Source organism: Phoenix dactylifera, chromosome 1, assembly GCF_051530095.1.
Source record: "Phoenix dactylifera cultivar Ajwa chromosome 1, Ajwa_hap1_PhDact_Kaust_v1.1, whole genome shotgun sequence".
NCBI lineage: Eukaryota > Viridiplantae > Streptophyta > Magnoliopsida > Arecales > Arecaceae > Phoenix > Phoenix dactylifera.
In genome coordinates, this window is record NC_143190.1 from 35933124 (window position 1) to 36077302 (window position 144179).

General features: G+C 39.6%; 8 protein-coding genes, 1 long non-coding RNA gene and 1 pseudogene across 23 annotated transcripts; 6 read left to right on the plus strand and 4 right to left on the minus strand.

Annotated features, from left to right (window-relative positions):
* Nucleotides 1-5229: 5229 nt before the first annotated feature.
* On the minus strand, nucleotides 5230-6168 carry LOC103723486 (protein S40-6). The gene has a single exon (XM_008814403.6). The coding sequence runs from the start codon at nucleotides 6028-6030 to the stop codon at nucleotides 5455-5457; it is 576 nt and encodes a 191-aa protein (XP_008812625.4). The 5' UTR covers nucleotides 6031-6168; the 3' UTR covers nucleotides 5230-5454.
* Nucleotides 6169-12741: 6573 nt separating this feature from the next.
* LOC103723487 (uncharacterized) lies at nucleotides 12742-16293 on the minus strand. 3 transcript variants are annotated; one of them, XM_088723048.2, is made up of 4 exons: nucleotides 16194-16293; nucleotides 15644-16071; nucleotides 14909-15037; nucleotides 12742-14780 (listed from the first exon to the last, which is right to left on the minus strand). In XM_088723048.2, exons 2-4 carry the CDS (start codon nucleotides 16064-16066, stop codon nucleotides 13197-13199), a joined length of 2136 nt encoding a protein of 711 aa, XP_088579174.2. In that variant the 5' UTR covers nucleotides 16067-16071; nucleotides 16194-16293; the 3' UTR covers nucleotides 12742-13196. The 3 variants fall into 3 exon arrangements, with proteins under 3 accessions (XP_088579174.2, XP_088579178.2, XP_026655916.4); XM_088723052.2 differs by having other exon boundaries at nucleotides 16148-16230; XM_026800115.4 differs by lacking the exons at nucleotides 15644-16071; nucleotides 16194-16293 and adding an exon at nucleotides 15130-15246.
* Nucleotides 16294-47749: 31456 nt separating this feature from the next.
* On the plus strand, nucleotides 47750-48633 carry LOC103723488 (uncharacterized). Its single transcript, XM_008814407.6, has one exon. The coding sequence runs from the start codon at nucleotides 47994-47996 to the stop codon at nucleotides 48342-48344; it is 351 nt and encodes a 116-aa protein (XP_008812629.4). The 5' UTR covers nucleotides 47750-47993; the 3' UTR covers nucleotides 48345-48633.
* A 3450-nt stretch (nucleotides 48634-52083) lies between these two features.
* On the minus strand, nucleotides 52084-69587 carry LOC103723489 (putative GPI-anchored protein At1g61900). Of its 12 annotated transcripts, XM_089930612.1 has the most exons (11): nucleotides 69412-69570; nucleotides 68504-68612; nucleotides 68330-68418; nucleotides 67381-67484; nucleotides 67125-67265; nucleotides 66423-67028; nucleotides 64563-64808; nucleotides 64349-64363; nucleotides 62869-63012; nucleotides 60773-60817; nucleotides 54978-55443 (listed from the first exon to the last, which is right to left on the minus strand). In XM_089930612.1, the coding sequence occupies exons 4-11, from the start codon at nucleotides 67391-67393 to the stop codon at nucleotides 55271-55273; spliced, it is 1383 nt and encodes a 460-aa protein (XP_089786738.1). In that variant the 5' UTR covers nucleotides 67394-67484; nucleotides 68330-68418; nucleotides 68504-68612; nucleotides 69412-69570; the 3' UTR covers nucleotides 54978-55270. The 12 variants fall into 12 exon arrangements, with proteins under 12 accessions (XP_089786745.1, XP_089786744.1, XP_089786738.1 ...); XM_089930613.1 differs by lacking the exon at nucleotides 68330-68418 and having other exon boundaries at nucleotides 68565-68612; XM_089930620.1 differs by lacking the exons at nucleotides 67381-67484; nucleotides 68330-68418 and having other exon boundaries at nucleotides 68565-68612.
* Nucleotides 69588-76239: 6652 nt separating this feature from the next.
* Nucleotides 76240-82453, plus strand: LOC103723490 (protein DETOXIFICATION 40). Its single transcript, XM_008814417.6, has 7 exons — nucleotides 76240-76953; nucleotides 77220-77851; nucleotides 78675-78731; nucleotides 79515-79753; nucleotides 80938-81056; nucleotides 81391-81477; nucleotides 82145-82453. Exons 1-7 carry the CDS (start codon nucleotides 76591-76593, stop codon nucleotides 82214-82216), a joined length of 1569 nt encoding a protein of 522 aa, XP_008812639.2. The 5' UTR covers nucleotides 76240-76590; the 3' UTR covers nucleotides 82217-82453.
* Nucleotides 82454-86302: 3849 nt separating this feature from the next.
* LOC149768600 (uncharacterized) lies at nucleotides 86303-88880 on the plus strand (annotated as a pseudogene).
* A 6242-nt stretch (nucleotides 88881-95122) lies between these two features.
* On the plus strand, nucleotides 95123-96323 carry LOC149768601 (uncharacterized). The gene has a single exon (XM_089927464.1). The coding sequence runs from the start codon at nucleotides 95605-95607 to the stop codon at nucleotides 95896-95898; it is 294 nt and encodes a 97-aa protein (XP_089783590.1). The 5' UTR covers nucleotides 95123-95604; the 3' UTR covers nucleotides 95899-96323.
* Nucleotides 96324-109618: 13295 nt separating this feature from the next.
* On the plus strand, nucleotides 109619-118320 carry LOC103711639 (polyadenylate-binding protein RBP45). Its single transcript, XM_008797875.5, has 7 exons — nucleotides 109619-110171; nucleotides 112056-112527; nucleotides 116360-116415; nucleotides 116494-116624; nucleotides 116713-116809; nucleotides 116921-117097; nucleotides 117959-118320. The coding sequence occupies exons 1-7, from the start codon at nucleotides 109845-109847 to the stop codon at nucleotides 117959-117961; spliced, it is 1263 nt and encodes a 420-aa protein (XP_008796097.3). The 5' UTR covers nucleotides 109619-109844; the 3' UTR covers nucleotides 117962-118320.
* A 9421-nt stretch (nucleotides 118321-127741) lies between these two features.
* On the minus strand, nucleotides 127742-135750 carry LOC103711638 (DEA(D/H)-box RNA helicase family protein). 2 transcript variants are annotated; one of them, XM_088723086.2, is made up of 10 exons: nucleotides 135216-135718; nucleotides 134070-134345; nucleotides 133660-133983; nucleotides 130270-130458; nucleotides 130038-130199; nucleotides 129125-129519; nucleotides 128831-128988; nucleotides 128395-128625; nucleotides 128214-128228; nucleotides 127959-128096 (listed from the first exon to the last, which is right to left on the minus strand). In XM_088723086.2, exons 1-10 carry the CDS (start codon nucleotides 135582-135584, stop codon nucleotides 128032-128034), a joined length of 2184 nt encoding a protein of 727 aa, XP_088579212.2. In that variant the 5' UTR covers nucleotides 135585-135718; the 3' UTR covers nucleotides 127959-128031. The 2 variants fall into 2 exon arrangements, with proteins under 2 accessions (XP_008796096.4, XP_088579212.2); XM_008797874.6 differs by having other exon boundaries at nucleotides 127742-128625; nucleotides 135216-135750.
* Nucleotides 135751-137119: 1369 nt separating this feature from the next.
* On the plus strand, nucleotides 137120-139606 carry LOC149768602 (uncharacterized). The gene is made up of 2 exons (XR_016398483.1): nucleotides 137120-137760; nucleotides 137843-139606. It is a non-coding gene; the product is annotated as an uncharacterized LOC149768602 (long non-coding RNA).
* Nucleotides 139607-144179: the final 4573 nt, after the last annotated feature.

Here is a 144179-nt window from a genome sequence, read left to right on the forward strand (position 1 = left end):
TCCACATTAATTCCACATAAAAATTATAACCATGCTTTCCCCTGATCCCATGTTTTGCACTGGTTAAGGACTGGATCTTGTTTAGACTTAAGACTAAATCAAAGCCATAAGCACGTCTCTGCTATATTTATTTTGTTGTGAAGCAGAAGCCTCCCACCATGGGCAATGTTGGGCCACCCTACTATATGCCATTTTATCAGTGGTCCAGACCAACTCAGGAGAGCAACCGGAACCGGTCATATCTCATATCTTGAGCCGCTCGAGTCCTGGGTACCATAGCTTTATTCGCCATAGTCCTAACCATATCTATCAAGCGGTCAAGCCTTATCACAATTGTCCGGTATCAGTTCTATCCAATATTTCTGCCACAAATCACAGTAGATTCACCCCAAGCAAAGAAGGTGCAGGAATCTTCAAAAATACTTTTGGAAAAATGCTAGGGCACTTCGATAGTAAGAAAAGAAAGAAAGAAAGAAAAAAACGCCACGTGTATCGAGAGCATTGGTGCTTTATGCCACAGCCCTACCATGTACTGCACTTATCATGAAATTGCATCAATCCTCTCTTGCCATCTAGTATAGAGATGTTCTTGGTAACTTGGTTGCGCCCCACAGCATTACTTCTGCTTTTAGGACAAGAGCAAAGAGGTGCACCACACAAAATGAGCGGAAACAATTCTAAGAGCCAAGGTTGATAAGACAACACAATGTAGGAGTGGGGAACAAAAAAAAAAACTTGAGTGTAGAGTGTAAGAATCAAGATTTGAAGGGAAGGCAAATCATTGAAGGAGTTCGAATTCGTCCGTCTTATTCCAGTAGCCCCACATACCAGTGGTCATTGGGAAACGCCAAACCTCCCTCCAGTTGTATCTCATAATCATTGGGAAACAAAAATGGTGATGGCTGCAGGGAGACCAATCCCATGCTGACAACAAACTAGCAAATAAGACAATCTATACACAAAATTAGGTAAAGTTTTAAGCACGCCCGTCTCTCTATCTAAGAAGTTTAGTACATATGTGAAGATAATCACAGAGGCCACTTCATGGTATTTCAGAAATCTTACACTCAGAGTTCTTTGAAGTCCCAGCAAAAAGTAGGTACCTATAAATTAGTGAACATAAATGATCTCCTCCTCCTTCTCTCTATCTACCAAGTTAGCATATATGTGAAGATAATCAAATAGGCCACTTCATGGTATTTCAGAAATCTTACACTAAGATTGCTTTGAAGTCTCAGCAAAAAGCTCAGCAAAAAGTAGGTACCTCTAAATTAGTGAACAAAAGAATCCAAGGATTGATAGAAAGGCAAATGATCTCCTCCTTCTCTCTATCTACCAAGTTAGTATATATGTGAAGATAATCATATAGGCCACTTCATGGAGTATTTCAGAAATCTTCCACTAAGATTGCTTTGAAGTCCTAGCAAAAAGTAGGCACCTCTAAATTAGTGAACATAAAAGAATCCAAGGATTGAGAGAAATTAACTAGAAGCCAATGAGCTAGCCATCACATTTCCTACTCTCGCGTATGGCCATGCATCAAATTGCTACCAGGTTTGGATATTTAATGCTGCACACCCTAGACCAGTTTGGCAGTGGTGATAGCAGGATCTCAGACCAGCCCACCACCAGTGTCTCATCCATAAGATCATATTGGCTGCAAGGGAATCTTGAAAGACTCCAGAGTCAGCACTAGTACCATATGTGTGCGAGTGCCATGTGCCCAATCAGCAGCCCCCACGCGAGCAGATATTTTGGGAGATTGGATTCCCCCCGGTTAGTGATTGCAGGGATGGAGGATGATGTGGAGCTGGTTTTCACTGGTACAACCACGAACTCAACAGGATCAGTAACTCAAAGCTCCAAACATGCATGCCATGCCTAATTATTGGACGCTTGTCTTTCGAGGATGGCAGCCTGGAAATCAACTGAGGAGTGAGAAAGAAAAGGGTAGTGTTCTCAGGAGTACAAGGTCTTGGTTGGAGTCCTCAGAGACAATAAGTGGGAGATGGCAACCTTGTTATCATGGTTGAAGGACTTCTCCGACGCATGCAGCACTGCTCCATCCATGCTTCAACCACTACCATGATTTATGCGACCGCTTTGGGCGGCCACTGTTTTCTTTCTTGCAGACAGACACCATCGCTGCTATGTTCCAAAACTTTCAGTTTGGGGACGGCCGTCACGGGTCGTCGGTTATCACCGCGCTTGGGAGGAGCCCCAACGGTCTACTAGGTTCCTCGGACTGACTCACGCTTCTTGGGGGACCAATGCATGCTCCAAAGGATAAAAAAAAAAGAAAGAAAAGTAGTGGCCCTCCGAAACATGTGAAGAGATGTGACATCCCACCAGCCAAGCGTAAGCAGAAGTAGTTTGAGAGTAGGGTTGCAGTCGGATTCACATTAAATAAGTCAAAAATTCAGATCTAAATTTGATCATTCTTCTTTATAGATAATTTAGCTCAATCCACGATAAATTGAAATAAGTTAAATGGATTAGAAACTGTTAAGTTTTACCGTACTTAAGCTTGAGAGAATCTCTAGCCCCGATGACCCACTAATGGAGGGCTTAGCTAAAGCTATAAAAAGAAGGTTGGAGGAAGCGAAGGAGAACTATATCACGGCAATACTTTGACCGCTGCAAGTTGGGTAGCTCAAAGCATAACTAACATGGAAAAGATGTCGAGATGCAATTCTTGGCGGATATATACCATGTATGTGTAAAGCTAATGGTTCTTATGCTCTATATAATAAGAGGATTGTCTAAATCTTTCTTTCTTTCTTGATGTATGGTGAAAAATACCACCATTCTAGTTTGAACTTGGATTCAGTTAATTAGCTGACCCGAGTCCTATTGTCTACATAGGATACCCATGTTCTATGAGTAAATCGCTGTCTTGCAGTATTTAATAAGATTCTTCTGTCATGTAGCATCTCATGGTCCCAACATTGAGGTCCTACATTTTCCAAAGATCATTAAAGTCTGTTTTCTTTTATTGCTCAGCTCTACTGGTTTTTGTAGGACAAACCAACAGAGGACCCGTTGTGCAATATTGCATGACAAAGGAGAAGGATTGAGAAAGAGGTTGGTGGAGTGCCCTCCACTGTTTTCTCAAGCCCTTCAACTTTGACCTAGGAGGCAAAATTTGATCCTGGGATCTTAATTAATTTGATGCAGCCACTAAAAGATTTCGACAATAAGCTAGCCGGCAAATTTTTCTTTGGCCTATAGTTTCTATCGAAACCATCCCTGTTTAGGAGCATATATAGTAGATTGCACTTCATGTTTTATTATTTCGACAATGTCTTAATTAAAATGTCTAGACCACATGGAAGCCAAGATGAATAGAAGTAGAAAACTATTGTTTAAGCTTGATTTTGTCTACTCGATCTCAAGCATATTATTTTTTACTTTTGTATGCACAAAAAGAATGTACCGTTGACAAATGGATTCCACATTGGAGTTTTTCTAACATAAGGGTAATAATAATGCCAAGAATGACAGTTCTCCTATGCTTGCCCTGTTTTTAAAGAGTGATTTATCTCTTTCTTTTTTTCTATCTTTTTTCTTGCAAATGGTGTTTTGATTTTAGTTCACCTACAAGTAACCCTTTTGGCTAAGTTATAAATCTTTTTGTATTGTATATATCATGGTGCCTCTCTCTTTGTGTTAATGTAATCAAGGATACAAGTTGAATTTATTAACAAGATTCTTTTGGGTGATCATCGCCAATTATGCTTAGATGACTCAGTATCCCTCTCTAGATAAAGAAGAGTTCATTTCGATTCGGGAATTGTAACTAAACAATCATCATGGACATCCAGCCTTCCTATGAGAAGAACTTGAAAGTAACGAGATCCCTTGGCATCATTTCTATTTCCGATCCCAACAAAACTTGTGACACTAGGTTTAGCTTATTTAAGAGATATTTTTTTCTAATAAAATTGTTAAAATGTTACTCAATATCAAAAGTCTTTACTTTCTTTAGATATTTGTCGAGTTTCTCAAATGAAATCATCGCCCATATGTTATTGCAACCTGCGATGTTGCTATACTAAATGCACAAGTTCTAATTAATCTTACAAATCTACATATTATGTTTGTTGTGATTCTATATCTTCCATAGATGCTCTGCAGCCTACTTGTACACGACTTCAGTAAAATGGTGATTATGTCCCCCAACATAACTCCACAAGAATCCTAACTTTTTCAAACAAAATCATCAGCCAAGGAGCCAAAAGAAAACAAATGAAATAAAAGGGGTCTAAGTATTGTAAGCCATTACAACAATATAGAACCTAAAATGAAAAAAATATTATTGTAATCTATAGCCTACTATAAGGTCATTACCACTTTTGCACCGTAAGAAAAGCAATTCTCAAAGGATTAATCACACTTTTCCAGACCAACCCTAAAAATAATTTTTGTAGCAGAAGAATTATTAAATTCCCAAATCTTTACTTCTTTTATACATATAATAAAAAAATTGTAAAGGATGAAGCTAAGCTGATGCTTATGCCCCTCGCACAGACACCATGAACAGCCCTTTCTTTAATACTAGTGCCAAAAACCCGAAGTCCTTTTCCTGAAAAAGGTGGTGGTGACAGGAATCGCCGTTTTAATTCGATAGACATGCGCTCACCGTGCCAACTCCCCGTGTCGACTAGCGATCGGCATTCCAGGGTCCCACCTCATGTGGGACCCACAATAATTGCTCACTCCTTTATTCCTCCTGTCCTATGCGGCAAGAACGAAAACCCTCCGCTCGGACGCTGGCCTACGGCTCGAGCCGTGACGACAACTGCTTTTTATCAGCTAATTCTCATCCCTCGAGTATAAAATTTGATCCAACGTTAGGTTGCATCTGGTTGCAGATTGTATTTTCTCACCTGCAATTTGACTGCACTGGCCGATTAAATTCAGAATGAGCATAACTGCTTTAGAATATATGCAGGCTTGCATCACTCATTCTATTGAAAGACAAATAATGTTGTTGGCTAGGTAGCTCTTATGCTATACGTCATTTAGGTGCTCTTTTTTTTTTAATGAGTTTTGAGCCTGTTCATTCTCACTCTATCAACTTTTTATTTCTGATTTTTCTAGATATACTCGTGGGCATTTAGTGTGAGTTACGAATGTACCAAAAAAAAATAAAAATAAAATAAAACTTGATCTAATTATACTTGCACTGAGTATTTTAAGTACTAGAAAATTGGGGGGAAAAGAGTATTTTAAGTACAACAAGAATAAGCTGTTATTTTTTAACGAAGGACGAGCACTTGGAAGAAGGTTCAGAAGCAGCCATATAATTTTTATATTTAGGTTCGAAGGCTAGACGATTTTGCCTTCGAAGTCCACAAGGCCAAATCACAGCTATACAAATTGACGAAGAACTTTTTTGGGGATCCATGAGTTTGAAGGAATGAAGAATTTTGAATCCGGTTCAGAATTCTTTCAGCCGAAGAACCCGGTCTGGCTCCAGACCGCGTCCCGGACCCGGCTCATGTCCCGGCCCTTAAGCGTCCGGCCCACTCCCTCGAACACCGAGGTCGCCACCATCCTCCCGTGCTCCCTCGCCAGGTACTCGTGCGGCGGGACCCACTCCCCGTCGTCCCGCTCCGCCCCCTCCTCGCCCGAGTCGACACGGAGGAACCGGGGCCACTCCGGCACGTTCACCGGCGCCGACATCGCCGCCGGTTGGTGGCGATGGTGCCTGCGCGGCGGCGGCGCCGCGGCGTCCACGTTCCGGTACTGGTGCACCACCGTGTGCCGGGCATCGTAGCCCTCCTCGAAGGCCAGAGAGAGGCCCCCCAACTGGCGGTGGTCCTCCCCTTCGATCCACCGCCGGCCGGATCGGTCCCGGTTGGGCCTCGTCCAGGCCTCGTCGGCTTTGTAGTCCTCGGCCGCCACCGACCATACGTCCTCCTCGTCGAGGTCCGGAAGGTCCGCAGCATCGGTCACGCGACCCTGGCCGCCGTAGCTGTACGTCCCGAGGAGCCGGTCCGCACCGTATCTCCGCCCCTTGGCCATAGTTCCTCGCTGATATTTTCGCCCCGGATCGCCGGACTTAGAGGGCGGCGCTCCGACGGGACTCTATACGTCGGGGGTTGCCGGAAACCGTTTCCAAAAGCTCGACCGGCGACGATCCCAAGCGCCGGGGGAGCTTGGCGCCTTTATTTATAGTCTTCACGCGCCGTTCCTCCATTTCATTTGGGTTTCATTTCGGTGGCATTTCATCTACTTCGGGACGTCAAAGGCGAGGAAGAACCGAAGAAGGGGCCAAAGGGGACCGGGACTGTGACCGGGACCGGAACGGCGGCCCTCCACGTCGGACAGGGGAGTGGGACCCACGAGCTCTCTGAGTTGGCCTCCCGCCAACTCAGGTGCCTCCAACGGGGGTGGGCTCCATGCACACGTGGGTACATGTCAGGGTCTCCACCACCTTGGCCCCACGGAGCCCGCCCCTCCAGCCTGTCACAGTCGGACACGTCTCCTCACGCCCAATTTCGGACTATATGTGTTCCACGTGGCATCCGAACGACCAGTCCCCCTAAATGAAAAAGCCCGTGATGGGTACTGTGATTCCGGCCAATTATTGGAGGAGCGGCAATAATGGCATAACCCAGCGTAATTGATGTCACAGAGTCCGGTAAAACGTGGGACCCTTTTCTTCTATGAGTGTGGTTCCAGACGTTGGGGCTACTTCCAAGTCTCTTCATTTTTGGTTAAGTAAAGTTATAACACTCGGATTAGTTTGTGTTTTTGTTGTTGATTTCGATTGGGCAAAGAGAAAAAGAGGTCCGTGGCACATTGGATGGCTGAGGAGAGAGGGGTCAAAACTCCAGTGTCCAGACCCACTTAGCTTTGTCCTCCGTTGATTAAAACAAAGACCCCACCACCAAGACACTCCACCCCCTCTATCCCTTCACTCAAATCCATCTTCTTTGTACACCTGTTCTACCCCATCTTGAGGCACACTCATTGCAAACAGGTCTTGATATGAAATGACCAGGGCACTCTAGAAGACTAGAATCCACCATGAACCCTCCGTAAGGCATGCATCAGCCATGTAGCATAGCTCGCTGCTCTATTTACTTCATCTATCTATGATTCATGCAGTTGTATCCCTTTTCTCTGATCCTTGCACATCATGTCACCATGTCCATGCAGCATGAAGTAGATGAGCATCATGACAACCAAACATAAAGGACAATACCATTATCACCGCAAAATAAAAATGTCAGGTAACACTATTATACCATTACACAAGCCCACTACAATGGACATAACTTATAACATGTAAAAGCAAGAGGCACACATATAGTCTGGTATACGCACCACACGTTTGGAGTCTTCTTTTTCCGTGGATATTTCTTTTGCCACTTTTATGAAAGAGATTAATGGGAGCAAGTTGTCGATGCGTCCTTGCTAGAGATATTAGTAACATGGTAGTGGTGGTTACAAACTGTTGCAATAACGGTTGTCGTGGCGTCCGATTGTCTCATTTACACTACCAGTAAGCGTGTGGGCTGCGGAGTCTCCTGCAGTGTAAGAGAAACACGTCTCTTCTTTTTTGGGACCGTGACCACCGCTCTCAACCTTACTCTGTATTTCTATGCACCTCGTTTGATGAACGCAGCTAGTAGGAACGGGCGGTTGTGATTGGTGGCCGCAGGGAATAATTTCTCATCTATCCATCGCTTTCTGTGGCAAGTAATCGCGAGGTGGGCCCCGCTGGTCCCGGTTTTGCCGGTGCGGATATAATTGAACCTCTTTGTGGGACCCAACGCCCACGGTCTCAGGGGGGAGCCAAACAGGGGGCCCGTCTCCAGCGCACTTCCCTTTGTTAGTGGACCTTATCTTATCTAGGGCTTTATCCGGACCCAGGGAAGGGACCTGCCACTGGGACCCGCCACCGCCCAAGGATCTCGTCACGAGGTGGGACCCATGGAAGATACAAAGGTGGCCAGATCTGGGGCCCTGGGTTGTTCTGGAATCAGAATCTTAACGGCTACTTGCCCCAGAGCTAAGCTGTTAAGGGGTTGTACTCGGGGTGGGTGTCCTTCGATTGGGTTTTTAATTAGGGGCATGACTTAAAAATTTCTGTACTTTTCTGAAGGGGAGGCCGAAGTATGGAATCAATTTGATCAGGGAGTGCGTGATTGGGGATTAGTATATACTCTATGATACCAGGGGGGAGGGCGTTTTGCATGTGGGGGGTTACACTTCTGGAATGGGGGAGATTCCAGCTTTGTACTACTGTGATTGTTTCTCCAAGTTGGGTGGCCTTTGATGTGTGGGGCAGGGGCTGGGGGATTGGAAATCTGGCTAGCTCAGTGAGCTTGCCTAGATGGTGACAAATCTGGCAGGACATTAAGATGATCAGATTTTTTTTTTTTTTTTTTTTTTGGTAGCACAGAATACAACCAATGTTGAATTGGTGATTGACAAGTTTGTGCTGATTTTTACTGAAAAAAAAAAGAGGAGAAGACACTGCTGATTTTGTTATAGGGTTGTAACATTTGTGCTAGGGTTATAAGTGGTTTAGTCGGCCGATTTGTATATTAATGTGTATGCAAGCTTGAATAGATCCTAAGAGGACTAATTAGCAATTGATTCATATCACATAAGGTAGTTTTCTTTTGGTATTTGGTTGCATCATGAACTCTATCTAGCTTTTTTTTTTTTACAATAAGAGGAATATGTAAAGTCCTCCAAGAAAAAAGAAATTCTAACTTACATAAGTTGTGTATCAGACCGTCTTCATCAGATTTACGAAAATCCCTAATTATAAGTGTTTACATAGTTTTTCTTTCAAGAAAAGATTGGGCACATGAATAATCGCTGTCATAATATTTCGAAGAAAGAAAAAAAACAATGTTGGAGTAATGTTTTAATCTTAAAAGAGCTCAAGATTTATTTCTAATAAATCCAAGGCTTCAAATAGAGTAACTTGAGTCAAAATAAGACTCCTAAGAAAGAGTGATGCTTAGTCCTGTAGGATTATCTAAAATTCATCAAAACCACTATACACATCCTTTCATTTTTATGAATATAAAATACTCGAGAGCATGATTGTTCTACAAACAAACTTAACTTTGAATATCAATAGCTTGCAAAAGAACAAACATTGAGATATATTATAAGCACTACATCTTGGAAAAGGAAATTTTTTAGGCATGAGATGGTTTGCTGTGTGGTGCCTCCAAGGAATAATTCAAGCTGTCCATGTATCATGTCACGCTTGCCATTTTTGAGAAGGAAAATTGATACAACATAGCATGCCAGATAGGATGTCTAGCCATTGATATAGCTGGTACATCAATCAACGGCATCAAAATTTCTTGTGCTCATTCATCTGCACTTGACCAATGTCATTATCCAACCCACCAAATAAATTTTATCCTCTCATAGTCAATTGGAGGAATTCAACAACCAACTGGTCAAGTTAGCTTGCTGCTTAGATCTGCCATCAATACTGGTACATTTGCGCATGCAGTTTTAATTTGTATGAATCAAACTGAAGAGCTCCCCTATCTTTTTCAGTAACATTAATTTCTGCTTGTGGTGATAATAACTTGCTGCCCTATCTTTTTTGGCAAGGTAAAAAGTTTTGGACATCCAAATGAGCATAAAAGACTGGCCTTTTTCTCTTGTCAATCAAAATACTAGCCAGCTTACCTTAATTTGCCACCAATTTTGCACTCCTTACATAATCATATACATATCCTCAGCTAAGCTACTCCATTACCAACTATCACCTTCATTGCTACAAACATAATCCCCAATCACCCTAACAGTGGCGATCATATTCGAAGGCTAAAACATGATAAACAATCCTGTTATATTATCCCCTGTCTGAAGGAGAAGTAAGAGAAGGGGACAAAAAAAAAAGAACACACCAAGACTCATGATTGTTAGAATAGGGCCACAAATCCAGTGTCAGACTCATTGAGATCATGCCAAGCAAGCAGGATTACCTTATTACCAGAGGTAATCTGTTTTTGGCTAATAAGGTAGACTTGGAACAATACAACAATGTATAATGTTGTCGCAGAATCTCCATGTTACATATCATATCGAGCGATATATAATCATGATAGGATAATAAATTTGCTTCATAGGCAGCCCCTTGCGAAGAGAACTTGCAATGCTTCTATCAGGTTTACTATTTGAGACAGGAATATAGCTCATTTATTGAATTTGATGATTCGAAAACTCTTCTCCTGATGGTAGATAATCTGTTGGTAAGGACCCAATAATGAGTTTTGTTAATAAAGTTTCATTGACTAACTGATAGAAATGAGCTTGGAATGATCATGTATTGTTAAGCTCTGATGAACCTGATTAAGAATTAGTGTTCATGGTCCAACTTTATTTGGACTGGACCTTCCTGGGTCCATTGCACTCAGCCTAAACAAGTTCTGCTACATGGAAAGCTACTAACAGCTTTTATCCAACTCCCATCTGGCCCTCGTAAACTCATACTAAAAGAATCTTATGGTAACCTCGAATGAAGTATCAAGAGGATATCGCCGAAATCAGACTCGGATCGTATGAACCGTGTGAAATCAAAATTTGTTTGAGATCTCTAAAAAGACTCGGACTTAATCCATTGATAGATTGGAGTCGCTACTTGTTGCATTGAGTTAGGTTATTCAGAAAAAAATGAGATTTGTAGGTTCTTACGCCTAAGGAGCCAAGAGCACGGATTAGGTCTGACATGATACATGAGAGATTTCGAGATTTGTGCGACACTACATGATCTCACCTTTGTCAAAGTTATCCATGACAACTTGTTCGCGTGTCAAATCATCCTAGTTTGCCTTTGTCTTAGAGAAATCCCCAATGTTCATGGTTTACATCTTTGGGCTCATGATCTAGGTCTTTTCTTGATTGAGTCCATGTCGAGGTTCATGCCATTTCATGTACTAATTTCATGCAACCACATGTACCTTTGTTTTAGATCCAAAAATTGATGTTATTTGCTACGATAACTCTATTTTATGATCAAAATCATCTGCAAGTTAGACTTTATATTATCTACAATTTCCACTCCACTCAGTATGTTACAATAACTTATCCTTCCGCATGTTTAATCCAACTTATGACTCATTTGGTTCGCGAAAAAGGAAATTTCTCATTGAAATGCTTTTTGCTGATGCCTAAAAAAATTGCTTTTGTATGTTTAGTTGACCACATGAAAATGATATATTACAAAGTAACTTATTTTTGATTGAGTGTCTATTTTTCTGAAAAAAATATATAAAATATCTGCCATCTCCTTAATAAAAAAAAAAAATTATGCTACCTAAAAGCTTGATGACATTTTTGAAAAAAAAAAAAAATTCCCAGCTAACTTTTTCATGTTCAATATGAATTTTTCTTTCTCATAAAATGCAAAAATTTTATTTCTATAAAAAAACATTTTTTTTATTTTTTTTCTTTAAAAACTTTAATCAAATATAAAGTCATTTTTTTTTCCTTTCACATTGAGCATACTTTCCCCATTCTTTTTTCCGTGGAGCAAACGAGTCCTTAGATTCACCCACATCCATCCTAACATGCACATATAAGGCATAAAAATTAATTATCCAGGATTTTTCCAAGTAAACAATAAAAGATCACGCGGCTTCACACACAACTATGAACTTTTTCTTTCGGTCGATTTTAACGTGATTCCCATCAAGATACCATGGCTACAATTAAAGAAAGCAACCATCTGATGCATTGACCGAGCACAACCTGAGGATGCTGTGCCTAATCTCACGAGAACAGAGAGATCGACGACCAACCCTCGTTTGCCAACGCTAACAGCTGGAGGCCGTTGACCTATAATGCCTCAAAGCTTAAGATTATGCTACCGAAAAGAAAAGAAAAAAGAGAAAAAATCGAGGGGAAAGAAGGCATGAAAAGCCAGAGATGAATAGGTGATATGAAGGTCTGTCACCCAAGTTTTTCTTTCCTTTTTTGTTTTGTTTATGTGCCTTAACATAGAAAAGAAAAAAAAGTTGTTGTCGAAAAATATAAAAAAGGACAATAATTTGCTTATTATTGTAAAAATTCATGCAACAACCATAAATTTGTTTGGCCAACAATTACAAATATTTGCCTACAGGCTGATTAAGAACAAGTAAATCGAAAAGCCATGGCTTGAAAAAAGTCCTGGTTAGGGATGTATGAGACAAATAAGAAACTTAAAACAATATGTCATGGATTTTTAATTAAATCAAATAGGGGAAAAAAATAAAACCAAATAGATTTGAGGTAATGAACCGCCCAGCCAAGTTTATCGAGTCAAAGCAGAGGAACTCATGGCCAAAATCAGTGAGAACCACCAAGAACTTGCTAGAATAAGATTAGAAAGAAAAAATTTGGTCCCTATGATATCAAGGTTGATGATTCTAGAAAAAAATTATCCAATTCCAATCAATCGTACATCAAGCATTGGCTAACTACGAGATTAATAGTATAAGAACATATTACCAAAGAAACCTTGTCTTGTCACCAACAAAGCAAACTTGTCTGACACCCAACTTGCTCAGGAAAAAAAAAAGTCGACAAAGAAATTAATCTCACTCTTGCAATCAGTGAGCGAATTCACAGGACATGCAGAATACAAAATGGTGAAGGGTGTAAGGCACATAATAGGATGCTTATTTTAACTCCATCACTACATATCTGCTGTATTTTTGAAGAAAGAACAAAGGAAACTCCCTTCAGGCAGTTGGCTAGGAAAGATAAGAAACACAAATGGAGATTCAATTCAAGGATGTTGCCACAGAGTCTTCATAATTTACTTTGAGATGCAGATATAGCACATTATAGATTCAATAAATGCTACACTTTTTCTTGCTTGATAAGAAGATTTATGTATCTCTACAGCTACCGAAACATTCATCATTGTTGAGATAAATATGGGTTCATGAAAGAAGATTACATAAAAAGGATGTCATCAGGACACGGTTCCAAGGATTCTTACCAGAAGCTTGAGGATAGAGAAAAGTATAGTCCAATAGCCCGTGCCCTGCTCTCAGATTTCTGATGGACTGTTGGAGTTCACCTCAATAACTGTAGCATCCTTGGATGGCATGTCTAGATGAACCAACAAAGTCAATATTCTGGGTACTTCGATCCAGCCCACAACAGCCTAGTGTGATCAGAACAGATAATTCTCTTGCAAAATGATGGTCGTGCTAAATCTTTTGTTTAAGAACATGGCGCAGTTGAACCTTCTGGCTCTCCATTCTTGCCTCTAGAAGCTTTGCCTTCAAGCTGTGCTTCTGTGTTCCCCTTGGCCATTCAATGCATCCTTTCATTCCTCCTCGAGTTATATGAGGGTTCAATAAGTCAGGGGAGCTCCACTGCCCTACGCTGGGTGAGCTTAGACCCCCTTCACCTGACTTTCTGTCAGGAGACAGAGCAGCATTAGATTTCCTATCATCTGGCAGCCTTCCATTTGTCACCTCAAACGAAATTTTTGTATAGTTTTCGCCGCTATTTGGGCATGAAGACCTCCACAGTCTAGAAATTGAAGATGCTTTCTTCCTGGACTGTCTCGTGGTTGCAGAACAAACCTCACTGATTTCACTATTTAACTTGCCATTATCTCCATTCTCATCCCAATCTGTTCCACTAACTGAAGCATTGCTTTCTCGATATATGCCATTCACAGATGGGTCACTCCCTTCTGGTGAATTACTAGATCCTTGCTCCTCGACATGGCTCACTGTTTCCCAGTCACTATCATCTTCCATATCCCTATTGCTCTCAATTATCCCATTCGCGTATCTCTTTGTCGGTTTTTCTAGAAACACATCAGTCTCAGGGCTTTCCGTCTGGACATTGGAGGCACGGCTTGCAGGACTGTATCCATAACATTGCTCGATCTCTCTCTCGTTAGTTTCTTCTCTTGGCTGGAGTTCCTCAAAGACAGAGAAAATGTCCTCTGAAGCAGGAGGAGGCTGGTACGAGAACTCCCTAACATCTTGAACCTTAAGAGAGTTGGCTGCCTCCCTAAGCATCTCTGCTTCTTTTAACTCTGCCACATCTGGATGATTACTGCTTCGCTCTTTGAGAAAAGCCTCAAGATCTTTTTGCAGCTTGCTTAGCTGAGAATACTTCTCCTCAAGCATCAACTTGGCATCTACCAACTTCATCTGTACCCTCTCTTCACGCCAAACCTCTGCCATCTGCAACATCTTCCTCTCTTCCTCGACTTCCTCATGAATCTTCATAGATTCCCTCCTCAGAGCTTCAACCTCCGCCTTGTCTTCTCCAATCTCCTTTGCCAGCTCATCACATACCTCCTCCATAAGCTCTCGAGCCTTCCTTTCCTTTTCATAATCTTGCAAGCATCGCTTGCCGGATAACTTAGCCTCAGCAAGTTCATTGACCAGCTTGGAGTTCATGATCTCCATCAGCTGCCGGTTTTTTCTCTCTCTGTTCATGTCATCCTTCATGGCATCCATTACAGCTCTTATCTTCTCATGCTCTCGCTTTCGCCATGATGCCTTCTCCTCTGCAAGCTTCCTCAGGAAGTGGTCAAGCTTTTTCTTTGCTGACCGCCGCTCAGCCTCAAGCTCACTAATACGATTACGAGCCTGCTCAAGCTCCGCTTGAAGAGCAGAGACAACAGAAACAGTAGTCAGCTGCTGATCTTCGAGAAGCTTCGGGTGACCATAAAATCTGTAGACCTTATCCGATGCCTTTCCGCACCCAGGGTCCCATTTAGTTGCTCTCTCCATCGCACAATTGGATAATGCAGCAGAAGCCTCAAGCTGAATTTACAAAACCACACTAAGTAAAACATCATAAAGATATAAAGAAAATGACCAATTTTTCTTTGGCAATTAGCAGATAATCATATTCTTCAGAAGAGAGAGAGAGAGAGCATCAAATCGAGTACCTTCTGAACAATGTCATTCTTTGGATCATGGATAGAAATGGGACTAGATAGCTCGTTCTTTGTGTTGGTATGAAGGCTTGTTACATTGGGATCACAGACATAAGGTACATGTAGATGCGCGAAATTAGCCTGAAAAGATGAATAAGAAAAAATGATTTCATCAGCAGGAATTTCCAAACAGTAGGGGACACATCACCCATCAAAAGCATCAATATCAGGACCATTATTATTACCACCCAACCACAGCCAACATCACCATGTTCGAACCGATGGTACGGCCGTAGGGTCACAGCCAAGTATCATCTGATCTTTGACCATCGAAGGTGACCACAACGCTTATACTAGCTACATTTAGGTCAGAGATCTCTAATTAGTTGACAAGCAAGACCAACCCAAGCGAAAGTATAAGGTGCATTCATCGTCTACACTGATATATCGAAACACAATAGAAACTCAAAAATAGATGAATCCAAGACAGAGACTTTCTATACATTTTAAGACAATTACGACGTACCTTCTGAGGTTAATGGGAAAACCATCTACTTTTTGTAAGGAAAAATTAAGCATTTTCCACTCTAGAATTTCAAAACCGAGCAGGAGAAAAGGGGGGAAAGAGGGAGCTTTTAACATAAAAATGCCAACTTTTTAACAGATTCTGCCAAGATCCCTCAATCCAGAACCCTAGAAGGATCCAGGGAAAAAAAAAAAAAAAAGGCACGGATCTTGAGGTCGTACCTCAAACCCTAGCCGAGCTCGCCTGCTTTCCCTGGAGCCACTGCTAGCCTCCGGGAGCTGGAGCTGCCATAGCGCAGAGGCAAGCTTCCTCGCCGAGACGACCGGCACCGCTTCTCCGGCGGCATTCTGGTGCTTCCTTTGGGCCTTCCCGCAGCCGAACTCCGACGGATGCTCGGCAGACCGGTCCGCGTCGTCGAAATTCCAGCGGAGGAGGGGAGTCGCGGGGCCACTCCTTCTCCCGCCGGAGGCGCCGCCGTCCCTCCTGGACCGGGCTCCGGCGGCGGCGCTGGGAAAAATGGGATTCGTGGCGCGGCGGAGCTTGTGAAGCTTCCGCGGCGGAGGGAGATCGGAGTCGGGGTTTGGGGTCAAGATTTTAGAGGAAAGGATGGCGGGGCCGTAGCTCCGGGCTCCGGATCTCCTCATAGTCTCTGACGCGATTCCGACGCCATTGGAGGTAAGAAAGAGAAAAAGAGGGGGCGGAGAGAGATGGAGGAAGGAGAGAACCTGAAGGGATTTTGTCCGAAAGGGAGGAAAAGGAGGAGATACGTACGTCTGTGCGAGGGAGAGAGACAGGATGCCAGTGGCCGTATTGACTGAGATCTAACGTTGGGTCCTGTGGCCGGAGGCAAATAAAAAGGAGTACAAAATAGGGAGTTGCCAATAGAACCCTCTACTTTACCATATTGTGAGAAGCAACCCTTATAAAGCTGCAATGGGTCCAGGTTGTTTGGATCACAACCTAACCTAAATCCAGTTATGCCCGAAAACCCATGATCTAAATAGAGGGGGAGGGGGGAAATCCACAACCATATTTCTCCGCTATCAGATTTTTCTTCTGCTCTCTCTCTCTCTCTCTCTTTCTCTCTTTTATGGTTCTTTTCTTTCTCTCCTCATTTCAAATTTTCAATTGTTTGGAATGTAATCCACTTGAGCATCGGATAATGATCTGATTTGTTATATCTTGATAAATTATTCAATGTTTTGATCATGGATGTGCATGCGATGTAGCCTGCGTCGAAAGATTATTACAGTATCTGCCATTTTTTTTCTCATGGAAGAGAAATAACAATGTCAAAAAGTTTTCCAATCTAAAGACCTTTGATTGTCACCTTATACCCTTTAAGAATGCCTATTTTGTTGCATCTCTTTCATTGCTGATTTTGATTTTTATCTGTTTGTATCTGTCTATTTTGTTGCTAGCTGGATGGCTTCTTTGAAGTTCTTTATGATCATGTCCAATTTTAAGAAATAAATCAATGGGGAAACTCATGTTCTTCTTTTAAAAAATAAAAATCTATAGTTTTCTAGGCATTGATATTTCCATGTTATTTTGTTTGTTTGGATCTCAAGCAACTTATTACTCAAGATCATTATATTTTGTTTCTCCTCCTATAACAGAAATACTTCTCTCCATTATACCTTGCTGAAGTTTTTTATATTGAATTTTACTTTAGGAGTTTAGGCTAATGCTAGTGCTAATTCTGTAAGTGTTAAATTTTTATATGTATTATATTCTATAAAGCATTCAATTTTGCTATATATTTTGAATTATATTCAGCTAGCACATAGTACTATCGAATAGTTATTAACTATAGTTAAGCCCCTCTAGTTGGATGTTGCTACTAAACTTGAGAAGAAACAAAATTGAGCAGCATAACATCAAATTGAGCAGTAATTTTTCTGATTGGGACTAGATCATATATAGACCCGACCTAGCCCAAACAACTAACTAGGTCCAAAAATTTTGGCCGTGGACCCGATCTGACCCAACCTAATCTTCTATAGAATGGGGTTTAGGTCCAATTTAGGATTCAACAAAAAGCTAGGTTGGGTCGAGTCCAGGTCATTCATGCTCGGATCTGATGCGACTCATTTGCACCCCAAACATCATATCTAAAGCTTGGATAAATTTTTTATATGGAGCTAGTTTATACTTGTAATCAGACAATCTCTTGTGATGTTGATTTTTTTGGATATAAAATATGATTATAAAATAATAAAATAATTATTATTATATTTCACTCTATTTATTATTTGTTATTATGTTTAAATTTATAACTACTGTGTTTTTTGTTTTTCAGATTCTTGATTTATTTTGATGCAATTGATACAAGGACAATTTATTTTACCTGCTGCATCTCAAATATTTGGTAGCAACATGAGATTGCACTTTCTCACCTTAATGCAAGCAAATTGAATTGGAATATGTATGAGGTGATGAACATCCATGTTCCATCCATTTTGACTCTTTAACATATGAACTATCTAAAATGGCCGATGTTGCCATCCACATCATCTTTGCGATACAGAAAACTAAAAATTCTTTGATTTAGATAATTAATTCTTTCTTTTGCTTGGAAACTAATTGCTTATTTATCGCAGATGTATCGACTAACAAGGATAGCAACATCAAAAGAATAATTACAAAGAATTTCTTGATGGGTAGTTCTGATATTGATCAAGGATCCAACAAAATAAAAAGGTGCTACTAAACATAAATTCATACGCATTTCATTAAAATGCTCGGAATTCAGTCTTATTTGCAAAGAATTGTGTCGAAAACTATCTTGTTTGTTTTGGAGGGTGTTCTTCGGAAAACCTGAAAACGTAAGGCCTATAATGCAACAATCTCAAATAATAGGGTTATACTTTCTCTCCTCTGTAATAACTTCTATTGCGGTGAATAATTTAATATACGTCTAAATGCCAAACTTTGTCAAAGGAACATGTGACCCTTGATTAGAGAGGTATTATTGGGACAGATGGCACCAAGAAATGTGGGTCCCTTACCATTCACGGTTCGCCCGGTGCCCGTTTTGGGCCTCGCATGCAGGGAGCTATCACTGTTCAATTTGGCTGTACGTGAATCTTGACGTATGGTGATGGGAAGAAGAGCAGTTGATGACTCGGTCTACTACAGTGGATCTTCCAATAATAAATACCCACATAATGCTTAAAATGTCTCTGTTGAAGCAAGGAATGTGTATCTTTGGAGATATAATTGGCTACACCGGCTTGCAGCACATGGCCATGCATGCAGCCAATAATAGCTGCTGATTTCAATAGATACCATTTATTAATGTCGGTGATTGGCTGAATTTATGGTCATACTAGTGCATGCGATGTAACTAATAATTTCTCATATTCATAGGGCTCATGAGGATATACGGACAAAAAATTATATCCTACGCTGCATACACTATATGACCGTGCATGCAACCAATCACAACCGTTTGTTCATATAGTAGTGCACTGATCATAAAGTGATCACTTCGGTACATCTCTACACAAATGAGCAGCTATGATTATCAGAGTCGACCTATCTATTGTAAGTTTGCAGGTTGGGTTAGGTTGGATCATTATAAATTCTAAGTTGGTTCCAAGTCTAAAGACTAGATTTAGCTTCTTCTTTTTTCAACTAGCATTTGCAAGGTTAAATTGGATACATTCGAGTCTGATTTGACCTAGTTTATTTTTTTAAGATCTAGACCCAACTTTATGAGTTTGGTTGTTAATTAACTTGGAAGATGTCGGGTCTAAAGTTGAAGAAAGGAACGCATCAAATCAACTTGACCCACTTTCACTCCTAATGAATGAAACCGTTGAAAGGCGTCGAGTTTTGCAATGTCCTTATAGCTATCCTTTACCAAAATTACGTCAAGAGTTCTAGTCGTATTAATAATTTGAAGTGCTTTACAAAGTTTTAAATATCGTATGCTCAGTGTTGCCGAAGGTATTTATAGCAAAGTGTCCAGAGTTTTTTTTTTTTTTCCCCCCTTCCACACCAATGCTATTTTTAGATATTTATAAATATAGATCTAGCTCAGTCTGTAATCTTATGATTTTATTGGTTGTACTGGCCTAACCCATTAATTCTATAAAGTCTTCAAGGAAGGCAAGCTAGCATCTTGTTATGTCTAACATTTTCTGTTTCAGTTTCTACTGAAATCACATTTAAAAGCTTGGAAGACGGTTCAGGGGTGAGTGCCACAATACTTTCCATTCAATCATTTTGAAAGGGCACTTAGATTAAATTAACCCCACACAAAGAATTGATGTTTTCTCATTTTTACTCACAATAAATATTAAAAAACCGACTAATTCTACATTTTAAGGGACAAAGTTATGGCCAACTATGCAAGGTAAATATACAAATAGGATGATAAATATTTTATTGCAGTGGCTACGCTAAGCTATGACATAACAATGCATCTGATATTTGGAAATGTGTATGACACTAATTAAATTCCTTGTGTTAGCCTAGATGCACAAATATAATTGATAAATTAAATATTTCTAATATTCAAAAACAGTAAATAAGAAGAATAAACTAGCAAATAATTAACTTGACAATATAATAATAAAATAAAGAAAGAGAGAGAAGATGGCCTATGGATCGAAGCATGCTGATGCGTTGTTTCAGGAAAGTTTACGCCCCCACACACGGGTTTGCTGGCACATATCTCCTAGAGATACGACGACCCAATACATAACCACGTCTCCCCATCAGTGCGTCTCCAGGGAAGAAAGAAGAGTACGTTCACGCTTGCAGATAGCTCAAAAGAAACTTAGAAAAATTATGAGGAGAAGAAAAATTTTCTTTATTTCTTTTCTCCCCAATGATCCCTATAGTCCTTTTTATCTAGATTCTTGGAATAGGGAGAAGAAAAATTTTTGATTGTTCTTTGAAATGATTCCTAAAGCCCTTTATATAGGCTCAAGCACGTCAAAAGAAGCAGATTTCCCTCCCGCGGATTGATGACATGTTCTCTTGTGCTCCTTTGATCCTTTGGCTCATTGTATCTTGGCCATCCATGTTTCCTTCCTTCTTCGAGGGGCCTTTCCATGCTTGCTCTTGCGCTGGATGTATGACACTTGTCATGGCCTACTTTTTTTGAGAATTTTTCCATGTTTGCTCACTTGCTTGTGCGCAAATGCTTGCCACTTGGCCGTTGACCAATTTGGTTTTCAAAATTTTAAAATATTTGATTTAATTCAACAATCCCCCACATAAATTAAATATTTAAAAAATTTAAAATCAAAATAAAATGCTGAGTATCTTATATTATGTAATAGGTGTAGATATCTTTCGGTTTGAACCTTCACTTAGTGACAATTGATTACCTTTGTGGAGTCAAGGTGGACTATGCCTTGAACCTTGGTCCATGGCTCAGATTTCATCAACAGCACATATAATATAGCGTGAACATGCTCGAAGCGGGTTTGCGCTTTACGGCCATGCGCAGGTATCTCTTCATGTGTGTTATTAGGGAACAGCCCACTTTCCACGGTCGCAGCCTCACGACTACACGCATATAGGTGAATCCTAAAAGGGGTACGAGCAAGTAGGTACCCTGCCTCATGGGTCTCGGATTCATTAAGAGTAAAAACTCAACCTAACCCTTGCTTTTTATGAGCATTGTTGCCCTAGGGATGGAAAAAACAAATAGTGCTCCTCATTAGTCACCTATCTAGCTTGTTTCTACCCATTGAACTTTTTCAGGTTGGGTTACCACCATGGTGACTTTACTTATAAACTTAGCCCCATCCCCCTCGACAACTCTAATACCATTGTTCTAGACAATCCTTTGGTAAGCTGATCGGCTAGGTTCCTTTCGGATCTTACAAAATTTAGTGCAATCAAGTTATTCTTTAATTTGTATCTCAATGATTTATGGTGCACTTTCAAGTGCCTATTCATTTTCACATTTACATTTTCTTGATTGCATTTATCTGTAGCAGATCTGCATTCACAATGAATAGATATAGAAGGTAATGGTGAAGTCACAAGAGGTAAATCTATCAGTAGATCTCTAAGCCACTCGACCTCAATGCTAGTGGTATCTAGGGCAATCATTTCAGATTCTATGGTACTTCTAGCCACTACATTTTGTTTGGTAGATGTTGGGAAAAAATACAAGGCATCCTGGAGCGAAAGGCGCCGACCGGAAAACCCCCGACCAGGAAACTCCCGACCAGGAAGCTCCCGACCAGGAAACTCCCGACCAGGAAGCTCCCGACCAGGAAGCGCCGACCGGAAAACTCCCGACCAGGAAGCGCCGACCAGAAAGCTCCCGAACCGAAAGGCGCCGACCGGAAAACCCCCGACCAGGAAACTCCCGACCAGGAAGCTCCCGACCAGGAAGCGCCGACCGGGAAACTCCCGACCAGGAAGCGCCGACCGATGAGCGCCGACCAGAAGCGTCCGACCTGATGACGCTCGGACTAGAATGCGCCCAGCTTGGCAACTAGCTCGGCACCCGACCAGATGCCGAGTTCCGAAATGCCTTATCCAAATATTGGACCCCGGCCTAACTCTCTAAGAAAGTCTGACTCCAGATACGCAACCTCACCGTATCCTGCCACTGTCGTCAAATTATTACTGCGCATGGCCTCTGCAGGCCTCCAGCACACTCAACCATTAAATGGGCATGGTTCATGATGATCTCCGGTTCACTCAACCATCAAAGCGTATGACCTCTTCCGACCCCCGGTTCACTCAACAATTAAAGCGTATGGCTTCTGTCGTCTACGGACATTGGATCCCTTACGGCAAACCTACTTGACAACTAATGATAACATGATTCAACGATGACTCGAGAACTTCGACCTAATCTCCAACAGTAACAGCGGATCGGGCATTAATTTCCACTCCATACCAGATTGTACGACAGGCAATTTGCCCCGTCACATCACAGGTAACCCAGCCCCCTCTATAAAAGGGGACTCCTCCATTTTAGGGGGGAGGGAGAAAAGCAAAAAAACCCAGACTCTCTACTATTATCTCCATTCTCACACTTGCCCTCTCTGACTTAAGCATCGGAGGGCTGGTGCCGAAAATCCCGGCCACCGGCTTCTTGCAGGTCTCCCGGAGGACGCCACGCATCAACGGACTGCCGCTGATCTCCGCCGATTCTCACCGGAGCTCCCCCTTTCTGGCCTAGCGGTCGCCCCCGGGTCCAATTTCCAGCAACAGTAGACTTTCATGATACAGCTGCACCTCCTAAAAGGAAGACAAAACCAGTTGTGGATTTGGTGTTAACTATATCACTGATCCAATTAGCATCACTATAGCCTTCCAGAATAGCAGGATAACCACAATAGTGTAATCCCAGAGATATGGTACCCTTAAGGTACCTGAGAATTCTTTTTAGAGCAGTCCAATGATCATTATTAGGATTATGAGTATATCTACTCAGTCGGTTCATAGAGTATGCAATATCTGGTCTGGTATGATTTGCAAGAAATCCTAAAGAACCAATGATTTGGGCATATAAGCTTTGATTGACTGGATTACCTAAGTTCTTCTTTAGATGAAAAGATGGATTATAGGGAGTAGATACAGGATGACAATCAGAGTAGTAAAACTTTTTAAGAATCTTCTCCACATAGTGGCTTTGGGACAAAGTTATTCCATCTTCATTCCTCATGATTTTAGTATTAAGGATTAGGTCTGCTTCTCCTAAATCTTTCATGTCAAATTTTAGAGATAAAAATTGTTTTACTTCATTAATAATTTCTAAGTATGTTCCAAAAATTAGGATATCATCTACATATAGACATAAGATTATAATTTTGTTGTTCTTCTTTTTATAATATACACATTCATCTGTGTTATTAATTTTAAATCCATTAGTTAGGATTATTTTATCAAATTTAAAGTGCCATTGTTTGGGGGCTTGTTTTATACCATAAAGAGATCTAATCAACCTACATACCTTTTTTTCTTGACCTGGAACAATGAAACCCTTGGGTTGATCCATATAGATATCTTCATCTAGCTCCCCATTCAAGAAAGCTGTTTTAACATCTATTTGATGTATAACCAGCTTATGAAGGGAAGCCAAGGCAACAAGGATCCTAATGGTAGTGATTCTAGCTACAGAGGCATAAACATCAAAGAAGTCAATTTCAAATTTTTGAGTAAAACTTTTGGTTACAAACCTAGCCTTATATTTGTCTACAGTTCCATCTGGCCTAAGTTTCTTCTTAAAGATCCATTTACACCCTATAAGTTTACTTCTTGGGGGTAGGTCTGCCAATTTTCAAGTGTGGTTTTGAATTATAGATTGCATTTCATTATCTATTGCTTCTTTCCAGAAAGGGGCATCTAGAGATTTCAAGGCATCCTCTAAAAAAGTAGGAGAGTCTTCTATTAGGAATGTGTAGTAGTCTTCTCCATAGTTTTTTTCAACTCTAGTTTTTTTTACTTCTTCTAGTTCAGTTTCTTCTTCTTCTTCTTTAAATCTGGTTCTGCTAGAACTAGCCCTAAATTATTATTGGTATTTATTTGATCATTTATCCTTATTTTAAAGGGAAATATACTTTCAAAGTATATTGCATCTCTTGTTTCCATTATGTTGTTGTTATTAATTTCATTTATTTGAGAGTTAAACACTAAAAATCTATTAGCGTTACTCTCAATTGCATATCCTATAAATATTGCATCTATTGTTTTGGATCCAATTTTCTTTCTTTTATTTTTTGGAATTTTTACTTTAGCTAAGCACCCTCACACTTTTAAGTATTTTAAGTTAGGTTTTTTATATTTCCATATTTCATATGGAGTTTTATCATTATGTTTGAATGAAATTCTATTCAAGATATAAGATACAGTTACTAGTGCGTCCCCCCAAAGATTTTCTGGTGCACCTGAACTAATTAACATAGAGTTAGGCCCTGTTTGGGAGAGCTGTTGGCAGTAGAGCTGTTGGAAGTAGAGCTGTTGGAAGTAGAGCTGTCTAAAGTAGAGCTGTTATAAAAAGCTGTTTGTTGTTTGGTAACGATATTTTTAAAGTGCTGTGGCACTTTAACATATGTTTGGTAAACAAATTGAGAAAGTACTTTTATATGACAAAATTACCATAAAGGACATTGCATAGTATTATACAATAGAGCATGATAAAACATAACATATATTAATACATAATATACGATATAGTATAATATTACTGTAATATAAAATATTATTATTATAATATAGTAATATGATATTGCATAGCATAGCATAATGGTAATATAATTATTAGAGTAAATTAATTTTCTATAATATAACATAATATTAAATTATTTAACATAACATATTAATATATTATGATATAATGTAATATATATTATATTTATAGTATAATACAATAATAAAGGTAGAAAATATTATAATTATTAGTATTAATTAATTTCTCATAATATAACATAATATTAAATTATTTAAAATAACATATTAATGTATTATGATATAAGGTAATATAATATGTATAGTATAATACAATAATAAAGGTATAAAATAATATATTATTAGTATAAATTAATTTCTCATAATATAACATAATATTAAATTATTTAACATTACATATTAATGTATTATGATATAATATAATATAATAATATATTTATAGTATAATACAACAATAAATAACCATTTATCTATTTAATAGATTATCTCTTTACTTAACTATTTGCAATGGCGACAAATTCACTATACTTATCAATATCATAAGGATCAGATTATTTGCCACTCACTCATTATTTTTCTTTTTATTTATTTATTTATACGTTCATTCGTATATATATTTTTATTTATGCATTTATTTATTTATTATTTTATCCATTGAAATGTATTTATTTATTATCTTATTTATTTATTCATTCATTCATTCATTCATTTATATAAATATTTATTTATTTATTTATTTATTCATTCTTTTCTTTTCTTTTCATTTATTTTATTTCCTTTTCTTCTTTTTTTTCCTTTTCTTTTTTTCTTCTCTTCTTCTCCTTCCTTCCTCTGCCCCCTTCTCCGTTCTTCTCCTCCCGCGCGGCCGGCAGCACCGGAAGGGGGCCAGGTCGCGGCGGCCGCGGGAGGGGGTGCGGCAGCGGGGGAGAGGGAGGGGGTGCGGCGGTGGGCAAGAGGGAGGGGGTGCGGCAGCGGGGGAGAGGGAGGCACAGCAGCGGCGGCGGCGGCGGTGGGGGGAGGGGGGTGCGGGTGGGTTGGGAGGTGGGTTGGGAGAGGAACAGGCGGGCCGGGGGGGAGGGGGGCGGGTGGGTTGGGAGAGGAATAGGGTGAGATGAGGTTTTGGAGGAGGAATTTTTTTTAAAAATGGGGGTATTTTGGTCAAAAATACAGCTTTCCGAAAAAGCTGAAAACAGCATTTTCGGAAAGCTCCAAATTGGAGCTTCCCCCCAAAAGCTGTTTTCAGCTTCCCGCAAAAGCTGAAACAACTTTTCGAAAAATTTACCAAACACCAGTTTTTAGCTAAAAGTACTTTTGTAGGGTCAGAAAGTGCTTTTTGGCCCTCCAAAAGCTCCCCCAAACAGGGCCTTAAGCATATCCATTAAGGTTTTATTCTTTCTCTCAGTTACTCCATTAGATTGGGGTGAATAAGGAGTTGTCACTTCATGAATTATCCCATGTTCTTCATAGAATTGGGTCAGCTCAAATGAGGTATATTCACCTCCTCTATCGGACCTTAAGATTTTAATTTTTTTATCTAATTGGTTTTCAGCCTCTACTTTATAGACTTTGAATTTATTTAAAACCTCATTTTTAGCTTTGATAAGATAGAGGTGATAGTATCTAGAAAGGTCATCTATAAAAGTTACAAAATATTTGTTTCCACCCCTTGAGATTCTTCCTGAGTCGCATACATCACTATGTATGAGTTCAAGGAGATCAGAATCTCTACTTACAGAGTGAAAGGGTCTTTTAGGTAATTTGGCCTCTACACATATCTCACATTTGTCATTATTCTTAAGTTCTTATTTTGGAATTAATATTCAAGTGCATTAATCTTTTAATTGAACTATAGTTTACATGTCCCAGCCTACTATGCCAGATAATAGGAGAGTCAATATGAAGAACAATAAAATTTTCATTCACAGATGGAATAATTACATTGAGTTTAAACAACCCATCACAAAGAAAACCTTTTCCGATGAAAGAGACACCATGGGTTACTACAACTTTATTTGATTCAAAAACAATTCGGTATCCTTGCTGGACAAGCAAGGATCCACTAACTAGATTTCTACGGATGTCTGGAACATGGTGCACGCCTTGCAGAGTGAGGATCTTCTCAGAGATAAGTGTCAGATCCACTCGTCCCACTCCAAGCACGCGTGTCACAGCATTATTACCCATGGTCATAGTTTCTCTACATGAGATCTGATAAGATGAAAACTAGGAGCGATCAGAACAAATATGTATACTAGCTCCAGTATCAATCCACAAACCTGATAGCAGTCTCAGAGGAGTCGGCCCCACAGGTCACCATGTTGGCCTGGGCGCCAGAAGTAGCATGACCCTTACTTTTAGGTTGACAAGGAGTAGTGATCTTGTAGAAGTATTGGTTGGCTATATGGTTGAATGATTTCTTCTTGAAGGACTTGTTGTGGTTGGGACGGAATGAACGATTCTGATTTTTGAATTTGGGCTTGGATTCAACATTGTTGACTTTGGGCAAAGGATTGGAGGAGTGGGATTTTTCTCTAAGGCGATGTTGTTCTTCAATTCTAATAGAATTTAGGACTTAAGTTAGAGACAGATCACCTTGGGTGTGGCTCAAAGTTTTGGCAAAGTCTGACCAAGTAAGGAAAAGTTTGTCTATAATACAGGCAACTTGGAAAGACTCATCTAGGTGGGTTCCATTTGTCTGGAGTTGAAGAATCAAGGTTTCATATTCATGGATTTGATCATTCATAGGTTGGGAATCAACATATTTAAACTTGTTAAAGTTAGAGGCTTTGAATCTCTTTACCCCGGCATCATCAAGTTCATATTTATTTTCTAAGGTATCCTAAAGATCCTTGGCACTCTTAGCTAAATACCATAAAGGCTATTAGAAAGGGCTCCTAGGATTCTATGAAGATAGTGGTAGTTGGTTTCTTCTGGAGTCCTAATGGAGGAGGCAGCATCAGTTTGAGAAGAGGAAGGAGCAAGGTTTGGGTTGTTGCGAGTAGCGGATCGTAAAGTAGATAGGTTAGACCCACCAATGGCGGAGATCAAGACAAGGGTGGTGAGCCAGAACCGCATTTAATTCTGCCACCTTCTAAAGTTTTGACCATCAAACATTTTAGGTTTAGTACTAAGGTTTTCATATGTGTGGGAAGCCATTGTTTAGGAGAGAATGTTTATGTCAAATTATTGCACTGATATCTAATTTGAACTTTAGATGTCTAGTTGAAAAATTCAAAGAATAACAGCCAGATCAGCTCCAGATCGGTGGTGGAGCACTTGGCTCACTTAAGTACTAGCCTTTTTTAGGCACGTATGCCTTTTTGACAAGTTTTTTTTAGACACCGTTATTCAATATATAATTTCACTAGATATCGTTCAATTTCATCCTAAGTGCAATATTAAGCTAGTTCCTATGAATTAACCAATTTTCGAATTTCTATTTGAATGGAATCTGGAAATTACTCCATAAGGAGTCCAAATAGAGGTATTAATAAACCTCTTGGAGGTTAGACAATCTAATATTTTACTTGAAAAATTAAGTACTAAAGTAAAGCTAGCATAAATGAGTAACAACTAAAATATAACAATTTACAATTATGCAGCAAAATATATAATAAATGTTGCAATTTAAAGTCTAGTGTTAACAGTACATAAACTTTTCTGGATTGTTAGACTAGATGCACAAATATAATTGATAAATTAAATATTTTTAATATTCAAAAACAGTAAATAAGAAGAATAAACTAGCAAATAATTAATTTGACAATATAATAATAAAATGAAGAAAGAGAGAGAAGATGGTTTGTGGATCGAAGCACGCTGATGCGTTGTTCCAGAAAAGTTTATGCCCCCCACGCACAGGTCTGTTGGCACAGATCTCCTAGAGATACGATGACCCAATACAGAACTACGTCTTTTCCGTCAGTGCGCCTCCAGGGAAGAAAGAAAAGCACGTTCACGCTTGCAGATAGCTCAAAAGAAAATTAGAAAAATTATGAAGAGAAGAAAAATTTTCTTTATTTCTTTTCTCCCCAATAATTCCTAGAGCCCTTTTTATCTAGACTCTTGGAATAGGAAGAAGAGAAATTTTTGATTGTTCTTTGAAATGATCCCTAGAGCCCTTTATATAGGCTAGCTCAAGCACGTCAAAAGAAGCAGATTCCTCTCCCGTGGATTGATGATGTGTCTTCTTGTGCTTCTTTGATCTACGGCTTATTGCATCTTGGTCGTCCATATTTCCTTCCTTCTTCGAGGGGTCTTTCCATGCTTGCTCTTGCGCTAGATGCATGACACTTATCATGGCCTACTTTCTTTAGGAATTTTTTCATGTTTGCTTCCTTGTTTGTGCGCGGATGCTTGCCACTTGGCCGTTGACCAATTTGGTTTTCAAAATTTTAAAATATTTAATTTAATTCAACAGAAGGTGCATGATATTCAGGTTGCTTTCAAATCATAGGCTACATTCATTTTTGCCCCTTCAATAGAATCATAGCTTGCTTCCAAAATCATTGGCTACATTCATCTTTGCCCCTTCAATAGAACCATAGCTTTCGTTATATGGTACTAAAAATGTTAACAACAGTGCAAATGCCACAAGATAAATGGAGCTCCTTCGACGGCAAAAGAGGGACGATGTAATAAATTTCTTCTATGATTGACTACTATAAGATATATCACCTCTATACCGTATGCCTAATCCTAGGAAATGAGTCCTTGAGTGGTATACAATACATTATTCTCTCTTTCTCTTTTAAAAACTTATTTGGTTCGTGGAAAAAAAATTCTCACTAAAATATTTTTTCTAAATATTCATGTGAGGACTCGTGCGGGCGTGTATTTAGTCCCACATCGGTTATTCATAAAGAAGATCTTAGATACTTATACAGGACTAACAAACTCAAATAATATCTTCCGGCTAGCCATTTTGGGTGAGGTCTTAGGTTGTGACAAATGGTATCAAAGCGAACTTAGTCCAAGCCTATGTGGACTAAAAGATACTGTAGCACGAGCTTGGGTATATCACTGGCCCGGCTCAGGCCCGGACCCAGCCCAAGCCTAGATAAAGCCCAATTTAGAGCCCAAACCCAGCCCGGTTTAGAATAAGCTAATCGAGCGATGGGTGGGCGCTAATCGTTAATCACGGGGTGATGTTTGGGTTCGCTTCTCTTATTTGGTCTATTCCCCCAATTTTCGATCGCTTTCTAGTGCTAGGGTGCTCCAAATCTCTTCCTCCACAGTTCTCCACCTCTCCTAATCGCTAATAGCTTTCTAGGCATACTCTGGGCATCGGCATCACGTAGTTGACGCTACTCCATAGGTAGGCAGTGAAGGCCTAGATTCAGGCGATGTCGGCGGTGGCGACGTAGTAGATCTACTTGACTATGGCCTCCGGTGAAGCAAGGATGGGATCAGGGGCGGCAACGAGGAGGCCAGTGCGTAGCGGTGGTCTAGAGAGGGGTCGTGGGAACATGGGCGACGAGGGATGAGGAGAGAACACTAGAAGGAGGGGGCAAGGGAGATGGGCTTGGAAGCGGCGGTCTCAACCCAGGCCACCAGAAACATGTTGACCGAATAGGCGTCGGTGATGCAGTAGTCAAACGTGCAGGCCAGCACTAAGCTGAGTCCCATCGGTCTGGCCCAATTGGGCTCATGCCTAGGTTTTTAAAAAAATTTCAAGCCTAAGCCTGGCCTGAAGCCCGAAAAAAAACTCCGAGCCAAGCTTAGTTAGAGGTGTGGCCTGGCCCAACCCATATCCAAACTTAATGGAAATTAGACTTCTCATATCCTATATGGATTCTTCTTTTCCATAAAATATAAGAATTTTATTACGATGTGAAAGCTACTTTCCCATTTCTTTTGTTTGAAAACTCTAATCAAATTTAAGACATTTCTCTATTTTTTTTTGTTGACCATACTTTCTCTTCTTCACTTTCTGCATGCCAAACAAGTTCAAAAAAAAGAAAAAAAATAACTCATCTCATGTAACAAATATCAAAAAATACCGACTAAGCAATCACCCTATTCTCAAGCAACTTTTTATAATCTCACAAACAATCCACACCTTGTGACAATGATCCTATGTAGATACTTTGTAGAGGCACCTTTTTTTTATGTAAAAATACCCCTTAAGATAGGTGAAGAAGATGCTTAACGAAAGAGCGAACACCCAGGGACATTGAGATGCTCGTAACACAAGCCAAGGTCGGCCACCATAGACAAAATTGGGTGGGGCTTGAAGAGCCATGCCACACTGTGACGGGGAGCAGAACATGGGCATGAGCACCCATCAAGACCCAGCATTTCTGGCCCGTGTTCTGGCTTTTTCTCCCTTGTTCTCTTGTCCCTGGTTTTGCCAATTATTGGCCTCATATTACTATGTTTTCTTCCACGCCGAAGAAAATAATACTAGATGGAAGAGGTTAAATTGCTTTGAGAGCTATGCAAGATACGATTCAACGGTTGATAAGATTATTTATTCTTTTGTGTGAAAGATACAACCTGAACCTGGCTTAAATAGTCCGAAATAAGTGGCCCGTTGATAGGTTTAGAGGGAAGAGAGAAGAAAAAAAAGATAAGAGAGAGAGAGGAGTTCGACAAATTGGAAGTTGAGCAAAGTTTAATAATACAAATTTTTGTCCTCTTTGGAACCCTTGCTCTAATTGAAGGGTGAGTGGCTCCAAGAAGCAATACTTAAAATTGTCATCTAACCCTTGGGAAACCCATATGCATCAAGAAGTGTTTTGGTGAAATTTTCCCTACAATTGACATTACGGTGGAGCTCGATGGCTATCCAATGAGATAAACCTAGCGAAGGACACTTCATGTAATTGCCTGTTTGTCAATCTATCTATCTATTTATTTCTAAGAAAATCGTTCAAGAGGAGATGGGGAGTCTAACCTGACCTTATGCATGATTCTTAAAACAACATCTTAGTTAATCATCCATGCATGGTTAAACATAGTTTCCGAACATAGGAGTCTTAGTTCACTATATATGCAATTTAATAAGTCTAGACTGAAGGAGATTATAATAGAGAGAGAGAAGGGTTCGAATGGAAATGCCTATGATATAAAATTTTATTTGGACCCACAACTTTAATTGATGGAAGCCAATCAACTAAACATAGAACCGCCTGATTGCTTACAAAACACACCAAAACCACCAGTTTGGATAAGAACTACAAGTGTAACTTGCAAACGCTCATAGATTACTTTGCCATCCTCCTTTGTCTTTCTTCTCTTGGATCCATCTCTCTCATGCCAACTTGATGTCGAGAATAATCCATGGAAACATGATCCCATCTATGGCTTGATATATCATCGAAGTTTGACTAAAACTCTCAAGAGTATGGTCCAACTCATACGTGTATTAGTGTCAACCATCAAATTTATAACATAAAGCAACACGAGAGACCGTGATGGGGTGTCGTCTAATTTTATCGTTGGTTGCAGTTCATATGACGGTGACCATGCCGGAAATGGGGCCGGACTTGTCCTCCTCTGACAAATTAATGGGACATGGCATGGTGCTTTTCTTCCGTGAAGGGGACCGTTCGGCTTTTTCTAATCTCAGTCGCGTTCAGGGTAGTTCATAGTTGTGAGAGATCCAGAAAAGAATAAAAAAACTACTGTTTTTGGTGACTCCCCAGGTGGATTTAGGGTTGGGACTAATGGATTTCCATTTTATAACCAAACTAAGAGATGGTCCAAGGTTTAAATAGGGCACTGCAAACTCTAACCATGTGCAACAGACGGATCATCCGAGAGCATTACATGTTGATACAGATTGTTACGTGATTTCTAAAATAATGCTAACTCTACTAATCGAGCAATAAAAAGTTTACGCTCGAAAAAAATAAAAGTAATATGAGAGGAAAGAACAGAGAGGCTCATGTTTGTAGATGTTAAAGCAGAAAAATGGATCGCGTCTCCTTGATAGGTATTGTCCACTTTGGGGATGGACTCCCTTAGGCAGTGTCTGCTCTTATGGGTCCACGCTTCTTTCATAGCTTTGTCCTTTAAAAAAGCACCTCCAAAAAAAAGGAGTGTACCTCTTCTTGAAAAGGCATAATCCTTTTCGCTACTCAACCGATGTGGAACTAAAGTTCCGAGTCCTGCTCCCCAACATGAGACATGCTATACTTCGACCTAATATGGATCTTCGTTCCACATGATTTTAAGGCTTAAAAATAGTTTTAAGGGTTCAAATAGACTAGTTTATGGGTCCTTATGCATACATGGACATGACTTGATCTCAGTGATATGAAAGAACGCACTGATCCTGCATTTTTCTAAGGTACTGCTACTGGTGTTTTAGCAGAGAGAGGCATAATAAGTTGTTTTCATCTATAAAACACTAGGAAAATTTATTAAACAAAAAGAGGAAAAAAACATAAAATTGAGGGTTCCTAATTAATTTTTATCTAGGATTGTCAATTGATTCAGTTGGGAAAAACACTGGATATTGGATATTAGTGACCTTAGTTTAAATATGCCCTCACCACTATATTTGCCAGACTTCCTCCTTTCTCAATTACAAGGGGGAAAGAAAAATGTAATGATCGGCCGATTGCATTCCAATTTCAACAACCCATTCTAAGGAGTGAATATTATGCACTATATTCAAATTGTCTACGTGGCATGCTAGATTAAGTGATACTGGAAGGAAAATAATTTGAAGCTCCCATTTCTTCTATGTAGGATGGGAGGCTCCTTACATTAAGTTGCCATCAACATCTCCATCCCACACTACTAAAAGTTTGGAACCATGATTTGAAGCCTCCTATCAAGCTTTGTTATTAGATCCTTTAATAACAAATAAAGAGCCCAAATAAACTATAAAGACCTCCAAAACTCATCTTCTACTTCTCCCGTTCAGGACCACTTCTCGTCTCACTTCCACAAGGACGATAAAACTGCACCGGCCCAACGGGTCTAGTAGTATTTGGGCTTGGTTTTCACACTATGCGAGCTAGGCCGAGAAAAGGCTTCGTCTCCTATTGCTTGGGCTGTCTGATCAAAACCCGGCCCGTTAACCAAATTCTGTAACATTTTTTATTTTTTTCTTTATTATTTTTTTTTATAGAAACATCTGTAACTGTTTTTAGAAAGTATCCAGCCATCAGAATAGTGAGTTTTTTTTTTTAGGTCAGAGTTTGGTCTGACAAAATACAGTCAGGCTGACCTAACCTGATTCAAATTGGTTTGCTTGGTTGGTCCACTCCACCTAAAAATTCATCATATAGAACTTCATGATTTGTCTATTTGTATTACAACATGATTAATTGCACTTGCTAAATTGTTGGCTGCGATCAAATTGATGCTGTTTAAGATATATATTTAACCTAAGAGGCAATTCCAATTAGAAAGTCAATTTCTACTGCCTCCCATTTCTTTTTATGATTTCTCCTCTCTTGCACATTTTTCTTGACAGATAAACCCTCAAATTGGATGTCTATCATATTTGGTGATTTAATCAACCAAGTTTCATCAGAAACAGGTTGGGGTGGGTCATACGTGGTCTCGGGCTCGGCCTAAGTTATTAGACATTAGCTTCAGTTAAACCCAATATAACATGAGCCCAAACTCAGCCTAATAAGTGAGCTCGAGTTGGCATCAGGCTAGCCCAAACTGGTAGCAAGTCTAATTTCAAGGGAAAAAAAGAAAAGAAAAGAACACTTTCATTCCCTTTTGTAATTCCAAAACAGTATCAGTAATTTACATAAAATTGTTGATTAAAAGAATATTTTCTAAAACAATCAGATCTTTACAACCCAATATCAGCCCAACCCATAGAATAAATTCGCTCATTGGGCCGATCCAGTGGTTATGGGCCCACTCTCGTAACCCAGAACGCCTCAGCCTCCACCATTGGCCTATCTGGCAAATTATGGAGCACCTGATTGATCCGAATTGCCGTCGATTGGAGAGTCGAGAGCCAATGAACCAATAACTGATCCAGCAGTCATAAAACCATTACAACATCGACGATTTTAGATCTTGTTTCTATCAATAAGGTAGAAAGAATATAGGGCATATTTGATTGAGAGAAGTTTGGCTTTGGAGCAGAAATGGAAATGAATAACTTCCATATCAGTCGTTTGATTGTAGAAGTTTCATTCCTATTATGATTCCGGGAGAAATGGAAATAATCTAATCCTGACTTTTTTCTAGAATTCAAATTCTATTACGATTTCAATCATGAACCAAACCAATACATTTTGATTCCGATTTCAATTTCAATTCCAATGGCGAGTCAAATGCACTAATAATTCTAATGAAAATAAGGGCTTGTCCAGCATCAACCATTGAACATGCTCTCTCTCTCTCTCTCTCTCTTTAGAGAGAGAGAGAGAGAGAATTCCATTAATCCATTTTATGATAGATGAAATAAAGTTCAGATTACTAAAGCACAACCATCTTGGCCCCTATCAACACTAAAAAAAATGTATCTTTCTCGACGCTTTTTAAATCCTATACCAACTCTTATACGCGTCAGTAAGTTGCAAAAGCATCGAGTAGGCAGAAGTGGAAAATTTTTTTTCCACCTTTCACTCATTCTTTTTGTGGAATAATACTTTTTTTATTTCTAACATGTCTTGGTCTGGTGCACTCCACCAGCTGCCAATAAAATAATAAAAGTTAAATAGGAGTTTGCTGCATGAAAGGCCCTGGGCTTGAAGTACACCTAACATTGTTCGTGCATGCTTCCAGGAACTATCGTACTTGTATCCATACCTAGCGGCTGCTGATTTTGCTGACCAATTCCACTTCTGGCAAGGTCCATGAGACTTGGCCTCTTTGGCATGCTTTGAATGGAAAGCCACGATGGCATGGCAGTCCCATGACTGCCGTGGGCAACTCGCACGGAAACCTTGGGTTGTTGCCAACTTGGACCTGGAAAAAGACTTCGTAGACTTGAAATATACCTAACGTGCATGCTATTATTATTTTGGAGCACGTCGTAAGTAGGAGATCAACTTTGGAAACTGGCTTGACGACCGAGTAACATGCAAGACTAAAGAAAGTTGGCAGATTCCATTCAAGGAACGCAATTCACACACAGAGATCGATATTTCATATGTTGAGATTCTCTTGTTGGTCCCTTTTCATACCAATTCAATCGAACCCTTGAGTATGACCAAATTTTCGGAGCCCACCCCATTAAAAATTTATTCGTTTCTCATGGTGATAATGTAAAGAGGCATGAGGAGATAAATATATAAAACAATTAAAAGTTTCTCTTGATGTGTATGGCTCTGTTACTTTGTTTTCGCTTAAATCATATTCTCTTGCATGACCTTCTCCATGAAAGATCCATAGCCATCTACTCGATAATGAGATAGGATTCATTTAAAAACCAAATTTGATCCCTAGTCTAACAAGTTGATGGGGACATCAGAGCCCTTCATTCAGATGATCCAAAGCCCCCGGATTGAGTCAGATCCGGATTGAATCCATTTGAGTCCGAGTCATTTTCTTTTATTACATTATTTGCTTTTATCTTAGTGATCAAGTCAATTTAGTCAGTTGTTTTGTTATTAGACTAGTTAATTGGGTTTATATAATTAGGTCAATTTAATGGACTAATTTTGGTAATGGATTAATTGATGTAAGGGTACAAATTTAATCAGTGTTAATTGATTACTTGATTTAGTCAAGATGTAAAGTCTATGTAAAAACCACCCCTCTCATGTATGAGACAATTGATGGTTGAATGAAAAAACCCAAACCTCCTTCTTGTTCTTCTTCTTCTTCCTCCTCCCCTTCTCTTCTTCCTGCATCTCTATAACCTCTTCTTCCTTCTCCCTCCCTTCTTCTTCTTTTTTCTCTCTTTCTCCCTGCGGTGATCCACCATCACAAATGATCATATCTAATGCATGCAATATGTGCTCCATGTTCCCAAAAGAGATTTTTAAGTTTCATGCCAATCAATAATGCCATGGCCCACCTAGTTTAATTTTTTGCCCGATTCTTCGAGGAATATTTTAGTTACTTATGGTGGATCTTTTACTACTAGGTTGGATCATATGTCAACTTATAGAGGCACCATTTGTAACTATTGGACAAATTTCTTCTTTATTTTTCTTCTTGTTCTTTGCCATAATGCCCTTATCGAGATAGGTAGGAAAAGGAATTCAAAAATGCTTATACGGATGAGATTGAGTGAAAATTTCTTACACCGATTTATATATATATATTTACAAGTGAGTATTACAAAAGGAATTTATAAGTGGATGAGTTTAAGGCCTCAATAACTTAGATAGGAAAAAAATACTATACTCTAGTATAAAGTGGTAGGGCTAATCAATTACCTTTCATAAAATAAAAAATAAATAATAATAATAATAATAATAATAATAATAATAATAATAATAAGCTTTGATAAGGCTCTTTCCCAGCAACGTCTTTGATATGGTTGGGGCCAACAAGTCAGGTTCGCGGTTGGATGTCACTTGAAGTGGGTGCACCAAGTATTTGTAGAGATTGATAAATTGTGACCAACATATCTGATAATTCCTTTTATTTTTTTAATTATTTATAAAATTTCTAGAGCTTTTGGTAGCAATAATTTACATTTTTAAAAAGGAGTAAACATCAAAGTACAAAAACACTAAACATCCTAGGCGCAGCTTTATTGTGGCAAAATAATTTTCACCTTTAAAGATATTTGATATGTATAGCAACAAAGATAATTAATTATTTCAAAAAAAAATATATGGATTCTAGTAGTAAAAATGTGGCTATTAAAAATTTCCATTTTATAAAGATACTTTTTTCACCATAATAATTTTTATTTTCATCAAAATATAAACATTGCAGCCAAATTTAGTGACGGTGTCCATAGAAACTATATACTGTTGCTATTCTATCACAATAAATTTTAATGATAATTTTATGACTTTTAATAGTATTTTTTTGTTATTAGAAAAATTTATATTGCTATAATTGAGCAGAAAAGTTTTGCAAAAATATAATCTCCAACATCAATCTTCATATGGCTTTTTGCTAGCCCATAGAATAATAAAAATAGAAACAACAGTAATACAGCTCATAAAAGTTATATATATATATATATATATATATATATATATATATATATATATATATATATATATATATATATATATATATATATTTGATTTAAATAATATAACTCAATTGAAATAAAACAACAGTCGATCAACTCTAGACATGATATCCATGAAAGAAAAAATATTAGGTAGACCAGATCCATCATGGATCTAGAATACAATTAATCATCTTAGGTAGATTCATTTTAATCCTATGGTGAAATAATTAGATGGGTTCATTTAACTCCAAGTCGTAGACCTGATCCGTTTAATAATATCTTCCAACGAAATGGGAGGCCTCGGCCTGGATAACTCCAATTATGTCAACTTTGACATTTGGTATCGTGGACCGTGGATTTCCAACAATTTCAAATCCACGCTATAACTTCCCAAAAAAAGTCAACGCTATGACTTACTTGTACGTACGTATGTCATGAAGAGGTGATTATTTAGAGCACGATTACTCAGTTGAATACCAATCAAGGTCAGGGAATGTGGAGAAAGATGCCTCAGATATAAGGTGTTCGCACTTGAATAAAGGGAAGATAACCTCTTTCCACAGTCAGCTAGTTTGGTTCCTTTCGGTGGGGCCTTCTTTAAACCATTTCATCAAATGGTTAGGTACACATGCACATCAACCTATTGTTTCAAGACCAAGTCAACTAATAAGGGGCACTACTTTTCAAGTTAACTGTGTGTCGCATGAACTCGGTCCAATTAATTTAGAGTGTATTATAAAAATCTCTCTAAGATTAGAAATATATTATACTTATATTTAATAGTATAAAATACTTCCTGAGATTTATTTTTATTCAATACTTTAATCTATAACTTAACAGAATATTAATAAAATTGTTAATTTTAAATGAGACCCAAATGTCACATCAGAAAATATTTTAAAAATGATCAAAATAATTTTATACGACTTAACAGCCACCGAGGGATATACGAAAATGTACATATTCTCATCCTCATTTAGGGGCAATTTTGATTTTTCACATGAGGTAAATGGATTCACTAACGCTGTTAATTTAACTGGATATAAGTATAAGTTTGACAAACTATTAGGTATATGTATAATAAAAGTAAACCTGAGAAGGTTTTTATAATTTTATTATTAATTTAATAGCAACTGTGATATATGCTTCGTGTGTTGCTGATAAGTATCCTTCATGCATTTGCATAATTATTCCATGTACATTTTTCTTGATTTCCCCCTTTTTTTCTTGTTTTATTTATTTAGACCAGAGCCGGAGGAGGAACCTTTTTGCTGCATAGTATATCCCTATGCATGCTAAAGTATATAACTTCAAATTAACTGATTTCTCCTTTACTAAGATAGCAGTTATGTCTACGTATTTTCGTTGTATGGAAGAATATTCAAATAAATTAAAATAAGAAATATTGTAACAATTCAAATTTTCATCTTTGAAGTATGAAAGGTTGCTAGAACACCCCCTTCCAAAAGTTACAATATTTTGTAATGTAATTCCAAGGATCAAATCTTGTGCATCATTATATAAATGTATATATATCTATACGAAGATTTCAAGCATTATGACAGAGTAAAATACATTAGAATGTGGTGAAAGAAACTTGAACAAAACAACTTTCTTGAATTCTCATGTACTAGCAAAATTATTTTCTTGTAAACTTAACTGCTCATCTATAAATTTAAAGTTTTAAGATATTAATCTGATTTGGACAACTATATAGCTCTTCTCGAAAAAAAAAAAAAAAAATCCAGAGGACAGTAATGTTACTCTTGGGTTGTTATCTCATCCTGAAAAATCTCAAATACAACTTTTCTTTAAACCTACTCTTTGGATCATTAAATTTCCAACTTCCTTGTTAAAATCTTATGGAATCATTCAACATGTTGATCCAAATCTTCATTTCTATCACTTGCTCATACATCACACATGGCTCATTACTCTGCTCAACATGCTGATTCAACATGCACGCACAAATCTGCTCATTACTCTACCACCATCCATGCATGCCCCTACCATAATAGCAACAATATTTCTCAAATTAGATAATTAAAAATTCGAAATTCTTGATGTTCTTACTTGGGCAATGATTTTCCAATGTTTCAAAATAAATGAACTAATCAAGAAAATCAATAGCCTTACATTCTTTTCTCTAATTGGTTGAATCCTTTGAGAAATTTAGAAATTTGTTAGCATTTCACATCTATGCGAATTGTTTTCGGATTCCAAACTTGTGATTGCGGTCAATGCCATTTTGAGATTTTTTTTCTTTCTTTCTTGTACTCCCACTCCGAGTTGCTCAGGTAAAAACATAAGCGGTTTCCCTCATGGCAGCGACATTAAGGAATAAAAAAGAGCAAAGACCGGGTAAGCCCAGTATTGCTTTGAATTCAGCACACCAACCAGCCATCCATGTTTGATAGAACTGTTCAATGACCAGCTTTCCCCCTTCCACGTTCTAGAGAAGCCGGCAGAACTTTGTCAATAGAGAACTTTCTTGGAAGATATTATTGTCTACGCTGCATGCACCAGTGTGACCGTGCACGCTACTGATTCCTACGGTCACTGCTATTGATTCCTACGGTGATCATGCACCAAGATACGCATTTGATGAACAAAACCTATAGAAACTTGCAGCCATGATTGGCTGCATGCATGGCCATGCTGGTACATGCAATATAGGCAATAATTTCTTTTTTGTTGGAGCACGGTTCAGCTCTTTTTCTCACAGGGAGACCAGCTTCGTGACTGATGTGCCGTGCTCTTATTGGCTAGCAATGTGGGCCCACAATTTAATCTCTTTGAGGTGGAGCCATGTAATCAAGATCATGCCACTCTTGACAAGGAGAGCAAACTCATGGACTTGGAGCAGAACCCTAATCAAAAGCACAATATATGGCTTAATTTATGTGAAAATAATCGAAAGGAGATGAGTAGAGGAGGATTCATTGCAAACATATTAACTGAGGTAAGGGAATTTAGTTAAAAATGTTTCTGTTTGCATCCTTCGTGTGAAAGAATGTTTGATCTTCTTTAACAATGTTAATTGGATTGTATTTGGCATAGGTCTCAAAGAGCTTCAACTTTTTTCTTTTCCATCCATCTGCATAGATCTCGAAGTAGCTATTGCACAATCTAACGGTTGATATCGTAAAAGAAGGTGAATCATTCTTTCATATAGAAGATACAACCCGATCCTGTAAAAAGTACCATCAGACAGCATACTCAAACTTATGAGGACGAGAAAATTCTTTGTTCAGACATGCAATTCCCATCAAGGGTTTGTATTCAGCTATTGGTGCAATTCATCTAGGAAAGGATTTCAATTTGGGGCCAAAATATTGTTTCGAATTCTGATATACTAGTTTAAGGCAAGATTCTTGAATTTCGAATTCCGATATACTAGTTAGAAGAATGAAGGCCTGGCTCTTGAATTTCGAATTTCTTGTATCATTTCTTTAAAATGTGAAAAGAATAATTTCAAGGTTGGCAATTATTAGTCAAAAAATGTTTCGGTTTGAATAGTTAATAGTTGACTTTTTTTTAATAATAAAAAATCTTGATTTAATAATTAATTTAATTTTTTTTTAAGAATTAGGAAGTTGAGGATACCTGAAGAGGCTTATCTTGTCTTCGCAGACATGTTTCCAATGAAGAAAAAAATTAAAAGATAAATCAATTTCTATAGATCCGGATACTAAAATTAAGATTTTATATCTACTGTATTTATGAACATTTGATATCAATGCAAAATGATACCTCCATAATGTAAACCTCATTTTTGGCTACCTTCTGGACTTATAGAACTTTTCAAAATAAACAGAGCGCTATACCTGTTCAACGGTAGCATCAAGTCTGGCTCATATTGTTTTGTCAAATAGGCAAGATTCGCGTTCTTCTTTTAGCTTCCTAGACTTCTAAATTACGTAGAATCTTTGTTCTGCGAAATTCACTTTATGCTTCCCTTAGAAGTCATTTCATTTAGCAAGTCACTTGAAGCCCAATCCAAACTAACGAAGTTATAATAATCGAGTACAAATGCAAGTAAATCTATAAAGCAAATTCTAACCACTTAGGACTACACCTAAAAAAACTTGTCGGAAGGTAGTCTTGCCGTCCTCGACAAACTAAGGGCTCAAATCTATGCACCACAATTGGCCCATGGTCAGACCCGATGGACCTGTGCTGCAATATCCTCTAGTCCATATAAGCTATGGGCCCGATCCGCTCTGATATCATTTATAACAACTTTAGATTTTATTCCAAAAGACTAACTGAAAGGTATCATTTAGATTCCTTAATCCTATATAAGTATATATCCAAAATCTATACGATGCATAGCTGATGTCAAACTAAATATACAGCTGCATGGATCCTGACACAAATTTAGATCTAACCTGTATCTAAGATTGATTAAATTTGGATCCAAACTATAGGCGACGTTGAGCATTGCAGTTTGCAACTCAGAAGCTAAGCTCCAGAACATTTGCTGATAGACCTTGTAAAATTGGACCCAGCAGCTCTGTCAAATTGGTTCCACTTGATTTGACCTTGTACAAAGTAGTTTGAAATCTGGAACTCACCTTCTAAGCTTAGAGCTGACCTAGTGCAATTCGAAAAGTAAACCACATAGTTACTAGCTCCTTTTGGGGTCAAAATGTTGGAAACAAGGCCAATTAAAGCCGCAAATAGGTCGGGTTAACCCATGACCTGATCCGTTTAGACCTGATTTGACCTAATTTAAAGGATCCGTGGGGTTGGGTCGAGTTCTAAAATTAGACCTGTTCTATTTTATGGGTCGGATTGGGTCTAGGTTAACTAAATTTTGACCTGACCGGACCCAACCCATCTGATTGTTGGGACAATTTTGCTCTTTCTACACTACGACCTGGCCCAACCCAAACGGCTTAAGGGTCTCTAACTCTCTAATTGTCTAATCTTTTTTGATGTTTGAGGATGAGAGGAACGAAAGAAACTGTCTTTTGTATACTGTTAAATGGCATAATTTTTACATTAAAGCTTGGGTTGGTTATATTAAATGGAAATACGATTCCCCTAAGAAGAAAATTCGGACTAATGAAGACACAATAGAGTATAATTTTGTCATGTGGAAAAAAATAGATTCATAATGAGTCTTTTGCAGCTGTTGAATTTTGTCATGTATTATTATCAAAGCTATATTCCTCATCTTGGCCCATGCATACTTTTCTAGTAATATGTTTAGAAAAAATAGTAGTAGATGCATTCTAACAAATTTAAAAGATATAACTACTGAGTAAAAAAGATTAGTATAGATACAATTCTTTTCTACTAAAAGAAAGTATTGTATACATGAATAGAAAAATTTTTCTTGTAGCTAACAAGGTTAAGCCTATCATTATTACGTTAGTTTGTAGATTGATGCCTAGACACTTTTACTTGTATGGTCCTCCATAATCTGTTATCTATAGTTTTTACCTATTGCAAAAAAAAACCTAATATAGGGATCCAAACCAATCCTGATGAATGGAACCAATCCGGACTAGAATATTTTAGCTCGGGGCAAAGGAATACATGAACCCAATCCGTTGGGTCAGAAATTTTAACCGTGGACCCGACCCGATCCGATCTTTTATTGGGTTGGGTCTGAGTCCAATATTAGAATCCGAACAAGAAATCAGATTGGGTTGGGATCACTCATAACCCAGTCCGACCTAACCTATTTGCACCCCTAAGGCCAATTAACATCGGTTCCAAATTAGGCTTGACATGGGTTCAACCTAGCCATGCTTGTAGGGTTGCAGCTGGTTGCACCAACACCAAACAGAATAAGAACCGGACATCTTAGTTAGCAACAAAACAGGTCCTACTGTCTCATCATCTGCTTGCAGGTTAATTCCGCTACAAAGATGAGCGGAAAATGCTTGCTTACCATTAATGTGAATCAGTTTGGACTTCCATTGCAGCATCAATGACAAAAAAAACCATTATAATTATTTGAGTTCTTCAATCGATGCCATGCTTTTAGCCTGAATCTAGAAAAGGCTGGTGATATTTTATAACCTATCTGCCGAAAGCTACGACTATCTTTGTTCAAACATCATACGCCAATAGCTTTTGGACTATCACAGCAGTGGAACACGCATGAAGTATAGAGTTGGAGCTAGCTATTTGTACCAGCTGATGTAGCATATGGGTCCCACAATAAATCACCAATGGAGCTTTGCCACGTCGACTTTTTTTTTTTTTTTTTTTGAAGCACCGGCATCTCACTACATTCAGCCGTGGTACGCCTAGAATAATCACAGTATAAGATACGCCTTAGTGCCACCAGTATGTGCTCCAAAGCCTCCGATAAGACGGCCCTAGAGTGGTGTGCTGCAAAGAGGCGATTCAGTCCCCCGCATTATTCGCCTTTCGAAAGACATGCGTGACTCGGAAGGAGTCTAACTCCCCCTACAAATGACAGATATGATAGACTACAGGGTGCAAATCTGGCCTAGCACGTCCGCTCCGAATTCAATCGACCACTGTAGCCAAGTCTTCCTCAAGAAGAACCCATCAAGCATCCAGGTACACTCTGGCCAGATAGTGGCGCTTTCACGCCGCACACAGCTCTGCTTATGTTTACGCACCTTGCATGGCTCGTGGGACCCACTTTAATGTCGTCAATTGCTCGTGACACCAGGTGGCTGTTGGCTGTTCGAGAAGAGACATCTAGGCTGGAATAACCCAACGTCCGATGGCCTCATGAAGACGTTGAAGGGAGCGGTGGACTTGAACACAAAAGTTCATTTTAATTAGTTACGGACTGGCGTGATTAGGTGCGGATCCGTGGTGAGAAAGAGTGAAAGAACCCTAGACGAAGAGTTTGGCGAAAGATTCCCTGATGATACCGTATTCACACATAATGTGAAAAATGGGAAGATTCCGTTCACATTGCTATTTTCGGACCAGAATGACTCAATAGCTGAGGCCCAATGTACTATTTTGCTATTGAAATAGATAAAGGATTTTGGGCGTTTTTCTTTGCAAAAACAAATGTTATTTTTTGATTATTAAAATAAATTACAAAATAACTAAAGTGAGTTATATTAAGAACTCGTTTGGTTTATAAAAAAGAAAAAAGAGATAGTAACGAAGAAAATGGAGAAATATTTAATATTTGGTTGGTATTTTCAAAGAAGAGAAATGAAAAAATAATTTTTCTATCGGAATAAAATTTACATATTGTATGAAAAAGCAAAACTAATTTAGGATATGGAAAAGTCCAATTTTCACTGAATGAAGATTGGAATATTTTTTTCTTAAAAGTATCCTTAAATTTTTAAATAGAATAAGATAAGATCTTTATCTGTATCAAAGACATGTATTTTATACAATTTTTTCAGAAAAATCGATGACAAGCATGGATCACTCTAAAATGTACCATTTTTTATCAATTAAATATACAAAAATTACTTTTTTAGACATTATACATCCATACATTAACTTTCCAAAAAAATATTTCAATAAAACAATTCTTCTTGCAAACCAAATGAGCCCAAAAAGTTCCAACACCAACACAACAACAATAGCTGTCAAACAAAGAAGGAATCAACCATAGCCTATATGCTACACGTGTGTATTAAGTCATATTGCCAAACTCTTTACAATTCGTAAGCTTACAAAAATAATCAAAAAGAACAAACTTAGAAAACCCTTTTCTGTCAGGCTCTTTGGAAGCTTGAGACGGTCGAGAGGCATTTCCATTGGATTGATGCAATACATAATTTTGTGATATCTTATGCTATCTAGCTACTAGGTTCATTAATAGAGTAATTGAGTCTGTGAAGACTACTTCTATGAAATCTCTGTGAAAGATCAGTCTATTGCACTAAGCATTCTCCGAGTAAACACTATAGACACCTTTTTTATGTTAAATTGTCCTTTTGATTGTAGAATTCTTACTACTATGCTAAATAAGTCCTAGACCTTGTATATTTCTTTATGGCTAACAAAGTATTACGGTAAGCGATACGATAATTTAACCATGTTACTCTGTATAACAATGTAGGACCTCATCCAAAATAGCTAGTCAGAAGGCATTATTTGAGTTTCTTGATTCTGTATAAGTACTCAAGATCTACACATCCGCACGAGTCTTTACATGCTCCTTCCATTCAAGTCCTGACGTCCTCGTCAGGCTAAGGGTTCAAATCCATTCAAATCTAATTACAAACACCATAATTGGCCTACGGTCAGCCCTAATGGATCCGTACTACCGTGTCCTCTAATCCATATAGGTTATGAGCCGGGCCAACTCTGATACCTTTTGTAACAACCTAGGAGCTCACCCAAAATGGCTAGCCGGAAGGTATTATTTGGGTTCCTTGATCCTATATAAGTACTCAAAATATATCCAATGAATAACCAATGTGAGTCTAAACACACATCTGCACGGTTCTTCACACTCTAATTGTCAAAATCAACTAAAGAAGATGCCAAAAGGATAAGGATAGGCTAAAATTCAATAATGTAACTCTCCAAGCGAAGATAACTGCTAGTGAAGGAGATTTGGACAAACCAACTTATCAACACTCCAACAGGAGAGTGTTATCAAAGTAGATGTCAATCAAAATCAATCATTAAGCAATCCTAGTTGTTGCTTTCGCTGCAATTAGAGCTTATCCTGAATGAACGCTGGTAGCTCTCAGGAGAGAGAAACTGTCATAGTAACGTACCAAGCAGCAATAAGTATCTCGCTTTTGTTCCAGCTCAAACGCTTTTGACATTTCTCACTTCATTAAAGTGACATGCATGACGTAAATGAGAGTGTTTTTTTGGTTTTTTCGGTGCACAATTGAGAGTGTTTGATCACCAAGAAATGCTGACCGAAATTACGTATGCAATGAATTCAAGTCTTAGAGTGAACCTGCAGATGTCCTTCAACTTCATTCTTGTTTTAGATTCTAGTAGTCGATCTTCTAGTCAATATACTTATATTTTACATGCATAGCAATTACAGTAAAATTTTACTTTGGCTACTTTAAACTCTTTTCAATAAGATTATGGCATCAAGGATGTGGATGAAGTTGAAGTTAGTATTAGATCTTTAATGTATGACTTGCTTGTTGATATCATTACGGTAAAAAGAATTATGCCATATATATTAGTTGTTCCATATTTGTTATTTGCATAGTTTTTATGGATTTACCCAATTGGTATTCTTTCATGCAACCTTCGAGTTGCTATATCGTTCTTAAAAATTTTTTTTCCTAGCAAAGCATCATAACATCATTGAGTTAGTAATAATTAATATTTACCGGCCTCCATAGCTGGATACATAATTATATGCATATAAATTCTCATAAATTTATTGATATAAATATAAGGTTGGTGTCTCATTATTTTTTTTTTTCGAGGACTCACCACGCACTTAAACGATCATATTGACAATGTTTATGATAATACAAAATAATAACTTATTATCTTTGGTAATTAACTTAAAAACTAATATGCCTTGGATGATATTAATAAACTTTCTATTGTTATATAAGGTTGAAATTGGTGCATTATATAAACAAACCCTTCCTTGAGTTGCCTATTAAAATATAAACCTTTTTGCCAGCCAATTAAATCGAAGGACAAGAAATCTTCGGACACGCGTCCTGCCAGTGATGCTTAACACCAAATACACGGGAACCGTACTGTGATGCAGCCAAATGCCGGCCCTGTTTATCATTAATTAAACTATAATTAAACATTAATTAATAACAAAATCAACTAAAACACTAATAAATAATAAAGGTAATGATGGGGGGGGGGGGCGCACGGCACGTGAACGGGGAGCAAACCCGTTGGCGACGAAAGATTCCGTCGCGAGCCGCGTTCACACCTGCCCGACACGAAAGATTCCCTTACGAGCCGCGTTCACACCTGCCCGACGCGAAGATTCCCTTACCAGCCGCGTTCCCGTTTGAGCCGCACCGTTTCGGTGTGCCGAGAAAGAGATCGAAGGGACCCAAAGGAGGTGACGGATGACGCGTGGACGAAGCCGGTCGTCTGACGTGGCACGAAGATAGATCTGACCCTTTCCTTTTGTCCCCAGAGAGAGAGAGAGAGAGCCCACCACCCCTTCCTCGAACCTATCCGTGATCAAAAGTCTCCTTAACTCGCCCTTCCCCCCACTCCCTCTATATACGTATGGGTTGCCATCCCTGCAGGGACTGGATCCTCTTATTCTTCTTGCATTCTAATAACGCAAAGGAAACCCAAGAAAAAGAAGGAGAAAGGCAAAGAGCGAAGGAGGAAACTGATATCTAATTAGGCTTGTTCTTTTTTTGCTTCTGAGGAGAAAAAGGAAAAGAGAGATGGGGAATTGCATCGACCGCGAGAAGGCGGCGACGTGGGTAGACGACGAGGACTGGAAGTTGGAAGAGAGCCCTATGCAATATTGTTCAGTGAAGGAGAAGGCTCGAGCAGCGGTTCAGAAGGAGGAGAAGGGGTTGTACGAGGGGGAGGGAGGGGTAGGTTCGACCACAGAGGTCAAGGTGAAGATTACCAAGAAGCAGCTAGAGGAGCTGCTGCAAAGAGTTGAGGGCAAAGGATTGCCGATCCAACAAGTCCTGAAAGATCTATTAAGCATGGATGAAGTTGCTCTTCAAGAGCGTGCACGGCACTGGAGACCAGCCCTACAAAGTATACCGGAGTTCCCTGAGTAAAGAAGGATGATGGCATGGGCTTCATGATGATGAGGGTGATTTTCTTTTATTATTATTATTCCTTTTTCTTTTGGGGGGGTTGTGTATTATTTTGGCCGTAGGTGGCATCCTTTTTAACTCCATTTCTCCTCGAAGGGTTAGTTCGTAGATTTTAGGCTAGGTGATGTAAATTGCGGAGGAGGAATGGAGCTAGAAGGATTTCCATTTGGTTTTTTGCCCTTCTTGATATTGTACACATATAATTTGATTTACGTATATTATCACATAATAAATATTAGGTCCTCTCTCTCCCTCTCTCTTGCGATGAAGCCAAATGAAAGCCATCTTTTTGTTGCTGGAGTAGCAAAGAGAATGGTGGATAAGGGGCCATGATTCAACTCCACTCTGGAGAGATTGGGTAGTGAATTGCCACCATTAAAGCCAATAGCAAGGTTGTCAAATGGTGATAGCATGGCCCACACCTAATACAAAACGGTGGTGGCATCGACTGCTGGCGAGAGTTGGTAGACCAGCAGCTCAACTCTGCAAGCAGGAAATTAATGTATTTTGATGGCTAAATTACAGTTCATGTTCCTTGATTTGTTCGGAACAAAACAACAAATTTGCACTCAAAAGGCTTTTATTTTCCCAAGAAAAAAAAGATTAATTGAAGGCCAAACTTTTGGAGCTACATCTCTCCAAAGAACCAAATTGAGTTCTAGTCTTAAGTCAGATTCTTTTATCAGATTTTGAAATAATATATATCATCAAAACATGAGCTCCGACCAGCTGCAGATCTACCTAATTGTTATTACCTAACTATTTGAAGAGGTAATCGAGGACAGTTGGTGGCTTCGATCGAACCCTTCAATCCATCAAAGAAATTCTCTTTCCGCGAAGGTTCGTCGGTCGCAAATAGAGTTGCATGGGTGTGAACTTACCATTAATGGGCAAATCAAAAGCTGCCACCTGTCCTATTTTTGATCACATACGGAGAATCGTACCGTAACGTAGAACAACGTCTAGCTTATTCCGCTGCCAGAAAGCTGGTGCTGTTTGCTCTTTGTAGTCGTTAATTATTTTTTTCCCAAATAATAAAGATATTATTTCAAAAAAAATAAGGAGAAAATAAACTTTCATATGATAATTTATTGTGAGGATCTGTGCGGGCACATGTTTAGTCCCACATTAATTATTCACCGAGAAGATGTTAGGTACTTATACAATACTAAGAAATCCAAAAAAAATATCTTTCGGCTAGCTTTTTTAAGTGAGGTCATAGATTATTATAAATAGCATCATAGCGAACTCAACCCATAACCTATATATGTAAACTAAGAGACTGCAACACGGGTTTATAGAGGCTAAACAAGAGCCGATCGTGGTGCTCGTAATTAGATTTGAATGGATTTGAATTCTTAGCCTGACGAGGGCGTTAGGGCTTGAATATGGAAAATATGTTAGGATCCGTATGGGCATGTGTTTTGTCCCACATTGATGACGTTTATCCATTTTTTTTCTAAAATAGATAAATGTATGAATTAGATGCCATGAAATTATAGCCAACGAGGGTTTTCTGTCCTTTTTTTGGGAGGAGATAATGTCATGTCCAAACACTGCTCCTCGAAATATGTTTCTCCAAGTGTTTAACCTAATCTAATAGTTTTTTCGTTATGTCGACTCTTTATATGCATCCACTATATTATCCATTTAGTTAATCTGTTTTTTTTTTTTGTTGTTTTTTTTTTTTCTGAAAAGGACGGAGCACCGATACTGACCCCAACTTAATTTATACGCCAACATGACACGCACATTTAGTGAAACCTGAAAGTCTCCATATGGTCATTTTCCATAATTTAAAGCTCTCCAATGGGTAACTAAAGGTGGCAAACGCCCCACTGCCTGAAATTAATGAGGGAATGGCTGGTGCATGGCTCGTTTGGTACCGCCAAGGCAGTGTTCTCTCTTTTAATACCTTCCACCTATAAAGACCTATAAGACGTGGGGGCAATAAATTTGGTGGCCTCGAGAGATAAGAAGGTGCATGGCTCCCTTTCTCTTGTAGTCTTGTGGGAGGAAATTGAATAAAGGCAAGGACAATATTATGGTGTTGCACCAACTGAGTCTGTTGGCGTTCTATAGAAGTTGGTATTTCAACTAGGCCATATTTGAAGAAAAGGATTAAAAAAAGGAGAGGTTATGTTTCTTTTGTTATTCTTTATAGTATTTATCATACGCATAGGGAAAGATGATTTGGATTAGAGAGGAGAGATTCTTTTAAGAAAATTATTGGCAGCTTGCACATTTGGAAATTAAGTTGGAAAGTATGGCCTTTTTTTTTTTTTTGGTGAAACTATGGCCTTTGGCATCAAGAAGAGCCTCAAGATTTTTTTTCGTTTTCAGGATATTTAATGCCCAGTTCTTTGTTTGGCTTCATTTAATTATAAATTCTTACATACCATGCCCATTTTATGGTCAATCTTTTATGTACATAAAGACATAGGACTAAACAAAAAATGGTCATTGAAATCGATGATCGGAAAAGAAATACCCATTTATTAGGGACTAAGCATAATTGATGTTGAATCCACGGATATGAGTCTAATTATTTTTGTTCTCTCCTAATAAGTTAAATTGTAAAAAAGTGGGGAGGTCATCCATTGTGAAGAATTCTTTCAAAGGAAAAAATAAAAAAGGAGGAAAGTGAAGTGGCTTCGGTTCGGAGTATACCCATGTAATGTTTCTCCTGCAATTTTTTAATGTAAGAAAATGATCTAAATGCAAGCACAAAAATGGTATACACCAGGCTTAGTTGGATGAAACATGTTGGTGAATAGGTGTAGTACTATGTAAGATGAGATTAATTAATTGAACTTGGTGAAATTGCTAAACTTGCAATTTTATTCTAGAAGAAATTTCGCATAAAAAATAAATGTCTCCCTTGTACGTGTTTCCTTTTAAGCATACAGCATTTTTATTTTTTCCAATTTTTTTTTTATTTTTTTGGAGGAAAACAAGGGAAAATGGATCTAAGAAAATCATTTAGATCCAGTACTTGAGGAAACGCCTTTCTCAAGTGCGAACCTTCTCCATTTTGATCTAAATTCAACAATAATTACTTGCATGTGATGATGCTCTTGTGCTGAGGGGAGGAAATATGCTTTTAGATGCTGGAGACATTAAGAAAATGTTGTTATAGTTTTCAGAGCACATGTACGCAATACATTGGTTTTGTGTATGAATGGGTAGAATCTAGTATATTTATACTGTGGGAAGTCTTCTGATAAATTGCAGATGGATCCATTACAAGACCCAAAGAGAAGGTGTCTCTTAATGAAATATTTGATCTTTAATCAGAAAATGAAGGTAAAATTAAAGGGAATCCATATATAAAGCTGGCTCATTTAGATGTGTTGAGGCTTAGCTATGGATAATTATGATAAGTTTACATATTATCTGATATTGGCATCAAGAGAAACGAATTCTGGTTCTTCCATTCATGGATGGTCTATTTCTTAGATCATCACAACTGCGAATTCTGTGAAGACTTCTAGCTAGAGGAATACTTCAAAATGAGCAACCTAGCTGTCAACCTAATCTTTGAACTAAGATAAAATATGAGTGCGTTATAGGTGCATCACCAACAGATAGCAGAAGCTAGCAAAGTAGAGTTGCGATTATGATATCATTATTATAAATCTACAATTATGTTAACATATATAAAAATATATATGATTAACAATGCTGATAGGTCAACCGAAAAATATAGTTACTGCTGCAATCTTCATATTTACTTGCATTATATTCTTCCAACATGCTTCGAAATAAATTTACTTAATGAAACTCACAGGCTTGACAAGGTCATGCATGAAAATAAAACCCAGCCCTCAAATCAAATGTAGTACATACCAAATCCTTTTTCTTGATCTTTTTCTGTTATTTCAGTAACAATCACGACGACCGATACAACAGCTATCAACTTGGCCATTCATTAATTGGTCGTATAAAAGTCATGAAAGAAAAAGATCCTCAGATATTTTTTACGTATGGGATAGAACAGCAGTTTCATAGGAAACGTTTAGATGCTCTTCATATCCATATATAAGATGTCGTGTCTGAGTAGAAGATGACCTTCGAAGCTTTATTGAAAGCATGAACCACACTGGAACGCCTTTTGAGTTTGAACTGCACCTCCCGTGGGACAGCGGATACAGCAATCCATTAAAAAAAAAATCAATATCCCCAAACTATCAAAATCATAGACTTCAAAACCATGTCTTTTGTCCATGTACAGGATGCGACGTGGATAAGGTAGTTTTGTATTTAGCACCTGTTTCGTGGTTACCATAGGCAATTACAGCAGGCAATATTCATGGAAATATAGTAGATAATTTTATGACCAAAAGATGGGTTCATAAAATAACATCAGATATAAGAGAAATCTTGGAATAAGGTTCACCGTCTCGATACCAGATTTGTACCAATCTCATGCTAGCACTGTATCGGTACGGTACAGTATGGAGTCTTTTCAGCATACCGAGTGTCGTGGTACGCCTTCCGTATCGGATACAGTACGGTATGGTATATTCCATACAGCTCAGTTCGGACTAGTACGGTGAATCATGCTTTATAATTATGTAGTAAACTTGAATACATCACATCATTTGAAGATTATAGGAAAGAGTCATATCAGGTGGTGGGAAAATTAGCACAACTCATGGATTTGTTGTCAAACGTGGTGGATTGGTTCGTTGTGAATTTGCCAAGTCAGTGATTATGGATTTGATAAACTTTCTATCGACCTTTGTGAGCACCCCAAAGCATTTTTCTGTAAAAAATTTGGTCTGCTGAGTAATGAGCTCACACCATATCCAAAGAAGATAATTATGAATTATTAGCTTATATTTCTAGGCCATGACACATGTAGTGTACATCAAACTCACATATTTCAAAGATCATCGTTTACTAAATTTGTAATGCTGATCTAAACCTGATAGAAACCTGCCCAAAGTCAAATTGTAATCCTCCACCTTAACCACACACGTAAGATCATATCAAATGCTAAATAATATACAACATAGTCATGACAGCAACAAGGCAGGTAATCAGAAACTATGGATTCCATCAACATGGAAGGCTCCAATAGTTGAGTTGTTGGGAAGACGTTAGACATGGCCCAACCTAGACAGAGTAACCCAAAAAAAACACTTTGACGTGTAAAATGCCAGTGGTGATCGAAAGATACATACATGGGTGAGCCTTAGGCAAGGATAACCCATGTAAGGATCCATGTGGGTATATATTCAATCCCACATTGGTTATTCGTCAGGAGATTTTGCATACTTACACAAAACTAAAAAATCCAAATAATAGCTTCTGGTTAGCCTCTTTAAATGCATCATAAATTGTTACAGAAGGTATCAGAGAGGATGCAGCCATAATCTATATGGACTAAGGAACATTGCCGCATGAGCCCATCGAGGCTGACCACGAACTGGTCGTGATGCTTCAGAATAGATTTGAATGGACTTGAAGTCTTAGCCTAGCAAGGACGCCATGGCTTAAAATAAAAAGACTATGTAAGAACCCATAAAGGTATGTATTTAGTCTAATATTTATTATTCGTCGAGAAAATCTTTAATACTTATATACGACTAGACAACGTTAATAATATCTTTTAGCTAGTTTTTTTAGATGAGGTTCTAGATCATTAAAACCTAAGCTTCATGATTGAATGGGTCGGAGAATAATTACAGCTGATTTTATGAAAGGTGACGGCAGATATGCTACTCAAGACCCAATCCTCTAGAAATACAAAGTTATAAGTTTTAAGCTATCTTCTTTGAAGATTTTCAAGGCTCATGTAAAATGAAATCGTTCTCGTCGTCGAGCCTGTTCAACAAATTTGACTGCTTATCTTCAGCTCTTATTCTTCTGCCTGGGAAGGCGTCCTGGGGATTGAATTCACCTGATACGCAACATGGTTTCTAGAAAACAGATTTCCCCATTCAACTTAAATTCATAAGCCTGCCGGGTCATCTCAGCTTCCTAATTTAGAAGTAAAACAAGAGAAAAACATGATTGAATTCCAGCAAAACCTAGCAAGAGCATTCCTTCTTATCCGTTACAAGATTAATAGACGATCTAGTGGGAAAAAACTCTCCGATTTGTTGCTTAAAATGTGACCATATGACCCTTCTTTTTTGAAGATAATTTACTCTAGAAATGTAATTGCTCATCAGCAGGTGGCGTTTGACAGGTAGGATTTTGTTTAAAGTCCCCTTTGTAAAACCTGCGAAACATCGCGACTTCTAACAAACCGCGCAAATTAAGATATCAAAACATTTGTTTGAAAAAAAAGAAAAAAAAACTTTTTCTAACCTATGAATCAAATACGCTTACCGATCTCACAAAATATCACTGCAACATTACAAAATATTAAAGAATTACTTTTCTTTTCCTTACTTTTAAATATCACTGCAAAGTCTCTCAGCATCAACCCTAAAACTCCCTGGTCAACATTCTTCTCGTCGGTGTGCTCGTTCAAGCAACAGCCTACGATATGTACTATTTTTAGGCGTCCACCCCCGCCTTACAATCAACGATAACTGGCGTTCTCATTCAAAATACCAAAAAGTTGGACACTGTGAGAGATGAGATGATGGTATCGATTGACCTAAATCTACATTAAACTGCAGACAAAGGTTCTAGGAAGAGTTTCTATGAAGGAGCTCCAAATGGGACAACAGATCTCAAGATATTTACAAATTTCCCCCTCCCTTTACAAGGCATTATTATATTGCTTGCAAGAATCATGGTTGCTACAACTTCAACAAAAAACCTGTATCCCAGAATGCTGTCTATTGTGTTGGGAAAAGCCTTTGGTTAGATCCCTGGTCATTGATGTGATGGAAGCCTTATCCCAACTACTTGGTAGCAGCATCCTTTCAAATATAGTAAGGATTGAAACTGATGTCTACCGCAGGATCACGAAAGCATTTGAAGAACCAGCAACAAAGCAATGAACAAAGGAAGCTTTGTGTCTTTTCTATTTTCACCTGAAAAAGAAGGCATATAAGATAGAAAGCTAAAGGAAGCTTTATGTCTTTTCCATTTTCACCTGAGAAAGAAGGCATATAAGATAGAAAGCTAACTTGATTGGGAAATAAATAACCTAATGTTCTAAGCTCCTAAACAGCTTTAGACAAGATTGCACCCAACAGAATAAGAAACTAGTAAGTTTAAGTTGCAGAATCAGTATCCCAACAGTCTAAATACCTTAAAACTGTAACGACTCGGGATTTCACTGAAAAAGGCTAGCTAGAAGATATTATTTAGATTTCATGATTTTATATAAATATCTAAGTTTTCTCCATCATACAACTAATATAGGAACTAAACATACATCCACATAGATCCTTGTATGCTCCTCTTGTTTAAATCTTAGCATCCTCATTAAGCTAACAGTCCAAATCCACTCGAATCCAATCACAAACACCAAAATCCATTCGCGGTAGCCCTAGAAGAGTCCATGTTGTTGTGTCCCCTACTCACATAGGGGCCATGGACTGAGTCACTAATACCATTTATAACAATTCAAGACCTCATCCAAAAAAATAGCTAAAAGATATTGTTCGCATTCCTTGGCTCTATATAAATATCCAATATCTCCCCAGCATATAACCATTGTGCCACTTAACATATCCCCACGTAGGTCCTCACAAAAACTGCACTCGCATAACATATTTATCCAAACTATACCCAATAAAGCTTAAAATTGGCATCCTATAATTAGGGTTCGGGCTAGGTCTAATGGTCATTGGACCACTTGACAGTGTAATGAGTGTGGACGCCGTTGGAGATTTACTCGGACACAATGAGATATCGTGTCCCCCTCCCCTCTCTCAACCTAGGTCCTAACCCCCGTGATGAAGCTCATCATGTTCATCGAATCCACCCTCACCCGATACCTTGCCAAGGCAGCCACCTTCCCAGGCGACTCCGCCTCGTCACTGTGAATGAGAAACGCTTCCTCTCCAAAGGCTTCAACATTGCATGGACCAACCTGGCTAAATCCCATTCTGCTGCTCTCAAGTGGCCTGGCTCCTTTGTTGCCCTCTTCAAAGTGATTGCCAGCATGAACCTGGCAGCGGTGGCAATGGCAGAGGCAAAGAAGGGGATCATGGATTGGGTGCATGGTGGCGCTGTAAGATGGTGGAGGCAGCTGTGAGGATGAGCGTGCCAGGGGACACGCGGACGGGGGAGGAGTGCAGGCAACAAAGAAATCTGAGAAGATTAGAGAGACCAGGAGATGGGACTCAGGATGGAAAGGAGGGGCAGAATCAAAGTGGACCTAACTAATGGGCATTCCTTTGTCAGTCACCGTCCAGACAATCTCATCATATCCGAATAATCCAATAGCGACTGTGGACCTGCAGTCCTTGGACCATCAAGTGGTCTGAGAACAGTCGGACCTAACCTGAACCCCTATAATGAAAGCATCAAGACAAGTAAAGTGCCATCATAATTAAAGGTAAGAAGAGGATTGTTAAGGTGTTCTATATTAATTGATAGGGTCATCAGCGAGAATTTAAGGAGATTAACTGCTTCCACAAGGAATAGCATCGATGCATGACAAATCAGGAGACCATTACCATAACAAACAAGCTTCATTCCATCTACTTAGGATACTCTGGGGATTTGTTTTCTCTACCAAGAGCTTCAACATCAAGCAAGTGCAAAATTTTCTAGCATTTTCTCACTACGACGCTACCTTCGTCTAGTTTTCTCCAAGATCTTGTTTGATGGCATCCATTCCACAGCAAAACAAGCCCCTCTTCACTTCAGGACCTTTGTCCTGCACTATGCAAGAAACACGCCAACTTGCTCTGTTCAATTCCCCAATATATTAATTTCTAGCAATAGCATGTTTCTTTTACTATATGTCAACCTTTCCACATTCGCATTTATGCAATGCTCATCAGCCTAGGACCACTTTATTACCACATTATCTAAATATACAACATCTCCAACTCCAAGAATGCCATAAAATTCACCAAGCCTTACTAGCAACGATCACATACCACAGCAAAGGTACATTTTAGTTTGAGCTGCTGTTTCATAAGTTCATTAAGTTTTATTCATCAATTCATTTACTCTTCATAATAATCATTCCAAGATAACAAAAAGTAATCACAAGAGGCCCTCATCTTGCCACTAATCATCAGCCTCTTTCAGTTTAAATTTCATCTAAAGTTGCATTTAGTATTATCTATTTAATATGGAAGGTCTTACACCCTAAAATCCAATTGGAAACTCATCTAACATGATTACTCCTTGCACTTGCTCTTCTGCCTTGTTAGATTATACTAATGAATGGCAAGAATTGTGCAGAAATTCATAAATTTGATCCCCAGATTGCTGTAAGGTGATTAAGTTCCAGATCTGTCACATGCCTCCTTTGCGCCCCAAAAATCTGAAGGAAACACCAGATTTGATAACCGAAGGACAAAAGAGTGATAGAACACCGTTTAGCATCTCATTGGCTTCAAAAGAAGAGTTGATAACATCACAATGCAAATGGTAGGTCGTCAACATCTCACCTATGATATGGGATTTCCAATATCTTATCCACTCCATGAAGAAAAATAACCATCAAATTTGTTATTTATATAAAAATATGACTTCAAGAAAAAAGATTACCAATCGCTGACCTTCCAAAACTTCCTGGCATAACAAAATACATATTCCCTTACTCATATGAAATTTGTCAGGTAAGTAAAATATATCTTATTATATGTTAAAATGGTCCAACATATTTAATTCCTCATCCTTAACCCCATAGCTATGTCTCCGGTCCACTTTTCAGGTCCTCACTCACAACCTCTCTTTCCATCTATTGTCTTTGGCATCAGTTTGACTCCAACAACACCGGTCATCATCAAAATGCCCCTAGGTATGCCCCTTTTCATCAACTTTAATTGTCCCCCCACCCCTCCTCTCCCTCCTTACTCTTAGCAAATCATTAGCCCCCATCTCCTCGTTTCCCCGCCAGTCCCCACCCCCAGCCCTCAATCCTGCCCCTTGGTTCCCCAGTGACCCATCAGTCCTCAGGCTACACTCTCCCCTCCCCTTTCACAGCAAGTGTGGCAAGCCACTCCAACCCCTCCACTTCTTCTTGCCCCACCCCTCTGAGTCTAGTTTTTTTGTTAATTATGTACTAAGTTGAAGAGTCTTGTTTTCACTCAGAACCATCTATAGAGTCCTTTTCCTTTCAAGCATGATTACATTTAGTAATGTTATAATGGTCACTGCAACTGATGTTCTTTTGTTGGTAATAAATCATGCAATAATTTTCATGATTGTACCTAACTCAAAAATCAAGCATCTTTTCCTCTGTTTTTTTTTTTTTTATAAGGTTGCTCTTCATTATTGAACAAAGAGAAAGGTCATTGACTAAAACATAGTGGCTGGAAAAAAAATATTAAGCAATGAATGCCATGGTTCCGTATTCATCACCAACTTACTGAAAGCAATAGAAAGAAGTCGCAAGCAGTTTTCATCATAAGAACCTTAAAAGCAAGATGAATTTCTACATAGCAAAATTGAATGATACAAATAAGTAAAATGGAGTATAAAACTAGAGAAATACCACTCTTTAGGGTCATAGAGAGGCATGGTTGCAAGGTAAGAGCTCTAAAAGAAACCCAGTCTTAAGATAATTTTAGACACTGCATTTGCGCATGTTGATGTTTTCAGCACATCAGTCACGATAATTATTAACTTGTCACATGAATATCTTATGTTCCCAACCGATCATTAAATAGTTGATTATTAGATGAGTCTTGTAACAATGTTTGTTCAGTATAAGAGCATTAACTAGTAAATTACATTCTGCAAAAGTTCCAGCTTGACTCTTATGTTAGGTAAAACTTTTCCCCCTTTCTTAGAAGAAAAGGTAAAATAAGTTGATTCAATTGAAATTAGGTCTACTGCCATTTATAAAAAAAAAAACTTCCGAACAAATATCATGGGAGTAACAAATTTAATATAAAGTTTCAATAAGCCGTACACACTCTTCCTCCCTCAAACCCTCTTTAATGGCTTTATGATGTGTCAACCCATTAAACTATCATTCAAAATTTCAACTGCAGTCGACCCTCATTTAGAGGTACCAGTTCTTGACACCAAACCTCTGGAATCCAATGAAAAACCCCTAAAAGAATGGGGCTGCACAAGTTTCCTCATTTCATTATTTTCATTTGTCCTTTCATTTTATTTCTAAGAAAATCGCCAACCTCACCTCTGAAGCTAAGATCATGACAGATTTTAAGTGTTTAAGTGTATTAAAGAAGATAAAAGTATGGTGCTCGGTGCAACTATGGACATTGGAGAAATACATCCTCAATATATATATGGAAAGATATGTATTTTTTTTCTTAGTCTTCCAATAAAAATCTTTGAAAAAAAAAAAGATGTCAGTATAACATGCTACAATTTCCACCAATTAGGAAATTTCAGGGAAGCCTCAAAATACAGGAAAGACTATCCTGATTTATTTGAAAATATATCATTGATGTCATCGCTTTTCCTTTAAAACTATAAACTTTTGTTAAAAAAGGGCATTCATGTTAAGATGCAGGTTGTTAATATAGGACTTGGTGTCCTATTTTTCTGTTTTAAGTATCAAAATTAAAAGGACTTTTAAAACAAGAAAGTAAGGATTTTCATGAAATAAATCTAATACTCACGTATCAAGGATCTACAGATAGATATGAAAATAATATTGTTCTTTCAAGTCATACCTCATGGCTAGCCAAATTGCTTTTTGTAATTATACTTTTAGAATTGTTCAGTAAATTCGAAATGAAGTTACAAAGATTTCTCAATTGTGAGAGCTTTTATTGTTCTAGACATTTTTTAGTTAGAACCTAATGTGCGTGTAATGAGCTAGAGCTTTTTCTTTTAGCTTTATAATTAGAATGTAGAAATTTTATAAGTGACAAATTGATTATTTTGCATTTTTGGTTTTATTTCATCATGGGTTCATGACATCAAGTGCCAGTAACACCTTATAGCAGCTAGCAGCGCTATAGGATGGTAGAAATGATGTTATAGGAGGGAAGAAGTTGAAAGGTGCCTTATGACCGAAATCCCACTTAACATGCATTATTGGATATGTGGCACCATGTCTGCAGGTGCCTGTTGCAAAAAAAGGGGGAAACCACATCCTGACTCCTAAGAAAGGTGGGACCATCTTGACCTCCAAAAACTCAAAATGGACATATTTTTGTAGTCATGCTATTTATTTTAAAATGTGCATCATCATTCAAATATGAAAATTCAAGCAAAGAAGAACCTCATGATAACCCCTTCAGAAATCAATGGAGGGGTAAGCTGTATGAAGGTGGGTGAAGAAAAGCATTTAGAACAGCAATCATGATACTAACCAATGTGTGCAGATGTTGCAGCTGGAAGTTCTGGCAAGTTAATAGCTGCACAAATCAAAGAGAACATGCCAAAGATTACACACATAACACAAAATGAAAAGGAAAAATAGATTTTTAAATCAAGAGCGTATAATTTATCACTGATGGAATGAGTTCCATATGCAAGAAAAGAAGTATTTGTGGCTTCAAGAACTCAATTATTCAATTAGTTTTATTAACTGTAAAGCACTGATTTTATATTAGAGCAAATTCTGCTGAACTAAATATCAATTTGCAAAAACATTGCATGCATGTGTTAACATTGCAACATTACTTTCTATCACATGCTTTACATTAGAAAATGTACAAATTTGATAGCAATTAAAAGGGCAAAAATAATAAAAAATCAAAGATCATATTCTTAAAATAGAAAAGATACATAACAGTGAGATTTCATTTCTACGACAATGACAACCTTTAGAGGTTCATTCCAAAAGAAATGTTTAACATTTAGATCTAAATGATTCATTTTGTTTAACCTAAATCTGGAGATATTTCAGAAAAAAAAGTAACACATGGTTTTGGCAAATCTTGAGTAGATAAACAATCTATATATGTTTTCAAGTGGAAGCACTTGCTAAATATCATTGTCAAATTATTGCGATGTGGTATTTAGAGAAGAAAGTTTCAAGGAAACTTAAACAAACAGTGCTTCAGCTGCTGATAGCAATGCATCACAGCAAGAACAAAAGGATGCTGGCCCTATTGCGCCCACTAGTTAAAATTAATAAACCTATTAAATAACATGATCTAGGCGAAATGTGAAGTTTTTATATTTACCTTTTTCAGTCTACAATAGGTAAAGGCAACTTACTTTTCATATGACACACATAACTAATATGCATGTACAGATTATTGACAAAAAAAAACATGTTTATACATATATACATCTATGACCATGCCGTATATCTTATCTAGATTTAGCAAAGTCATGCTGGATACCATATTTGTCCGCCAAGTGACCCCATTTCCCATGTCAACTGCATCATATCTCCGTTCTTTAATTCAAGAAGATACGTGCTGAAAAATTTTTTTCCAGTTACAGGTTCCAGGTATTTCATAAAATCACAGGGGTATTAGCAGTGCTTTAGGAGCATATGGCATGGTCATCTAATATTTTAAAGTTGCATCTCATGTTGCTAAATACACTCGTGTCACTTACTAAATGAAACTGCAATGGACAAATAAGCCCACGAAGTCTTTTATGGAATAAAACTGCATATTTTGGTGCACATTCACAACTCAAGCAAAGATGGGAGGGAAAACAAGAAGAAACAAGTAAAACAGACATCTATATGGATCATGGACATACACTTGTTGCAGAAAAATTTTGGATGTTCAGATGCAGAGTGCCAAGGATGTATGGTACTTAAAGAAGAAAACATCATAAAAACTTAAACAAACAGTGCTCCAGCTACTATTAGCAAGGCATCATAGCGAGCGCATAAGGATGCTGGCCCTATTGCACTCACAAGTGATAATTCATAAAACCTATTAAATAACTTGATTTAGGTAAAAGATAAGTTTTTGTATATGTCTTTTCCATTCTACAATAGAAAAACCAACTTGACTTATTATCTAACCCATAAATAACTAATATACATGTACAGATTACCGACAAAAAAATGTATATATGTATGTGTGTATATATATATGACCAAGTTGTCTGTCATATCTAGATTTTAGGAATGTCATCCCGGATTTCCGTGTGTGCAACCAAGTGACAACCCATGTCAACTGCATCATAGCTCCACGCTTTAATTCAAGAAGATATGCATGAAAAAAAATTACAAGTTACAGGTTACAAGTACATTAAATTACAAGGGTATTCGCAGTCTTCTAGGAGGTTATGGTATGGTCATTTGATATTTTAAAGTTGCATCTAATGCTACCAAATAAACTCTTTACAAACCACCCTAAATGAAACAAAATATAAGAACTTAAATCTTTTCTGTATCAAAACTGCAAATTTTGGTGCACATTTCACGATCCAAGGCAAAGATAAATAGGGGAAAAGGAAGAAGAAAATCAGGTATTTATATGGATCATGGACATACATTTGTTGCATGAAGATGTTGGAGCTTCAGGTGCAGAGGGCCAAGGAGCCGCAATATTGTCGTTCAGATCACACGTGAAGCTGATTCCAGAAGAAGGGTCAAACATTGCATCTGATGGCAAGCTTGGAAGGAGGCATCCAGACTCTGGAGCAAAAATTGAAAGAACAAAGTAATATATTTGGCAAGCAGTATCAACAGTTCTAATAACAATTATGAAAATACAACTTCATGATAAAGAACTTTATCTTTCCAGATGGGATTACCTAAAGGCTTTAGTTTATTCTATCTGCATAGCTTGATATGCAAAAAGGATTGTTCGAATAGATCGAAAATGATCTATACCATAATGGTTGTTTTGCCTCTAACAATGATTTAGCTTTAAAACAAAGTAACAACCTTATGCTGAACAGAAAGTTCAAGCTCAAAATTAAAATGTCAAAAAACCACCAAAAGAAAATTGGTGCTTCTTTTTATTCTAGTGGAAAGCTCTACCAATGTTTATTAAACAATAAGTACATTTCTTGAAATGGGAAGGTAACCATTACAATTAGTTCACATAACTACTCTAAGACAAATATGAAAGATTTCTTAAGAGCATCTCCTAAATATTAGTTTTTAAGAAAGCTTTACTCAGTTATCTTCACTATGACTGTCTCAGAAGAATGAAAGTTGAAAGGAAAAGGGAACATGTTGGTTTTCAGTCATAGGGGACAACAGGTGGATGTGCAATAGTTCATATCATTAAAGTTTTTCTTATAGAAAAAAAGAAGTAATTTTAGATAAATGGTCATGACTGCAAATGAACCGACTGTTCATGTTAAAGTATTTTTAGTTTTACATTTAGATACACAGTTACAGTTGCAGACGAACCAACATGTTCATGAAAAGCTCAGGCTGGGATTGAGAACAGGCTCACATGGAGCTTGCACAGTTTTTAAACAAGCCAAGCTGGAGCGCTCAACTATGTTAGGAGCCCAGTTTGAACACTCTAGGAAGCTCAGGCTCATTCAATGAAGAAAGAGTCAAGGTTAAACTTTTGCTACTAAGCCCAGCTCAAGTTTTAATACCCCTTTCATATAATGAGCCAAGCCTAAGCAGTTCAAAGATCAGTTTATTTGCAGCGATAAACACAGTAATGCTACAAGTTTTTATCCACCACATGCAGACAGAAGAAAAGGTGTTCCCTCAGTCTCTGCTTTCCAATAGTTCAAAGACCATATGCACATTGGTAAAGTGATGTACTTGATCCAGCTTAATTAGCAAAAATGAGAAGACAAAAGCAAGATATAAATTAATCTGGTTAAACGGCGCTAATCACCATACATGTCCTGAGTTAACGGTTGAATTATTTCATGCATAAGAGTTATGCTAAAATTGCTGTTTAATGCTAACTATGGCTAAGTTCGTAACAAGCAAATCACTAGATCATGATTCATATTGGAGGGAAAAGAGAAAAGCATAATTAGGGTTTAGATAATACTACCTTGAGATCCAACTGGTTCACCATTTGACCAAACGACCACAGCCACATAAAAACAACATAAATTTCTGTTAGTATGTCAATTAAGTGAAGCAGAAAAATAATCCAGATGTACAACATTTAGCGGTTTCTTATATCACCACTTCTCATGTTGGATATGCTATTTAGGAAAATCAGCTTGCAGCATAATAGCTGAAAGTTTCTTACAACTAACCTTGTAGAGAAAAATCTTTGAGAGTTATCTGACAGAGGCTATAGATGTTTGTGGTAACATTCATTTTTTGCAACTTCAGACCAAGCAATGAAGCACAATCCAATGCTTGTAAATTGGTTATGAAACTTTGCTTTTGCAAGTGAGATACATAATTATCCATTGCATTGCAGCATGCATTATGGTTCTTAATCCTATTCCCACAATACTCTGCAACTTTTGTGGTATCTGGAAAAACTAAAGGACATGCTGCAGCAATAAACACAATTATTGGTGAGATTATTGAAGCTAAATAAACATATTTGATGTTATACAAAGATAAATTAAAAGAAAAACAACAAGGGCGAGATCCCAAGATTCTTAAAATACAATAGAGAAGCAGTTAGTGGAATAATACGCAAAAATCAACAGAATAAGCAATGATCAAGTTCGAAAACAGCAATATAGTAAGCACCATATACAAGTATAAAATTAACTCAAAAATGAAAAAGTTTAGCAGTACAATTAATTAAGCATTCTCCAGGTTTTTGGCAAGTCCAGTATTACCTGGAATAGGTTTTATCAAATGCAAAAAAAGGCAGGCAGTACTGAAGGTACACATTCGACAAAACAAGTTCCAATGATAGGTCAGCCAGAAAAATATGAAAAAGGAAATGCAGGATGCGAAGTGTCATTCATAAGATAATGATTAATAACTTGGGAGTGGATAAAGAAGAATAACTGTACAACCATGATATTTAAATCACTGAGACAAGATTGCCTTTATTCAACCTGTTTAGAAAGGTTAAAAGTGAGGACTCTCTAAATCTTGTACGCAATGATGTATATATATATGTATATACATATACATATATATACATATATATACATATATATACATATATATATATATATACACATATATATACATATATATATATATATACATATATATATACAGAGAGAGAGAGAGAGAGATCCAAAACAAGTCTATGCTTACTCGTTCATTAACCATCGTTTTCATGTGTGACATAAGATACATAAGTGTTGTATCAATGACCAGTCATTCAGCTTACAGCTGCTTTATCGCCAAGTCACATGCCAACAAGTGCGAAGTGGGACTAAATGAATCCACTAGTAGCACCTGTTAGACCTTTTGTCTAACTTCTCCTTAAACTAAAAAAGAAAAAAAAAGAATCTCCTAGTTAAATGATCTAAGTCTAAAACGGGAGCAAATTGGTCAGTTTTTGACTTGTGCTTAAGTATTCACAGAACTAAACTACGATATCCTAATAAGTTCATTAGTCTAAAAAGAATCATATAAATCAGCTAGATATTAGTTCTCTCTGCACTCAGAGTAAGCTACATGCATCTAACTCTCCTTAAACTCCACAATGGCGAGAACCTCGAGAACTAGGCCTCCCTTTTCTTAGCAAGCTTTGATATACCCTTCATAGGAGCAGATGACAAGTAAGGATTCATATATATTATGAATCAATGAAACATTACTTGTATCCATTAGTAGCAACCATCCAATTTATAAAGAAGATCAGCTATAGAATGGTTTAAAGACAGTGAACTATGCTCTTTACATAACTCTTTGAACAACTCCAGTCAACCATATGACCATCTTTTACTACCTTTCAGGCAGTTGTGTTAATTTTATCTAACTACAACTTTGGCGATTAATCTAAGGTCAATCTAGTTAATCCACTTGACCTCAACTGAGAAGACTCTTTAAAAAAAAAAACCAAAATAAAGATCAAAAGTAATAGATGCATATCATGAAGCACATTAAATACAACTAGTACTGAGCTAATTAAAGATTTCTCGAGCACTATATTTAAGAATAGCATCACAGATAAAGGTTTCTTTTCTAGCTACCTTCATTAACATTGCAGTTGGATATCTGTCTAAGTACATGCTTTGCAGATAAAGGATCGAGTCTACTGGATAACCATCTGAGGACAATACTTCTGCAACCATCGATTCTAGAATAGTGCTCATGCAAGTTATCAGTAATATCCATACTGGTCAAACCACCATCTCTCAAAGCAATCTTCCTGGCAGCTTCACGTATAGCATTTTGACATATCTGGCTGCAACATTCATTCACAGCATCAACTTTCCCACAGGCAGCCAGGAGTTTAGCGGAGTCAATAGCACTCTCAAACTCACTGATATCATTGACAGGGCAAGAACCTTCAGTGAGGTTCAATGGGTGGATTGAGCAAATTTGTTCAAGATCATCACTGGCACCCCGACTTTCTAAGATCCGTTGAAAATCTGATAGGCAATAGTTTGCATGAGTAGAATCTAAGGCAAGCATTCCTGTGTTTTTACTTGATTGCCCTATCAGAATGACCAGCGTGGCCTGAAACTGGGGGCAGCAGATTACATTGGCTAATAAAGGAGCAAAGGACGCCAAGCAATCAACAGCAGTTGTGCTTATCAAGCTGTCAACAGCAGAGAAGTTTAATGTACATCGTCCTACAAGAAAGAAGTACCATGGAATGCAGTTCATGCAGCTTTACCAGGTATTTGTTCAGCCTTTGCAAGATATAATATAACTTTAAGCTGCAAAACCTGATAGCTTTGGTGTGCTATTGTTGAAAAATGGTGTCATTGGCGAAGGTGCAAGAAAAGGAATGAATGGTTGAGGAGTACTGTGCAGTGGAAAGCCACGAACTATTACATCATCCAATTTGCAGCAGAATTCTTGCAAACCTGAATGGCAATGCAGACAGATTGGTTGTATGAGAAGAAAGAGAGAGAGAGAGAGAGAGAGAGAGAGAGAGAGAGAGAGAGAAGCAAAAAGTTATGCAACATTAAAACACAGTACCTAATTGAAGCATGTCAGGTAAATGTTAAAATGAAGTAAAATGAGCTGGACCAAGGGTTGTCTTTAAGTCTTCCAAGTATAAAGATGGAAGAGGCAACAAGAATCTGATTTAAAAAAGCTCACGTTAAAAAATCAAAATGCATTAAAATAGAATTCCAGAATTAAATGTTGAATATTGAAATTATGCCGCCAAACTAACAGAATGCCTACTAGCAGACCTGCATTTCATCAGTTACATCAAATTAGTATGGTATAACTTACATATTACATATACACTTATCACTCCACAATATTTCCTACAGAAATGGTGCAAAACAGGTTTTTTGGCATGATCCTGCCAATCTAATGTTCAATGTTTTCGTGAAACAGATTGGTTATGCAGAACTTGTCAAAAACCAGAAAATTTGCTAATCTGATCCCTTTATAAAAGGGGTTAAATGTGAAATGCATTGTTGTTGCCCCTGTACAGCAGTATTTTCTCTTTGTCATAGGTTTAGTACTTCAAATACCTGATTTGTTGAATCCTTGCTCAAACTTCAACAGCTTTTAGTTGATTCAAATACTTAAGGGTAATTGACTGTTGGGATAGACTCTAAAACAGCTGAAAAAGATATTTTATAACTACCTGATAAATGGCCCTGATTTCAGTTTATACCAGATTCACTATGGGTATGGATCTACCGTTGCAATTCAGATTTATATCCAGGTGCAGACCCTAGAGACACAATTTAGATTTGGTTACAGATAGAGCAGGACTCAAACTGTATCTGACCCACTGCTACCCATATTGACAAGATATTTTCCCGAAGATCACCAATTCAACAATGTCCTCAAGTTTGCCTCCCTATGACCGGAAACTTTGGTTTAGATCACAAATATGATGGGCATGTAATGGGACCCTAGACATGAGTAGTTACTGCCAATTTAAACAGTGTGCATAAAGTTGTACCGAAAGCCATAGGCAATAAACTGTCAATTTACTTGCATTTGTTATCATTATAACATGATGTCTTGACAACAAGATTATCCATTATGCTCCTGGAAAAAAAAAACTGTAATCCATAATTCTAAATCCAGGAAAACATCGCTTAAAAATCAAAGAAAATCTTGTAGAAGTTCCTACAGTAGCATGTGGGCTCATGGTGAATCAAGACCAAAGCAGAAATTCAGACATTGCCATGCACCTTATCCTGAACAATGTACTGAATTGGTGAATCAGCTACCAGGTTCATCTAGAAAGCAAAGAGACCACTCAAAGTATATAACCAGAAAATTCCAATCATTCTATTGCATCACATTTTATATCAAGATAGCTGGATAAAAAGAAAACACCGCGACACATCATCTAAAACGAGGAAGAAGGTGAAAGTAAGTACAGTCAGAAGATCCTTACACAAAGAACCAATTCCACGAAAAATATCAATACAAACCACGGGAAAACATCAAGAAAGTCAATTAACCACTTCTGTGCTTTAATTAATTAGTCTTAATAAAAAAAACAGGGAAACGAAAGAATCATCGAAATCCAAACCTAGCTTCAAGAAAGTTCGCAAAAACAAGAACTCTCAGCAAGAACCGATTTTGAGCATCCCCAATTCTAGAGGGGGGAAGAAAAATCCGAAGCCTAAACCTAGGTTCAAGAAAGTTCACAAAACCAAGAGCCCCTCGCAAGAACCAGTTTTTGCACCACAATTTGCGAAAGAAATTCCAATCTCCCTCAGAAAATCACGACAAATTCGTTAAACAACACAACAAACCAAAAACCCTCTTCGAAATCCAAAACCAAGAAAGGTTACCGCCACACCGCAACCCAGAACTCAAATTGCGAGCTTAAATTCAGAATGCCGTAAAAAAAAAAAAATGCAAACTCCCACCTTGCTAAACCAAGAAATCAACAATAAAACTAAGAGCGAGAAGAATCTGAGGTTTCTTGGCGGCTTGAGCGAGGAAAACAAGAATAATCGAGAGGAAAAGAAGCGAGGAGAAGGGCAAGATGTTGAGGACGAGGAAAGGGTCGGGGGGCGGACTCACATAAGAGGAGGAGAAGGGCGGCGAGGAGGGACGAGGTGCGAGGGAGCAGCTCGCGACCTCCCATCGTCGCGACCTCGGCCTTTGATTGGGGGAGAGTGGTGGTGGTGGTGAAATCTACGATTACTTCTGCAATGTGTCTCCACGGAACCCATCAAGAGGAGAAATTACACCACGTGGAATTTGTGGCATTCATAATAACGGCTCTTTTTTTTTATGACACTTTAAAACGCGAAGGATCGTACAGGGGCGTGACAAGATTTGGCAATATAAGTATATACAGGGGTTTTTACGTCAAAACGGTTATATGGAATTCTTAGCAATATCGCCAAATCAGATTAAGAAAATATACATTTTGACATACAACTCCCTGTCATTTTAGTATTACCAGATACCGCGTGCAAGTTTGTTTCGTGCAGCAATATTAACGTTTTATACGAGTGCTGATTTGAAGAAATCCCGGTACTCCACTTGCCGACTCCAAGGAATGACATTCATACAGAGTCCCCTGTCAAATAAATGTTGTAGACAGTGCCCTGCGTAAGATAATGTTCTCATCAATCTTTCTTAGGACGACCGAGCCTGATTGAACCTCAGTTTGATCAAGTTTGGCCTAAAACCAGTTCAAATCTAAATTTCAGGATCGAACTTGGATTATTTACTATTTTATCAAAGTTTAATCGAGCCTAAATTCAAATGTAGGAAATTATCAAAATCTAGTAAATTTATATTAATAGTTTCAAACATTTTATGTAAGGATTTTTCCTCAATTGATTCCTAAAAGATAGTAAACTACCTAATGCACATCCTCTCTTAAAATTGTTTCTACTTTATTTACCTCATATATCATAATAACTCTGAACTAGAGCCGATCATGAGTCGAGCTTGGGCATAGAAAATATCAATTTTTAAATTTAACTCGAAGCCCTACTAAAAATGAATAAAATTTAGGCTCGAGGACCGGCCTATGATCAACTCTAACCTAAACCAATTTATAAACTTGTATCTTGTGAATTAAGATAAACTGTGACGTCTAAGTTTTTGATATTTCTGCACTAAAACCAATTTGCCAAGAAAGAACAAATTCTGAATTGTGAATTTGAATCCAAATAAGGTGAAGGCAGCGAAGATCATAAATATGCCCTCTAATCATACACTTGGTCTATAGGCTGATCATTAGATGTGCCTTGCTATCATAACTCCTAACATGACATGCAGCCTAGGGGTAGCAAATTTTTTCTTCTTAGATTTGCTAGCATGCTTGAACTCATCAGAAACATTTATACAAAGTCACAAATATGTGATTCTCTTATGCTCCTCTATTATGCCCATCTCTTGCTTAGAAGTCTTCGGGTATTTTTTTTATGATAGGACGGATGAATCACACAAACCTAGCATGAGTACATTAGAAAATAAAATATTTTTCAAGGCCATACCACCTATCCACAGAATTTCGCCAAGTGATCGGCAACAAAAAATACCACCCAATTCGCAACTTTATTTGCCTCGTGGTAGATAAGTTTCATCCTAAAAGTGGTACAATCCCTCGTACACTGCCACGTTATGGAGCAAGAGGTATCTGTCTGTAGCCATAGTCTGCCTACAGATCCAACTAATCACAGTAGCCGAGTTATCCTCTAAAAGGATGTTTTTTTCCATCTGTATATCTCCTGAATAATGGGGAAGGCCATGCTATGAAGTCGCTCGTGTCATTTGTTGTTAAAGGCCAAAACCAGGCATATCATTATCCTTCCGAAGGTTCACAAAATATTGGGCCCCTGCTGAAAGTTGAAAGCGTTTAAGCTGATGGCAAATGAATGGGGTTGCAGTCCAGAAGACTAGATCTTCGCACATACTTTGCACGTTGCATGAAAACGGATGGCTTAATTTGTTCTTAAGGAAAGAATTTTTATTATTATTTTGATTTAAGAAGAAAGAGGACCCTTGGAAATCGATATCATACAAGTCCCATTTATAATAAACTTACCGTAATAATTTTTTTCCTTATTTTTATATAGTGGCAAACATTATCAGATGGTCAATGGTAAATATTATTGGCATTTTCGATTTGCTTCACCTCTACATTTCCCTTGGTTTTCAACTTACGTAACATCCACCATAGATAAGAAAGAAAGATTCCACCTTCAACAAAACTTCACTCAATCTCTCAGGGAAAAAAAAACAGACTTGATTTGTCCTAATGATCATAATTCTTCTAACTTGATAACATAGGATGCAAATTTCTTCTATTGGCCCACTGGTTTAGCATTCCCTAGCTCAAGAAATTGGACCCATCACACCATTGCTGGTAGCTAAGCATCACGTCGCATGCAATTATATTCTGGTATGATAGTTGATGGTGCAATGGCTTTGCCAAAACCAAGAGCTCGAGATAGGTGGCAAAATTGATCTCCCGGCTTAATTATTGGGCACGTCATCTGCAATGCATTCCTCTAAGTTTTGATACTCCTGCCTTGGATTTATTGGAAGATAGGCCCATTTCAGCCTTGAATTTGGTGTTTAGATAGATGGACTCAAGAGTATATAAACACCACAGAATTAGATATTATGTTAAATTTCTATCTAATACTCGGATGTTCATAGATAGGCAGAAGAATATATAAGCATCACAAAAATTCTTAATCTATTCAATATGAGACTATTATCCCTCCGCATACACCGTCGTGGTTATGAGTGGAGGGGATTCCAAAATAGTTGTCAAAATGATAGCTTCCAGATCGTTGGGTCATCATCATTCATCTACCCGACATATGGGACTCATCCATGTTTATGTGTCCCCTAGTCACCCTCCTCTCCCAACCACAAAAAAAAGAAAAAAAGGGGGGAAAAGTACTGAAGCATGAGGGTTCTTTGCTAGCCAAAATGCCAAGGCCAAACTTGTCCATCAACAAAAATGTCAAACAAAATATTAATTTTGTTTTATTTTCTTTTGAGGCCAACTAGTTAACAAATTAATTCACTTTCTTTTATGTCAACTGTTGGATTGTACAAAGACCACTTTGAGATATATATAAAACTTAAACTGCTTTCAGATATGTGCAAAGTTATTGCAATGCTTGGTATCTTGAAAAAAATATCAATTATCCTTCCATGCGAAAAATATAACCTAAGGCCCCCCGTGCCGCCCTTCTTTTTATGCTTTTCCCTTCCTACAAAGCTTCCTTTCTTAAACTTACACTCAACAAAATAAAAACATATCAATAGAAACTACAATTTGATGCCAAAAACTTGGCTCATAACAAACAAAAGAATCCGATTTAAAATTTACTAAACTAGAATTTGTTGTATATCTTGTATTGCATCTTTGCATTCATCACACTGTTCCTTCGACACCTAGAAGAAATTCGATTACATATCAAACCTGGACGTTGGTGTGAGTACGACCAATAAAAGAAATGGAGTCATGAGAGAGATAGAACGATAATTTAGGAATAAAATAACATGAAGATGGGCAATCCAGTGCTCACACGTGCTCTGAAATTTTTCTTTCAGACGTGGAGATTAGAACCACTACGGTGGTAGCATGGTGGAAATAGAGCTTTGATTCTACTGGAGTGGCCCAGATTCGTAATGCACATCGTCGATTAAATATGGAGATCAAATGCTCCCCAGCTGCTTTGTTCGGTGAAGTCGCTATCTGATTTGTCGATACTTAGGTGGTGCTAGTGTGACGTACTCACACGTGAAAAGATTACCACGTTGGTGTAGCTCCTCACGAGTAAAGAGGGTATGAGTAAAAAATGTTCTACCCGTATCGAATACTCTCCAGTATCCCCTCTTCCCTTGCCTAAGGAAAAAGTGGAGATTGCTATGCGGGTGAGGTTCTCCTACCCCCTCTTCCCTTGCCTAAGGAAAAAAAAAGAAAAAGAAGAAAAAAAAAGAGAGTAGAGATTAGATCTAGTTTGGTTGTGGGGAAGGGAACGCTTTGTTTACCCGGTGGTCCAATTTCTTGGTTAATGCAACATGATGTGATATAATTTTGGCCCATGATTGACATATGGCCTGATCTCTGCTTTTAAGAGCTATGTCTGAAATCATGTCGAGAAAATGGATTAGATATTAATATTATCAACACTCATATCAACTTTTTTATGAATAATAATTAACATCAATCAGATATTCTAGTTCATATATGCCCCAAGTCAAATGGATGCAAGTCATATTATTATTATCTATATCTTGTTATGATTTATATGGTTTCGTATTAGATATCTGTAGCTGTCACTTTTTCTTGATGTTTAAATAAATTAGGATATAATTATTATAGTTTTCAACTTTTCATATTTTCTTTGGCACATATTGGTGGTATTAGTCAGCTCTTCATAGTCTCCCACACCATGAAAGATTAGTGTGGATCAAACAACGAGCTGCTGCTATTAAAAACATGGTTTGAATAATAGACTTTAGTTCGAAATCTTACAATAGTTGAAAATATAATGTTATTACAGATTATTGTACTAGAAAAATTTATCACAAAAGCTAATCTATCAACTAATCACATAAATATAATTAGAAATATATGCACCATCACAAACCGGGATATCTATCTCTATGAGGCCCTGCTCATAATTAAATAGGCCCAAAAAAACAAAAAAAAAAAGGAAATACCTTCGCCTCCCCAATTTTTTTTTTTTTTTTGCTAGAACGGGTAACTCATGCCTGGCGAGAACGAATACACCCAATAAAATCAGAAAATAGCATATCTCGAAGTGACCGGAGCAACTTTCTATCTCCAGCCCACAGGGTACCACCCGCATAGCTGGCCACATAGGCGGTCATCCAATCCGAAGCTCCATTGCTTCACGAAATATATGCTTGGCCTGAAAGGTCCCTCCATTCCTCGTCATTGCTTGAAAGGCCACCCAATCCGGCACCCCTTAGATCCTCTATATCCAACTGATGACCGTGGCCGAGTCACCATTCAGAATAACTGACCTGGCTCGTAACTCAAGCCAGGCGTGCCGAAGGCCTGCCTAGACAGCCCTCAGCTTCCCTATTTAACTCGAAGGAGTCCGATTGTAACTCCTTCATCAGAAACTAGTAAACTCTAGCCCCCATTAGTTATAAAGCCTGAAATTATTAAAAATTGTTCATCTTAAATTTTGCGTAATTTTTAGGGCATCACTTTAGAGTTCATGTAGCCGTGTTAAGTGGACAGCCAGATAATAGATTCGAAGCATGAGTACATCTATATCTGAGATTTTGGATTAATACGAGTAATTGCTAAAAGTATCTTGCTGTGATTTGTAAATCAATACATTCATATACAAACGTCCATGCCCGGCCAATTGAGATGCCACTCTGGGTTGGAGGGTCGTTTTAGGTTAAAACGACAGCCATGCTGATGGCAGCGGTGACGGTATTCGCCGTAGTGTGGCATTGATTCATCGAACTCCCGCCAATTTAACTGACACAAATTCATATACAATTCTGGAAACCTCGCGACCCGAGCCTTAGATTCTGCCGCCACAGGTCCGCTCACCTACCATCTCCGCTCACCTACCACCTCGCTGGTCCTTTAAAAACTTACCAATCCGACCACTTTATTTATTTATTTATTTTCACCGGACCAACCAAACCGTTGAAGTTCCATTCGTTTTTTTTTCATCTTTGATTATATTTATGAAAAATATATTTTTATTTACCAAAAAAAATTTATTTGAATTTTTATTTTATGTAGAATGATATCTGATTTGTTTTCAGATATTTCTCTTTTGTGCACAAAAAATATGAGCCAATGATCAAATGTTAGGTGGCTATTCGCTATTAGAATCAAGAAATAAGGATTAAATTTTTAATAATGAGAATCTTAACGTTTAGATAGATGTGTACATAGCTAATATTTTCAGTTTTATTCAGACTAATTCAGTGGAATAAACTTTTATACGTATGATTAAAGTTCAAATAGAGTGAGGGATATTTGAAAAACAAAATAACAACTTTTGTTTTTTTATTTTTTATTAGATTAAAATTATGGACTCATTACTTTACTTTATTAATGAGAAAAAAAATATTTTTCAATATTTAAATATTTTAATTAAAATTTAAATACTTGAAAATGGAACAAAACCTAACACAATCAATTTAGCGGACATATCTTACTTTTTTACAATTTTAGAAGTCAAATGTTCCCATATTTTTATTTTCGCGATAAGAAAAACTATTTAAAAAAGTGCCAAGGCCGCTCGAAATATAATTTGCATATGCTTAAAAAAATTTCACAAATATATCTATATAGGACTAAACACACGTCTGCATGGATCCTTATATTATTTTCCAGTTTAAGCACTAGCATTCTCGTCAGGCTGAGGATCTAAACTCATTCAAATATAATCATAAAAACACCATAACCAATCCAAATATATCTGTATTAGAGTATCCCTTAGTTTGTATATATCATATATCGGATCTGTTTCAATACTATTTTATAATAATTTAGAATTTTATTAAAAAAATGGCCAAAAATATATTATTTAATTTTTTTTTATCCTATTAAAGCGTTCAAAACTTACCTAATACAGTTAATATGAGATCAAGAATATACCATACGGATTCTGCTGTGCAACCTTTCCACAGGAGGGAAAGGCCTTTTGGCCCACATACATCTCCACGCAGTGAAGGTCCTTCGACAGCTCATCCATGAGCGGGCATCCCTTGGTGCTTAATCACCGGGAGGTGACAGCAACCCTCGCCCAACGCATGGAGTGATACAAGCCACATCAGAAATCCAAGCCCACCAAAACACGCCAAAACACAAAGGAGAAGCCTTATCTTCAACTCCAGCCGTAACCTTTTACTTAAAATTCCCAACGAAATTAACATTTATGTCCCCTATTATTGTAAAAAAACTTCAACTATGCGCAAAGTGTCCATCTCTAAGTGGAATTTGACAGTCATCTCCTACAGCTAAGGATTGCAGGATTGGTTAGAACAAGTTGCAATGATGAGTCTCAAAAGACAAATTTGATACCCCAGATCGCAGAATACAAGCGGAACCAAACAAGATACTTCCAAAAATCTAGCCCTCCTCCCTATCCCAAATCTCACGTTTAGACCACGGCTCCTTCCATATATATCTTAATTACCCCCCTGGAGGCCTCCTCCATCTTCTCCTTCTTGCGGTCATCTTGCCCATCCCATTCCTGATTCCTCCCCAAGCTCATGGACCCTGCTGCCTCCCCAGAAAAACTCAGAACCCCACTCCTTGGGCCCTCAGACGACGACCAACCCCTCCCGTCGTCATCGCCAATGGCTGCCGACATGGATGATCCCCACGGATCGAGCGGCCGGCTCGAGAGCATCCTCACCGACACCTCGCTCTCGTGGGCCCGCCGCCTCCAGCTCGCCACCATCATCGAGATGAAGCTGCTCATCCACCTCGCCGCCCCGGCCGTGATCGTCTACATGCTCAACTACGTCATGTCCATGTCCACCCAGATCTTCTCCGGCCACCTCGGCAACCTCGAGCTCGCCGCCGCCTCCCTCGGCAACACCGGCATCCAAGTCTTCGCCTACGGCCTCATGGTACGTAATTCATTCGACCGTAAATCTAAGCATTTGTTACTTTCCTCGTCATTCAAAAAAGGAACCCTCATGATGAACATGTGGCTTTCTTCGCTTTCCTCGTGATCATGAATGGTTAAAAAAAAAGAAGAAAAAGAAACCCTCATGATGAACATGTGGCCCCAACTTACGAAAATCCAAAAAAAAGTTGCTCGTGACCGTGATCCATAGCCAATCCCATTTCGTAATTGCACCACTGACAAAACGTCCGCATATGCCGTGTACAGCTGGGCATGGGGAGCGCCGTGGAGACGCTGTGCGGGCAGGCGTACGGCGCCCACAAGTACGAGATGCTCGGAATATACCTTCAGCGGTCGACGATACTGTTGATGGCGACCGGCGTGCCGCTCGCAGTGATCTACGCCTTCTCCCGGCCGCTATTGGTGTTGTTGGGAGAGTCGCCGGAGATCGCCAAAGCCGCAGCCGTCTTCGTCTATGGGCTGATCCCGCAGATATTTGCATACGCCGCGAACTTTCCGATCCAGAAGTTCTTGCAGGCGCAGAGCATCGTGGCGCCGAGCGCCTACATATCGACGGCGACGGTGGTGGCGCACCTGCTGCTGAGCTATCTGGCGGTCTACAAGCTGGGGATGGGCCTCCTGGGGGCATCCCTGGTGCTCAGCTTGAGCTGGTGGATCGTGGTCATCGCCCAGTTTGTGTACATAGTCACGAGCCAGAAGTGCCGGTTCACTTGGACCGGATTCAGCTTACAGGCCTTCTCCGGCCTGCCGGAGTTTCTGAAGCTCTCTACCGCGTCGGCGGTGATGCTCTGCCTGGAGACCTGGTACTTCCAGATCTTGGTGCTCATCGCCGGCCTATTGGAACACCCCCAGTTGGCCCTTGATTCTCTGTCCGTGTGGTAAGAACCCTCTGATCTTTAGGTCCAAGTCGAGCCATTGTAACTTTTTCATTGGAAGTTTCACCGACACACGCTGCACCAGGCACGGCATGGCTGTGGCGAGTAAAAACAAGTCACAGGCTCACAGCCAGCTTTTGCAACTTTTCCGGGTGATTTCATCTCTCTCATCAGGCGGTGACCGCCATAAATTCCCTGGGCCATTGGTTCTTCCACGCTGAAAAGAACCAAATTAAATGATGGGCGTTAACAGGAAAAATCTCACGCTATCTGATGGGGTTGGTTGGAAAATGGGATTCCGGCACTTGGTAGGAGTGATCGATTTGGTCTCCTTCTGTGCATGTGGCAAAAGGAAGTGCACCTTTCAAAGCTATTGCAGCTTTTATTCCTTCCAACTATTGCAGCTTTTATTCCTGGATGATTTCATCTCACTCATCAGCCATTGGCCTTCTTCTGTGCATGTGGTAAAAGGAACTGCACCTTGGGGATAGTGTTTGGAGTACTAGATGGTTGGAGATTTTTCTTGTTATTTATTTATTTGTAGGGCCAGTTTAATAAAACCTAGACCGCTTTCTTTTATTTTTTTGTAGCAGTGCCTGTCCTTCACATGGAGCAAGTTATGGGATCCAAGGATCTTAAGGCTGCTGTGAGGACGACAGGGTTCAAATCAAACAACCATGTGGCAGTTCAAGACTTTGCAATAAAATAAAACTGACTTCTTAATAGTATATATAATAAGAGATGTTAACTCTTGACTGATGCCATTTGTAAGTGTTATATTGTAAATGAGCTTCGTTTTAAGCTGTTTGTTTATTTGTGGATGCAGCATGACAATCTCTGGGTGGGTGTTCATGATCTCCGTTGGGTTCAATGCTGCAGCCAGGTCACATCTCTCTCTCTCTCTCTCTCTCTCTCTCTCTCTCTCTATATATATATATATATATATATATATATATATATATATATATATATATATATATATGAATATGTATGTATATATGTATTCAACAAAGATATGCGATTGGGACCAACGTTAACATTTGTCCACTTGTTTTTTGGTCTATTATGTATTTATTTCTTTTAACCAGTAGAATTAACGTGGTTGCAATGTCGTTTTGACCCATAAGACAAGAAAATAACGTCGATAGCAACTTTACGCTTAGCGACACCAACTATTGCTTGTCTTTTTTTGTCCTATGTTCCTCCACCTGTGAGAAAGTCGACCGTTTAATAGTCATACCAGCATAATTGACAAGTAAACAAATTACGAGTCTTAGTCTCATCATTCAGCGATTACGTGTAAAATAGCTCACACATGTACATCAAGGTTCAAAAATGTTTTACTACTTTCATCTACAGTAAATAACCATTCCATTTTACTACCCTTCTTTTATTATTCATTGCCCTCATTTTTTGGCAATGTTTCTGCATTAACTTCAGAAGTTTTTTTATACAAAAAAAAAAATTAACTGAACTGAAATCAAATTAATGCGGAATGTGAACCTACTGAAGCTGCCTTTGATGGCACCCCCCTTACCTCGATAATTGAAAACACTGTATCACTAGACAGCAAACTAATTACATAGAAAAAAGGAGGCTGTCATAAAGAATCAGATCTTCAATTATCTTTTTGGTAAATGACTGATTTAGTTTGGAACTCATACAGTGTGCGAGTGAGCAATGAGCTCGGAGCTGGCAATCCAAAGTCGGCCGCATTCTCGGTTGTGGTGGTGACGATTGTGTCTTCTATAATAACAGTGATCATAGCCGTGGTCATCCTCTGCCTTCGTGACTACCTCAGCTATATCTTTACAGAAGGAGAGACGGTGGCCCATGCTGTTTCCGAACTCACCCCTTTGCTAGCTCTCACCCTTATCCTCAATGGCATCCAACCTGTCTTATCTGGTGAGTACAACCATCCCTATAGATTCAAGCAATCAAACCAAAGCTAAATTATGGCATGCATGAAACTTTTTTTTTTTTTTGCTACAGTGCGTTAAAATCACTACTTGTCCTAAAAGCTTAATTAGGCTCTGATACTATGTTAAAATCATCATTGTCTTAAAAGCTTAAGCTGATAGGATGAGGTAGATTTATTTATATATTTTATATTTTCTTATACAATGCATGAAACTTTTCTAGACACAGAAACTTTTGAGTAAAGCATTATTAAGGAAAGGTAGCATGGTTGTATCCCCACAAAATGCAATTAGGTATAAGCTCTCTAGGGGTCAATCAACAAGATGCCACAATTTTCGCAAGTAGTACAATACCGAACTCAATCTCTTTTCTACAAGAGCGAGCAGTAATTTTCTTTGCATTAGGTAGTTCAATAGCAGATTTTATGCATGGGTGAGTTTGAGATGTCAAACTGAGTAACAAATGTAAGAAAATATAAAATATATAAATAAATCTATTTTATGCTTAAGCTTTTGGGACAAGTGGTGATTTTAACAACAAATGCATGCAATTTTGTCTCTTGAGGCTTTAATCTAAAGGATGATAATAACAAATGAAAATGGAACGGCCGCTTAGGCCTCACTCGATACCAATATGCCCTTATTCATTAGAGATTTTCTAGGAACCAATGATGAGATGAAAGTTTGATTTTTCTTTTTAAAGTTTAGATTATCATGAAAAGTTAATCAAATAAACCGTTTAAATTATCAAGAAGTGGAATTTACGCCCTTTGACTTACTTATCCATAGTTTGAACAAGGGACATTCAGAAGCAAGTGATTCTAAGAGATTGTTGTTTTAAAACAGAATATGCGAGTAGATGTATGTAATATTAATATGATACCACTTCTCATTCTTTAAACATAGTCTTCGTTATTTCCTAGGAGATAGAATCTGCATGAAACCTACAAAAGTAGACTCTAATATGAAAAGAGACTACAGAGAAGTAAAATGATTTGACTAAGACATAATATCGGCATGAGATTTGTAGAATCCAACCTACTGCTTTAACAGTCTCTAAACTTCGCAAGCAGACAAACAACTAATCTGCGCAAGACCAACAAAACTCTGTTTTCTTTTCCTTCTTTTGTTTAGAAATGCTAACCAGGCTGGACTTCATGTGATAAAAAGGTGTTGCTGTTGGCTGTGGATGGCAAGCATTTGTCGCGTATGTTAATGTTGCCTGCTATTATATTGTTGGCATCCCCCTTGGCGTTCTTCTTGGCTTCAAGTTTAACTTGGGAGCAAAGGTAAAATCTCTAGCAATCTCACTATCAAAATTGATCTCAACTCAACTGCAAAACTTCCAACACAATATTTTCTTTTCGAGCGATAATCTATGATAGTATAGTTTTATGCATGGCATATCATACCGGTCCAAACCGGATGGTATGGAGCGTACTATACTGTATCAATATCTGGACAGGTGGCGTACCGATACTCGATACGCCAAAAAAATTCTGTACTATACCATACCGATATTGTGCTAGTGTGGCACACGAACTATAGTTTTATGGCATGCTTAATGGCTTATATCATCGACCAAACAAGAATCTCATTGCATGAATATATATTTATGTGCAGGGAATATGGTCTGGTATGATTGGGGGAACATTCATGCAGACACTTATCCTGCTGTGGGTCACTTTCAGGACTGACTGGAACAAAGAGGTATCCTAATTTGCCTTCCTGTTTTTGCCTTAGTTGATTGGTGTCCTTCCAATAAAAATCATCACTAATCCATTAATGCTGTTTTGACAAGATAAACATGAGCAACAAGCCTCATTTCAACCATATCTAACCACCCCTAAACTGAGTCAGATGATTGCTTAGGCCTCTTCTGCTCTTAACAATGTCGATGTCAGCTGATACCCACCCTCAAATCTTTCTTCATTTCAGCATGGTACTGACATCAGTGATGCCAACCCCTAAAAATTTTACAAATTTTTTTTAGACATCTTATAAAAGAACTACAACCACCAAGCCTTGTTGCGTCACCAACATGGACAATTCAAAGGAGGCGTGGCAAGTAAAGTTTTTGGACTATTTCATCATGGACCTTTCCATAAATCATTTTAATAATGAGTAGATAAAAGCCTATTTCACTTCAAAAGCATGTGACCATCCTAAACTAATATATGAACTAGCTTTTGCTTTGCATCTCTCGAAAAAATCTGGAATCCCAATATAATAAAACATATATGAATATATTACTTCACAACTTCCCATGTACAACCACTAATGATTCCAAAAAAACATAAGATATTGGCGATATCAGACACATAATTGATAGCTACGTAATTAGTTTCCCTAAATTTCTTCTATCAATCTTATGCAGGTGGAACAAGCCATTAAAAGATTGAATAAGTGGGAAGGCAAGAAGCAGCCCCTTCTAGCTGATCAGGAGTAGGAAACAGATGCTAGAGACTTGGTTCAGTATAGCTCTTAAGCTATACATCATCACAATGTTCTGGCATTATCTATATCCTGATCACATGATCTAGGATGCCAGTGATCTCCAATATTTACATGGGAGGGAGTATGGAGGGAGGATGGGATGGTACATGGGAACTTCCGTGTAATGCAGCTGCAAAGACAGTTGTGCAATTTTTATCTGTAATTTTTAATGTTAATTTGCTTTATCCAATCTAGTGTGACAAAAGCTTCCGACGTTCCTCAGAAAAGGGATAGATGTGAGAAGAAGAGATACAATGATTGTGAGAAAAGGGGATAGATGTGAGAAAAAGGGATACAATGATTGTGAGAGAGTCCCACGGGAAAAAGGAAGAACTGAAAAGCCAGAGGACACATTTAGTTTGCAATATATATATATATATATATATATATATATATATATATATATATATATATATATATATATATATATATATATATATATATATATATATATATATATATATATATATATATATATATTGTCACGCCCACACCTCTGCGAGGCACGTGAGGCACCTAGTGCCCACATGGGGGCCACATGAGGGGGGAACACGGGGGCTCCCCTGCCAGGCTGCCAGATATTGTCCGATTCTGGGGCTTCACGCAAGCGTCTTTCACCCCTCCCCGGTTTTGTTTTCCACCGAAAACGCGTTTGCCTCTGCGAGGCACATGAGGCACCTAGTGCCCACATGGGGGCCACATGAGGGGGGAACACGGGGGCTCCCCTGCCAGATATTGTCCGGTTCTGGGGCTTCATGCAAGCGTCCTTCACCCCTCCCCGGTTTTGTTTTCCACCCAAAACGCGTCTGCAGGATTAGGAGACACCCGCCTCATATGCCCAGGCTCTGGAACGAGTCTTTCCGATGTGGGACAATTGGGCCTCACACCAAAAATGTCACGCCCCCGCCTCTGCGAGGCACGTGAGGCACCTAGTGCCCATGTTGGGGCCACATGAGGGGGAAACACGGGGCTCCCCTGCCAGATATTGTCCGGTTCTGGGGTTTCACGCAAGCGTCCTTCACCCCTCCCCGATTTTGTTTTCCTCCCAAAACGCGTCTGCAGGATTTGGAGACACCCGCCTCATATGCCCAGGCTCTAGAACGAGTCTTTCCGATGTGGGACTATTGGGCCTCACACCCTTCCCACCATCGGACAAGAGCCGTCCTCGGCTCTGATACCTAATGTCACGCCTCCGCGTCTGCGAGGCACGTGGGGCACCTAGTGCCCACGTTGGGGCCACATTAGGGGGAAACACGGGGCTCCCCTGCCAGATATTGTCCGGTTCTGGGGCTTCACGCAAGCGTCCTTCACCCCTCCCCGGTTTTATTTTCCATCCAAAACGCATCTGCAGGATTAGGAGACACCCTCCTTATATGCCCAGGCTCTGGAACGAGTCTTTCCGATGTGGGACTATTTGGCCTCACACCCTTCCCACCATCGGACAAGAGCCGTCCTCGGCTCTGATACCAAATGTCACGTCCCCGCCTCTGCGAGGCACGTGAGGCATCTAGTGCCCACGTGGGGGCCATATGAGGGGGGAACACGGGGCTCCCCTGCCAGATATTGTCCGGTTCTGGGGCTTCACGCAAGCGTCCTTCACCCCTCCCCGGTTTTGTTTTCCACCCAAAACGCATCTGCAGGATTTGGAGACACCCGCCTCATATGCCCAGGCTCTGGAACGAGTCTTTCCGATGTGGGACTATTGGGCCTCACACCCTTCCCACCATCGGACAAGAGCCGTCCTCGGCTCTGATACCAAATGTCACGTCCCCGCCTCTGCGAGGCACGTGAGGCATCTAGTGCCCACGTGGGGGCCATATGAGGGGGGAACACGGAGCTCCCCTGCCAGATATTGTCCGGTTCTGGGGCTTCACGCAAGCGTCCTTCACCCCTCCCCGGTTTTGTTTTCCACCCAAAACGCGTCTGCAGGATTAGGAGACATCCGCCTCATATGCCCAGGCTCTGGAACGAGTCTTTCCGATGTGGGACTATTGGGCCTCACACCCTTCCCACCATCGGACAAGAGCCGAACCTGGCTCTGATACCAAATGTCACGCCCCCACCTCTGCAAGGCACGTGAGGCACCTAGTGCCCACATGGGGCCACATGAGGGGGGACCACGGGGCTCCCCTGCCAGATATTGTCCGGTTCTGGAGCTTCACGCAAGCGTCCTTCACCCCTCTCCGGTTTTGTTTTCCACCCAAATCGCGTCTGCAGGATTTGGAGACACCCGCCTCATATGCCTAGGCTCTGGAACGAGTCTTTCCGATGTGGGACTATTGGGCCTCACATATATAGTCAGTAAAAAAATAATTAAAAAATATTTATTTGGTTTGGAGTTTTTAAATAAGAGATATATGAAAATAGTATTTTTATAGAAAAAAAAAATCTATGAACAACATGAAAAGGCTATTTTTCCGTCAGTTAGAAATTAGATTTTGTTTTCCAAAACTATCTTTAAGTCATTAAATTCTATAAATAAGGTCATTTTTTTATTAAGATTATAATATATATTTCGCATAATTTTTTTAGAAAATTAGATGTTTAACCAAATATTAATTATTTTGAAATAGCCATTTTCTTGTGATCGACTAAAAATGTCAAAATTATTTTTTTAGACATCATATCAATTTTTCAAAAAATATATTTTGATGGGAAAAAACTATTTTTATGAACCAAACGAGTCTATAGATCTTGCCAAATCTAATCCAGGAGTCGCTGGGGCATACAGAAACAAGAATGCAAAGAAAGATGAGAGGGAAAGAAAAGGATTATTCCACAAGCCTTTGGCACCTTTATATTGTGGAATCTTGAAGTCTATGAAAAAATTATTAGTCACAGGTGAGGTTGATTGGAGAGGACATGTGGACCCACTCTGATCACCATGGTCTGCAGTGTAAATTCGAGGACCTGCATGGCAACAGCTTAACTGGTAGCACTCGGAATGAAAGAACAAAGTTTTTGGATTGCATGATTCCAGTCCATTCTACTTTTTAGAAATTCTACCAAAATGAGTTGTGCCATAACCTTAGGAGTCTGATCATGGAATTTTAATCAGATTACCATGTGGCATGATTCTGCAGAAGAAAGGTTGCTTGATGGTCCAGAAAAGGAACCATATTTGAACATTTTAAGGTTATCCTAGTTTTTTTCCCCCCTTGCCAAAACATTAATGCATAATTTTGTTACTCATAGCTTTTCGTTTATTATAGTGACCCAAACCCCATCATCATTAAAAGATATGGGCTCGTTTGGTTCGCAGAAAAGGAATGGGGGAAAGTATGGTCAACGGGAAAGTAAATAGGTACCTCTTGTTTGGTTGGAGTTTCCAAAGAAGAGAGATGGGAAAGTTCTATTCCCAGGTGAATGTAATCCCACATTTCATGGGAAAGTCTTTTCCATGAGAAACATGGAAAAGCTACTTTCTTGTGAGGCATGAATCAAAATATTTTTTTTTCTCTAAAAAGCCCCTTAGCTATCACTGACCATCGCGATCCCTCTTCTCAAACCCTCCTCCATCGTAAAAGCCCACTCATCTTCCTCTTTCCCACTTCGCTCTCTCGATCTCGGGGGTGTTAGCTCCGACGAAAACCTTGGGGCTCATCTCGGGAGGAATTCGAGTTCTAGCAATCTCCTCTCGAATCCAAGAGATAAGCATGATGCAATCTATTTTTCAGAGTTAGATTTTTGATTTACTTTCAACTTTTTTTTTCCTGCAATCTATTTTTCATGATAGTCGAGTTTCATCTCTCCGATTCGATGTTTTCCTCCCGATTTCGGAGGATTCTGCAGACTTTATGGTCGTAGGTTGATAAAGATCTCTCGTTTTTTTTTTGTTTTGTGGAATTTCTGGTTTAAAGTTCGTGAAGGATTTGCAAGAATATCATGATTTTAGGAGTTTTCTTTCTTGTTTTGGGGGGTTCTGGGAGGGTTTCTTACCCTGTTTTTTGTCTAACCGTGACCAAAAGGAAGCAAAGGCCGGGAGGGTTTCTTGCCCTGTTTTTTTTCTACAAATGTACTTGGCGTTTGCTCACAAGATATGCAGTTTATTTACGTGCTACCTGGATGGGAGGGGTCAGCACATGATAATAGAGTCCTTAGGGATGTCATTTCTCGTAGAAATGGATTAAAAGTCCCGCAAGGTAATTTTAAGTTTAATATTGTAGTTATTTTTTACTTGCATGAGTAGGATAAATAATTTTTTTTCTGATTTCACTTTTTTTATATGTTTTTGAATGAGTAGGCTATTACTATCTGTGCGATACTGGGTACACAAATTCTGAAGGTTTCTTAACTCCATTTAGAGGTCAAAGATATCACCTCAATGAGTGGAGACATGGTCATCAACCCCCTACACCAGAGGAGCTCTATAACATGAGGCACTCAAAAGCTAGGAATGTAATTGAGAGATGTTTTGGCCTGTTAAAGTTGCGATGGGCAATCCTTAGGAGCAATACTTGGTACCCTATTAAGACAATGTGTAGGATCATTTCTGTATGTTGTTTGCTGCACAACTACATTAGAAAAGAGATGTCTATAGATCCTATTGAGGCTTTGTACAATGAGGAGGAGTGCTCTCATGGTAGTTTTCCACAGGAGCAGGGTGCATATATTGAGTATATTGAGTCATCTGCATCTTGGAATGCATTCAGGGCTAATCTTGCTGCCCAAATGTTTGAAGAGTGGCAGCATAATAGAATTTGAGAAAAGAATTGTGATCTTTGTTGTGTTTAATATTTGGGGCTCTTAATATTTGTATGAACATTATGTGTTATGCTGTAATCGTTGTTTAATATTTTCCTTGCTATGTTATAATCTTGTGTTATGTCAAATTCTTACTTAAAAGTTCCTTTGTATCCATTCATTTGGATAATGCAAATGTAAGATCATGTTGTGAGGTTGTGAATGTATAACTATAATATATAAGATTGTAAATGTATATCTATAATATATGAGATTGTGAATGTAGATATGAGCACCTTAATAGCTGGAGAAGCATCAATAGGAAACAAGAGAACAAAGTGCAACAGAAAATAGGGTTATGTGGAGGATGCAAAGCTTGTTGAGGCATTGGTTGAGTTGGTAACCCGAGGAGGTTGGAGGGGTAATAATGGAATTTTTAGGAGTGGGTATTTGCAGCAATTGGAGAGACTAATAGAAGAGAAGCTTCCTTGGTGTGGACTGAAAACAACACCACATATCGAGTCTCGGGTCAAGCTTTTGAAGAAACAATACAATGCTACTGCAGAGATGTTGGGACCTAACTGCAGTGGATTTGGGTGGGATGACATCAACAAGTGTGTGACCTGTGAGGAGGATACCTTCAAGGAATGGGTTAAGATAAATTGGCATTATAAATTTGTTTATTTTTTCTATGAATACCTTTCATACATGTTGTGTTACTTTTTCTTATTTTTTTTAATGCAGAGTCACCCAAATGCTCAAGGTATAAGGAAAAAGCCTTTTCCTTACTTTGAGGACTTGACTAATATCTTTGGAAGGGATCATGCTACCGGGATTGGAGCTGAAGCACCTGCAAATGCTATTGAAAAAATAAAGATGGAGGAGCAACAATATTCATACATATAACCAGCTATTAATGAGAGCCAAGAAGCAGATAGCAATTTTGTTGGTCAGCATGTCAATATGAATACTCTCCAGACAGCTACTAATACTGAAGTTGCAGGTCTAAGTAGGCCAACCAGAACTAAGAAAGCTAGGCATGAGGCTCTTGAGGTTGTGAGAGATCTTACATCTGAGATGACTAAGGTAGTAGGCATGATGGCAGCTGCTGGAGATCATATTGAGAAATTGGCTCAATGTTTTAAGCATGAGTCTGATACTGCAGATAGAAGAATGACAGTGGTCTCTGAGGTGATGAAGGTGCAGGGTCTTTCTCAATTTGAGATTCTTAAGGTGGGCAGAAAAATTGCAATGGACCCACTGTAGACTGATTACTTTTTTAGTCTTCCAAATGACTATAGAAGGGCATATGTTTTAACTCTTTGCTCAGAGTTTCAAAGTGGGATGTAGCTAAGTTGGGAAAGGTTTGTGTATCTTTTTGGGATATTATGTATTGGGTAGCTTTTTGGTGTAGGCCTTATTGATAAATATGGATGCAAACATTGTTTTGCATATAAATTGTTGTTTCTTGTTTCGTATGTTGCTAGGTGCTTACTTGTATGAATTTGGATAGTTACTTTTATGGATAACAATGGTTATTCATATCCTTCTCTTCATGAATTATTATTGGTCACTATCATCATGATTTGGGTAGGTCAATGGACGTTTTGGAGAAAATATATGTGCTTGCAGTCAGCAACATATTTGACTTATAATGACTTGCTACCTTCAATGATGCAGCAAACCATAGTCGACATTCTTAACACGTTAAGAATGGCTGTCAGGCCAAAGATTTAACTATGGTTGCTTCTAACATGAAGTGTGAAGATGCTTCGTCCAGCATATGAGTATTCATGTGACCATGTTGAGATGACCAGAACCTCAGTTTTCATAAATCATTCAATAGACCAGTATGCAATAAAGGATAAGTTATACTTTGTTTACAGAAATATCGACAAATGGCGAGGATTAGCATATGGTTCTTCCTTTTTCTTCCAGAGAAAGAGAACGGCGAGATGCATCGCATTTTAAACTTCATTGGTAGCAAATAGCTTTCGCTAGAGGGAGACTTGAGGATTTCAGATAGGCAATTGCATTCTAATTACCAATCATAACTCGTGCTAGATCCAAATTTGATGGTGGCAAAACTACTTGTCAAGGGACTAGAGTATCTCATTTTTATTTTTTCCTAAAAAAGCTCTTCAGCATTAAAGAGGCATTAATGACTTAATGTTAATTAAGGGTATAATAGAAATTGCATTATAGGTAAGGCAAAGCGCTTTCTTTTAAAGAAGCATCTGGTTCCATCTTTTACACATAATTTTTCCAAAAAAGTGGATGGTCAACCAAACATAAGCGCTCTGGAAATATGTCACTTCCCCATTGTCAACCAAACATGCCAAAAGTATTTTTCCAGGCATCCTCTTTTCAGGAATCACTTCCTAGGAATCATATTCTTAGGAGAAAAAAATGCTTCCCGCGAACCAAACGAGCCCTATATGTCTCTTCAACTTCATTTTTTTTTCTTCTTTTGGTCAATAAACCCCTTTTCTTGAATTAAACTAGTAGACGCCTTTGCCTTAACCCTTTCATCAACAAACACTCTCAAGATATTGCCAAACTTAGTAGATTGAGTTGAACACTAACCTAATAAACCAAATGATGACTGCGAAAGAGATTTTGAAACTACGAATCATGTAGGGAATTTCCTGATTAAGTTGTTTGTGTTCTCTTCCAACTTATAAGAAGTCTATAGTATGCTCCATTGCAATCAGATGAGAAGAGAACATTTCTAGACATCAAATCGCTTATACTCCATGTAATAGCCACCTATAGAATATCAAATTGGCAAAAACCCATACGTCTCCTTCAAGAGAAAAGAACTTTTCAAAAAAAAAAAAAATTAACGGCATATATGTGGATCCTTCCCACACTGAAGGACTATATAGAGAGTATGATGTAGAACACTCTACACACTATGGTAAAGTCTTTTAGCTTTATCATTTATTTGGATCAAGCCTATCTAGGATCGAGCTAAGCCGGATTGTTATTCTTTAGAGACGAGATCGCCGCAGACCCAAAAACAAACCATATACTTAAGATAGTGTGCATCATACGTCTTAATCCACACGAGCTTTCCACTAATTAATTTTTAATAAAAAAATTATAGACAAGAGTTTTATTGATATTTATTATTTCATATTACAAATAGCAATATCTAAATGCATCTTTGATTCCCAACATGAAGTGCCAGCTTTCAAAGCCTTGGTTGCTTCATGACCTTCTCATAAATACGAAGTCAAGCCTTAGCAGAAAAGATGAAGTGCACCATCTTCCTCGCCCTCTTCAGCTGCGCTCCTATTTTCTTCTTAGACTTGGATGGAAGTTGTGAGGACCCGTGCGGACGTGTGTTTAGTCCCACATCGGTTATTCGCTGGGTAGATCTTGGGTACTTATACAGGATCAAGAAACCCAAATAATACCTTCCGGTTAGCTATTTTGGGTGAGATCTTGGGTTGTTACAAATGGTATCAGAGCGGACCCGGTCCATAACCTATGTGGACTAGGGGATACTGCAGGACGGATCTATTGGGGCTGACCACGGGCCAATCGTGGTATTTGTGATTAGATTTGAATAGATATAAATCCTTAGCCTGACGAGGACGTTAGGGCTTGAACGGGGGAAGTATGTGAGGACCCGTGCGGGCGTGTGTTTAGTCCCACATCGGTTATTCGCTGGGTAGATCTTAGGTACTTATACAGGAATAAGAAATACAAATAATATCTTCCGGCTAGCCATTTTGGGTGAGATCTTGGGTTGTTACAGAAGTGATCGCCGTGTCTGTTGCTCCAACTTCTCCAAGACTTTGTAGATTAAGAACCGCACCCTCCGCCGTTTTGCTTCGTCAGGATCCTCCTTCGCCAGCCTCGAGTAAGAGCGGCTGCTTGATAGGAGCGCTTCTCTCTCATGGCACGCGCCCGCGCGCGCGCAGAGAGAAAGTTGCATCTTTTTTTTTTGGGTATGGATGGGGAATGGAGAAGAATTAATGTTGGTACTTATATCGTCTCAGTGTCGTCATGGCATTAATGCAAAATATTTTTTTGCAGAAGAGACGTGCATGGAGAATGGCCTATTGAGTCTCAGTGTCGTCATCGCATCACTGTGGAAGATTCTTTGGTGTGATTCTATTTCCATTTAACACTATCCTGTTGGTGAATTGCATGCAGACCATTTGATGAAGAAAAGAATTGAATGCAGACCAGTTGCAGAGAGAATGCTTTGCCATATACAATCTGGCTGCAGAAATTTCCTATTGAGGTCGTAAAGGATCAAATTCTTGGTGACATAAAGAGATTATTGTCGGAATAAATCTCCAAGATCACACAGCCATTCATAAAGAGATTACTATATTTTTAAGAAGCACAACTCTTGCAATCTGCTAAATCTCTATGATGGAACAGCCATTTATCTAGGAATTACCTAATCATATTTTTAGAATGCAAAATTTTTGGCATCCATTAAATCTCCAAGAACATATAACTATTTACAAATGGATTGCCAAAGCATATTTTTAGAAAGTACAATTCATGGCATCAAGTAAATATTTAAGATCGACCATGGGATTGCCGGAGCATATTTTTAGAAACTAGGGACTCAAATTTGAATTAGCAGAATTCTTGAAATTGACTAGTGTATATTTCCATCCTTACATCTATTACTATTATCAACAACCATACAGATATAGTATAAGAGGTTACACATATCTCCTCACCAAAGTAGATTAGAAGAGAATTGTTCCTTTTTTTCATAACTCTATTTTCCTAAAGCAATTGAACATTGTTTTTATTATTTAAGCTGGAATGAGATAATGTTGTTTGCCTAGCCTATTTAAGTTAAGCAATCATTCATATGGGATAAGATAATTGAATTTTGTTTTTATTATTTAATTTGGAAAGAAACAATGCTATTAGCCTAAATATTGAGGCGAGTTAGGCTAGTCGGAAATGAATCCAAATCACCCGGAGTCAGCTTTAGAGGAGTTGGTATTGGTGGTGAGATTTTTGTGCGGATGCAATGTTGTACACCGGCTAGTGGTGATGTATCATGGTCAAAGGAGATGGTTGAAGAGGGCGAGACTAATAGCTAACCATGGGTTGGGCTTGGGCACAGAAAAGGTCAGATTTTAAATAGACCAGGCCCGAAGCCCGATTGAAAAGGAATAGAGTTTAGGCTGGAGGTTCAGGCCGTGATTAGCTCTACGCTAGAGACAAAAGCCTCAGTCGGCCCACTATCCTACCCTTAGGGCCTCAGCCATCAAGGAGGAATTGAAAGAATGAGATAAAGAGCCGGGACATAGGGAATAAGCCCCATATTTTGTGTATTTTATAAAAACATACAATCCATAAAGTTTATAAAAATGTAATTGGTTCCTTTATGCAATTTGCATCTCCTTCGCATGCAAGTGAGAGGTATAGCTTGGATATGTTGGGTCAGGTAAAAGGGCCAACTAGAGTCGACCCAACCAACTAGATTAATAGCCAGCTCGGTTATGAAGCCAACCATCCAAATTCGAAATGAATCCTAGCAACAATATATCCCCAATGTATTTATTGGGTTGGGATTGACGAATAGCCAATACCAATATTAATATTTATTAGTGTCAAATAGAAATTCGAAATGAATATTTTCAATAAAACCTTCTCGTAGAAGCATTTTAACAATGTTGTATCATCTAAATTTTCTTAGAAGCTTAACTAGTCGGCTATTTCTTCTTGCCTGAGCATCATAGGGTTGCCTCCTAATTTAATGGTGTTTTGGACTTCCCGGAGGAGTGGCAAGGTTAAGGCAAATTTCAGGAAGGGTTGGGATCAATTAGCAATGGTTATCATGCTTCACATCTGGCCGAAAGAAATGCTAAAATTTTCTTGAAAAAGGAAAACTTCGGCTCGGTACTCTATAAAGCTTTGCATTTTTTTTTCGTGGGGGGAATTCATGCTCCATGAAAGCCTTGGACAGTCACAATGCCTTATCCAGTTGTCTTTCCTCTATGTAAGCTCTTTCCTTTTCCATAACTACTCCCTTGTACCTTATTCCTTTTTATTTCTGAATCCTAATAAATCTTGGGGGAGTTTCTCGCAGCCTCCATATTTCATCAAAAAAAGACAGAGAGAGAGAGAGAAACTTTTGGATGACCATTGGACCTCGAGAGAAGGTTTTTATTTCCGAACTTAAAACCTGCAACAGTCTTGGATTGGAATGCTAACAAAATGAAAGGTTCAAAAACATAGATGTCATGAAGATGGATATTTGATGTATGTGTGCTGATAGTGATGTAAAGCCAAGAAGAATAGGGCAAATATTTAGAGCACAGATATATGCTCATTGATGTCTTTGTTAACTAGAATGTCATAGTCATGGGTGATGAGAATTTTTAGAAGCCCTAACATAAGTTGATGCTCAAATTCTCAGCCAAGGAAAATATATTAGCAGGTAAAGACCCAGGATAACTTATATTGGAGTTACGCAAAAGAATCAGACTTATTCGCTTCAGACAAGGTTTTCAGCAAAGTTGAGGTCAATCAGAACAGTAGCAGCATACCTAATCAAAATCAATAAAAAAACATAATAATGTGGTTATTGAATTAGCTACCATCAGACCAATTACATCAATAATGCCCATTGCCAGCTTACAGCCTTTGTCAGCCAAGCTTATCTTGTCATGCAATGCTTATTAAAATTTGCCAGCATACAACTGCTCTACAATGCAGTCCTTTTGTATAATTCTCCATCAGCAAAAGAGTCTCTCCCCCTCTCTCTCCTTCTCACAGATGCGCGCGCTCGCTCGCATGGAATCAATGGTTCACTTACTTGCTGACCAGCCAATTGAAGTAGTTATTTTTATAATCCTCCAAACTTGGAGCTGTAGAAGACTTATGGCTTTGGCTAAAGTAATACTGCAGCATAGTAAATTGATTTAAGTTGGGAATAATGGATGCTACTACCACAACAATTGATTGCCTAGACTTGTCTAGCAGAAAAGATTAATGACAGATATTGATGAAGATTGACTTGCTGGTTTTGGCTTTAGCTCTCTGAAAGTTTGTAGTTTAGGCGACAGCTATTGCAATAAGATGAAAAATTATAGGCAGATGATGAATTTTATTGTTGCCTAGAGACTAAAAGCATATCAACTCTAGACTTGGTATTAGGAACTGATTGATGTATATCAGGGTCAACCTTTCAATTGTAATAATTAATTTGAGCAATATATACTTTTAACCATTGAAACATAGACTTTTATGATATATAAACTATGATTTTTTGCTAATTGTTTCTTTAGATTGAAACGGCTATGTGGAATTTCATTCAGCAAAAACGATCGCATCTATGAGATCTATCTCACTGTAAACTCGAACTTGCTCCAGTTCAACATTTATGGTGGGGAGAATTTCTCCCCTGGTTTCCCAACCAATTCACATATTGGTTGGTTTCAAGCTCTAGAAATCAATTATACCAAGAAGTGGTCCTGGTCAGCTGTATATGATTAACAAGGACTTACAGAGCTTGTAGAGATTTCCATCTTGTGTTTGTATTCTGGACCGATAAATTGAGGTCCTATTAGCCCTGCATCCGGAATTACAACCCAATCAATCAATCATCTTCTTTCCTTAATATTTCTGTAAAATCCATCCTTTTACCTTAGAAATTATTTTCTTTAAAAAAGAAAATCCATCAAATATCAAGTTTAATCTGCAGCTGCCATTTGTCTGCCAGATGAGTTCTTCTTGATATCATCATTTATTGGGATAGTGTAGTTAAAAATTACTCTGCATTCGCGCATGTTTCTATCTTGTTTCCATGAAGTCCTTATGCTTCCTTAAATAATAATATTGTTTCCCTCATCTTGGTTCTCCATGTAGACATGACACCAGACACATCTAACCAAAAAAATCACATCCTGACCCCCAAAACTACCAAATAATAATAAGAAAAGTTGTCATCAACCAAATCAGCTTGTTCCATATATATAATTTTGTCTGACATTTTTTAGACATAATTTAAAGGGTATCATTGTATAGCTTATTCTTTTATGTCCTTGCCCTCAACCCAGGTTTCATGCCTGTCATGAACTTGCAGAAATAAAACTGATCTAACTTCTTGAACAACGAAGCATGGACATAACTCGGCAGGCATCACTTGGACAGCCTTTATATAAAACTGATCTGACTTTCACTTCATTAGAAACATATAGGTGAAGGCATGCTTCAAAGAGTCATGCCCAAAAAATGTATATCCTATGACCATATGTGTCTCATCCATTGACTTCATATTAATTGATAAATATCTGAATGCATTGATTGTGCATCGCATCATCAACATGCATCTACTGGTAGCCCCCGATCTTAATCGGACCATCGAGCATGCATTAACACCCTCCCATTGATAAGATAGTAAACTATAAGCAAATAGACCAACTTCTTAGTTCTCAGCCTGTTCAGCTAAAGATACTAATAAAGGGCCAAGGAACCTCCCCAAGGTCTTTCATGTTGACAGTATATAATAATGAAGACATCTTAGCATGCCGATTTAGGATTCTATATATAATCCTATACTCTCCTTGCCTTTGGCACAGAGCTGACAGAAGATTTGTGACCCCCCCACCTTAGACATAGTTTTTAGTGTCGTCTCTTTTATCTCCTTTGTTCCTCTCAAAAGAAATGATCCTCTTGAGGACAGCCTATTCTTACTCGAGGGTTGAGAAGGAGGACTCGGATGAGCTACGTCACCGGAAAGCACAGTTTTTGATCTACAAGGTATTGGAAGAAGCTGATTCAGAGAGGAGGAGATCCTCTTCAAAGGGGAGAGTGTGCAAACCAAAGATAAAGGTTGGCATAAGGCTGAAGAGGCTAAGGTTCATTATTTGTAGGACTAGGGTAGGGGTTTGCCAGAAAGTTGTGAAGCAGTTTAAGCATTTGAAACAAGTTCTTTGCAACAAGGAGGCTCTCTTCTAAGTGTTATTTCTTCAGGACTTCACTCTTAATTGTTATTCTGGTTCTCAAAATTATGCTGGGATGTTGGTTTGAACTTGAATACTATCTCAAATCCATGTTTTGCAGCTAGAATGAGCATCTAGCAGTTGTATTGGTTGAGAGAATTTAATATGGTCATGTTTATACTACACTGAAATGTATTATGGCATTCATGAGAACTTACCTTCAATATATTAATGAGATGCATGAAATGATTGCTTTAGTTGTTCTCTCTCTCTTTTTCCTCCTTTTTCCTTCCTCTTCCTCATCAAATAAGAAGTGTGACACCCCAAACCCGCCACCCGAGTCGGCCACGTGACACAACCGCATACTTTCTAAGATAAAGCCCCCAGAAAATATGTATGTAAGGCTCGAAAGATTTATCACAACTTCAATAACTATGAATAATAGTGACCTTAGTTCATAACAAATAACAAACTTATACATAATTTCTAGATTCATTTATCCTACTGGAAATAAAGATGCTCTATCTATTCATTTCTTCCACCTGTGATCTCAACCATAGTCAAGTACTGCAAACTTGCAACTCTAAAAATAATAAAAGGAAAGATATGAGCTTTTCCAGCTCAGTAAGAATCCTAAACCGTTACACCATAAGTAATAGAAAAATAATCCAATAAATAATACCTGGTAAAATGAATACTATATCAATGCTCGAAAAGCTCATATAATTAACATACACATAAACCCTCGTTTTCATCTTATCAAAGAAGCATACATATAATATACATATCTCAAATTTAACCAATTATTCAATAATAATTTCTTTTGTCATATCATCTATTTCTCATTAACTTGATTTTTAGGTTTTTTATAGCACTATTTTCGCAGCTTTGGACTAACCAGGATCTTGACCTAGTCTAAGACTGACAAATTTCATGCATAAGCCCGTGGACATTATCCCATATATGAGATTATGAAGGCTATCCTATGTGTAAGCCCATGGAGCCTATCTCATGCATAAGCCCATGGAGGCTATCCTATGATGAGGTTAGTCCAAACCATAAGTTATCGATCTGATTTACAAGTTACACTTGTAGTGCGGACACTAGTACCAGACTGATTGTTTTGCGGGATCACGGTCGTCGCAGGAGGACGGTCCAGCTACTTTCGTTGTGGCTGGATTGATTTATGTTATTTTTATTTTATGTTGGTTGGATTTATTTGCATATTGTCATTTGAGGACCTTTTTTCGGATTGTTTTCTTTGTAGGGACCTATTTGTTATTTTGTGGCCCTATATATATATGGGGCATGCATTTGTTTAGAATTAATGAATGATGAATGAAAATTAATCTCCTTTCTTCTTCCTCCTTCTCTCTTCTCTTCTTCTTCCCCCTCTTCTTTCCCTCTTCCTCTCTGTCTCTCCTTCCTTACTTTCGTCCAGCATCAGCTTTGGTATCAGAGCAGGCCCGACTTTGCCTCTGTTGCTGAAGTCAAAGGATCTAGTTTATGGACAGACCCCCGCCGATTCCTTTTCGGCCTTTTCTTCATCTGCATTTTGTTGGAATAATTGCACCGCGGATGCCAGATTGTATGGAAGATCGCTGCACGACACGCATTCCGAAGAAGAAAGGGCGTTCCCTTTCTTCTTTGTTTTCTTCCCTCTCCCTCACCTCATCTCCCGTGCAGAGAAAAGGGGCAAAGCCCTCCTGTCGGTCGCTTCCCACCCATCGCCACTCCACCGGTCCTCCTCGCCACACCCCGTCGTCGCCTGCGTCCCCCACCACCGCTGCCTCCGTCTCCCTTCCCTATCCCCTCTCTCTCGGTTCCCGCACAGAAAGGGAAAACCCCGTCGCCGGCTATCCCTACAGTGGCTCGGGAGTCAAATAAGCCGCCCTCTTCGTCGTTTTCCCCTCCAGCCGTCGCTGCGCATGCACCAACCACCACCTCCACTTCGCAACGCCGCCGATTCGCCATCGGAAACCACCGCATCGCCCCGAAAGCTTCGGCCGCATTTTATTGCCACCGTCCGTGGCCGGAACCAGAAGAAGGATGCCGCCGCCCCACTCAACGCCGCCTCAGCACTCTCCTCCACCGGCGCGACGCCTCCCCTTAACCACCGCCGCGAAATCAGGCGTGATCCATCGGAATCGTCGAAGGTGGAAAATGATCTACAGTGCGGGTAAGGTCTAGACCCGTTAGCCCAACACCTATTAGCCCGAACCAATTCAAAAAAAATAATAATTTAAAATTCAATATTGCGGATCGGACTGTCTTAACGGGTTGGGTCTGTTAATCCGATAACCCGAGTCCATTTGGTTGTTAAAAAAAAAAAAACAAAATTTAAATCACCGCACGTGACGCGTAAGTCACGCATGTGACGCGTAAGTCACGCACGTGCGGGAGTTTTCTTCTTCCTCCTTCCTTATTTTTCCCGACTGCCTCTTCCTCGATTTCTTCGATCACCGCCTTCTGCCACCCCACGCCGTCTCCTCTCGGGCGTCACCGCTTCCGCCCACTGTCACCACTGCCACCACCATTTTTTTTCTTTTTTCTTCACACCACCGCGCCGCCCGCCTCTCCCCTCTGCCGCAGTTGCTCCTACTCTGCCGGACGCTCGCCGGCCCTTCCGTGCCCACCACCACTTCCCACGCACCCCCACCACCGCCATCCACTCTGCCTTCCACTGCTATCAGCGCCCCCTATATTTCCCCCACCGCCGCTGCCACCTCTGCTGCTTGCACCACCGCGCCGCGCTTCGCCCCCGCTCTTCCTTGCCGCCGCTCGCCGCTGCTAGTCACCGCCGCGCCGCCACGCTGTCATCGCCGCCGTCGGCTGCTGCGCCACCATTGTCATCTCTGACATCTACCACCACAGACCGCTCCAACCGTAGCCACCATCAGCTGCTCCGACCGCCTCCACAGAAGCTGTCATAGTGATGACCCTGCGACACCGTTGACCACCTTCCCGGTCCCGTTTCAGCCTGACCATCTTCCGCGAGCAGAGGCCTCTCTCCAGACCGGGTCAGCTCTATTTTCCCCTTCCCTGCAGGTTCAATTTGTGAAGGAAAAATTTCCTTAGTTGTCCGATAAATCGGACGCCAGGCATGAAAATCAGTTTTAAAATTTTTATTTATAACAATTATAAATATTTTAAACATAACAATTATATAAAATATACCTCGATCCCGCAGCAGAAGGGATCTGGATCTGAATCTGGATATTTGAAAGTTGCTCCAGGAGGTCTGGATCTGCAGGCCCTCTACTTCGCGCGCACGTCGAGCTTCATAGGAAGGTAGGATGACTTTGATATTTGTGCAAAACACCTTTTGCAAAAGGGACCCTAGAAGAAAAGACTTCTCTTTCTTTTTCCTTTTCCCTTAATAACAAATCACTGTTTCTTTTTCTTTCTCTCCCGTTTCTTCACGGCACGCCCGAGAGCAGTGACGCCTGAGTTTGATCCCGATCACAGAGGAAGAGGGAATGCAGGAGAGAGCGCCGGATCTGGGCCTGACTCGGTACCACCAGAGAAAGAGAACTTCTTCCTCTCTCTTCCTTTTCTTCACTGAATCTACCTCTCTCTTCCTTTTCTTCTGTCTGACATTTTCTTCCAAAGAAAAATTCTCTCTTGTTCTTTCGAGAGGAAACGGTGGCCTACAAATAGGCCAACGCTGAGAGGAGTTAAGAGGCGTAAATGGCCGAGCGTTATTGAATTCATTCATTATCTAATATGAATGAATTTGATAACGATTGTTTCAAAAACAACCGTGGAAAAAACAGCGATTAATGCCAATTACTGTCGGATTTCAAAAATCAAACTGAATCGGAATGTTGGCAGTTCAAAATCGCACATTCCGGTCCAGTCGGCCGTCGGGCCGGAGGCCGGTCGGCTACGCAATCGCCGGTCCAAAAGGTCGCGGATGCGTGAAATAGAGCTTCTCTGTTTCATGCGTCCCAGCTGAGAGTCGCGGCTCACAGAAAAAACATTAATGGTCCACAGGGGGGGAGTGGTCCACGGGTCTATGGGTAATAACAACGGTCAGTAGCCAATTTAAATGGGAAAAGTCAGCTTCTGATTCAAATGGGTCAGCCAATTTGATCATAAGCTAGCCTATTTGGTTCTAAACCAAATTGACAGCCCATTGGAATGAATTTTTTGATCCGAAAAAATTCCACACGAGTCCGACTCATGGGAGATTCAATTGGGTCCAGTTTTAGCTCGATCCAAGTCCGACTTAGATCAGAACAAATACAAAATTAAATTCCAATTAAATCGTAATCAAGCCCAATTACACTAATTGAGACTCAATCAAACCCAATCTCAACAATTGAGTCCTGATCAAGTTCAATTACATTAATTGAAACTTGATTGACCCGGAATACATACTTAATTAGTTGTTCATTCATGAAATTTAGCATGTACCTCATGCTCAGTGCTAGCTGAACATAGACAGAACCAAGTTCCAAATGACCCATAATTTAATTCTTAATCAAATTGGGTCAAGGCCTTCCTACTTAGTTTGACTAATGTGCGTGACTCCGATAGGTTCGATCACTATGCCGGTAGAACATGGACTACTCCATGTACTAATCGAGGTGACCATCTAGCAATGATACCAGATGTCCGAATAGGTCGAATATGCAAAGCAACATTCAAGAACCTAGACATATGGTTATTTCATAATTCATTCCTATGACCATCGATGCTCAGGATGGCCTCAGAGTGGACTGTCGAACTCTGAGTCCGGTCATCCATAGTGTATTTCAATCAATCAAATCAAGTAACCTATCACTTGGTTTATCCTGGCCAAGGTTTTACGGAATTGAAATACAGCGAGACATCAACTTCTAAAATCTGGAGCGGTCAATCCCATCTTGACTCATACACAGACTTCGCGAGTACTTGACTACACCCTACATCCTTCCGATCCCTGAATTAGAAATTCAGGTCGTCCAGTGCCTAAGTACAGTAAGTTGCTTGCAAGTCACCGTGACAGTCTCAGATCTAAGGGGTACTTATGCCCATACGCTTTGCGAGCTAACTTCCGACAGTGGAGTGCTACGCAGGTAAGTCACTGTTCAGTGATGATGTACTCCTACATCTCACCTATATGCCATACAGTGTCTCCACACTCCTTGGTTTAAGAGGACAACCAACTAAATGGCACACAACGACTTATACTTGACACAGCTATCGTCCAATTGACAGCTCATCATTTGATCGCGAACTGGTTAAAGGACTAAATGATAAAACCTCCTTTATCCACTAAATTAGTCCTAAGGACTTCATCACAATACACAGGAGTTCAATTTGAAGATGTAATACTTGTGATGAATAGAAAAATGTCAGAATAAATTTTTATTCATTTTAATAAAACATATACATACACCAATTTTTTACAATTATAAATTGGCTTTGGGACACAATTTCCAACAATTTGTTCGTTTAATTTGGCATTAATTATCGTATTTTTGTGCTTAGTGATACGTTCCACAAATTCAAAACACACGCAACCACACACATCCACAAGACAAACAGAAACCCTAGTAGTAGCATTTCTTTAATATTAACTGTAGAGCTAGATCATATCTAGGAGACCTACGTGGCTCCGTGACACCTTGCATAGTCCGAGAACTTAGTACTACTTGACTGCAGCTACTTGTTGGCCTGCGCCTCATATTAATTTTCAGTTTGTAATAATTATTTGCTAGGAAGTAGTTTTAGCTTATATTGGGCTTATACTTTGCAATTTCGAATTACTTTCATGCATTAGGTCTACTTAGGAACCTCTATAATTGGTAGGATCATACATATCTTCGTTCATTTTATGCATCTACGTAATGGTTATGTCGCATCTCATTCTAAGTCCCAATTAGACATGGATTCCAAAATTGAAGCTCTATTAAAAGCTATCCAAGACACTAATGCTCAACTCCAAAATACTAATGCTCAAGTCCAAAACACCAATGCCCAAGTCCAAGCCAACAATGCCCAAATTCATGACCTAACCACAATGTCCACCCAGGTTAATGTCGATTTGATTCAATTGAGGCTTCACTTCAGAGGGTTATTGAATCCAAGAAAGCTAGTACCTCCCATTTACTGGGTCTTGAAGGGGACGACACCCTAGAACAAATTCTAGAACAACAAGGCTCTGTTCGTCAGGACAATTTTGATAATAGGTCTGTTCCAGGTCACCATCATGCCTACCCTCTTCCTAGAGAACCTAGTCCCTTTCCTAATATTGATAGAGGTTACCGACATAACGTAGAACCCAGAGAACCTCGTGACCCTGATGAAGATGTAATGAGAGGCATTAGGGTTGAAGCCCCCACTTTTAACGGTCGTCTTGACTCGAAAGTCTTCTCAGATTGGTTACACAAAATGGACCACTTCTTTGAGTGGTACAATCCGTCTGAGAAAAAAAAAGTCTGATTCGCTAGAATGAAACTTCTTGGTCGAGCTAAGCTGTTTTGGCAAACCATTGAACAACTGTTAGCTAGGAGACATCAACCTGCTATTACTGATTGGGTAGAAATGAAAGAAAAACTAAAAGAAAAATACCTTCTATTAAGCTATCAAGCTGACCTCCTAGATCGATGGAATAATTTAAGACAAAGTAGCCGCACAGTACCGATTACATCGCTCAATTTGATGAATTTCTGTGCGAAGTAATGTAGCTGAAGATGAACATATGATCCTAAGCCGGTTTTGACGAGGCCTAAATGATGAGCTTAGGAAAGAACTTATCCTTCATGAAGTGGCCACCTTAGACCAAGCCTATACATTTGTGCAAAACTATGAGCAATTCTCCAAATCCATGTTTGTTAGGCACCCTGACACCAGACGGGCTCCCACTAGTGCCCAACCATCTGGACCCAGACCCCCAATCGGGTCTGTTCCACCTAAGCCCTTTTCTTCTACACCTATCCAAAACCGAGATATTAAAGGCAAAGGAGTTTTAGGTGAACCTCCAAAGACAAACTCAAGAATTCAATGTTTTAAATGCCAAGGGTTTGATCATGTTGTTTCCCAATGTGCAAATTAGACCCTTGTTATTGATACACAAGAACAGGAGGATGACATAGATAATTTGGAGGAACAAATTTATGAGCCCAGTTTAGAGGATATTCAGGATGTTGAAGACGAACCTGAAGAAGAATCACACACTTTAGGCTGTATCCGAACTACACTCCAGATAATTGCCCACGAATCCGACCAACTCACTATGATTATAGTAAGGTGTGCAATTACCTAGCCTAAGGGGACTGATGACTGGAGACGAACCTCAATCTTTCACACTTACATTAAGTGCAGAGAAAAATATTGTAAAGTTATTATTGATAGCGGGAGCTGCATTAATGCGATATCTTCCAGCATTGTCTTCCGCTTGGGTCTGACTCCAGTTTCCCAACCTCAACCATATAAGGTCTCCTAGATTGACACGTCATCCATTCAAATTAAGGAAAGGTGTTTTGTACCTATTCAAATCCTTTCTTACAAAGACATTGTCTGGTGTGACGTACTCCCAATGGACGTAGGTCATCTGATATTAGGACCTTGGTTGTTCGACCTCGATGTCACTATCTACGATCGAACTAACTCTTGTTCTTTTGTATTCCAGGGCAAAATGATTAAGCTTAATCCTTTATGGCCCAAAACACTAGATAAGAGTACGAACAAGAGTAAATCAAAGAGGAAGGAACTTCATATCCTTAGCCCCACGAAATTTGAGAGGAACGTATTTAATGACTCTCCGGAGTTTGCTCTACTAGTTAAAGAACTTCACCCATATCTTCAAAGCACATTACCGGCTGAAGCACTCGCTATCCTTGAGGAGTTCAAAGAAGTTTTTCCTGAAGATCTCCCGGATCATTTGCCCCCTTTGCGTGATATTCAGCACGCCATTGATCTAGTCCCGAGAGCTACTCTTCCTAACTTGCCCCATTATCGGATGAACCCTTCTAAGCATGCAGAGCTCCTACGAAAGGGATTTATTCAGGACAGTCTAAGTCCTTGCGTCGTACCTGCCCTTCTTACTTCAAAGAAAGACGGAACTTGGAGAATGTGTGTAGACAGTCGGGTCATTAACAGAATCAAGATCAAGTACCATTTTCCTATTTCCCGGCTCGACGACATGTTGGATATGATGGCAGGTGCCACAATTTTCTCCAAGATTGATTTAAAAAGTGGCTACCATCAAATCCGGAATCGCCCAAGAGATGAATGGAAGACAGCCTTTAAGACAAAAGATGGCCTCTATGTATGGCTGGTAATGCCTTTTGGCCTCTCAAATGCTACTAGTACCTTTATGCGAGTGATGACTCAAGTACTACGACCTTTCATGGATAAATTTTTAGTCGTGTACTTTGACGATATCCTTATTGATAGCCAATCTAAGGAGCAACATTTAATCTATTTAAGGCAAGTTTGTACGATTTTACACAACGAGAGCCTCTATGCTAACCTTAAGAAGTATTCTTTTTCGCTTCTCACGTAAACTTCTTAGAGTACATAGTCTCCTCTAAGGGCTTATCTGCTGATCCTACGAAAATCACTGCAATTGTCGAATGGCCTGAACTTAAGAATATTACTGACATCCGTAGTTTTCACGGCCTGGCCACATTTTACCGTCGTTTCGTAAAGGGGTTTAGTACACTTATATCACCTATCATAGATTGCCTTAAACGGGGTGACTTTCAGTGGACACGCACTGCTGCTAAAGCATTTAGTGATATTAAGAAAAGAATGACGGAAGCGTCAGTTATGCGACTCCCTGATTTTAGCAAAGTTTTTGAGGTGGAATGTAATGCATCTGGTTTAGGTATAGGTGGTGTGCTTAGTCAAAAACGTCATCCTATAGCCTATTGTAGTGAAAAGTTGAATGAGGCTAGATAGAGATATTCCACCTATGACAAGAAATTTTATACAATAGTCCAGGCCCTACGGTATTGGCGACATTATCTCCTTCCAAATAAATTTGTTCTCTATTCTGACCATGAAGCACTTCGTTTTCTTAATTTTCAGAAAAAACTTAATCATCGCCATGCTAAGTGGGTTCAATTCCTCCAGGACTACACTTTTGTTCTCAAACATATGTCAGGTGCAGCGAACAAAGCTGCTGATGCGCTAAGTCGACGAGTAACTCTATTGTCCGCCATGTCTGTTTCCATCACCGATTTTGACAGACTTAAGCACGATTACTTGTCTTGCCCCGATTGTGGCCAACTCTATAATGCCCTTGCTAATGGACAAGGACCTTTGATTTATGGTGTTTATCTTCAAGACGGGTACTTGTTCAAAGCTTCCAAGCTCTGTATTCCGCGAACTTTCGTACGAGATTTTTTGATATGGGAAGTGCATGCCAGTGGTCTCGCTGGATATTTTGGGCGTGATAAGATCATAGAAGAGGTTGAACGTCAATTTTTTTGGCCAAGTTTGAAACGGGATGTTACTAAAATTGTGGGCCAGTGTCGCACATGTCAACTCGCTAAGCATAAAAAACAAAATACTGGCCTCTACACTCCGTTACCTGTCCCAGATCGTCCTTGGCTTGACCTTAGTATAGACTTCGTACTCGGCGTTCCTCGTACCTTTCGGAAACATGATTCCATTTTTGTGGTTGTGGATCGTTTTTCTAAAATGGCCCACTTCCTTCCTTGTTCCAAAACTTTCGATGCCTCTCGAGTAGCCAAGATTTTCTTTGATGAGATTGTTAAATTATACGGTTTACCAAAAACCATTGTATCATATAGGGATGTCTGCTTCATGAGCTATTTTTGGAAAACCTTGTAGCATATGATTGGCACCAAACTTAAATTTTCTATTACTTATCACCCTCAAACCGATGGCCAAACCAAAGTAGTCAACCGAAGTCTAGGTAACCTTTTACGAAGTCTAGTAGGTGAACACAATCGTAACTAGGATTCTATTCTGCATGTCGCCCAATTTACATATAATTTGTCGGTCAATAGATCTATCGGTATAAGTCCATTTGAGGTAGCTAGAAAACCTGCAGACTTCCTACCTATGTCCCCACATATTTAAATTTCTGAGTCTGCACATACATTTGCACAACATATTCATACTCTGCATCAGAAAATTAGCAAGCGCATTCATATGAGTAATGCTCAATATAAGCTACAGGCTGATTCTCATAAGCGGGATAAACAATGTCAAACTGGGGATTATGTTATGATACGTATTCGGCCTGAGCGGTTTCCATCCGAAACCGTCAAGAAACTGCAGGCTCGTAGTGCTGGGCCCTTTCGGGTATTGCAACGAGTGGGCACTAATGCCTATGTCATTGATCTTCCTTCTGATTTTGGTATTAGCTCCACTTTTAATATTGAGGATTTAGTTGCTTACAAGGGTCCCCTTCCATTCCTACTGACCCTTTCATTGAGCCATCCCTTGAGCTTGATGATACTCCTATTCTTGATTCCATACCATCTCCGACCCATTTACCCTTACCACCAGCACAAAAAGAACATATTGATGCCATTTTAGATGAGCAGACTGTTTCTACCAGTGATGGGGGTATTCAGCATTTCTTGGTTCGCTGGCGAGGACGCCCGGAGTTCGATTCTACATGGATTACACATGAGGAGTTCCAGCGCATTGACCCAGATCTTTTGGAGTACTACTAGAGTCATTCGTCGAGGTCGACTTCTTCTTACCCGGAGGGAGTTGGTGCGGACACTAGTACCGGACTGATTGTTTTGCGGGATCACGGTCGTCACAGGAAGATGGTCCAGCCACTTTCGTTGTGGCTGGATAGATTTATGTTATTTTTATTTTATGTTGGTTGGATTTATTTGCATATTGTCATTTGAGGACCTTTTTTCGGATTGTTTTCTTTGTAGGGACCTATTTGTTATTTTGTGGCTTTATATATATATGAGGCATGCATTTGTTTAGAATTAATGAACGATGAATGAAAATTAGTCTTCTTTCTTCTTCCTCCTCCTTTCTTCTCTTTTTCTTCCCCCTCTTCTGCCTCTCTTCCCCTCTGTCTCTCCTTCCCTACTTCCGTCCTGCATCAACTTGTCAAATCAATTTTTATTTATATGGTTTATTTCTATTCACATATATATGTTTCTAGTATCTGATACACATACTATCATGCAATATTCATACTGGAAATCATATAAAATATACCATCATATACCAAATCAAATTTATCAATGTAAATCACGATGCAAATCTAGTAGTACAAATCAAAAATATGCAAATCCAGCCGTGCAAATCAAAAATATGCAAATCCAGCAGTGCAAATAAAAAATATGAATATATATACATAATGGTAACTAAGTATAGAAATTTTTATCCGTACTAAAGACTGACTAAGCACGGCAATTATTGATCCACTTTTCAATCTACGAGTGTAAACTACCCGGATCAAAACTTTCTCTTGTAGATGACTCTCCCCTTAATAATTATATGGTGGCATGCTCTAGTACATTCTTCCGCCTGTCCGATACCTTTGTCCTGGGACCATAGTGCCCCCGCTAACCATGCCAGAGTTTCCAAGAACCACTTATGTCCGGTAAACCATGACAAATGCTCATACGAACCACCAATATCGGTACACTTGGATCCCCCAACCAGAATAGCAGTTAAAGAAAAACAAATCTCACCTCGGTCCACCATATTGGGCCGAAAGACGGCCATGAAAGGCCAAGCCCGCTGGCCGAAGCGACATCAACATCCCCTCCGGCACCCATCTGCTGTCCCTCGACTCCGGGGCGGTGGGCGCAGCCTCATCGGTGCCAGGGGACGTTGGCTTCACCTTCTTCCCATCGGCCAGCTTCCAATTTGTAATCTCTTTGGCCTGCTTGTTGAGATATGCATCTATACCAAATGACATGATATTTAGGCATGCTTTGCACCAGATATAATTGGATTCATGAATATATGCAATATCTCTTTTGATAATTAAAGCAGAAGTTAATTATTTGATACAGAGAGCTGTCTGTATGCATGAGAGAGAGATGTTGTGGGATGGGGTTCCGAACTTTAGTCCCACATCGGCTAATCAGCGGAAAGGTATGTGCCTTATAATAAGGAGGCCTAAAACCTTTCCTCGCGAGGCGCCTTTTGAAGGGCAAAATCAGGAGGGACGCAGTCGCTTTCCCTGCTCGGCCGGTGTGCGGGCTGTTGCCGGGGTGAAACCCCGCAACAGATGGCGCTAGAAGGAGGGCCCCGGCCGCGCACAAACCTTCCCGCTGGAGGGGCTGTGTTGTGGGATGGGGTTCCGAACTTTAGTCCCACATCGGCTAATCAGCGGAAAGGTTTGTGCCTTATAATGAGGATGCCTAAAATCTTTCCTCGCGAGGCACCTTTTGAAGGGCAAAACCGTGAGGGTAGGGGCAGTACCTCCGCGGACCCCCGCGCCGTGCGGTCCAGGGGCAGTACCTCCGCAGCCCCCCTGGCATGCCGTCCGCAATCCCAGAGCGGACAATACCTCGGGAGGGACGCATTTGCTTTCCCTGCTCGGCCGGTGTGCGGGCTGTTGCTGGGGTGAAAACCCGCAACAAGAGAGAATATCTTTTATTTGTAATCATCGAAGCAAAATTTTAAATTCTACAGCACAATTACTTTGAAATGATATTAAATTGGTTTAAACACTCAACTAGTAAAAGTTATCACAAATATATTGACCAAATACAAATATATTGACCAAATGACAATATTAAAAGGCCCTGTCTTACATGGAGAAGTTACATCAAGCCATGGAAGAGCGGGGGAAGGCACTTAGTAGAATAAATAGAAGTTTCCTAAAGGACAAAGTTTGGTATGCAAGTAGATGTTATTAGCTCAACTTCGAATTCCTGAAACAAAGACTAATGGCCATAACTGTAACTTTCATGATTTGATTGCATGTTTTGAAATCTTTGTTGATTGAAATTTTGAGTAGGCTGCCTTGGAATTTGTCTTTCATATAGATATTTCGAGGTAGGCCTAAAGAAGGTTAAACTAAGGCAATGACTTTTACCCACACCACATTTTTTTTTAAAAAAAACAAGTAATGCGCCAGTCATGGTCTCGAATCATTATTATTAACTAATTTTAGCGAGCATATCCTATTCTTCAATTGCCCTAGCTTTAATCGATGAGCAAAGTAGCAATATTCTTGATCGAGGGAGATCTATTATTGCTCACCAAGGAGCTCAAAACAAGTCTTTTGTGGTCGCCAATTTGTTAGTCACTAGCACCAGGATGTGCACTCTAAGCTACCCATGACCCTCATGCATGTGTGTGCGAATCTTGATGACAAATGGCCGACAATACATGAAAAATTCCGTGTGCCCGCTTGTTCTCCATATTTGAACCTAGGGTCCGGGGGTGTATCTTTTGCGCGAAGAAGGATTCACCTTCCTTCGCAAGAATCCACCGTTCGATCATTCTCCGCACAGTTCCTAAAGCGCTCCAAACAGCGTCATTCATCTTTCGTACAGATCTTAGAGCAATCAGTAGATGATTCAACGGTGGATTCGCGCGAACAAAGCGAATCCTTCTTTTGTGCGAACGATGCAACCCCGATCTATAAACCAGACATTTGCTTGATGGGCATCGCGGCGGGTCAGTCGCGAGGGCCATTCTGCACACGTAAGCATATGAGCTGACTACAGCTGTCGGTGCCCCGCACGGGATTCCCGTGCGGCACCGCGCACCGGTCGTGCGACCCGTGCGGTGCCCAAATCCCACTACTGTCCTTTCCTCGGCCTTTTTAATATCAATCCGTTGCGACCCCGTGGCCCCTCCTCTCTCTTACGCGCTCTCTCGCTCTCTCGCTAGGGTTAGGGTTTCTTCTAACCCACCCCACCCCACCCCACCCCTTTCTCTGGCCACCGCCAATCTTCCCCTTCCTTTCTTAGGTTTAGGGTGTTTATCTCGTGTAGGGTTAGGGTTCCCCTTCCGTTCTCTGTGGTTAGGGTTGGTTCTTATTCTATTATTCCGAAGATGATGCAGCCAGCCGGCGGGATGGTGCAGCCACAGATGGCTCCCCCTCCGATGGAACAGCATCAGCAGACGCAGCCGCAGCAGTGGACGATGATGCCCCCTCAGCCGCAGCCGCAGTATTACCAGGCGCCGATGTGGAACCAGCAGCCGTCCCAGATCCCGCCGCCGGTGCCCCAGCCGGTGCAGCAGCTCCCGCAGCAGCCCCAGCCGCAATACCCGGGCCCACAGCCGGCCTCGGCCGACGAGATCCGGACGCTCTGGGTCGGGGACTTGCAGTATTGGATGGACGAGAACTATCTTTTCGGGTGCTTCGCCTCGACTGGAGAGGTTATAGCATTTCTACTTTTATTCTTTGAAACACTTCTTGAAACAATGCTTCTTAGTCAGTCTTAGTCGGTCTACTTGTTTTGATTTCCTTTATATGAATGGTCTTTTATTGCTTTCTTGGCGATTTTCATTAGTTGGATCGTGATTAATGTATTTTTTTTATGCTTTTAATTTCTATATTCCTTTTGTTTAGTAGCTTGTTCGCTAAGCTAGGATCCGTAGTATGGTCTTGAATTTGTTTGTTTAATGTCAATCAATTAAGTTTAGGGTCCAATTCCATGTAATTATTGAGAATTAGGGTTTCTCTTGCCTCATCATGTAGAAACAGTGGAAGATGCATTGTCATAGGTTACGGTATAATTAAATACAGGAGGTTTCCTAAGGTAAGAGAGCTACTGTTGGTTGTCTTTTTTGATTTTCCAGTTATTGTTTGTCATAGTTAGAATTAATTGAATAAGTAAAAGTATAGATTTATACCTTCTAGGTCGTAAATTATAATTGCAATAATAGAGAGATAGGCATATGAAGATAACGAGTACCTAATTGATTTAATTGAATAAGTATGTATATATATATATATGTCCTTCTAGATTTAAATTATAATTGTCAGTGTTAGGAAGATAAGCATCAGAAGAAAAAGCCTACCCAATTGATTGAATTAGGAAAACCTGAAAATGAGACAGCGAAGGAGGGAAGGCTGTGATTTATACATGTAATTGGTTTTACTTGAAATTATTAATTTGGCATTGTGTTTGCTCAGGATTTGGGTAACTACCTCAGCACATAGTTCTAATGGTTACAGTAGAACTGTCGGGAGGGGTTAGGTTTTTGCCATATTATAATTTGCTGCTTGAAATACTGTGATCTGCGATTTGGGATGATATGTCAATGGTAATAATTTATTTCTGAGGTATATCGCAACTACATTTTTTTATTTACTGTAGAATTATTCTGATGTGGAAGGAAAGTGGTTTCCAGTCTTGGTTTGTGAGGTGCTAGAAGAATAATGCTGGTTCCGAAGCTTGTCCCATTTGTAACCATGGATGATTCCCCTGGGTTCTTAATATTCTCTGTTGTTGAAAACATTAGGTTAGGAACAACAGCACAACCTAGATGAGCTTACATTACATCAATGCAAAGCCTTACTTTACCATCCTTTGGTTGCTGTTAACCAATGTAGGTACTCCAACCTGAGAGGCATGCTAATGTGATATCTCACTACTGCTATTCAAGTCTTCTTTGGTTCCTTTCTGTTCTAAATGACCACTTTGCCAAGGTTGTCACACATATTTGTACTGTATTAGATGACCCCTCCACATGATACGCTCGTTTTGGGCCTCACTTTTCTCTTGAGTATGCAAGAACGCTCATCTGCATGTCTTGCACTCATAGGTTCTGCTTGCTGGTATCTTACTCTTTGCTATCAATAGAAGTTTTGAAAATTCTCGGGGATGCAATAGTTACATATTTCATAATCATAAATTCATAACTAATTTGCCCTCTTGGTAGGACTTTCAGCTTCAAAATATGGTGCACTAGAAAAATAGACATTGTGTTGGCAAGTTTGACTTTGACCTAATCCATATGATCTGCACCATCTTAATGTTCCTAATTTATATGATCCATGTGATGCTGTTGCTAGATTGTGTAGATGCTGTGATACTTCAAGTTGAAATCATGGAAATACAAAATCTTAGTTGCTATTGGTTTTATGAAACCAAAATGGACTAAGATGTTGAAATTTGATTGGACATGTTTTTTTCCGTACCAATTGAAGATGCAAGGGGATAAAAGTATTATTTTCGTTTATTTTGTGATGGTTTCAATCATATCGAGCATCGGAATTATTTGGGTCATTCATCTTCATGTTGTTCATGATCGCAGGTTCTTTCTGTGAAAATGATCCGGAATAAGCAGACTGGGCAATCAGAGGGTTATGGTTTTATTGAGTTTGCAACTCGAGCAGCTGCAGAAAGAGTTCTTCAGGCTTTTAATGGCCAAATGATGCCTAATATTGAGCAAACTTTCAGACTAAATTGGGCTACCTGTGGATCGGGTGAGAGACGTGATGATAGCCCTGATTATACAATATTTGTCGGGGATTTGGCCTCTGATGTCACAGATTACTTGTTACAAGAGACATTCAAAACTCGCTACCCATCAGTTAAGGGGGCAAAAGTTGTCTCAGATAGACTTACTGGGCGATCCAAAGGCTATGGCTTTGTTAGGTTTTCAGATTCAAATGAACAAACACGTGCTATGAATGAAATGAATGGAGTTTACTGTTCATCAAGGCCTATGCGGATTGGTGCAGCTGCCAGCAAGAAAGCTGGTGCTCAACAGTATTCTTCAAACGGTAGGTAGCAATACAACAGTGATTTATTTTTGTCCTTACTGTTATGGTCAACCTCTGTTTTGCATTGCTTATAGAGAGATTTGCAGGGACAAAGATGATCTCTTGATATGTATATTTCATTCTGAAATATTCTGTATTTACATCAGCTGAATGCATAGCGTGGTAGTGGAATCCGCTAAATGTTATCCTTAGCATGTTTTATTTCCCAGTCATTCACTTGAAGATAGGTGGCATTGCTTCGATAGATGTACAAAAGTCATTTCCTTCCTAGCACTTTCCTTTGTGAAGTGTGGCTCATTTACGCGTAGCTTTAAGTAATAAAGTCTTATAAAAATTCATGTTGTCTCGAAGCAGGATGCCATGCTATCTTCATTTAGGGCCCGGAATTGACTTCAGCTGAGATGCATATCTCCTATAATGGGTGGCCTCAGTTAGGTCAGTGTTTTTAATTTCGTGATAATTTGGCTCCCAAGTGTTTTATGTGGCATTATATGCTACATTTTCGTTCTATCTCTTCAGTTTTTAAATTACAAAAGCTGTCTATATTCACAATTTACTTCTAGTTCCTCAAAGCAAGAAATCTATCTGCATTCCCGCTATATAAATCCTTCAATTTCTCATATTTGAACACCCATCAGTCCAATTAGATTTCCATCGCCTTTCGACTCTTTATGTTTTTAGTTGGATCATTCTAAATGGCACTATTCTCGTCAGTTTGTCGATCAAAAAGTTTTGCTTTATCTTTTTTGCATAGCTGTGCATGAATCTATTTTCATATTATTTTTTCTGAAATGAAATTCGGATTTATGTTTTGGATTATCTTTTCATGGGTAAAAGCAGTTCTCTTTGGTATTGATTATCTTGATTGTCATCTTCAGATTGCCTGAAATAAGGTTTCCAGTCATTATTCAGCCTCCTAGATGCATCCTTCTTTGTCCAGCTTGGGTGGTCTAATGCCTTCATAACTCTCCTGCTATGTATCATCATATCTCACTTTTCATGACAAATTGTAACTTAAAAATGATTGCTTCTTTAACCAAAGTGCTGAGCTATCACATAATTTGATACTCAAAAATAATCTAAACTTTTTGAGGGTGGATATTATTGGTGGTAGCATTGTTGATAGCAGTAATTTCATTATCTAAGCAGCAGTTGTTTTAGAACCTATTTTGGAGGTCTGAATAAATCTCATGGGGATGCCCTGTGATGTCATGATGTGAGCAGCAGATGAAAACATTGTTTGCTATTCCAAATCAATGTTAGAAGTTGCAAAAAAATGCCGTGAATTATCTGTTTTCTTTCTGATATATTTTTGTGACTTATGCACCTTTTCTATTTATTATTATTTATTTATTTTTCTTTGTGCTTGCCTCTAAAGAACAGTAGAGAACATAGCTTCGTACCATGTGATCTCTGTTTGTTCCTTTGTTTCTTTGTTTTCTTTTTTTTCTTTTGATTTTCTGAGTTTCACTTTGCAATTCAATCTGTATTCTTAAATAACGATGTCAAGAACTGAAACCCTAAGTTCAATTTCTAGCCCTCCCTTAATCGAACTCGTTTCATTCTCTCTATAGCAATCAATGTGTTACAAACCAATCACCTCTGCAACTATGTGTATGTTGGCATGAATGTGCATGTGATAAAAATGCCTACGTGTATATCTGTATCTGCATTAGAAATCTGGACAAGTATTTATAGGATTTTATTCTATTTCTATCTATAAATATGTGTAGGCACGCACAACCAATCACCTCTGCAGCTAACCCACCTGCTTAACCTGTACTTTATGTTTTTTGTTCCCCTGCTGTGGAAAACACATGGTAGACAATGTAGATCTAGAAGTAACATTCTTGTTCTTGGTCATCACCAATCCACTCCATACAAATGTGGAAAATTTTAGCTTGTTCAAATTTGTCATAATTTTAAACATGTCCCATGGTTATATTTCAGTTTGCAAGTTGCATTTTTTTGAAACCTTTTTATGGAGACTTCAGAACATTTTTAAATAACATTGAATATTATAAAGTATAACTAGTGGTGTAGATTGCTTGAGCTAGATGACGTAGCATACATTTCCTCATCAGGCAGAATGAGATTAGTTATGTGGTTTAAAGGTGGCTAGCCATGTCTTTGTATGTCGAGTTCAACTTCTTTCTAATGAGTAATTATGAATCACATTCCGACACTTTTTGGATATAGTAGAGTTCAAGTTATGACCAATCTTCAATAGGAATGTTTGGTGAATATGGATGCACAAAGCAAACCTGAATAGTCGGTATAAGGCTTGATTTCTATGGTGGGTATAGACTATGAACAGTAGTGGGAGAAAAAGAACTTGGCAGCAAAGATAAGTGATGTGTTACAAAAGATGCTAGAAACGGTGCATTTCTAATTCATCTTTAATGAAGCAAACTTTTTTCCATAGTTCTTATCTAATGCAGAAATCGTACTGTAGTCAGTTGGCAATTGGTAACTAGTTTCATAAACTGATTGCTATCAATGTTGTGTTTGAAATAGAATATTATAGGAGTTGCTCACCAGAGTTTGGCAGGGAATTGGTGGAGATGGTATGAAGTTGTGCCACAATCATGTGAGTGTGCCATAAGAAAGTTGACAAAGACTTGCATGAAAAAGGGTCGATCAGAGGTCATGGAAGGCTAACTGTAAAGGATATCTTCTTGACTATATATGATGTGCAAAGGTGTACTTGTAAGGTTGTCCTAAATGTTCATGTGTTTGTTGATGATTATATGGATGGTTATGGGGTGAGTGGATGGATGGATGCACCAAAGGGCTTTCACCTATTAGATTTGGTTAGGCTTTTTAATGGTAAGAGAGAAGGTGGTCTTGAAGTTAGGGGATAATGAAGATGAATAGCTATCAGGATTGACAAGATAGATATTCATCAACATTGGTCTAAAGTAGAGGATTCATTGTGATGTTAAGTTAAGAAGGAAATCATTATTAGATGGATAGATCTTCTAGATGAAGGCAAGGAGGGAGGGAGAGGGGAAGGAACCTGTCCAGCAGAAGATTTCTCACATTTTATATGAGAATATGACTTTTAAGTTTTAGCATTTCTTTTGATTCTCCCCATATCAATGAGAGCCTTCTAATCCTATCCATTTTTTGGTACTGGAAATACTTTCCATGCTTTATATTTATAGGTGACAGCATGTCAGGTATAGCTTTTGTCGCGTTCTACCTCGTCTGTTAAATGAATGGGAAAACACTGCCTGCTTTAAACAGCTTAAGCAGCCTTTTTTTGAGTGTTCTCACTTCTTATTATTTTTTCTGAATTAGTTATTTGTGCTCTTTCAGTGTCTGCATTGGTGATTGCAAGATCCATGATCTCCTTCTTGTTAGAATTTAAAGAATGCAAAATGGCTCCTGGATTGACATTAATGCAGCTACCTTCCTTCATATCAACACAAACAAAATTCCCCATTTTCCCATAATTTTTTATCAGTTCTCATGTTAATACTGATTGTTACTGTGCAAGATATTTTATTCTCAGTGGATGACTTTGACAATCACTTGCTGATGAATTACTTTAGCATAACAATCCAGGCTTCCATACGCGATCAATATATTTTGTGCATTCTATGGTATTTTTGTTGCAGATTCTATGCTTCCTCTGTTGGTAAGTTGTTTGGCTCAGAAGTTACTCTGATTGAACAGAACTGCATGCCCATTTATGGTATATTTCTAGAATTTTCTAGTATTACCTTGGAGTTTTATATGGCTAGCATTGGATTATTAATGGCATTAATGCTGGTAAGTTAATAATTCTCAGCTATGAAGTAGATTTTCACCTGTATTGTTTTTGCAGCTTCTTACCAGACTGCACCAGGAGCTGAGTCCGAGAATGATCCAAATAATACCACTGTGGGTAGTTTGTTCTGCTTTAAATGTTGGATGTCATTTGTGCGTTTTGGTTCTGAGATATCTGATACTGGTCTGCAGATATTTGTTGGTGGGCTTGATCCAATTGTCACTGAGGAACATCTGAGACAAGTTTTTAGCCAATATGGTGAGTTGGTCTATGTAAAGATACCTGTAGGCAAGCGATGTGGGTTTGTTCAATTTGCAGTCAGGTTCGCACTACTGTGCTCCATTCTTGTGGGTTATACTTCGAACTTCATTTTGGTGAACTTTTTTTTTAAAAAACTAAATGATTCTCAGGTCATGTGCTGAGGAGGCCCTGCAGATGTTAAATGGAACCCAACTTGGGGGGCAGAACATACGGCTTTCATGGGGTCGTAGTCCAGCAAATAAACAGGTTCAGGAGTTGAATGATATTTGAGCATTATTAATCTTCTAAGTGACAAGTTACTTTCTGTTGTTTTATTAAATTGAAGAAGCACTGAAGGTGCCTGTTTAATCTTTTCAGCCACAGCAGGATTCTACCCAATGGAATGGTAGCTATTATGGGTACACCCAGGGCTATGATACATATGGATATGCTCCTCCTCAAGATCCCAACATGTATGCATATGCATCATATCCAGGATATGGGAACTATCCGCAGCAGCAGCAGCAGCAGCAGCAGCAGCCACCGCAGCAGCAGGTTAGTGTTTCTGTTGATTCTACTTTGTTTTTTCATTTCTATAGCTTTCATGTTTTAAGTATGAGGTTTGAAATTGATAATTCTATTTGTGAATTGTATTGTAATAAACCAAGTTGCGTGTTGTTGGAACATGTCTTTTAAGGCAACATGGGGTTGTATGGACAATGATATTTGACCCAAAAGGTTCCTGATTCTGGACCTATTGGGTTGTGCCCATGTTAAATCCTTTGCTTTGGTCATTAATCTGGGCAAGTATGATCGTTCTTAATGACCTCAGATTTGTTGTTGCCTCTGCTTAGCCATCCCAACATCACCTGCCCTCTCTTTTGGGAGCTGGTCTTTCCCCTGGATACAGAAGGAACTGAGGATCTGCCTAAGCTTCGAGTGCTATTAGCCTGATTTGCTTGAGTCTTGTTAATTGGACCTCTTTTAATGTCTTAGGTTTGTTGCGGATGCTCTGTAAAAGAAGACTATGGTCATGTGTCTGAGAGTTTGAAAACTGTTCTAAAGACAATAGATAAGCAATAGCAGACAATGCTTCTCTACTGTAAATTTCGAACTTAAAAGTAAGGAAACATTTCGGGGATTTTAAAATTAGATTATTTTATCACAAATTTTATGTGATTGCTGGCTATCGACCCCATTCCCAACCCATGCATTAGGAAGAATTTGGAACATCAGCTAAATTTTCATGCATTATTTCCCCTGGATAGAGAAGGAACTGAGGTTCTGCCTAAATTTTCACTATCTTTTTTTTCATCTATGTTTTCTTTATATTTATTTTTTAATCGCTTGGGGTTTGATTGAATGTAATCCTTCTAAGTGTGTATAGAAGACTGATTTAATCATTTCATTGTGCAGTGATATTTTGATGACATGAGGGGCTACAGACATGCGTGGTTCTAGTAATGCTAGTTTCTGAACCTGTGTTTACTCCTGAGCTGTTGTGTCTATTGATAAGAGTAGTCTTCCTTGTTGAAGTGACCTGCCTTGTATCTTGTCCAGATCTTTGGAGGATTGCTCTTTATAGTGCAACTTTGTAATGCTGCAGGGACCTCAGAGCTGCAGCTGGTGGTGGTGATTGGAGAGTTTCCTTTTCTGTTTTTTCTAGTAGTTCTAGCTTTTTAACTTATCTTAGTTTTATTGGGAGTATTTTGTTTGAATTATATTTAATAGCATGCTATGCTGGATGGTTAGTATAAGAAACTTGGTTGATGTGACAATTCATGTCTTTTGCTGTGAAAATTTATATCTGGCCAGTTTCTTATAATTAGGATCTCTCAGGTGCTTATGGTTGCATTTAGTCGTACAGTCTTACTAAAAAAAATTACAACAGGTATCTTGTTTGAATTATCTTTTCCTGTTTTGCTCTAGGCGCAGGTGGATTGTTGGTTTTTGCCGGTTCTGTTTGATTGTGTCGCATCAAACATGCACTCTGGCCACAGATATGCATCGATATGCGGTAAGGTAAAAAATCATGGTATATGGCCCTAATCAAGCTTGACTAATTGGACATTTGAAATAAACTGGTCCAACCAAACTACTTCAACTGAGATGGGAGCTTGGGTCGTTGTTCCATATAAATGTTCTTGTAATCACATACGAAAAAAAGTTTGCACGCGAGATTGCAGTTATAGCATTATCATTAGGAACCCCAACAGCCACTCTCCCACTGCCGCCCGTCGGGGATTTCCACCGTCGGTTCGGCAGCGGCTCCCCTCACGGTTGGCTCGTTATATTCTGCCGTAGTTATGACATCCACCTTTTGAACCCTCTCGGCAGCGCCCAGATCATTGTGGCGGCTGATATGAGCTTCGGCCACGTCCTATGCCACGGTGCCCTAGTTCACGCCGGTGCCGATGCTGGAAACGTCTTTTCGACGAGTCGATGATGTCTTTCTCCATGTTCGACTTTCGGGTGTTGAAGCTTACTTGTATCTACTTCATCGATAACTATATTCCGGAACTTGCCTTTGATCCGGAAGCATACCGCAATATGGGGCTGTATCATTTAGAAGATAAAAAGAATGGAGCCCTATGATTTTTATGACAAACAATTAAATTGGCCACCTCCTCTGTGGTTCACAATATGGTAAGGAGAATGCCAAATTCTCCACCAAAAGTATGTACTCTAATCCTTGTTTCATATATCCGTGGAGCTGTTTCCCCAGAGATGTTGCTGGCAAATGCTTTTGTTGGATTTTCGACTTACTATTTATCATCTGTAATTAAAACGGAGGCGGACTGGTTCCTTTCTTTTTGCTTTTGTCATTTGTCTCTTGCAGAAGGTGCACGCTGTCCATGTTCTGAACACGGCATGACCTGCTCACCCCCTGTATGATACTATTGTAATTTCCAGCATTATTCTGAATGACGTCTCGATGAAGTGTCAGTTGCAACTCGAAGATTAAAACGATTTTGGTTATAACTGTGAGGCTGAAAATAACTCAGAAACCCCAATCTTACACCAAATTTGACTCATGGAATGAACAAGTGACAGAGTCGATGACAATGTTGTTATCACTCTCTCTTGTTTTCTCGAAGAAATTTCACCAGTAGCTAGAGTTTCTCGAGACACCTCGAGAGCTGAAATTCAAGCTTTGATGTGCATAGTTGCAAGCAGCGTATCCAAGAGGATTTCAGGTACCATTAATGTCTGCGGTTGCTTTTGAACTTCAAACTCCCCATAGGATAAAGCATTTCTTGAACTGAAGTTCCGCAAATTGCTGCCATTGGATTGCTTCAGTACACAGCTACAAGAATAACGGAATTTTTAGTCCATGTTCTGAGAAGGCAAGAAATGCCTGCTTTAGCCACTCCCACAAAGAAAATGATGGTTTACTTGAAACATTAGTTGAAGAATCAGGTGCTGATATATATTTTGTTGTTGTTGCTGCTGAACTTTTTCACGCTCTTTTTTACATCTGATTTTCCAATGGACTAGCTTGTTTGTTGGTTTATTTGTCGTTTGGGAATAATTTGGTTCTAAGCATTTTTTTTATGTGGCAATATATGTTAAGTTTTTATTTTAGATATTGAATTTTTAAATTAAAAAAGATGTCTATATTCTCAATTTGCTTCCTTTGGTTCCTCAGAATAAAAGATCTATCTGCTTTCTCTCAGTATAAATTCCTACGGATTTGTAGATTTAAATACCTATTTGTCAAATTAAATTTTCTTTCCTTTTCAACTCTCTTAAAGTTTTTAGTTTTGATTGTTCTAAAAGGCACTATTTGGTGTATATTGTAGACTAAATTCTTTGCTTTATTTTTGCATGGTTGTAAATGAATCTGTTTTTGTAGTATATTCTGCCATGAAACTTGAGTGTAAGTTTCTGGTTATCCTTTTCATTTGTTTTTCTTGATTTTTGCCTTCAAGTTGCCTGAAATAGTGATTCCTCCTCGTTGTTCAGCCTCTAATTAGATGCATTCTTATTTGGTTTGTTTAGGTGCTTAGTTCCTCTATAGCACTGCAAGTCTGCTGTTTGCATAATCATCTTTTGTTCAGTTTTCTTTATAATCCTTTGCATATCTTTTCCATTCCTTTTGATACTCTGAGTTGCATCAATGCATTGCTTGCGGAGGTTTTAGCCCATTATTGATTCTTAAATAACCATATCGAGAACTGAGACCTCAAGTTACATTATTCTACACAAATTTCTATTTCTCCCCTATTCGGACTCAATTCATGATCTTTAGAGCAAAGAATGTTCTATAAATATGAGCTGTTTGTGTGTGCATGCATATGTCAAAATGAATATTTGGTTGTGCATAATACAAATACCTGTCCTTACATCTTTATGTGCATTAGAAATATTTGCAACTATTTTCAAATATTTTTGTATATGTATGCATATGTGTGTAGCCACATGTGTCCCCATTCCCCCAGCCTCCCAATCAACCCAACCCATACCTAATATTTTTGTTTCCCTAATGTTGAAAATATACAATACTCAATCTAAACCTATAATCCACATTGTTGGTTTTAGTCATTATTGATCCATTTTAAACACAAATTTGCAAAAGTTTGTCAGCTTCAAATTCTGTAAAGTTTTGTTCATTTTCTAGTTATATATTTGAGTTTTCAAGTTGTATTGACTTGATACCTTGTCATGTGGGCTAAAGATTTTTTCCGGCTTTGCATATGCATTGAATATTGTAGAGTATGACTAGTGATATCGATTGCTCAAACTAGATATGTTTTTGTCTGATCCAACTTCCTGTCTGTGCCTAGAAGACTGATTTAATCATTCATTGTGCAATGATATTTTGATGAGACAAGGAACTTTGGAGGTTGGAGATGCACGGTCTAGTAATCCTAGTTTTTGAACCTGTGTTTGGACCTGAGAGTTTTGGCTCTGCATCTATGGAAAAAGGGCTTTCTTCGCCTTGGATCTTGTCCAAATCTTTTAGGTTCACACTTTGTCGTGTAACTCTGTAATGCTTCATGGACCTCGGAGGTGCAGCTGGTGGTGGTTGGGGAGCTTTTTATTTTCAGTAGTTCTGGCTTTTTAATTATCTTAGTGCTGTTGATTCCAGTGTTCACATGGTTGTTTATGGCTTTCTGTGACTTTGTTTAGTTCTCTTGCATCAAACATTGGAAAAATATGAAACTCTGACATTTTTGCAGGCTGGTCTAATCTACTGGCTCATTGACATTTCAGTCCATATGCAGCCTAGAGTATTTTGCTTGAATTATAGATAATAGTATGCTACGCTTGATGGATATTCAATGAAATATGGTCGGTGTGACATTTCTTTTTTTCCAACTCTTTTTCTGTCAATGTTATAACTGGTTAGTCCTGCATATAAGTTGCTTGGACCTTGGGTATTTACATGGTTGTTCTTGGCTTTCTTAAACTCTGTTTAAACATCTGAAAATTATGCAGGCTGGTCGTTCAGCAACATTTCATTCCATATGCAGCCTATAATGCATCAAGAAGGCTAAATCAGTTCCCTGGGTTGTTAGATTTTGGACATTGCCTCTGTGCTGTTTATGTGAGTGCTGAATTTTTGCTGCTGTAAATGCTCTCTTCTTGGACCAATTGTTTTGCAGTTGTCATATGAATTGCCTGAGAGGGAAAAAATGTTTTTTATTTTTTATAATGGAGTATGTTTCATCACTCTATCAGGGAAATCTAATAATTAGTTTAGCATTTAGTATGTTTTATAAGGGGTTTGACCGAAGTATTCTAATAATTAGCATTTAGCATGAGCATCTCTCACTGTAGCAGGGAAATCTGAGTGAAGAATTATAATTAGCATCGGGATGCATGATTGTTCTCCAAAGGAATAGGGAGCCTAGTAGTCCAACAGATTGGCTTTCAAGCAATATTATGGACTAAATGTCCTTTATTTTACTAAATTAAACATTCTTACGCAATGATGACAATTGGGATAACTTAAAATTTGGAATCCTATAATATTGTGTTTACAAGGACACCAGAACTTGAAATGCATTAGCTGGGTGCAACCACACTCCGATCTGTTCTTCAGATGATAGGAGTGCTGGTCGTAGGTTCATGTATATGTTCATGTAGAAATTCAATACAGAGGTGCAGAAGAGTAACGGTAGAGGACATTGTCTTGTTCTCTTGGCTCTCTCTTTCCATCATGTTTGCTAATTATATTTTCAGTGCCTTGTTCATAAATTTATTTTTGATCTACTGTTTCTTTTCATTTGTTTCTTAATCATATCGGGAAGGCCTGGGTCGGTTTGGCTTGGAGTCCTATCAGCCTTCTATGGAAAGGGCCCTAAGAGGGTTGGGTCCGGGTGGACGCAACGGTCCGATCGCTACTACTTCGGCTCGAACCGGATATTTGAATCACAAATCTGGGTACAACCGCGGTTGACTCGAATGATCGAATTAAGTGAACCGAGACCAAGAAGTTGGGTATTGAACCTAACCTGGGCCTATTACATAAACAGGCCAGCTGAAGAGCACATAATTCGGCTCTTAGTCAGTTATGGTATAATTGGCATGAAAGGCAACATGCCTGCAAGTAGTCAATTGTTGGAAGCCTTGTGATTTGTAAGTATTGGAACCATGATAGTTTCATCAAATGTGATTCAGCCAAGGACCATTCAGAGAAATTTTTCTAATAGCTTTTGGTACTTTTTTTCCAGCGGTTTCAGCTATTGCTAAATCCCCCATCTTTTGTAGCATGGATTGAAAAACGTAAACCCAATGTTAGGTTGGACTAGTTTTAAGTTGAGATTTGGGTAACCCAAAACCATCAAAATCTCTATCGTGAGCCATCTAACACGAATTTCTATGATTAGTTAATCAAAGTTGCATCCCGATTTTTATGACTTAAGTTAGCAAAAAAAAAAAAGAAGAGGGTTTTTTTGTATAGATACCCTTCGAAATATCAAATTTTGCATAAATACCCTTCCCAAATTGATATTTGCATGTATACCCTCGTAAAACTCTGTTATTGTACAAATGCCCATAATATAATGGTTGTTCTAACGGTGTTAAGAAAAATCATATTTATATTAATTAAAAATAAAATAAAATTTTAAAATTACGTTATTGTCCTTTTGTTTCTCTGGATAAAGTTCTAACGTTATTTTTTAAACGGATTCTGAGATTCTCTCACTGGCCGCGTCAGTTACGGGGCGTTAGAGTTGGCAAGAGGTTTATCTTAGCACGATTTCAACGAACTTCTAATAGTAAAAGCTATAAATATTAAAGGAAGGCCAAGGAGGTTCGCAAGTGGAGACGAGAGATCAAGTCTTTCTCTTTCTTCCCTCTGACTACCTGAGAGCAGTTCGGCTCCAACGACAGCCAGTAGGATAAAGCACAAGTCTTCTTGAACTCTTCTTCGCTCAGAATCTTGATAGAGAAGAAATTAAAGGAAGGCCATGGAGGTTCGCAAGTGGGGACGAGAGATCAACTCTTTCTCTTTCTTCACTCAAACTCCCTGGGAGCAGTTCGGCTTTGACCTCCAACGAGCCGTCAAAGTTGGAGACCAAGAGAAAGAAGAGAAAAGAGGAGTGCTAGGAGGGAAGAAAGAAGTAGGGAAGAAAGGGGAAGAAGATGGCGATGATGGCTTTTTCTTCACCCAAACAGCTGAGGAATTTCTTGGACAGGATCTCCTTCGTGTTATCAATGGAGAAACCCAGGGAAGAGAAGCCAAGAAGAAAGAAGCGAAAGAAGGAGAGGATGAAGGCAATCTGGAGGAGCTTTGCAACTGGATGTTGGGACGGGAGCCTATGAAACAGGACAGGCTGCATTCTTTTTGAATGATGGGGTTCCTAGTTTGCTTCCGTTTTATGTTCTTGTGATCCTTAAGTTGGTTCTCTCTCTCTCTCTCGAGGGTTTATGAGAGTTGCGTCTTGTAGGCTGTCTATGAGATGCCAATCTTGACACAGTTCAATCAATGGACGGTGTATTCAGTTGGTTGGATCTTTTTGTTCAAAGATTTAGGGCTCTTCCATGTATGTATGTTAGAAAAACACCGTATGAGGGGTCAATGGGTTTGGGTTTTTTCGATTTATTCTTGCTATTCAAGTATGTGTTTTTTTTCATCAATGAGTGAAAGCGGATCGATGCGGACGGGTGGATCCGTAATAATATTGGTGCAGGGTGTAGAATAATAAAAATCACGTACGATATTATCGCAAGCACGTATATAGATAGATAACAGGGGATCGAACACTAGTGATACTATATATGACTTTGTGTTAAAAACATGAACGATCCAACTAGTTTTCGACTAATTATATAACAATGCATACTAAGATCTTTACAATCTATATCTAAATCTGCAGATAAATTGCATGCATATATCTACCAATGAGATACATGCATGCACTTGAAATCATCAGTTGCACTGATCAAGGTCAAAATACAGCCAATAGTCGGGACCAAGAAAATCATATCCAATATTACTGTTCATCTGAAAGTAGGTCCCGATCATGTTAACGCCAACGGTGGTGCTATGAGAAGGTAGGTCCTCCCATGATCCACCTCAACATTTAGTTGGGACTTTACCAAGGGTAGCGCTAATTCACAATCAAAAGAGACTGCCAACATTTAGTTGAAACACAAGTCCCAAGAGTCATTTAGACGGTGCGGAGCCTCCGCGATGCGCGCATGTTTCCCCACCTTGGGCGCCACCAGATTGAACAGCGGCTTCCTCAAGAAGGTTAGAGGCGTCGACGAGACGAAGACAGTCGAACAATTGCCACCCAACAACTTTCCGGTGAGGTTCAGATTCTCCGGGCCAACGGCGCCCATCCCTCAACAATCAATACTTATTGATGGGAAAAAGGCTCCTTAAAATTAGGCTCCTCAACAATCAATACTTATTGTAGGCGACACCGTTGATCGTGAACACGTCGGAGGTGAGGACACCGCTGGTCGGGACGTCGTTCGCATAAGAGCGGATGTACTCGCAAGTATCGTTGCCACCGCATTCATATATGCTTCTCGAGACTAATACATTCCATCGACGAGCAAGAGAAGGTGCTGTGTGTCGAGGACTTGGAGGGGTCATAGAGCGGGCCTGAAGACGGGTTGCAGTAGGGGCACGGCACGCACTAAGTCCAGATGAAGTCGCCCGGAACATCTAGCATCCCTGTCACCCGCACTGGAGGGGTGCCAATGGCAAATTCCATCACGTATTCTCCACCGATCTGATCGAAGCCTACCTCCTCATTTTCTCTAGCCAACAGCATCAGCGACTTGCGGCGGCCCTCTAGGGCTGCTTGGAAGTGGTCTTGGTAGGCAACCGAGCGCTAGTGGAAGTCTCTAACATTATAACTGGTCGGCCTGACAATCCTGCATGTAAGTAGCATGGACCTTCTGCTAAGTGCAGTTGATGGACCATCGGTGTTCACAGGGTTGTTTATGGCTTTCTGTAACTTTGTTTAGTTCTATCGCATCAAACATCGGAAAAAATATGAAACATTTGAAATTTTTGCAGGCTAGTGTTCTACTGGTTCATTGATATTTCATTCCATAGACAGCCTATCGAGCATCGAGAAGGGCGCCTAAAGTTTCCCATGGTTGTCAGATTTTGGAGCCCTAGTCAGAGGTTGCTGAACATGTTTTTTTTTTTTGGCTAAAGCAGGTATTTCATACAGTACATGTACGAATACACACAATAAAATTAGAAAACAAAAGATCGCGGAGTGCCTGGGATAACTCCCCCTCCCCGGCCCACATGGTACTCACGAAATGGTTGGCCACATGGATAGCCACTCAATCCACAGCCCCATTAGCCTCTCTAAATACATGCCTGACCTGAAAGGCCCCTTTATCTCTAACCATCACCCAAATATTCCGAAGTAAGGAGCGGTCCATGCCAACACTCCTCGAGCCCTCTTGGATCTAACTAATCACCATGGCCGAGTCACCCTCCAAAATGACTAAGCTGGCTTGTAGCACTCGCCGTGTATGTCAAAAGCCCGCCTAGGCAACCCTCAGCTCCGCGCCGGGGACTGTGCATGTCGTTGTACATGTTTATAGATGAAAATACACAAGAAAGTATGCACTTTGCACAAGAAATTGGAATATCCTGTAACTTTAAGACACCACCAGCTCATGGAAGAATTTCAAATATTTAAACCCATTAGATTGTTCAAGGCAATGTAGTTAGTTCCTCGAGTTGGAAGGCTGCTTTAAAATTCTAGTTGGGAAGAACTTGAAATATTTAACCTGCGGGTGTTGAGAGTGAACAATGGTGTGTTGCTGTATGCCATCACTTCTGAGGCCAATTTACAAAAGAAGGCTGCTTCAAAATTCTAGTTTGGAAACAGGAGACATTTGTCTTTGCCTAGTTTCCGGAATAAATATCAGGCAGATGAAATTGCATGGCAGAATTGTTGATCTTCGACAATTCCGTTAATTCAGGAATCAGCAGTTTCTTTGGCTTTCAGAGTTTCTCTAGCATTTCAACTCCACTTGATTGTTTTTTAAATAAAACCCACTTGATCTTCTAATATACCGATAAAAGGCTATCATTATACGGTAACATTAGATAGTAATCAAATATATATATATATATATATATATATATATATATATATATATATATATATATATATATATATATATATATATATATATATATATATATATATATATATATATATAATTACTACTTTAAATACGAATATTGTATTATTCCACTTATTCCAATTTCTTCCGGAACCAGCTAGAGCTAGGAATAACAAATTATCCTCAAATTCCTTGTCTTGTTTCTAGACAAGCTTCCAAATCCTAAAAAGGAAATCCCCGCCCAAGCGCCTTCAATATAATCGTTTAAATAGTACGAGTAACCCTGGTCATATGTCCATATAGTTGTTCATGCAATGAAGTATGAAAGTTTGCAAATGAGATCGGAACATGCCATATCATCAAGACAGCAATTCATCAAGGAAATTGTAACATTCAAACATATTGGATTGGTGAAGGCTATATAAATTCCTCAGCAAGAGTCCTACAACGCAGAGCATATGTAATTCCTTTGGTGGACTGCGACAGACATACTCCACCTGCACACTACCATTTAGAGGTTGGAGGTCAGCAACCATGTCTTGAGAGGCAGCATTTTCATGACCCAGCTTAATGAAAAAGAGGCTACGAATCTAAAAGTTCAAATCACATCCTATGGTATACACATAGATATGAACAGATCCACAATTGAGCTGATGTTTCATTGAAAAGCAAAACATTTAAAGCTGCTTTGATGGCCGCACTCTCCAACCTATACTGAAGCAAGTAGTTTCAAGTACCTTAAAACAATTTTTCGAGGAAATTCCTTTCGGCTGGTGAGCATGCAAGTGAGCAAAAGTTCAAAAACCTAGCTCAAATAAATAATGATCACCAGAAAATTTTCAAGCAGCAGAAAGATGGAATTCCACTCCTCAATTTAAAAGAAAATAATGCTACGAAGCAGCATACTCGATTTAAGTAACACTTGGTTAGGAATGCATGGAACTCAACAGCTTGAGTGCCAGGGCTTCCTGCTCTGCTATAGATATAGAATCTGCAGTGACACCAATATTCTCTTTTCCCTCCTTCCCACCACCATCATCATCACTACCAAAATATATCTTTGATCTCTTGGGCTTTCCCTTTTCAGTATCATCTGATCCTCACTGACCATCCTTTGTGTCCTCTTCATCATTTTAAAAGTAGATAATGCTACAAAGCAGCAGATTCGATTTAAGTGACACTTGGTTAGGAATGCATGGAACTCAACAGCTTGAGTGCCAGGGCTTCCTGCTCTGCTAGCGATATAGAATCTGCACCGACACCCACATTCTCTTTTCCCTTCTTCCCACCACCATCATCATCACTATCAAAATATATCTTTGATCTCTTGGGCTTTCTTTTTTCAGTATCATCTGATTCTGACTGACCATCTTCCATGTCCTCTTCTTCACCTTCCCTCCATCTCTTCAGCTTTATCTTCTCCTTTGTTCGTCTATCACGCAGACGCTGCTGGTGCAGAAGTTTGTCCTCTTTGTCCCGCACTTTCATTTCTTCTCTCAACTTTGCGTATCGCTCTTTAACTGCAATCCCATATGAAAATTCTAAGTACTAGCCGCATGTGATAAATCATGACCCACTCAACCAAATTATGTGTTACAGTATATCGAAAACCGAGCTAGTACTAGATTTAGCATTTAAATTCTTATGAACATAAGAATTCGTGCTCAATTGCATCTAAAAAACAATGCTTGAGACTTCTAAAAATATGAAGCAAGTAGAACACACCTTTATCAGGGTGAAGGGCCCCATCTCCACTATCCATATCAGCCAAGACAGCTAGTGGGGGGATTACATTTCCCTCCTCATCATATTTGACCCTCGTTCCAAGTGGCCTATGCACATTGATCTTCAGCTTCTTCTTTTTCAAGACCCTGGTGGCTAAACTGTAATAAGAAGCAAATCAATCAGCATTGGTGACAGTTACATCAAAACCCAGATGCAAAATTGAAAATCATTAAGCTTCAGCATCAAGAAAGAGGGGGGGGGGGGGGGGGTGGGGGGGTGGGGGGATCAACATACTCTGCTGGTTTGTTTCCCTCCGCATCTATCAAGGAGGTTTCCTTTGGCAAAAGGACATCATCTTCTATTTCCATATTTGATCTATCAATACTTTGCATTTCTCTGTTCACAACCTTGGATCCATTCTCTTGTTCATGAATGGTTTCTACGGATGGTTTTTGCTTTGTCTGTTTCTGACTTATGAAGCGGATCTTTGGGGTCATGGGTAGACCCAAAGATGCAGCAAACTCTTCTATAGGCAATTTGGACACATCAAAGACCTCTTTGTCCCGTTGCAAATGTATAGACTTCAGGTATGTGATAAATGTCCTTTTTGCTAGATGTTGCATATCAGGATACTTAACCAGCAATGATGACAATAGTTCAGATATTGATTGTATTTTTTCTGTTTTTGGCTGAAAAGGACAAAAAAAAAAAAAAAACTTAGTCCCTCCTTTTAAGTTATGAGCCTTTCCATTTTCTTTATTAAAGAATTAGCTATAGTAAATGCAGTAAACTTAAGATTGCAAGAGAACATGTAAACAAATTAATAAGGAGTATCATGATCTGACTCCAGGGATCACTTGTACTTCCCCCACCCAGAAATCCTGGATGTTGATCTTCCAACATGTAAATGAATTTATACTGAAGAATCTCTCATGTATTAATGCTTAGCATGTAAGCTGAAACATGTAAATAACTGCAAGTAGTTGAGATATGGCCATTCGAGGTATTGGTTTAAGTATTTTCCATCATATATAAAATAATTGTAATGTAAAATCCTTGCATAAGTTGCCTATGGTTGTTTAGGATATTGGTGCGTAATTTGGTAATGCAAAGCCTTTTAGACCAATCATGCAATGCTTCAGACTCCAGACACTAAAATGCATATTAGCCCAATAAAATTGAAACTGACTAGAACACGACTATTAACCTTTTTCAGTTGAATTGGTATTTTAGGTTCAACTGCTTGTAACTTTGTGAACATTTCCTTTTCTGATGGCAAGAGGAATAATACTGACTTTCCCTCACTGGTAAAGCGGGCAGTGCGGCCAACTCTGTGAATGTATGCTGGAATGTCTTCCGGGCAGTCAACCTGAAAGTACATAAAGCAATTACAAGACAATTCTCTTATAGCAGACAAAGCCAAAAATCTTGCTACTCACCTGGACAACCCAATTGACTGCTGGGAAATCGAGTCCTCTAGATGCCACATCAGTGGAAAAGAGAACGGAGGTTTTTTCACAAAACTCTAAATATATTGCCATCCTTACATTTTGCTTCATCCGTCCATGCAGACATTTCAAAGGGATTCCAGGGCGAAGCTTCTTGAATGCTTCGTAGACAAATTTAACCTATTGAGATCAAACAAAGCAGCACATGAGAAAGTCAATTGATAAAAGGGAGTTTTCAAGAAACAATAAATATAAAAAGACACATTAGCCATGTAAGTCAGAATCATCAGAATTATGCATATGTTAACACCAGCAAAGCAGTATCATACGTTAAAATGGATCAATCAGTGGATAGCCTACAAAACCTTGGTTCACGTGGTTCATGTTATGGTTGCCATTCTATTCATATGGAGTGCTTCACCATAGATGTTCTCCAACAAGTTGACAGGTAACCCCTCCTAGTATTTACTTCTACCTATATTGTGTCACATTGAATCATCACGGAACAATGAAGCATTATGCATCTCTTTAACTATTCCATCACAAAACTCTTGACACTACCATCACTGAGACTCTATCCCCATCTCTTCATTTGACACTCACAACACCGCCATACTACTAGATAAGTAGACAATATTGCACAGTTGATAAAATGAACTACAGTAGATAATTCTTGACGCCACCATCACTGAGACTCTTTCATCTCTTCATTTGACGCTCACTACGACATTGCCACACTGCCACATATGTAGAAGATATAAGAACTACAGCAAAGGAACGACCCTAGCATTAATTTAAAGTTTTAAACTGAGCACCATTTCACCACTTTCTTTTTCCGCTCCAGTGTTGCCTTCTCTTTATAAAAGTGCTTGTTACATAAAAGCATGCCTAGCATATGATGCATGGTTCATTTCAAGCTACAATATAACCAACAAAATCCGAGCAGAACCATCAGAATCTTTGTCTTGGAAATGGTGATTGTTCCCAAGACATGTCACTTTTTTTTAAAGAGATAGAAGGATCATACATATCTGGTATGAATACATCCAGCAAAATCGGAAAATAAAATATCATGAAGTGGTAGCAAGATGGAAGACGCATCGGTCCACAAAACTTCACCAAAGTGCTGTGCAACGTAATAGGCAATCCAGTCCACCACCCTATTGGCTTCGCTATAATTGTGTCTAGCCAGCAGGGACACACTCCCCCAAGCTCCTAAGCAAGATATGTTACTTTGACACATCTCCCAAGAAAACACCATAGAAGACTAAGGCAGTTTGTGCTTTTCTATTGGATACACGTTGCAATTTTCCTGAACCTTCCCACTCAACAACAAGAAGCCGAATCAGCATCTTTTGAACCATCAACATGTCAGGAGAGGTCAAGTCTAGTCAGTTCAAGTGCAGGTCATGTCAGGAAGATATCACTAGGTTGTATCTGATCTTGGATCCAAACCTAGGATGGAGACAAAACCAACTGTTGATAACTAACAGGAGCAGAGGGCAAGGGTGAGCCGAGCATAGCACCCCCACCAAGTATAAAAATAAGCTTAGTAATCTAACAGGAGATGGGATTTTGACATTATTGACTTAGGACAAAAAGTAGGAAAGGGCTTATTAGTAATCTCCCCATATTCTTATCCTGCTTCTTCCCTTTTTCTTATTTCTTCTTTTGCTATCTATATTACCAGCAGCTGGCCATAGTCCCACATTGACTAATTAAAGGAGTTCCACATGGGCTTATTAGCCTAGCCAGTCCTCCCCCCAGCAACTTAAGTTTTTGAGCTGTGAGCACGTGACAGGTGGTAACAAAGGCAGGCCCAATATGTGGCATAACTCTTATTATTCATGCAGGCCCCTCATTGGAGATATCAGGGTCGCAGTAGGAGCAAACCATGATGAGAGAGTCATAAGATTGGGTGGAGGAGACTGTCATAGTCCCACATTGATTAATTATAGGGGTGCTACATGGGTTTATTAGTCTAGGCTGGTCCTCCCAACAGCTTAAGTTCTTGGGCTAAGTCCATTACATGTTCCAGTCTAATTTCAAATAATCAGATAAAGCCATTTCTTTACAATGATTCAGCTTGAGTTTCCGAATGTGTATACTTTCCAACACAAAGATCCGTGTTACAACAATTAGTTGCAAAAGTCGGGTTTACTTAAAACATCTGTTGATCCAACACCACTCTTTATGTGGTCAATTTGTTTCTCGATGTTCATAATTTAGTACACATTACTTCTCCACCCATTCCAATCACCAATACCTTCAAAGGATCATCAGTAAATTCCATCTGTTCTATTTTGCCTCCTTGTTAGAACTCTAACTTCATAAGACAAGTTAAATAGCTAGTGTTAAACATTAACTGGTGGTCCACTAATTGCTCTTACAACTTCTTTGAGTATTTAGCTCCTCTTACAAAGTCAAGAAGCAAGACATTGTGCCTTGTTCAACCTTTGAGACCACATATGAGGCTTGGCAAACATTGTGATTGAGTTTGCATGTTTCCATTCTCTTGGTCCATCGTTCCATCAAAATGCAAGTGCTGCTCAAATAGACGACAATGTTCAACATAATGACGTCAATTTTGTATACACTCTTTTGGTTCAGAATCAATGAGCTGCATAGGAAGTCTCAAACTCTGGGCTTATAACTTGCCATGAGTTAAGAATAGGAAGGATTAAAAGATGTATGCATGATTCAGTAAAAATGCATAATGCACTCCATGGAAGTGCAAATCTCATAAAAAAAGAAAAAAACCAAAAAATACTACCATTAACCATTCTTATGTGCATTATTTTGAAAAAAAGTCTAATTGCTCTTATAGCTTGAGTATTTAGCTCATCTACAAAGGCAAGAAGCAAGATATTGCACTTTGTTCTACCTCTGAGAGACCAAATATGGGGCCTGGCAAGCATTGTTACTGAATTTGTAAGTTGTCCTTTCTTCTCTTGGTCCATTTTTCCATAAAAATGTAAGTTTTTCAAGGAGACAATCCTCAACACAAATATGCCAATTCTGTATATACTCTTTGCTTCATATCTGATGAGCTACATAGGAAGTCTCAAACTCTAGGTTTATATTTTGCCATGAGTTTTAAGCATGGTAAGGGTTAAAAGAATTAGGGCCCATGAGATTTAATAAAACTGCATAGCGCATACCACACCATGGAAGCACAGGTTCCAGGAAGATAGCAGATTCATTTCACTATTGCAAGATGCAGCATACCAAAACTTGCATAATTATTAATACGAAAACCAAATTTACATGCATTTTAAAATAAGGGGTATAAATAAACATAGTGTATTACCTGCTTGCAGCTCGAGAACCAAATTTACATGCATTTTAAAATAAGAGGTATAAATAAACATAGTGTATTACCTGCTTGCAGCTCGAAAGAAAGACAAGTATCTTTGAGTGAACATTTGCTTTGATGAAGCTCCAGAGCATATTTAACTTCTGGTCAAGTGGAACTATCATAGCTATCTGTTTTAGTCGCTCAGGTGTTGCTGTCATGGATTCTGCATGCACACTGATATACTCTGGGTCTTTTAAACTGAGCCTTGCCAAGTCTTTAACAGACTTTGTTTGGGTTGCAGAGAAAAGCAAGGTTTGCCTTTGTTTGGGAAGTTGAGAGATGATTGCATCAAGTTCCTTCTTAAAACCCGCATCAAGAATACGATCTGCCTCATCAAGAACCAAAACCTGTCTCCTGGCCAGGAAAATAAAACATGATCTACAATTTTTTTTTAATCCTTTATGATGAATACAAGAACTATTTATATATTGACCTGGAGCTGCGAACATTCAAAATTTGGGGTCTCGTCCATGTGCTGGAGGAGTCGACCAGGGGTACACACCAAAATGTTTAGACTATTAACACGTTGTTTCTCTTCATCAACATCTTTACGGCCACCAATTAAAAGACCTGCACTCAGACCGTGGTGTTTCCCTACAGTTTTCAACTCCTCGAAAAGTTGTCCAGCCAATTCTTTTGTAGGTGATATTATGATGCTCCCAACACCATCTTCAGGACCCCATCTTGCTCTGTATAACTTCTCTATAATCTGTACAACAAATAATATTGTTATTCATTTCAATCAGAGATGAGAACTGAGAAATACTTGGAAAAAAGGAATTGAAACACCCTTGAAAAATGCAGATGCAAGTTGCAAAGCATGGATAAGTCTCTAAAGTAGGAATCCGTCAAATGCGAAAATCACTTAAACAGTACTATATTGGGAATTAAACTAGCACTTTTTGAGGCTAAAATACAGAAAAAGGTTGGAAGGCTTCAATGTACAGTTCACAGGAACTTGAGGTAGAGCACATGATTAAAAAGATGGAATTGTCATAACATACTGATATTAGCATATAAATTAGCATATGATCAAAACATATAACCAAACCCTAGATTATTCATCAAACAGACAAGAATGAGAGACCACCTTCTATATTAAACGATAAAAGATCCACTAAATGGAAAATAGATTATATCATCTTGAAAGTACATGAGCTAGAAACCACCATCACCGTGCAACAAAATGTTCAAATAAAGCCTCAAATAGCTAATATGCCATCAACCAACAAAACAAATCACTGTAACAGCTTTCAGACCCATACCAGCTGAACTCCAGACCAAAATAACGCAAACCAATAAGAAAAAAGAATCCTGCATATTATGTACAGAGCCTGTGTTTGATTGGAAAAAAATTACAGTAATCACTACAATTATGCTAAAATTAACTTGATACCATCCAAAAAATTATACAAGCAAAACGTCCACGACTACTCTGCTTGAACCAATCTCGTCATCATCATGCATTATAATACTAAAAAAACACTTCAGACACATAGAAGATCATCAAATGTCCTTCACCAACTTGAAGTATCACTAAATAAGAAATCTTGACTGCTTAATATTTGAAATGACGTACAGGGATGATGAAAGCTAGTGTTTTTCCAGAGCCGGTCTTGGCGGCTCCGAGGATGTCGCGACCACACAGCGAGTGGGGCAGCGACGCGCGCTGGATCTCGCTCATCTCGGTGTACTTGGGCGCCAGCCCGTCCTTGGTCTTCTGGGAGATAGGAAGCTGGCGGAAGAGCTTGCACCCGGCGTACGGCGAGAAGCCGCCGGGGATCCGGCCGACGGGTGCGGTGGGGGGCGGCGGAGGGATGGAGAGGGGGTTGGTGCCGGAGTCGGGTTTCATGGCCTCGATCCATGAGTCCAAAAGCTCGATCTCGCGAGCCTCAGAGAGCCGCCGCTGCTTCCTGGGGAGCGATTTCTTAAATTTGGAGCGCTGCATTAGGGTTTAGGGTTTTCGATGGTGGGGGGAAGCGGAAATCGAACTCGAGAGGGTTTGAAAGGATCGCTAGGGTTTTTAGCGAACGATCCGATGAGGAAGGACAGAGTCGCGAGGCGTAGCGAAACGCGGAAGCCGGCTGGGGCCCGAAACCTAATACGACTGCTATATCGAGTCGCCGACTAGGAAGGCGGCTCGCCTCCACTCTCGGCATGTGCCTAGCACGTGCTTAGATGACGTGTATTTTCTTTTTCTCATCTATTATATATAACTTAAAATAGGGCTCCACCGAAATGCCTCCTCACCACCAGGACATCGTATCGATCATTTATTTTAGATTATAAATGAGCTCTTATACCTATTTTATAAATATATATATATATATATATATATATATATATATACATATATAATTGAGACTCACCTTGTGATGAGCTTTAATGGTACTATTAATATAAATTTTAATTCTATTATTTATTTTATTATATTATTATATATTGTATTTCAAGAGTTGATTAAATGAGAAGAAAAAACTGCACCCTATGCACTGCATGGGTTATATGCTAGTTAGGCTATTATAATAGTGGTGTTTTTTTTCTAATAAAATAAAAATGTATAGTGATGCAGCTTTCATTTAGTTATGAATCTCTAAATGTAGCGAGTACTTCAACTATTTACCAAAACATACTGCTTCTTTTTCTAAGTAAAATACGGTGTCACAGAAGGCCAGTAAAATTAGTAGATGTCACTCTAACATTGATATGTTTTGTTTTTTAAGAAAAATAATGTTAACATGTTCCTCTTTGCTATAAATTTTGTAATGATAGTTGATGATTGCCACCTTAAAAGCCATTATTGAAATAAACAGAAATCGCCTCCAACTCCAAAAAACCGTGTGTAGAAAAAGAGACTGACTTATTGCGACCTATGAAGAGCAAGAGGCCACCCAAGTCATCTTTCTCAAAGTCATTTTACGTCGATCCATTCTAAAGATCGAATATTTCACCATCCATCGTGGAGGTCTCGATCGAGATGCATCTCCAGACCAGCAACAGGTTAGTGGATGACTCCACTAGATATAGTTCATTATCTATGTAACAAGCTCGGGAATGATGGTCGTGAGGTGGCTTTGGAGATCTTGGAAATGGCAACTATCCCATGGTTGGTTGTGCCATATAGGAGATTATCGTAGTAGATGACATCATAAAACTAGAGCTTTTCCAACATCGTTAGTATAGTCCAGTAGTTGTCCTTGATTTTAACAATGGCCCAGGTTGCAGCAATAATGACGATGGCAGTGATTAGTATAACAACCGCTAAAGGTAGGCAACGAATGAATTCACTAAAACTACTATGGCATCGTGAAAGAAAAAGTTACGTAGCACGTTTAGCAAAAAAATATAAATGTGGATATGGATCGTACTTTTCACACAAGAGCACAAATTGTAGCTTTCATGTGAAGGACCATCTTTCTTCGAACGAATCTACTATTGAATCGCACAAAAATCGCTTTGAGATCTATGCACAAAAATCCACTATTGACTTCGGGTGCCTTGGGATTTTTGCATGATGTGATTCGATGATCGATTTTGCAAAAGAGGAACAGTCATTCTTTCGTGCGAAAGATACAATCCGAACCCTGTTACATTGCACAATAATCCTTTGAGATCTGCGTAGGTGGCTGTGGGAAGAGCTTTGGCATTTGTGCAGAGTGAGATCCGAAGGACGTCACAAAATCATTCTTTCGCACGAAAGATACAACCCAAACACTCCGAATGCATGTTAAAAATGTGGTAGAGGCCAGCGATGCGGCCGAGGTTCTGGGCATCGATGATGACAGGCTTGACAATGGGGAAGGTAGTGATCGAAGGGAGTTGGAATTCCGCGCCAGTGAGCGCGTTCGGAGGTGGATGTTTGCGAACCAGTTGACGGTGATGAGCGATCCATTGGAGAAACCCATAAGCAGGGCCAGCCCAACCCTTTGGCGACCTAGGCGGTCGCCTAAGTTCTTGGCCTAAAGAAAGGCCCACGCGCACCGTAGTTCGTTTTCTTATTGGAGGCAGCGGTCGTTTTCTTGTTTATTTTTGCTTTTTTTTTTTGTTTTTCATCACCTTCTTTTGTTTTATAGAGTTTGGTGGATCGATCTAGGGTTTCTACAAGATCTCTACCAGATTTCGAGGTATTCTTCGCCCTATCTTGCTTCCCCAATCTCAAGATTGGCGCTCCAAGCTCGAGTTTTCTGATCCGATGTTCTTTATTAGGGAAAAAAACTAGGATTTTGATTTGATTTCATCAGTTGGAGAATCAGATCGATAGTGAGGATGCTGTGCGTGGAGGCGACGCCGCGACGGATTCGACGACGGCGGACAAGGATGCGGAGTCGTTCCTAGAGGTGGACCCGATGGGGAGGGATGGGCGGTACAACAACCTTCTTGATGTCGGGGCGGTGAAGAAAGTGTACAAGGTGTTTGACGAGGAAGAGGGGATCATGTGTCGTGGAACCAGGTGTGGTTCCAGAGCTTCAGCAAGGATCGAGAGATGCTGGACTGGCTCTTCGCCGAGTTCCAGCTCCTCCGAGAGCTCCGGTACGAAAACATCATTGCATTGTATTGAGCGTGGATGGACTCCGAGCGCAGCACCCTCAACTTCATCACCGAGGTCTACAACCCTGGCAACCTCCGCGAGTACCAGAAGCGCCGCCACCACGTCTCTCTTAAGGCTCTCAAGAAGTGATCCCACCAGATCCTCCTGGGGGGATCTTTGCCAAGAAAATTCATTTTAGAAAGCGAAGAACTTTGCCTCTTTTTAATTTTAATAATTCTGTTCTTTCTTTTCTTTTCTTTTTCTGTTAGTTTTATAAAGCCATATGTCAATTTTTTTGTGGAATTTTAGTAAGAACAGAGCAGTTTGTAGGTTGTCTTTTTTTTTCCTCCCCTTCTAAAATCTAAAGTTACCATTTTATTGGATAAAAGAGAGATTTTGAAGGGTTTGCTTGGCTTTTGAGTCCTAAGAGGACTCATGAGTACCTGTTCCTGGGGTTTTAAGTCTTTTGGAGGCGAATAAGAGGAAAGACTAAGAAATTTGATTGGAGTTGTATGAATCTTTCAATTTAGAGTCACTAGTTCGACTTTTCTTCTTGTTTATTCTTTATCTAGTTTGGAGAAGTTAGGGATTTAATAATTCTTTTTTTAAAAAAAATAGATTTGCTTTTTAAGAAAAAATAGTTTTTTTAGGGTTTTTTTTTTAAATAGTTTGGAGAAAATATTCATTTCTTCGTGATAGTGAAGAAAAACTTTGTGTTGAAAACTTTGAGTACAAAAGTTTAATTAGTAATTTTACATCTCAAAAAGCTAGACAAATTATTTTTAAATAAATTTTTAAAATATTTTATACTTATTAAAAAAATTATCATTTAAAAAAAAAGGTCTTCTTGAGTGAGTTCGCCTTAGGCCCTCAAATGCATTCGACCGTCCCTGCCCACAAGAAGGTGGTGCAACTCTTTTCATCAGTGGAGAGGAAGTTGGTGGATTGGCGACGGGGATCGAAATGGTTGGGAGCCAACAACCTGGGAGTTGGGGGGCCGATAGGGAAGCATTAGGAAATGAAAACAAAAATGGCAACGAATCACATACATCTCCACGCATCACTTTAGTCGAAAAATGGAATGTATTTCCTATTTGTGTTGGTTAGATCAGATTTATTTCATTAATACAAAGGATTTTTCAAGCATTTTTTTAAAAAATGTATGATCGAAGCAATAGTATGGTGCCAGTATAAAGCCTATTTTGTTGTTATAGCAAAAGCTTATCTTCATGAGGTTGGGGGGCAAGGGACAAGGGTTATCCAAGTTGTGTTACTCATTGCTTACAAGTCTCTTATATCAAGAAGAAAACAATCACGATTGATAATACTCTAACATGTCATACAAAAATATAACAATCAAATAATGTTTTTAACTACTACTAACAATCGACTTTCATGCTCCGTTTGGAGGAATTGTTGGCAGTAGAGCTTTTTGAAGTAAAGCTTTTAGGCCCTATTTGAGGGAGCTGTTAGCAGTAGAGCTTTTGGAAGTATAGCTATTGGAAGTAAAGCTTTTTGGCCCTGGACCTGTTTAGAGGGCCAAAAAGCACTTTCTGGCCCTCCAAAAGTACTTTTAGATAAAAAATGGTGTTTGGTAAAATTTTTGGAAAGCTGTTTCAGCTTTTACGGGAAGCTGAAAACAGCTTTTGGGGAGAAGTTCCAATTTGGAGCTTTCCGAAAATGTTGTTTTCAGCTTTGTCGGGAAGCTATTTTTTGGACCAAAATACCTCCATTTAAATCATACTTTTTTCCTCCAAAATCCTTATTCCGCCTCTTCTTTTCTCCCTTTCCCTCTCAATCTTCTTCTTCCTTTCTCTCTATTTATTAGAGAGATAAATGGTCATTAGAATGATAAAAAATTAATTTACACTAATAATTATAATATTTTATATATTTATTATTGTATTATACTATAAATATAATATAATATAATATTATATCATAATACATTGATATGTTATGTTAAATAATTTAATATTATATTAAATTATTATTCTATAATACATAATGTTATAGTACTTGTTGCTGGTGGTCCAAACCGAGAACGATTGGCACAGCGGTGTGAACGGGGTTCCCTTTGAGTTGCTTTGGTTGCGCTCCGCCCTCCGTCGTGAAACCTGCAAGCAAGCCTCGCACCACCACCGGGGTAGTGGGGGCCCTCCGACGATCAAGTCAGAGGAGATCGAAGGAGAAGGAGAAGGAGAAGGTCGCAGGTGAGATGATACTCTGGAAGATATATCTTACCTTCCCCCTTCCCCCCCAGCCTCATATATATCAGGCTGGGGGGTTTTTCCGGAGATTCGTCATCGTGTGGCACGATGGGGCTGCCACTGACATGGCCGTTACAGGGCGTCGTGGGGCAGCGCTGGGTACAGCCATGGCAGGGCATAGTGGAGCTCCGCGTTGTACGGCTGTTACAGGGGATCGTGGGGCAGCGCCGGATACGGCCGTTGCAGGGAGTAGTGGAGCAGGGGGCCGCGGCGTGCCTCAGAGGAACAGTCTGTTGTTGTCGAGAGATTGTCGACTCGGGGTCGGATTGCTGGATCAAGGGGCAGCCGACTCGGGGTCGGGCTGCGGAGCCGAAGATATCCGACCCGAGGTCGGATTGCTGGATCAAGGGGCAGCCGACTCGGGGTCGGGCTGCGGAGCCGAAGATATCCGACCCGAGGTCGGATTGCTGGATTAAGGGGCAGCCGACTCGGGGTCGGGCTGCGGAGCCGAAGATATCCGACCCGAGGTCGGATTGCTGGATCAAGGGGCAGCCGACTCGGGGTCGGGCTGCGGAGCCGAAGATATCCGACCCGAGGTCGGATTGCTGGATTAAGGGGCAGCCGACTCGGGGTCGGGCTGCGGAGCCGAAGATATCCGACCCGAGGTCGGATTGCTGGATCAAGGGGCAGCCGTAGTCTTCCTGGGCGCGCGTGCCGGTCACGTGGGGCATGGTGGCTAAGTTCCCCCGTAACAGTACCCCCCCACTCCCGAGCCTGGAACCAGGAGGGGAACGGGTGAAGGGAGTGATGCTTCGAGATTGCCGCCATCCCTCGGAGAGGCACGCGCGCTCCGAGCTTCCCGCCTTCTTTATGGCGTATGGCAGTTGTCGCTGATCTGGCGGTCTGCGGATTTCGGCGGACATCCTTCCTTAATGGCGTCGATTCGCCTTTGGGGTGCGAACAAACTTTCGGCAGCCAGGCGTCCTCTGGCGTCACCGAGGCGTCACCCGCCTTTCCACCTATTTAACCGGGGGGCCCTCCCCCGTCCGCCTTTCTCTTCACAGGCATCTTCAAGTTTCTCCTTTGTGCCGCTGCCGTTGCCGCCGAACTGTTCGTTCGCTCCTCCTTTGACGCTCTCGGAGCCGTTCTTCCTTCCTTTCCGGTGAGTTGCCCCACTCTTCAATTTAGGGCTCTCCGTACTTTCTCCTTTCGTGTTAGTGTACTCCAGTCGTTCCGGTGCCTTCCCCCCTCTTGACCCCGTCCTGACCGTAGGTTCATTGGCCATTAGGGATGGACGAAGTAAGGGCGGACCGCATTCAGTCGGAGCTGGTCCCTGAAGACCTAGATAGGTTCGTGGCCCGGTACCACCTTCCCGAAGCCTGCAACATTACGCTCCCGGGGCCTGAGGAGAGGATGTCCCATCCTCCTCTAGGGAAGGTCGCCATCAATGAGGACATCCTTCGGGCTGGGTTCCGCTTTCCCCCCTCGGACTTAGTCGTGCAGGTGCTTCGGGGTTTAAGAGTGGCGCCGACGCAACTGGTGCCGAACTCATGGCGTATCCTGACGGCCTTCCAGGTTCTCTACCGCATGCATGAGGTTCCCGCCACCCTGAATGTCTTTTGGGAATGCTACGGCCTGAACGGCCACCCCCGGGACAGAGGGTGGTGGTGCTTCGGGGCGCGGCGAGGGTGTGGCCTCGTCAAGGATGCTCCTTCCTCCATTCACGGCTGGAAGGAGCGTTTCTTTTTCATTGACGTAGATCCCTCTTGGGGAATCGGGACAACCTGGGAGACGCCGATGAAGTCCCCGATCGGCTTATCGAGGTTGTCGAGGGAGGAGTCCGATGGCGTTGCCGTCTTGAGGGGGCTGGTTGCCGAGGGCCGGCTTCCCCCGGTGTCCCGCCTTATTTCCGAGGATGCCTTGGTGAACGTCGGTCTGAGCTCGGTCCCCGCCGACCGTGAGCCCGCCACCACTTCTTTTTTAGCTCTTTTCTCCTCTTTCGTTTCTTCTTTCCATCAGTTTCTCAGTCTCCGACCATCTCGTCCTTTTTGCAGAAATCGACGACGTCATGCGGTCGGACAAGGCGATGGCTGTCAGTAGGGCGTTCCTACTGGAAGCGGTCCGGAGGAAGAAACGGACTCCTCCGAGCGGGGTCCCACCGGCGAAGAAGTCCCGCCAGCAGGCGACTCCGACGCCGACAGACGGGTCCGGACCCACCGATCAGGGGGGCGCCGCGGGCTCGGACCGACAGTTGACGCCGTATCGGCCCTCCGGTGATGAGACTACCGCTTTTCCGGAGGCGTCACCCGGGCGCGCCCGAGACGGCCGGGTCGGACGCAATCGGTCCCCAGCCCGGCCTTCGACTCGGTCGGCTTCGGATGATACGAGAAGGAGCGCGTCGAGGCCCCGGCCGAGCGGGACCCTGTCGATTTCTGGAGCGGCCCCCGCCCCGAGCACGGTCAGCATGACTCTCCCCCAAGCAATGGGTAAGGGTAAGGCCGCAGAACCACCGTCCGTTTCCGGGGCGAAGTCGGGGTTAGCCTTCACTTTCGCCGGCGCCCGAAACCTCATCGAGACGGTGCCGCTGGAGAGTGACCGTAGGCGGGTCCGGCAGATGGGGATCCCTGACGTCGGAGCTGCCAGCTGCGTCTGTCTCATGTCGGTGAGTGTTCTTCTGGCCGCTTCCGTCATTTATAGGTTCTATTGATCCCCGCCTGACACCCTCATTTTTCCTATCTCTTAGCTCGTCCAGTACATGATCCGTCTGGAGGAAAGCCACGAGGAACAGGCGAGGCTTCTGGCGAGGGCCGAGAGCCGACTGAAAGCTGTAGAGGAGGGAGGCCAGGCTGCGGCAGGGAGGACGACCAGGGACCTCGAGATGAGGCTCCAGGTGGCCGAAGAGCGGGTACTCGGCTTCGCCGCCCTCGAGAGGCAACTGTTGGAGACTCAGGAGCAACTCAAGGTTGCCTCGGGTCTCGAAGGCGAGATCAGGAAGGCGGAGGAGCGGGCCGAAGAGCAGTCCCGGAAGGCTGCCGACTTCCGGGAGAGGTGGGAGAAGGCCCAGCAGTCAGCCGACAACGCCCGCAACCGAGCCCGATCTCTCGAAGCCAAGCTGGCCGAATTGGAATCGGCCTTGGAGGAGTCCCGCGCGAGCAACCAGGAGCTTCATTCGCGCCTGGAGGAGGCTGAGGCTGCTCGCGTTGCTGCCGAGGCGAAGCACATGGAGGCTCGGGCCGATCTGCTGAGGGTCTCCTCCGAGGCGGACGACCGGATTGTGGTGAAGGTCATGGAGGCGAAAGCTCAGATTACGGAGCGAGCGGAGGCGGCGCTGGCCGAGAAGAGCGCGGAAATCGGGCGTCAGGCGGTACAGGCCTATCGTCAGTCCGCCGAGTTCATCCGTGACATGTCGGACGCGGGGTCCGACTCCTTTGTCTTAGGCTTCGATGAAGGCCTGGCGAGGGTGTCCGCTAGATACCCCGAAATTGACCTGAGTGGGGTCTCCCTCCTCGACTCCCCTTCGATGCCATTGCCTGCTGATTCTCCAACTGTCTCCCTACCCCTTGCGGGTGTGCTCGCCGTTCCCGACCCAGGGGTTCCTCCAAGCTGACCCTCTGAATTTTTCTTTGTTCTTTTCTTTGTATGTTGGCGTTTTGCCATGTTGTATGGGTCTCGGCCCTGGTGCAACGAAAGTTAATGCAAACAGAGTGTTTCCTCATTTCACTTTCATCCTTCCTCTTTTTAACTCTCGGTAGCGCCTCGCCGACTCCTGACTCTTGAAGTTCCTCCGGCGCTAGGCCAGGCATCC

Excerpts from the sequence above, each read along its gene's own strand:
- LOC103723486 (XM_008814403.6), bottom strand. The coding sequence starts at position 6,030 with ATGGCCAAGGGGCGGAGATACGGTGCGGACCGGCTCCTCGGGACGTAC.
- LOC103723488 (XM_008814407.6), top strand. The coding sequence starts at position 47,994 with ATGGGGAATTGCATCGACCGCGAGAAGGCGGCGACGTGGGTAGACGAC.
- LOC103711638 (XM_008797874.6), bottom strand. The coding sequence starts at position 135,584 with ATGCAGCGCTCCAAATTTAAGAAATCGCTCCCCAGGAAGCAGCGGCGG. Across the intron at positions 134,346-135,215 it reads CACTAGCTTTCATCATCCCT|ATTATAGAGAAGTTATACAG; the intron begins GTACGTCATTTC and ends TTTGTTGTACAG. Across the intron at positions 130,459-133,659 it reads TTCTTTCGAGCTGCAAGCAG|GTTAAATTTGTCTACGAAGC; the intron begins GTAATACACTAT and ends TGATCTCAATAG.
- LOC103723490 (XM_008814417.6), top strand. The coding sequence starts at position 76,591 with ATGGACCCTGCTGCCTCCCCAGAAAAACTCAGAACCCCACTCCTTGGG. Across the intron at positions 76,954-77,219 it reads TCTTCGCCTACGGCCTCATG|CTGGGCATGGGGAGCGCCGT; the intron begins GTACGTAATTCA and ends TGCCGTGTACAG. Across the intron at positions 79,754-80,937 it reads CATCCAACCTGTCTTATCTG|GTGTTGCTGTTGGCTGTGGA; the intron begins GTGAGTACAACC and ends TGTGATAAAAAG.
- LOC103723489 (XM_089930609.1), bottom strand. The coding sequence starts at position 69,475 with ATGGGAGGTCGCGAGCTGCTCCCTCGCACCTCGTCCCTCCTCGCCGCC. Across the intron at positions 67,266-69,411 it reads CGCCCTTCTCCTCCTCTTAT|GTTTGCAAGAATTCTGCTGC; the intron begins GTGAGTCCGCCC and ends ATTGCCATTCAG. Across the intron at positions 67,029-67,124 it reads TAGCACACCAAAGCTATCAG|GACGATGTACATTAAACTTC; the intron begins GTTTTGCAGCTT and ends TCTTTCTTGTAG.
- LOC149768601 (XM_089927464.1), top strand. The coding sequence starts at position 95,605 with ATGATCCTCTTGAGGACAGCCTATTCTTACTCGAGGGTTGAGAAGGAG.
- LOC103723487 (XM_088723048.2), bottom strand. The coding sequence starts at position 16,066 with ATGAGGAGATCCGGAGCCCGGAGCTACGGCCCCGCCATCCTTTCCTCT. Across the intron at positions 15,038-15,643 it reads GAGCTCGGCTAGGGTTTGAG|GCTAATTTCGCGCATCTACA; the intron begins GTACGACCTCAA and ends TCATCTTTTCAG. Across the intron at positions 14,781-14,908 it reads AGAATGACATTGTTCAGAAG|CTTGAGGCTTCTGCTGCATT; the intron begins GTACTCGATTTG and ends TTGTAAATTCAG.
- LOC103711639 (XM_008797875.5), top strand. The coding sequence starts at position 109,845 with ATGATGCAGCCAGCCGGCGGGATGGTGCAGCCACAGATGGCTCCCCCT. Across the intron at positions 110,172-112,055 it reads GCTTCGCCTCGACTGGAGAG|GTTCTTTCTGTGAAAATGAT; the intron begins GTTATAGCATTT and ends TCATGATCGCAG. Across the intron at positions 116,416-116,493 it reads ATGATCCAAATAATACCACT|ATATTTGTTGGTGGGCTTGA; the intron begins GTGGGTAGTTTG and ends ACTGGTCTGCAG.